At 36.9% G+C, this 144179-nt stretch overlaps 11 protein-coding genes and 1 long non-coding RNA gene across 16 annotated transcripts; 3 read left to right on the top strand and 9 right to left on the bottom strand.

Moving 5' to 3' along the window:
* The first annotated feature begins 18312 nt into the window (after positions 1–18312).
* Positions 18313–23161, top strand: LOC145590214 (protein FAR1-RELATED SEQUENCE 6-like). Of its 2 annotated transcripts, none has more exons than XM_081646972.1 (5): positions 18313–18522; positions 19512–20813; positions 21302–22505; positions 22619–22684; positions 22793–23161. In XM_081646972.1, the coding sequence occupies exons 2-5, from the start codon at positions 19537–19539 to the stop codon at positions 22946–22948; spliced, it is 2703 nt and encodes a 900-aa protein (XP_081503098.1). In that variant the 5' UTR covers positions 18313–18522; positions 19512–19536; the 3' UTR covers positions 22949–23161. The 2 variants fall into 2 exon arrangements, with proteins under 2 accessions (XP_081503098.1, XP_081503093.1); XM_081646967.1 differs by having other exon boundaries at positions 18314–18522; positions 22784–23161.
* Positions 23162–43142: 19981 nt separating this feature from the next.
* On the bottom strand, positions 43143–46560 carry LOC145590196 (uncharacterized). 3 transcript variants are annotated; one of them, XM_081646949.1, is made up of 11 exons: positions 46294–46560; positions 45882–45949; positions 45668–45745; positions 44891–45580; positions 44669–44809; positions 44526–44591; positions 44250–44446; positions 44062–44152; positions 43870–43983; positions 43648–43785; positions 43143–43568 (listed from the first exon to the last, which is right to left on the bottom strand). In XM_081646949.1, exons 2-11 carry the CDS (start codon positions 45918–45920, stop codon positions 43458–43460), a joined length of 1665 nt encoding a protein of 554 aa, XP_081503075.1. In that variant the 5' UTR covers positions 45921–45949; positions 46294–46560; the 3' UTR covers positions 43143–43457. The 3 variants fall into 3 exon arrangements, with proteins under 3 accessions (XP_081503075.1, XP_081503084.1, XP_081503079.1); XM_081646958.1 differs by having other exon boundaries at positions 45882–45939; XM_081646953.1 differs by having other exon boundaries at positions 45882–45921.
* Positions 46561–47533: 973 nt separating this feature from the next.
* Positions 47534–57627, bottom strand: LOC145590191 (uncharacterized). Its single transcript, XR_014101869.1, has 6 exons — positions 57495–57627; positions 52421–52589; positions 50744–50881; positions 48916–49661; positions 48557–48748; positions 47534–48211 (listed from the first exon to the last, which is right to left on the bottom strand). It is a non-coding gene; the product is annotated as an uncharacterized LOC145590191 (long non-coding RNA).
* A 44949-nt stretch (positions 57628–102576) lies between these two features.
* Positions 102577–103025, top strand: LOC145577757 (uncharacterized). The gene is made up of 2 exons (XM_081635211.1): positions 102577–102735; positions 102849–103025. Exons 1-2 carry the CDS (start codon positions 102577–102579, stop codon positions 103023–103025), a joined length of 336 nt encoding a protein of 111 aa, XP_081491337.1.
* A 502-nt stretch (positions 103026–103527) lies between these two features.
* Positions 103528–104811, bottom strand: LOC145577747 (F-box protein At2g17036-like). Its single transcript, XM_081635205.1, has one exon. It carries the CDS (start codon positions 104809–104811, stop codon positions 103528–103530), a length of 1284 nt encoding a protein of 427 aa, XP_081491331.1.
* Positions 104812–112034: 7223 nt separating this feature from the next.
* Positions 112035–117127, bottom strand: LOC145590185 (F-box protein SKIP23-like). The gene is made up of 5 exons (XM_081646941.1): positions 115180–117127; positions 114951–115056; positions 112928–114059; positions 112713–112783; positions 112035–112526 (listed from the first exon to the last, which is right to left on the bottom strand). The coding sequence occupies exons 3-4, from the start codon at positions 113971–113973 to the stop codon at positions 112717–112719; spliced, it is 1113 nt and encodes a 370-aa protein (XP_081503067.1). The 5' UTR covers positions 113974–114059; positions 114951–115056; positions 115180–117127; the 3' UTR covers positions 112035–112526; positions 112713–112716.
* A 510-nt stretch (positions 117128–117637) lies between these two features.
* LOC145577739 (F-box protein SKIP23-like) lies at positions 117638–118855 on the bottom strand. The gene has a single exon (XM_081635199.1). It carries the CDS (start codon positions 118853–118855, stop codon positions 117638–117640), a length of 1218 nt encoding a protein of 405 aa, XP_081491325.1.
* Positions 118856–120932: 2077 nt separating this feature from the next.
* Positions 120933–123109, bottom strand: LOC145590176 (F-box protein At2g26160-like). The gene is made up of 2 exons (XM_081646935.1): positions 121802–123109; positions 120933–121613 (listed from the first exon to the last, which is right to left on the bottom strand). The coding sequence occupies exons 1-2, from the start codon at positions 123010–123012 to the stop codon at positions 121580–121582; spliced, it is 1245 nt and encodes a 414-aa protein (XP_081503061.1). The 5' UTR covers positions 123013–123109; the 3' UTR covers positions 120933–121579.
* A 6230-nt stretch (positions 123110–129339) lies between these two features.
* On the bottom strand, positions 129340–132829 carry LOC145590166 (F-box protein SKIP23-like). Its single transcript, XM_081646926.1, has 5 exons — positions 131434–132829; positions 131130–131326; positions 130719–130774; positions 129908–130401; positions 129340–129769 (listed from the first exon to the last, which is right to left on the bottom strand). The coding sequence occupies exons 1-4, from the start codon at positions 132654–132656 to the stop codon at positions 129937–129939; spliced, it is 1941 nt and encodes a 646-aa protein (XP_081503052.1). The 5' UTR covers positions 132657–132829; the 3' UTR covers positions 129340–129769; positions 129908–129936.
* Positions 132830–134687: 1858 nt separating this feature from the next.
* On the bottom strand, positions 134688–137142 carry LOC145590158 (uncharacterized). Its single transcript, XM_081646914.1, has 3 exons — positions 136055–137142; positions 135717–135772; positions 134688–135577 (listed from the first exon to the last, which is right to left on the bottom strand). Exons 1-3 carry the CDS (start codon positions 136299–136301, stop codon positions 135098–135100), a joined length of 783 nt encoding a protein of 260 aa, XP_081503040.1. The 5' UTR covers positions 136302–137142; the 3' UTR covers positions 134688–135097.
* LOC145577730 (F-box protein SKIP23-like) lies at positions 136437–137570 on the bottom strand. Its single transcript, XM_081635190.1, has one exon. The coding sequence runs from the start codon at positions 137568–137570 to the stop codon at positions 136437–136439; it is 1134 nt and encodes a 377-aa protein (XP_081491316.1).
* Positions 137571–140848: 3278 nt separating this feature from the next.
* On the top strand, positions 140849–142081 carry LOC145590144 (ASI1-immunoprecipitated protein 1-like). 2 transcript variants are annotated; one of them, XM_081646902.1, is made up of 2 exons: positions 140849–141327; positions 141669–142081. In XM_081646902.1, the coding sequence occupies exons 1-2, from the start codon at positions 140881–140883 to the stop codon at positions 141813–141815; spliced, it is 594 nt and encodes a 197-aa protein (XP_081503028.1). In that variant the 5' UTR covers positions 140849–140880; the 3' UTR covers positions 141816–142081. The 2 variants fall into 2 exon arrangements, with proteins under 2 accessions (XP_081503028.1, XP_081503021.1); XM_081646895.1 differs by having other exon boundaries at positions 140852–141327; positions 141663–142081.
* The last annotated feature ends 2098 nt before the right edge of the window (positions 142082–144179 follow it).

Here is a 144179-nt window from a genome sequence, read left to right as displayed (position 1 = left end):
TCAATTAGCATACCTTAATTTTAACATAAACAGAACCAACATCCCCTTAAACCCAAGTACCCAACACCCTATTGAAATCTCAATTACACTCCTCCAGCAGTGAAGTGTAGGACTAACAGGTTCTCAATTACATCAACACCTATACAAAACAGGTTCTCCGATGTATCATGTCCACGAATAGTTCGACTCTGTCAGCTACTGATTCAGGACTAGTTTAATTCTCAGTAATGTTTGCTTGGCATGCATATCAAACCATCCTAATTGATATGTTGAATCACTTCTTTTTTATCACCACATTCAAACTCACACAGAAAGTGACCAAACAATACATTTGCAACAAAGTAAATTGTGAATTCCACAACAGATGAAACTCGAAAATAGGTGTATATTCCTCTTCAAAATTCGTAACAAACATGCACAAGCAACAACAAAGTTGCCTCTGAGATGCTAAAGATTGATATAATCTACTTACAAGAATTAATACTCTGCTAGATTTTGAACAATTAACCCTCAAACACAATAGGAATTAGTACTCTGCTAGATTATGAGCAAGTAACCCTCAAGCACAACACCTAGACAATGTCAACAACACTAGAATTTACAAGCTACATATTATCCAACAACTCAGAAATAAGCTTCTGCAACAAAAATTGAGTATGTTATCCAACTCAGTAGCAGGAAATACATTGTCAGAGCTTGCCAAGCAGTAGTATCACAGCAAACATACCCAGAATCAAAGCCCAATATACCTGCAGGTTCCTGGCAGCCGAGCTCGCCACATTCTTCGGAGACCCGACCACCGGTCCTCTTCTGTCCTGTTCGAACTCCGGCAACGGAGGCGACGGGACTTCTCCGAGCATATTTTCCGGCGAGGGGTTTCGACCCAGAAAATTTTCCGGCGAGGAAAAATCATCCCCGAAAGTATCATAGTCAAGAACAGTCCCAATACCGTGAACAGAAACAACAGAGCTCTGTAAGAGATCGGGATGAGTAAGTAGCGCACCATTGACGGAGAAATTGCCGGCGGAATTGTTGGTAATGAGGATGGTTTTTCCGGGGAGAAGAGTTGGAAGGCGAGCTCCATTCGGGAACTGCCGGAGCTCGGTGAATGTAAAGCGACGGGGAACAATGTGGTAATAAAAGAGAAGAGGGTTAAAGGAAGTGGCCGGAGAAGTTGAGTTTCCGGCAAGAAAAGCGCCGTCTTCTGGGATGAAGAGGGTGGCTGAGAGAGGGAAAATGGAGGGGTCAGCTTGAGAAAGAAGTTTAGCCCAGTTGCTGAAATCTCCAGCTCCGACGATTGAGTCGATGATCGAGTTGAATTGCAGTTGTTGCGGTGTTTCTTGGACTTGCGCCGGCGGTGGTCGTGCTATGACTGAGAGCGACGGAAGAGGCGGTGGTGATGGTGGTGGAGACGGTGATGGGGTTGGGGCGATGTTGAAGGTGGTGAAGTTGATTTCAATGGCGGAAGTTACAGTAGTGGAGAAGTTGAGGAGGAAGAGGAGAGAGAAAATGAAGAAGGAAGCCATTGAAGACGAAGAAGCTTTTCTTGGGTTTCTTGAAGAAACTTCCAGTTATGAATTTATGATTTATGAAGTATTTCTTTTGTTGGGGAGAAAAATGAATGTGCAACGCAGAGTTTTTGGGATTTATTAGATTAACTTTAGTACATGTAGGGACTTTTATACGTAGTAACTTGATTAATGAGATGAAATTTTTTTATAAATCTAGTAATTGATGATCCATGCTATCCGGATTAACCCGACTCAACACGATCGTTTTGAACTTTTTTGTTTAAAAAAGTAAAATAGCTCGGGTATTTTATTAAATTAAAATGATTTTCATCAAAGACAAGATATCCAATTACAATTCGATTATTTGTTGACCCAAAACTCGAATTAACCTGGCTCGAACTCGACCAGATCCGAACAAACCGTTTGACAAGTGTAGTGAGGCTATTAGGAGAGGTTTTTTTTTTATAAGATTAAAATCAATATTTTAAAAAAGAAAATTGTAACAAAAAAATTAAATTAGTTCGACAATCATAAGAAACATAATGCGATACATGTCACAATTAACTACCTCGTAATCAAATATGTTACCAATCAATCGCGTTCTATTTTGAGCAGATGACCTCCAAATTGGTCATATAGTATCTATATCTATCTATACTTAGTATTTAAAAACTCAAACCACAATCATTCATACGCCACATGTCCTCACAACTTATTCGTATGCCACATGTCTTCACAACTCACTCGTTTGCAAATGTTACTTCCCTTACCTTTTCAATATTAAAAAAAAAATTAAATTACAATTATTACATAATGCTAAAGTCTTTGTGCATTCCGTAACTTGCACATTTAAGTAAGAAAATGAAGTGTTTAATTTCTACCATGATAGAATAAAGTTGAATTAACTATTACATAAACATATGAAGTATAATAAAAATAGTCTTTTTATCACTTAAACTTAAAATATTGCTTAAACTAATATGTCATTTCATATTCTACAATATTCATGTATATATACTTAACTAAATTAATTATTCTTTCACAATTCCACTCTAAAAAAAAAAAAAGTTTTCACATCATTTGCCTCAAAAGTCATGTAACAATAACTTCGTAGTTTCAACTATTAAAAAACATACATTTATATAAAAATAACCTATATTATAACCCGTGCATTGAACGCGCTAAAATGCTAGTTATTATGAGATACTCCCTCCGTCCCTAAATTACATTCATACTTTTAGCATTTATTCCTCACATGAGAGAAGTAGGAATGTAATTTAGGAACGAGGGTAATTAAAATTTCATTTGATTTTTAAACAAATAGACAATGTCATATTGTTCTTGAATAAATTTCCTTATTTGTTTACAGACTCATATAGATTAATCATATTCTTAATTTCTATATTTTCTTAAGGTTTTCCTGAAATTTGACTTGAAGCCGTTGAAAATGGTTTGTTGAGGCCGAGGTTTGTTGTGGGCCGAAACCTCCAAAATTTCTCAAAAAGCATGAATATTAGCCTTCAATTTCGGAATTTTTTGATTTTTTTTCACTAGGAAATAAAAATTCCTTAAATGTTTACCATGGTCCTTAATACCCTCCGATCCGGGAGTCTAATTGGTTGATTGGAACCATCCAATTTGTCTTTAAACGACCAATTTACCAGTTTACAACTTGCACCGATCGTTCTTGAGTTCAACAGATCCTTCTTTGACGCTTTTGTTTCCGAGAACTCAACTTCCAGCGATCCTCTTCTTCTCATCCCCGATTCCAAGGGAACATGCCCTGCTTCGACTCCCCTCTCAACGGCAATTGTGTCCCGCCTCCAAACAACCGAAGTATCAATGGCCAACCGACGCGATGGTCTGGTTATGGTATTGTTGATTCTATTGCTCACAATAGCGCTGGATTATCTGGAACTCCCTATGCTGTCACTAGTGGCTATTGCTTGTGGGTTCTACTTTATTTTTTATGGGTATTGAGCTTCATTCTTGTAAAAAATGGAGGCTACTTTGACTACTTCTCTTACTTTGTGATTTTATTTCATGTTGAAAGATTGTGATTCTTGACTTCCATAGCTTGTGTTTCGTTTGAAAATTTTGGTGATGGTGGCATTACACTTTATCCAGACAATAATTTAGTTTGTAATCTACAGTAGTATTCCCATTAGTCTTGCTCATACTTGTTCGTTTATGTTTGATTCTTTCTCTTCTCAAATCTTGGTTTTGATTTGACTAGATTTTGTCCATTATTATTGTGTAAGTCTCAATTTTGCATGAATTTTGAGTCTCAATCTAGTTTTTCTTCTGTTTAACTATCCAAAATAAGTATGAATCCAATTGTTCCAAATTATAAAAAAAAAAAAAAAAAAAAAAATTTACAATTATTTTCATATTTTGTCACTCGGGAAACAAAAAATGTTTTTTTTTAATATGAGAAACCGGCACAACCCTATTCACAGATATTACACTCTTTTTGACAGGATTCATAAATGTTATCTTAGCACAACATTATTAACATTGAAAACAAATAATTTTGTAAAAAAAAAATACTCGTAACGAATTTCATAATTCATAACAGAATTCGGTGGAATCTCCGACACCGAAAAGCATTCATGCTATTTACTCCACCCACTTACAGTCCGTCGTAAGACGAGTCAGGCTTTCTCATTTGGCACTACTCCTTGTGCCCACATAGCACAACCGTTTGTGCTGGTCAGATATGTTGCTAGCACATCCCCTTGGTGCTAACAAGTCCCCTTGGTTGAATTAAGCACTCACCCTTAGTGCCTTTGTCCGAATTTACGACTAAGTGTCGTAGACAATTGAGCACACAAGCTATCACCCTTGCTAGTATGCCCGACCACTCACTTAGCACCCTCGTGCCTTAGTTTTCCTCACACTCTTTAAGTGTTTGAAGGAAAGGGTTAAGTTGCAAGAGAACAAAAATGCTTTTGAAAGGCTTTTTGTATTACTCTCAACTTGAATGTAAAAATGAGGTCTTGGAGCCTATTTATAGTGCTCCTCCCTACTTACAAGCTTTCTCTAGAATATTCCTAACCTCCTCAAATGGAGGGTTCTAGAATACAACAATCTAGAGAGTTCCCACCTCCTTTGGAACTACATACATGGAGGTTTCTACACACATCCTACGTAGAATGCTAAGGACTAGCCTAGAACATTCTAGAAACTTACATACAAAATGTACATACATAGAAGAACCTAGAAGACTTCTAAGATATACCAGACCTTCCTTGATTATTCTAGAGTCATCCACTCTAGAATAGTCTTCCAAAGAACCCCGTAGATAGCTCCAGAACCTTCTAAAAGCTCCCCGCGTTTTCCGGACTACCTGCTGCCAAAACTTGTACTTTGGGACCTTTTCTCGAAAAACCGACACCACCATCGTCTTGCTTGGCCCAAAATACGGTGGACCCCCAAATTTGGGCCCATTTGGACTTCGTTTGGGTCTCCAAAAGACTCATTATTGTGTTACTATCACTTGGGTGTTCATTAGGAAAATACACAAAGTGCTAAATAAAGCTCTTTAGGGGGAAGTGCTTACCTGGGCACCAAGGGCAAGCCCCCTAGCCACGATTATGCCTTGTTGCCTAGTGACCCAAATGACGCCCATGGTTGGCAAGGGAGATGACCCGTGAAAACCTACTGTTCTACCCCGTATTAAGCACACTTGGGGTTTCAGCCACATACACAAGGATAACAAAAATACTGACAAAGTAAGAATGCCTACTATTAAGCATAATCATTGGCCAGAAAGAGGAACAAACATATACTCGTACGACTTCATGATAGCTACAGAGTAGAGAGTAGTGCTGTGGAGAATAGATATAGGAGGTAACTATTCATTAGAAAAAGGCTTGTGTCGCCATTGAGCTCTATGATAAGGCGAGTTAACAACCTTCCAGCCTGATGAAATACTTATATTAAGCAAATAAAGTCCAACAATCAAGAATAAGTAAATTGTTCACTGCTCATATGGTCATACCTTATCATAAATATTTAGAGCAGAGTATTTTCCTCCACCTTAACCTATCCGCCCTTTTCAACAAAGTGAAATAATATGGTGGTATAGAATCACTAATAGCAAACCCAACAAGTTAGATTGCTATATACTAGCTCCGGTTACAAATTACAAATCCCTCTCCGTCACAAAATCACAGGTGTTCAAAAAACGAGTTTTTTTTACCAATAAGGTACATTCCAGCCAAGCAATCCTTCCCAGGAATCTGCCTCTATCACTTGATCCTCCCCTCAAAATGCAGGTATCCTTCTCTGCTCTCCTTGAGTAATTTCCTGCAGACACATAAACAACAAGTTAGTAGTATATTTGTCACTCCTAATTCATTCCTTGTATAGAAATTTTACACAATTAGCTCTATGAAATACTTCAATAAAATAAACACATATGTACCAAAAATAAACATAGATAAAAAAGAAGATTCTCCTCATTACTCCAGAATACATAAAATTTTATTGATAGGTTAACAAATTCCCTCTCCCAAATTTCGGTTAAGATCAACGGTCCAAAAACGGAATCTTTTCATAAACAAACTTTATGTCTTCCTCCACTTCATCCAGTTTGGCTAATTCATCAAGAACTTTCAGCTTCATTTCCTGGACCCGGGCTTTGGCCTCACTAAACTCCTTCAGAGCATCAATCAGTGGCTTGCTTTTGTGAATTGTTAAAGCATTTTCAACAAATGGTGCCAACCAGTCTAATTTAAAGTGCATATGTTGCAGATCGGACAATGTCGAGCTCAAGTATTCAACTTGGATTTTATTCAAGGTTTGTCCTGAGCTACTCTGGAGGAGAATAAGCACTGTTGTTGCTAGTGACTCTAAGGACCTAGCTATCAAGTCACCACTCCGTATTGTACTCTCTTCCAGTATGTTACCATATTTTTCCCATATATTTTGCAGAGTCGTTAAAAGGTTGGACTTGATCTTTACTCCTTTAAACACCTCTGTTGAAGCACACGAGTTAAAATCCTGCAACCATGAGAAAAAAAGTCTATAAATAATGCCCGACGTATGACAGGTAATGGAAGCATGGGAATCTAATTAATACTTGAATTCTCAATACAGAAGAATCCCCTAGAGCTGTGTGTATATCTATCCCTGTAATCATTGGTACTGAAGCTGAGCAATAAAAGACAAATATTCATCAAAGATTATAATTAAATTACCTTATTTAGAATTACACAAAGGATTACCTTTTACAAAATTTGTTGATCCAATACGGGGGGCAACCACAGAAGACGGAGGCAATTCTTCCTTGCTACCAGTTGAAACACCTTGTTCCCAAGAGTTCAATCCTTCACTCACCTCATCGCCCCTCAACAAACAAGAGAAAAAAAATTAGGCTAACTGCAAGGTGTTTTGCCATTTGCTCAATAGTAATAAAGCATCAAAATTGTTTGGAGGATGAGCTAAAGATGAAAAAGTTGCTTAACAAGAGTCCTCAGTTTGGAAAAACAACATACATACAAAAAGAGCTACCACAGGTTACATGACTACATGAGAGGGGGCATTGGACTATTGAAGAATGTCTATTTTCCACTTACGTTCAGTTCCGGGGGTAGAAACAAGGTCAAATGTAGATGTTTGCCTCTTTGCCACCTCAACCTGTCTCTCAATCACAGACTCCCAATTAAAGCACTAGGCAACATTAACAGTTCTGAAAAATCCACTCATGAAATACAACATAAGGGCATATTAGCAATTTACAAACCCATTTAGAACTGAGTTCGTCCCTAAAGCAAAGGCAAAGCAAAATCAAAATGTTTTCATACATCAATCCAACTAATCTCTGCTTAAGGTGAAGGAAACATTTATGTAAATTAAATTACAAAGGCAGTAACATCTATAAAAGCCATAACAATTCAAAAGTCTTGACAATTATACAAAACATGAAGAAATCAACAGACTTCAAAAAAATGGACATGTAAGTTACCCGCTAGAAGTGAATGTATCCGGCCAGAACCAGGTTGGGGGCGTCCATAGTGCTTCAGCAATGGTACTATGAATATGATCATGCTCCCTTTTCCCTCACTACTATTGAAATCATAACCAATTAAAAGATTTATGCTTGCATATGGGTCAATTTTGGTTCAAGTCGGGTTCGGTGCAAGTTAATTAAATTGACTGTTGTAAACCGGTAAATCGGTGCAAGTTATAGACCGGTAAATTGGTCGTTTAAAAGCAAAAGGGATGGTTCCACCCACCTTATTGGACTCCTGGAGGGTATTGGGGATCATGATAAATATTTCGGCAATTTTTATTCCGGGCGAAAAAAATAAAGTCAATAATTTCCAAAATTGAAGGCTAATTAATGTCCACAGTTTTTGAGAAATTTTGGAGGTTTCGGGGCCGGTGTCGCAAATTCTTGAGATTTTAGGGAATTCATCTCGGGGTCATATAATGTCGTTTGGAATCATAAATGATCACTATATGTTGTCATAAATGTTCGTGGTAGGCTTGATTTAATGAAATTGGTGCAAATTGTAAACCGGTAAATTGACCATTTAAAGGCAAATTGGATGGTTTCACCCACCCAATTTGACTCCCGGAGAATATTAGGGACCATGGTAAACATTTTTGCAATTTTTATTTCCGGGCGAAAAAAAGTCAAAAAATTCCAAAATTGAAGGCTAATATCCACGATTTTTGAGGTTTCGGGGCCTGTGTCGAAAAGGCTTGAGATGTTAGGGGATATATCTCGGGGGTCATATAATGTCATTTGGAACCATACATGATCATTATATGTTGTCATAAATGTTCATGGTAGGCTTGAATTAATGATTTCGGTGCAAGTTGTAAATCGGTAAATTGTCCGTTTAAAGACAAATTGGATAGTTCCACCCACCCAATTGGACTCCCAGAGGGTATTAGGGACCACGGTAAATATTTCGGCAATTTTTATTTTCGGGTGAAAAAAGTAAAAAAAATTTCCAAAATTGAAGACTAATATCCACATTTTTTGAGAAATTTTGGAGGTTTCATGGCCCGGTGTCAAAAAGTCTTGAAATTATAGTGGATATATCTCGGGGTCATATAATGTCGTTTGGAACCATATATGATTATTATTTGGTTTCATAAATGTTTGTGGCAGACTTGAGTTAATGAAATCGGTGCGTGCAAGTTGTGAACCGGTAAATTTGTCGTTTAAAGGCAAATTGGACAGTTCCATCCACCCAATTGGACTACCGGAGGGTATTAGGTACCATAGTAAACATTTCGGCAATTTTTATTTCCGGGCAAAAAAAGTCAAAAAATTCCAAAATTGAAATCCATGCTTTTTGAGAAATTTAATATGTTTCAAGGCTCGGTGTCAAAAAGTTTCGTGATTATGGGATAAATCTCGGGGTCATATAATGACATTTTGAACTATATATGATCATTATATGTGTCATAAATGTTCGTAGTATGTTTGAGTTAAGTAAATCGGTTCAATTTGTAAATCGGTAAATTGGTCGTTTAAAGGCAAATTGGATGGTTCCAACCAGCCATTTGGACTACCGGATTATATTAAGGATCATGGTAAACATTTCGAAAATTTTTATTTTCGGGTAAAAAAAAGTCAAAAAATTTCAAAAATGAAGGCTAATATCCACGCTTTTTGAGAAATTTTTCAGATTTCGGGGCCCGGTGTCAAAAAGCCTTGAGATTTTAGGGGATATCTCTCGGGGTCATATAATGCCGTTTGAAACCATATATGATCATTATATATATTCATAAATGTTCGTGGTAATTTTGAATTAATGAAATCGGTACAAGTTGTAAACCGATATGTTGGCTGTTTAAAGGCAAATTGGATGGTTTCACACACCCAATTGGACTCCCGAAGGGTATCAGGGAATATGGTAACTAATTCAGCAATTTTTATTTACGAGCAAAAAAAAGTCAAAAAATCCAAAAGTGAAGGCTAATATCCACGGTTTTTGAAAAATTTTGGAGGTTTCGGGGCCCGATGTCGAGAAATCCTGAGATTTTTGGGGATACATATAGGGGTCATTTAATGTCGTTTGGAACCTTATATGTTGTCATAAATGTTTGTGGTAGGCTTGAGTTAATGAAATCGAAGAAGTTGTAAACCGGTAAATTTGATGTTTAGAGGCAAATTGGATGGTTCCACTCACCCAATTCGACTCCCAGAAGATATTAGGGACAATGGTAAACATTTTGACAATTTTTATTTCCGAGCGAAAAAAGTTAAAAAATTCCAAAATTGAAGACTAATTATCCACGCACGCATTTTGCGAAATTTTGAAGGTTTCGAGGCTCGGTGTCGAAAAGTCTTGAAATTCTAGGGAATTGGGAATACATCTCGGGGTTATATAATGCCGTTTGGAACCATATATGATCATTATATGTTGTCAAAAATGTTTGTGGTAGGCTTGAGTTAGTGAAATCGATGCAAGTTGTAAACCGGTAAATTGGCAGTTTAAAGGCAAATTTGATGGTTTTACCCACCCAATGGGACTTCCGGAGGGTATTAGGGACCAAGGTAAACATTTCGGTAATTTTTATTTCCGGACAAAAAAAAGTCAAAAAATTCCAAAATTGAAGGCTAATATCCACGTTTTTTGAGAAATTTTGGAGGTTTCGGGGCCCGTTGTCGAAAAGCCTTGAGATTTTAGGGGATACATCTCAGGGTCATATAATTCTGTTTGGAACCATATATGATCATTATATGTTGTCATAAATAATGTTTGTGGAAGGCTTGAATTAATGAAATCGGTAACAGTTGTAAATCGTTAAATTGGTCATTTAAAGGCAATTTGGATGGTTCCACATACCCAATTGGACCCCCGGATGATATTAAGGACCATGGTAAACATTTCAGAAATTTTTATTTTCGGGTGAAAAAAGTCAAAAAAATTCCAAAATTGAAGACTAATATCCACACTTTTTGAGAAATTTTGGAGGTTTCGGGGCCCGGTGTCGAAAAGTCTTGAAATTATAATGAATATATCTCGGGGTTATATAATGTCGTTTGGAACCATATATGATTATTATTTGTTGTCATAAAAATTCGTGGTAGGCTTGAGTTAATGAAATCGGTCAAGTTGTGAATCGGTAAATTGGTCTTTTAAAGGCATATTGGATGGTTCCATCCACCCAATTGGACTGTTGGAGGGTATTTGGTACCATATATGGTAAACATTTCAGCAATTTTTATTTCCGGTCGAAAAAAAGATAAAAATTCCTAAATTGAAATCCATGCTTTTTGATAAATTTGGGATGTTTTAAGGCCTAGTGTCAAAAAGTTTTGAGATTTTAGGGGATATATATCTCGGGGTCATATAATGACGTTTGGAACCATATATGATCATTATATGTTGTCATAAATGTTCGTAGTAGGCTTGAGTTAATTAAATCGGTGCAAGTTGTAAACCGGTAAATTAGCCGCTTAAAGACAAATAAGATGGTTCGTCCACCCACCCAATTGAATTGAATATGACCCGACTTGGAAATGACCCGACCTGATTGTAACCTGCAAATTTTGGAGGTTTCAGGTAGAGTTGTCATTCGGGTAAACGAGTCGGGTTTAGGTCGGTAAGAGTGGGTCAGGTCAATTCGGATTAATTCCATAACCTATGTGGGTCGGGTTTGGGTTGGATCATGCTTGAGTCGGGTCACGTTGGGTCATACTTCTTATCGGGTTTGGGTTGGGTTAATAAAAGTTCGGGTTACATTCGGGTCGAGTGAACAATAGATCGGGTTTAATTCGGTTTTTCATCGGTAAAAATGGGTTAGGGTAATTCTCGGGTTCGGTTCAAGTCAATAATTTGCGGGTTAGAATCAGGTCGGGTCATTTTCAAATTGGGTCAGTCTCAGGTTCAAGCCGGGTTCGGTTCAAGTCAATAAATTGCGGGTTATAATCAGGTTGGGTCATTTCCAAGTTGGGTTATTCTCAAATTCAAGTCGTGTTATGTTCAATTCAATAATTTGCAGGTTACAATCAGGTCGGGTCATTTCCAAGTCGGGTCATATTCGGGAATTCAACTAATTATAAATAGATAATTATCATTTTTATCAAGCTAATTTTTTCCTTTGACTATAATATGTATGGCAATATAATAGGGAACTACCGTCTATAATTTAGGAAGATAATTATCTCCTTTGACCATACAACAAATATATATTATACTTAATTCTTAAATTTGAGGATGATGCTCCTTTCTTTTGCTGGCTTGGACCGACTTGGTCTCCCTAGACAAAATGCTTTGATCAACAATAATAAGGTGGTGTAAATTGCATTTCAGGTGATTTGAAATCGGGTTAGGAACAATTTGGGTTGAATTTAGGTCGAGTCAATAACAAGTCGTGTTGCTTTTGAGTCGGGTTAATAACAGATCGGGTTAATTTTTTTTGTCGGGTTAGTAATAGGTCTGGTAAAATTTGGGTCGGGTCAATAACAAGTCGGGTCGAATTTGGGTTAGGTTAATAACAAGTCGATTGATTTCGGGTCGGGTTTCTAACAGGTTGGGTTAAATTCGGGTCGGGTTGAATTCAGGTCAGGTTAGTAACGAGTCGGGTTAAATTCGTGTATGTTTTGACAAGTTAAAACGGGTTTGGGTCAATTTCAATTCAAGTCAGGTTCGGTTCAGGTCAATAATTTACGGGTTACATTCGGATCGGGTCATCTCCAGGTCAGTTCATTATCGGGTCTGGGTTTGTTTTAGGTCGAGTCTAGTCGGGTTTGTGTCACCATTTTTTCGGGTTCAGATGGTTCGGTTAATAATCGAGTTTGAGTCGGTATTTCGGGTCGGGTCAACTTTTGACAGCTCTAACCACAACCACCGACGGCCAGTGCCTATCTGAATCCTTGGTCGGGTGGCGCCTATCATGCCGTCTCATTTCCCCCTCCCCCGCCAACAAAGCCCACCCCACCCATCTACTCTCCCTTTCCCGTTTGATTTTATGGGTTGGTGTGGGTAATAGGCTTTTCGTTAGGTTTTTGATCTGGGTTGTTTGAGTTGGATTTAGGTCGGCGAATAGGGGATAAGGGTCATTCCGAGGAAGGAGAGCGTTTTTGTAGTGGATTGGGGTGGGGGAAATGGGAGGTAGGCAGCGTGGTGGGGTGGAGGAATTTGGGGATCATATGGGTTGTTCGTGGAAAGGGGGAAGTGGTGAGGTGGGCTTCGCCGGCAGGAGAGGGGGACGTGCGCTGACGAGTTCCGCTAGTCGAGGAGTGGGCCACCTAGGCTCCGGCAGCCGATATTGGGGTTACTGGTAGCAGCGGTGGTTGGGTTGGTGGAGGTTTTTTGTTTCCTAATTTTTTTTTTTTTATAAATTCTTTTAATAGAGTAAAGTTGGGATTATTCCAATCAATTTTTCCCAAAAAAAAAGTAATTGAATATTTTATAAGAGAAGGAAATTAGGAGCTGAGCTGAACTGAAAATAAAATATGAGAACAACCGTGAGTTTCTTAGTCAATAAAAAGTTTTCATGTAAAAAAAAAAAAAAAAAAAAAAAAGTTCAATAAAAAGTTTGTACGAACTACGAAGTTAATCCTTAATCCAACAAATCCAATAAATTCCCAATACTCTGCGTTTCTTAACAACAGAAATTAGGCATAACTGGAAGTTTCTTCAAGAAACCCAAGAAAAGCAAAGCTTCTTCGTCTTCAATGGCTTCCTTCTTCATTTTCTCTCTCCTCTTCCTCCTGAACTTCTCTACCACTGTAACTTCCGCCATTGAGATCAACTTCACCACCTTCAACATCGCCCCAAACCCATCACCGTCACCACCATCATCACCCCCGTCTCTTCCGTCGTTCTCAGTCGTCGCACGACCACCGCCGGCGCAAGTCCAAGAAACACCGCAACAACTGCAATTCAACTCGATCATCGACTCAATCGTCGGAGCTGGAGATTTCAGCAACTGGGCTAACCTTCTATCTCAGGCTGACCCCTCCATTTTCCCTCTCACAGCAACCCTCTTCGTCCCAGAAGACGGCGCTTTTCTTGCCGGAAACTCAACTTCTCCGGCCACTTCCTTCGACCCTCTTCTCTTTTCTTACCACATTGTTCCCCGCCGCTTTACATTCACCGAGCTCCGGCAGTTCCCGAATGGAGCTCGCCTTCCAACTCTTCTCCTCGGAAAAACCCTCCTCGTTACCAACAATTCCGCCGGAAATTTCTCCGTCAATGGTGCGCTACTTACTCATCCCGATCTCTTTCAGAGCTCTGTCGTTTCTGTTCACGGTATTGGGACTGTTCTTGACTATAATACTTCCGGGGATGATTTTCCCTCGCCGGAAAATTTTCTGGGTCGAAACCCCTCGCCGGAAAATATGCTCGGAGGAGTCCCGTCGCCGCCGTTGCCGGAGTTCGAACAGGACAGAAGAGGACCGGTGGTTGGGTCACCGAAGAATGTGGCGAGCTCGGCTGCCAGGAACCAGCAGGTATATTGGGCTTTGATTCTGTGTACGTTTTCTGTGATACTACTGCTACATTGGCAATCTTTGACTACTGTGCTTCCTATTGTGTATTTCCTGCTGCTGAGTTGGATAACGCGCTCAATTTTTGTTGCAGAAGCTTATTTCTGAGCTGTTGGATAACATGTAGCTTGTAAATTCAGTGTAGTTGATTAGTTGTTGTGTTTGAGGGTTAATTGTGCATAAAATCTAGCAGAGTATTAATTCCTATTGTGTTTGAGGGTTAATTGTTCATAATCTAGCAGTGTACTAATTCTTGTAAGTAGATGATATCAGTCTTTAGCATCTCAGAGGCAACTTTATTGTTGCTTGTGCTTGTTTGTTACGAATTTTGAAGTGGAATATATTTTCAAGTTTTATCTGTTGTGGAATTCACAATTTACTTTCATGCAAATGTTTTGTTTGATCAGTTTCTGTGTGTGTTTGAATGTGGTGATAAAAAAGAAGTGATTCAAACGATCAATTAGTTGATAGGCTTACCAAGCATACATTACTGAAACATTAAACTAGTCCTGTTAGCTGATATATCACACAGTCGAAGTATTCGTGGACATGATATGTTGGAGAACTTGTTTGCATAGGTGTTGATGTCACTCATGTCAGCCTACACTTCACTGCTAGAGGAGTGTAATTGAGAATTTCAACAGGGTGTTGGGTTTAAGGGGATGCTGGTTCTGTTATGTTTAATTGAGGTATGCTAATTGAAATATTTTGCAGTGTGTACTAGTGTACTAGTAGTTTTAATGATTCCAGTTGTATCAATGGAAAATATACATTTTTTGTAAGTAGAGAAGTTATTTGACTCAATATTTTGAACATAATGCATGCTTACAAGATAATCAACCTTGGATGATAAACAAACATTAGAGAAGTAACAACACTAACAAGCTCCTCAAAATCAGCAGAATTTACATTATTCACAATCAAGGGCACACTCTGAACAAGTAATTAATCAGTTTTTGGAAGAACAGTACAAGAGCTAAAAGCCATGGAGTTACATGCATGATTAAATAACCTTTAGTTTTCGAGTAAAGTTATACTTATTAAAATTCTTGGAAGCTTGCTGAACATAGAGGTAATAGACAATTGAGAAGCAAAAGATCTTAATTAGCAGTCATTCAAACTAAGTGCTCCCTATAACCAATAAACTATATCAATCCTTGAGTTCATTCAGTATTGCAAGAAGCCTTCCTTTGTTCGATCATTGCTTTGCTCGATCATCAAGACATTTTGTTTTCTTGTATTTTGGTTGTGATCTGCTCTTTTGAACCACATTAGAACTCACTTTATTAGCCATGTCCTTGCGCATTTTAGAGCCTTATGATCTAAGGAGTCAACCAGCTTATGTTCATTAAACAAGTGCATCAGTATATAAGTAGTAAGTTTAGGAATCATTCAAGAGCTTTTTGGAGGTGCTATAAAAAATCAAGGACGAGAACTATACTAATATGGCAATGGACTCTGAAGCAACTAGAAGGTCAATAGTATGCATATTAGTTTCACTTTTGTGTTCAGTTTTCTTACCTTTCTCATTTCTATCTGATGACTCTGTATTTGGTTGCTGGGGTTTATTTTGGATGGTTGATTATTGAGGAACTCTGGGTTAATTTTGCTAGCATTGAGTGAATTTGCAGGTTAGTTAGTGTATTCATTTGTTTGTTGTTAATGGAGCCTGGAAGCAATCCCTGAATCAGAGTTTTCTGTTACTGTTATCCAGTAATGACAAGTCGGTTACGTTGAAGACCTAAAATTCAGTGTTATACTGGTGTGTATTTGTCAGAAAATTGAAGTAAGAAATTACTCCATTTGTACAATAATAATTATAAATTTATAACTTTGGATCAGAGTTTATTCAATGGGCATGATTTCATCTCTGCATGTGTGGGTATTTCCCTGGTTGCAATTGCACTCAGGCAAAAGCTCAAACATTATTGGCCAAGCATCGTGAAGGTAACTCGATTCTATAACATGTCTAATCTAGTCAAAGTAGATGAATAAGGAAAGGGAAACCATTCTATTGTCTCTACTGTTTAGTTGTATAAGATTTTGAAGATAGAGACTAGAAATTGAATCTATTGCATAATGTTTGTTGTATGGAAAATATCCTTAGCTTGATTATCCAATTGATCTGGTGACAATTGATTCAGGACACTTTTCGGTAAAAGAACGTTCTACTGCTTCTATTCCCCTCCTAGAGAACCTGAACAACACATGTATGTAATGTACATGATTTTGAAACCTTTCAAATATTAGGTCAATGAACAAACTTGCAAATAACTTGGCATGATGCATGCATATTTTACTATATACGAATTGCGAAGTAACAGAGGCAGATCTAGTAGGGGTTCAGCTGAGCCCATACTAGATCCGGCTTCAACTGGAAATCAAAGTAGGTTACCAGCTGCGTTTATTATTGCTTAATGATACGCTAGTATTAATTTGATGATGCCATCACCCAAAAAAAACCATCACGTATGTGGCCTTCAAAAACTTTGTATCATTCTTTTTTTTTTTTTGGTTGTCTCACTTTCATATTGTTGTTCGTCCTTAATTTTTAAACAACTGATATACTTAACTTCATTATTTTCATAAAAAAGTTGATTCTTGAAACTAAATTATTTGTTAGAGGACTATTTCAACCAAAAGCTCAAGCTTAAGCTGATGGTTGAGGCCCAAGAATATGTTTTATACTCTATCACTCCTCCTCACATGAAAGGCCATTTGGGCTTGAAATGTGGATGCAACTCAGAGTCCACTCATACCTGGTGCAAATTAGTTCACTTTAAAGGAGGGGTGGATGAGATTCGAACCCGTGACCTTTGTGTCACGTTGGCTCTTGGTTGAGGCCCGAGGAATATGTTTTATACTCTATCATTATTGATATTATGATTTTTAGTTTGATGAGTTTAATCAAATATGAAATTGTTAAGTTTGAGGATGCCAACGAGTTTAACCGTTTGAGGATGCCAACAAGATTATACTTCGGATATTGGAACATTTAAAACCTTCCAAAAAATCATAAAATTCAACACGTAAAGTAAATAAGATAAAATAGACTAATTTAATCCTACGTTTATCTTAAAAAATAAAAAATGACCTAATGTTGATCAATGTTTAAAAGTAGTAGTACAATACAATTAGGATCACCAATTACAAGAAAATAAAAATATAGCTTCTCAACCCCATAAAGTAGACTTAGAATTTGACAGACATAAACATATATACATTGAAAAGCTTTGAATACTCCCTCTTCTGCTATTCAGATATAGTTGAGATTTTTTGGAGATGAGTTCTCAGGAGATTGGTTCTCAGGAAGAGATGTCGGGCGGTATATCCTATTTTTATATACGAGGTTTCTTCACCATTAAAGTGACACAGATAATGAAGTTTGTACTCGGATTTTTTTTTATTTTTCAGGTATTAATATGAATCCCTCTTAATCTTGAATTTTACTCCAAAAAATTACTACATTCGGTTTGTATTATATGCAACTTTGCCACTTTGGTGTATTATTTGTGAGATATAAAAAATTCCAAAGTTGCATATAATATGAACCGTAGATAGTAAATACTGTTATTGTGAACATTCGAAAATATAATTTATTTATCTGTGAACTATGGTCTTCCCTTAAATTTAAGTTGTTTCTAACATAAATCTCGATGTGGTCTTGCAGATAACCTATCAACTATTCACAAGTGTCAAATATTTCATTCGATATGGTTATGGTTGTGATGTGTTTTTACCCACTATTCTCACTTTTCTCGCTATTTGGGTTGGAGAATTAGGTTAATATACTTATCTATCTCTAATTTAATTTGAATATATACAATCTTAATCTTGTCACATGTTTCTATGCTATATATTCAATGGTCTATTGTGAATAATTTTATTGATTGCATAATTCATGTTTTGAAGGTCGTAGACAAAACCGAACAAAGTTGTTGAGATTATACTTGGTGTTGTCATATTTAGCAATGATCCTTCTTTTTTCAACCAAGAGAGAGAGAGACTACTTGTGTTGGTAAGAATAATTTCTTTTTGTATTGTTGATCAAAAATCAAACCTGAATATTCTATAAGCTAGCTCCTACATTAATTAATCAAGAATAATATAATAGACCTAGTTCACATTATTGTGGACTAGTGGACTACTAATATTAGGGTCACTATTTTTTAATTTATGTTAAAACTAAGGTGATTACTTTAAAATAAAAGTTAATGGAGGAGATCCCAGGCAATCAGCCTGATTTACAAAATTTTGTAAATCAGGAGCTTAAGCGGGCCCCACATTGTACTGCATATTAATTTTTTAATCTTTTGCAATTTTCGTCGTTAAGGACGGCTTGCTGCCGTTACAGTGGGCCATATAACGGTCCCAGTCACGTCGTTAAGAACAAACCCCAATTGAAATCAATCGAAAATTACTTTAAAAATTTCACAAGAGATTTCTGAAACTCCATTGACAACTTCATTCAGATCTGTTTTCACATCCTTGATGGCTCTGAAGAATGACATAGGGGAAGGTTTATTGTGCAAATCGTAGTTCCAGGTATTTCAATTCTCTATTTACATTTCGGTTTTAATTTACAGATTAGTTCTAGTTAGAGATGTCACTGGGTATTAGTTTGATCAGATTTCATGATTATGTAATCATGTTTAGGCATCCTTATTGTCAATCCATTTTTTTAGGGCGACGGTTACCGTTGTTTCATAATTATGTAATTAATTAATTCCAGCATCTCCTTGAATTTAGTTGATGAAGATGTTCGTTCAGTGACAATGCTTTCATTATATTGATAAATTCTCAGCACAGATAAACTAGTACCTTAATGCAAACCGTATGATTAATGTAAATTACTATCTGATTAGGCGAATGAGGCATATCCGGCATCTCCTTGAATTTAGTAGATGAAGATGTTCATTGACAATGCTTTCAGGGTATTGTTAAATTCTCAACACAGATAAACTAATTGCCTAATGCAATCACTATGATTAATGTAAAGTAATGTCTGATTAGGCGATTGAGGCATACTCATTTTCAAGACGCTGAGAAATTATCCCTATACTGATTTTATGTATACTGATTGTGTGTAAACTGTCGTATGATTAATTTAGTTTACCTATATTTATTGATTGTCCCTATATAATATTAATATTGATGGTGTTTCTTATTATCTTGATGGTGTGTAGATTTTGCACTTTATTAGGGTGAATTAATTTTCCCTAAATTGATGGTGGTTCTTATTATGTTGATGGTGTGAAGAAGCTTGAATTAAATATGTACTGATGCTGTCTAAACTGTGGTCTGATTTTGTGAATTTTCATATTATTTGATTGTTCATATATTATATTCAAATTGATGTTGATGCTCTTTATCTTTATCTTTATCTCTAGGTATTGGAATTTTTGAACTTAGTTACAGATTGGATAGTTACAATGGTCTGAATAGTAAAATGGAGCTGAAATGATGCTCAGTGTTTAACAACTACTGTTGTAGGATCAATAATTAACTTCAATGTTTAACAACTACTGTTGTAGGATCAATAATTAACTTCAAAACGCAATGGGAGAGACCATAAATGGATCAAGTGAGATCGAGGCAGGTCAAGAAAACATCAGTGACCCTATGCCAGACTGTCTTGTTCCTGCTGTGTCTGGTGATGCAGGGCCCTCTACAGAGTGTGTTCCTAATTCGGTAATGTCTCCAATGAAGACCATAGAGACGGTGGAAACAATAGTGTCAACTAACAAGGTTGCTGTGTATGCTACCATTGAAAGTCCTAAAGTTGGTATGGTTTTTAAATCATGGCAAGAGGTTGAGTCATATTATAAAGAGTATGCTGAGCAACAAGGATTTGGTGTGACTAGGTCTCAAGGATGGTCGTCGAAGAAGACTAACGAGAGGAGAGGGATGACTTGGCGGTGTGAATGTTGGGGTCATTCTGACAGCAGGGCTAGGCGGGCAGCAAACAAAAGGGCTAAGTCTATGGATGTAAGTGGGATTGGCGTAGTTGATGGAGTCATTGGGGAAGATGAATTATCTCGCTGTAAAAGGACATCCAAGAAATGCCAATGTGATGCGCAGATATATGCCAGCATGAATCAAGATGGCCTTTGGGTGTTGCGAAAAGTTGTCCTTGATCATGTCCACAAAGTGTCCCCTACTAAGTCCAAGTTAGTCAAGGAATATCGTATGAAGAAGTTAACAACACATGTTAGAAAGAACTTAATACATTTTTATGATGTTGGTATCCCAGCAACTCAGATTCACGAGTGTTTGGGGTTAGACAAAACCAATGAAATCGGGCCTACAGTGAAAGATCTACAACACGAGATCTACAAGGAGAGAAAGGCGCGCTTGAACTTGGCTGGTGGTGATTGTGCTGCTATGATGGAGTATTTTGAAAAGATGCAAGCCGATAACTCTAATTTCTATCACACACACCGCCGGGATGATGATGGACGTATGAAAGATGTGATGTGGGTGGATGCTCGTAGTACGGCGGCGTTTGAGTATTTTGGAGATGTGGTGTGCATGGATGCCACATATCTTACAAACGAGTACGAGCTCCCGTTTGTAAATATCGTAGGGGTCAATCATCATGGCCAATCAATTTTGTTGGGGGCTGCTCTTGTATCACATGAAGATACGGACACCTATTGTTGGTTCGTCCGTCAATGGTTGGCTTGCATGAGTAACAAACCACCAAATGCAATTTTAACTGATCAAGCTGCGGCCATTCGTAAGGCACTTTCCATAGAGATGCCTACAGCACGACACAGATGGTGCATATGGCATATAATGCGCAAAATTCCTGAAAAACTCGGGAAATGTGACGGGTAAGTTTTCGTCTCAACCTACTTCTTTAGTGAATTTTTCATGTTGCTTGATTAATTAATTACTGAGTTCTAAATATTATTTAAATTGTGATGCATGATAAATCTTAATTTTAGTAGTTTCAGTTTGCTATTCAAATATTGTTATTGCTTATCGCAGAATTTGTAGGCTCAAAGGGCATTTCAGGTGGTATCCTATGTTTGGAATACCCTGAATTGCTGTAAGAGACACACACATTTTATATAACTAACCCATTGCTTAGTAACACTTGAATCCCTGATACATACTAGAACACACAACAATCATCTTATCAGTTTGTGGATTCTTTGTATGCCGTGGATTGCTCTGTCAGTTTGGTTGTTTAAATTCTGTGCTTTTTAACACGTCATTTAGGCTGGTGTTCCAATTGAATACACCAGAATAAGTAAGATGTGTAATCTTTTTTTATTGATATCGTATTATTTCATTTTTTGATATCCTATTTTTTCAGCTACGCGGACTTTAAAAGTCCACTGAAGAAAGTCATTTATGAGAGTTTCTCAAAGGACGAATTTGAGAGTAGATGGATGTCTCTGATTTCAGAACACAAGTTGGAGGAAAATGACTGGTTGTCCGAGTTATATGAGGAGAGGCATATGTGGGTGCCTGCCTTCATGAAAGACCATTTTTGGGCTGGGATGAAGACAACTCAACGTGTCGAAAGCATTAATAGCTTTTTTGATGGCTATGTCAATAGGAACACAATGTTGCATGAATTCCCTGTTAAGTACAACAAGGCCATGACCAAGAGGGTTCAAGATGAAAACGATGCTGATGCTAGGTGTTCCAAGTACGAAAGACGTCTAGTTAGTGGGTTTAAGTTGGAAAAGATGTTTCAGAAGATATACACTGACACAAAATTTCAGGAAATTCAAACGGAGTGTGCTCGAATGATGTATGTATATCCTCGCGAAGAGCGCATTCTGCAAGACAATGTTGTCCAGTATGTTTTGGAGGATCGGGTATGGATTATTCCCGAAGGATCAAAACAGGAAAAAATAACTGACCGTCGCAGGTTCTTATGCGTAACATTCAATGCTGAAACAAAGGAGGTTACTTGTGACTGTGGGAAGTTTGAGACCTTTGGAATATTGTGCAAACACTGCATCCGTGTCTTAGACCAGAATCTTGTCTTCGATATTCCAAAGCAGTACATGCTTGACAGGTGGAGAAAGGACATAGTGAGAAAGCACACAAGAGTTAAGGTCTCATACTATGATCCTTCTGATACAATTGAGGTCAAACGCTTCAACAAAATGATGACCAAGTTCGAGTCCATTTGTGAAGATGCCTCTACGGTGGATGATCCGACTGTTGAGTTGGTTATGGAAAGGCTGACACAGCTTTCTAATGAAGTCAATGAGGCTAGGACTGCATTCCAAAACAAAAACAAACCACCAGTACTTCCCAAAACCAGCATACCTCCATCTGAGATTGGATCAAATACTGCTGTTGCTGAAATTACCCCACCATCTGTGACTAAACCCACTGCAATTGAAAAAATTTCGGCTCTTGACATTATTATTGAACCAAAGAGTAGGAAAAAACCACGTGGTCGACCCAAGACTACCAGGTACAAGTCTTTAGCAGAAACTGGTTACAAAAAGAAACAACCTGATACAAATGAAACGGATACAGCTCCAAAGAAACATCCGGTACGTGTTAAATAGCGCAGTCATTACCAATTTTTCCCCTCATTCCCAGACATGTCATCTATGATGAGCTGTTGCCCAAAAAACACCTTACTACTTGTCATTCTACTACGCAGGTGAAGCGCAAACTAGACGTATGCGAGGAAGAACATGTTGCTGCTGATGATCACCAAACAGCTCCGGTAAATCACTCATTCTAATATTTTATCTTATACCACACCCACACTCACGACCTTCACTATGTTCAGAACACACTCACTTATTTTTGGTCTTTTTTCAAGGCTAAGCAGGTTAAGCGCAAACGTAATGTACGAGCCAAGAACAAGGGTGCACTGGACGCACACAAACAGGAATGCAACAACGTCATTGGTGCAGCAATTCCGGAAGATGATGACCTTCTACTAAGGAATTTCGTGGGTTGGACTTCCCCTTCTAACGCATTTTAATCAACATTTAGATTAATTTTAAAGTTGTACAACTACAATCATAATCATTAGAAGTTATTTGCAGTTGTAGAATTGTTGTGTGCAATATTTGACGCACAAGACTTAATGTCTACCTCAACTACTGTAATACTCTAAGCTACTATTCCGATGCACGTAGATTGCCTAACTATTGTTCGTTAGCTGTGAAAGTAATACAATTGCAATCATAACTCATCTCAGGGGTCCTTTAATTATTTCAGAAAAGTTCAAATCAAATCACGGCATAAGCATAGGTAATGCTTGGTTCAACAACTTTGTAAAAGATTTCTGTATATATAATTGCAATCGAACACATACTCCACGTATAATGCCGGGCTCAACAACAATTGCAAAACATGAATAAATTACACATGTAATTCCTCCACAGGCCCATATGCACTGTTCTAAACATGTAATGAACCAACTGCTCTTCTTTTTAAACCTGTAGCTTGGCCCAGTATCTAAGTGTCGTTTTTCCTTTTTTTTTACAAAGGCAATGCCAGTTGAATTTGAAGACCGATATTACATCATAGTTTGTTTTGATTATCACGATTTTAAAACTACTATCGGCGTTAGTAATAATTAAATTAGAGTCACGAACCTGTATGTGTACACGATTAATATGAATACAACCCTACAACACAGCTTTGAATTATTTTTTTACTTAGAATTTAGTTAAGTGCGAACAAAATCTTCCAAAAATTTCAGTGTCTCGACGTCACCATTTGGGTAAGGATATTATTAAATATCCGACACAATGACTTAATCAGGATCAAATTCGAACCGCAAAGCAATACTCATCTCAATATGGTAAATGTCCCATTCCCAAATTGGATCAATATACTCTTTTTTAATTCACAATAAAAGGCCCAAATAATATTTCTGGGTCACACGCCTAGCTAACCAAATATGGACGCCCAATTTGACGTATTTCGGGTCGTACTTAGCAATGTAAAAGGGTATTACTGCCCAACTACGTGCATATATAAATCTAATTTTGCCTTTACATTTGAATTTGTCGGGTTCATAACCAATATAACTTTCGCCCTTAAACTGTCTACGTATTTTGTAGATAACACATTTATGGAGAACTAAATATATTAGTTTTTGGTAAAATACATATACATAATACAGTCGTGCAATTATCTCGACTAGTCACAAAAAGATACAAAAACCGATAAACATTAGTCCATTAATATAGCAAAGCCCAAAATAGGAATGTAGACAAAATATTGGGCCCATTATCTTAACATTACAGATCCGTAGAACCACAATGGCCAAATTGTAGTACATGAAAACTAATTTGGACCAGTCCAACTATTTCACACACAGACAACCTAGTACAACTACTCTAAAGACGTAGTGATTTAAAAACATCAGATAGAAGTTGATAATTGACTATTTTAACATACTAGCACAATTAATAGCTGATTAACGACGGAGAAACACAAACAAATAAAGGGCTAATTAACAAGCAACTTCCATTATCCGCCAAACAACAGCTTCGTCTATTCATTTAGCACCAAGGCGACTATTTCATCTCCGTTCTCTATCTTCGCACCACCCACGGTATCAACAGTGGCTAGAGATTTCCTTTCATGGACGAAAAGCACCCTACTTGGGTCAACGTTGGCTGCCTCAGCCCATTTGTGGAACAGATTCACCAGAAGAGTGTCACTAGCACCGGACACCTTGACCTTTATCGGGTCCCTTGCTACCTCAGTAATGTAGAAGACCTTGAGTCTTGTACAAAGGTTTAGCACATGTGGCTGCACATAATTTAAATCACATTACAACTCTTTCATGCTTATAATGCAATTCGTTACGAACTAACAAATAACGACATTTTTTAACAGAAACACATGAAATAAACTTTAATAAATTTGCGTGTTAACATATAAATCTTTAAAACGATAGACTAAATAAATCACAATTAGTTTAAACAACTACATATACGCACCTTGCCGATAACATAAATAACATCACCAGTTTTCAAGTTCACATCATCAGGCTTGTTGGACCTAAGGATAGAACGGTCATCCTTCCAAGTCATGAACCTAATCTCATTAGGTCTTACGTCAACCTTGTTGGCGTAGTCGCAATATATGGTGTCAAATGTCTCGTCGCTGTGAATATTGTACATTACACCAACATCCCCGGGACGGAGACTCCTAACCACGACTGAGAAATTGGTGTGACCATCGTCCGTAATTGGAGGGTCAGCCACATCCAAATCAATGTCAACAGGGACCCTCATCAAGTCCTCCATTACTGGGATTCCACTCACATCAACATCATGGTCTTCAAAGGGCCACTTTCCATTCTTTGCGGCCAAAGATGGAGCAGCGAAAGGTCCTACATTTGGCATCACATGGGGGACTTCCTTAGGGTTACCATGGTTGGTAATTGGTGATGCACAAAAAGGTTCCAACTCCACCTTCACGTCGGGAACCACCTCTTTTTCATCATCTTTCGTACCAGAACTCTCACCAAACTCACCAACATTTGGTTTCATGGAGAGGACCTCATTGCTGTGATCAGGAAATGTAATTTCCTCAAAAGCATTCTTCATGAGGGTATTAATGAGCATTGACCTACTTTTTTGATACTTCTTAACGATTTTCTTGGCTTTCTCATCAACATGTTTTAAGGGGCAACGAGGAGGCTTGTTAGGGTTTGACATATTTTGTTGAATTTGGTGTAAGGGTGAACTATTGTAGCTCGTTATGCTAATTTATACTGTTTAGTTATAAAGTGTTTTGTGTAATTGTGTTTTTTCCCCTTAGGTTTGGTTGGAGAACGTTTGAATTCAGAGGGTGTGAGGCATGTAGGAAATCCAATTATCCTTTTATAGGCGCCAAAAACCCAAATTTTCCCTCCTTAATTTTTTGGCCAAAAATAATTTATTTTTTTATTTTTAAATTGTTGAACTCAGGTTTATTTATATAAAGAATATATTGAGTAGGGTTTCAAAATCAAAATATATATATATATATATATATATATATTCAGTACAGAGTTGTTTATTTAATTCTACGGTACACTTATATTGCCATGAATCAGTTGATTTTGCATATTTCGGTTAATTTAATATAAATTATACAGTTGGTGTAAATGAGGTTTAAAATTGAAGTAATGGTCGGTACACACATACAATTACAATAACGGTTTACTTAGTGATTATGAACATCCTTAAAGACGCGTTTACAATTTCACGGAACCGCCTCCCATTAGGGTTGTTTTACATAGCACCTTCAATATAAAATAAATCTAACTAGATTGTAAGAATAAATAACTTATACTATCTAGATGAATTTCGTTGTTAACCTATTTGAAATACATCATCGGTGCAAGTTATTCATTTGAAGGGACTACGCAAATAACACATAATTTATGTCGATTTGATAATGATTACATATTATAGTATTGTTGGTCACGATATTCGATTCACTCTCGTATCACAATACATGTTAACCAAATAATAAACCTTAAACTACGATAATGATTTATGATACAAAAACTAATCTCTTTTTGCACCCACATTGATCAATAGACTTAGTGAATCACAACGCCCCACGTCAAATACAACATAGACAGAAACAAATCCTCTAAATCTATGGACACATCCCATAATTCTAGGACTATGAAACGACCACTAATCTATGGATTACATGAAATGACAACACCTCCACATTATCAACGGATTTGGAGAACCATTTCCCTTCCACCACAAAATAATCCCACATATCCAAAACTGCATGCAACACTAGCACACAAGGACATTCTGTAAATTTATCAACAAATCCAATAACTTTTACAATGGGTCGCTGTGACAGTTTCATCATCACAAACATGACTACTCTATAGGGTAGACCTCTGTATACATGGATACGGGAGTACTACTAAGATAGCACCAATTATCAACTACTACTTTATTATCGAATTTCCAATTCATTCTACTCATTGGATAAGGATGATACCAGTTTCAATCAAATTTTTGTCAAAAGTGAATTAACGAAATTTTTTAAATCTCTAATTTTCACTTAATATACATTTAAATTAAATAATAAAGATAATTAACTACAGCCTTTGGGATTGGGGGACAACCTAACATCAAAACTTTATTATTTGAGATGATTAAACTAATATTTATTTTTAAAATATTTCAAGTCGTTGATATTATAGGTACCTAACTACTGATTAATTAATAAATGACATTGGACACCAAATATACCGTGTACATTGTCAATACCTAAATGCTTACCACCACAACTTGTTTCAAAATCACACGATAAAATTATTAATTTGCTTGATTCGATTTCATCTAATATCGTACGAGATGCACGCATGGTTGGTATTAGAGAAACCCTAAAAGCTTTCTTTTTCTTAATATTAGGATTTTTAAAATTTTTTATCTTTATTTTTTTCATTTATTAGTATATATGTTAAACCTAAGTTAAAAATATCATACATTTTTATCTTTATTGAAACGATTTCCTTTAATCATGTTTATAATAATATTACACAATAGTTTCAGAGACTGAGGTCTCATTATCTTTCTTAACATTAATATGCCATACTATTGATCACGCGCTTTGGATAAAGAAGGATTTCCGAACCATGATTCAATCTTTACGATTCGCATACACAACAATCCCATCTCCCCAGAATTGTCAAATCCAACCTCAAACTAAAAGATATCCCATATACTACTCAACAAATCCAATATTTCTTGGCGTAAAGGTTCATCTAAGGTGCATAATAAAAGACAAGACAACTCTTCAATGTATCAATTATCGGCTACACATCAATCTATATATGCTAACTATTGAATATAGGTTTATAGAGTTGAAGTGATCTGAGGGGTGAGAAGTAAGTTTCTCCGCAAAACCCTAACCATAAACCAATAGGTCCAACTAGGTCGAATGACTATACATAGGGTTCTAGGTTGGAAAATCCTTACACTAAAGATTGTGTAACCTAATTGGTCACCACAATTATCTGAAACAAATTCATTTACCTGCTGTACAAAATTGCTAGTAGTTTAAGTACTTTGATAATTACAAATGAACAAACATACCTGTTCTTAATACAATATATTAATCGTACACAAAGTGGCCTTTGATAACTATAATTCCTCCATAACCTTTATACAAAAACATTTTAACAATTTCCATGACTATTTATATAGTTAAATCAGCTTTATAAATCAAGTTTTTTTTAATCCCAGGATCACTTGGGGTATTAATTTACACTTTTATGCATGGGACGATTTTTTGTCACATAATCCCTCAATTCTTGTGCTTTAAACTAATGATCAGTTCTCAGCTACACGACTACACATTTATTAAATAATGTACAACATAAATATATGTGATTGACGAAAATGATGAAATAGTAGCTATGCAAGTTGTTTCTTACAATATTATAATAGACCGGTGCAGCTACCTTGTTCACCGTAGATTTTGTTACTTAATTTATTCCTTGCTCAATAATGTTGAACATATGCGTATGTAACACATTTCGCCATTTATGTTACAATTTTAATCAACTGTAAATAAGACATTACAATGTGCATAATCTTATCCATAATCACAACATATTGGTTAATCGTAGCCATAACCGTGTAGAAGACCTAAAAAAAGGGCACAATATTGTGCATAACCTTATCGCAATGCGTAATTTTAACCATAAACACAAAACCACATAATAGGTCTCACTCACAAGTACGCACAGGCAAACCCCTTTCCATAAAAATTAAATTAAACATAATTGTTACTTCATTACAAAACGACTAGATGAGCCAATTCTACATCGACTACAATAACACGTAAAGCCAGTGTTGTTCATAACATTACAAACACTAATCAAAGTTTTATTATTCAAACTTGAACAACATGAGACATAGAGTTAAACGGAGATTCCACATATGGTACTAAAAGATTTTAGCTTGAAACACTACTTAGCCCTTGCGCCTATAACACCACTGTAGACTAACACCATCCCTCATCGTGGATTGAGGGGTCATCATCTAGCCCCGAGTTGATTAACCACTGCCCTATGTAGTCATAACCGTCATCGTCGCTTGACGGGGAATGGTGATCTGAAGGGGGCGTAGGAGGCTTGATGGCCGGTCCAGGCTACACAAATACAATAAACAATTTTATGATTATTAATACAAAATGTACTTAATTAATTTATAATATATATGTTATACATAGTTATGAATTTTTAAAAAGAAATGTGAATTTAGTAAAAGTAAAATAAATATGACAAGTACCAAAAACTCAACCCCTAAATTCAAGGAGTTAATTGAGGCCGACCGTGACTTGATACCGGGTTCAGCAACCTTGTTCCATAACAAAGCTACACCACCAACACCACAATTTCCACTTAGAAGCATTTGGTAATTTCCGCAAACATTTTTCATAACATCTTGTGCTTGAAACATTCGAGGCCTAGCCTCAGTAATAACAACGATGAAGGGATTGTATCGATCATATATTTCCCTTATGCTAGCCCTGAATGAATCTTTATGAATATCCCTTCCATTCCAAAACACCACGTGACCCCTCTCAGGAAATGCAACACAATCTGGCTCACCAATCCGACAATCTCCACTTACGGACAGACGGTAGTAACGTATCTTAGTCTTTGATGTGACACATGAGTAAACATTCAAGTTGATTGCATTTACCTTGGTAAGCAACTTCATAACATGCAACGAATTTGTTTCTGCTCCAAAAAATATAATCCTCTCCTGGGTAGGAAGTGTATACGTTGGGCTTATTTCGGCAACAAATGATGGCTTAAGATCCACAATTGGTACTAGATCTTTCGGAATAAGCTCACCTTCCTCAAAAACATGGTTCTTATAGTACCACTTGGTGAATGCACTAATACCCTTGTGCAGGTACCCGTTCATGTCAGACAATAGAGGAACATACGCTGGACGGATTGTCCCATTTGGTAGCTTCATCACCCTCACAAGGCTAGGGCAGCTCATCCTAACCTCCACATCCGCAGCTATCTCGTCTCGAATCTCATCGTCACTTATAGGCCGACCTTGTGGAAAACTAGCTTCCAATGAGTGTTTGTAGTAACGGACTTTGTTAAAATTAAATTCCGGACTTAAGTAAGGAATAAAAGAGCTGAAGTAAAATAGTGGCTGTGTTGGGTGCATTTGAACACCCGGCAGAGGTTTTTTTTCTTTGAGTTGTTGCTGGGATGATTGCCAATAGATAAGCGGCGGACCATCGCTATTCATGATTGAAAGGCGTATACCTTAATTGGTTGTGGATAGCGTTGGATATAGTAAAGGTAGGCACCTTACAAGACCAGGATATCCCAGTGCTTTATAAGAACTAGGTCACCTCAATAACTTCCTAAACAAAAAAGACTTCCTGCCAAACATACGTGACTAACTTTTTGTACCTGATTTAAATTAATTTTTTTTCAAAATTAAAGGTGAAATGAACTCTTACAGTAGGCACGCCTATTTTTCCGACTAATACAGTTTATTTTAAATATACATGAACATGTGCTAGTTTATGAACGACCTGGATATTAACTCACATGTAACTGTTTCCCGCATGTTGAAAAATCAATATATGTATGATCGTCGATTTGCATCTATTTGATACAATTAATTTTATAGTTTAATTTATAGTTGCCACGATGACTTACAACGGTTTGTTTAAATTTAAAACACAAAGGTAAAGAAGATTAATTTTCCGAGTAAAATATGCTTATTGTGAAATATGAATCCGTTGGATGATTGTCAAAGGAACACTTTTCCTCCAAATTATCTTTATTTATTTAAATCCAATATGACTCCTATTATTTTAAAAAATATAACAAACTGCTCCTACGCAAAACAAAAAAAAAAAAAACATTCATTCACTAACTGATTGTTAACAATCAATCTCAAGAGCTATAACCTAATCATATCACGGTATCACCTGTAGTTTTAGTGTATTAATTTCATGTAAAATAACATTGAAAATATTAGATGATTCAAATTACATTGAATATGAATTGTTAAAAATTTTCAATTAGGAAAATGTGATAATTCCTCCATATCAAAGGATTGATGAGATGTGGTTAGGAGGAGTTATCGACCCCAATCAGGGGCAAACCTGTAATAATTAAATCAGGGTTAAAGTGTCATTACGTAATTCTTAATAAATACGACAGTTGATGCAAAAAATAAAATGAGATTTTCCGGCACAAAAATCTAGATCAGTGGAATAAGCTCTTTCCATCCGCGTACTACCAAACACATGTATTAGCTTTTTTGACTAGTCAATCAACTAAATTTAGCCAAATAAGCTACTACAACCCCAATAAGATTACTCGCAACCGGGTCCTATATAAAATCATACAATTCTCCTTAAATACTCAAACATTATATCAAAATTCTTATTTAATTTTAATATAATTTGTGATTGTTTTCCATCCCTCCATATTTTAAGCGTCCGTTGTTAGTTAAGAACTCGTAATTGTTGTGCATGTTTCAATATTACGTAGTATAATATTTCTATCGTCTTCTTCTTCACATGAATTTTTTTTTAGTGACCTCTGATCATGAGGAGTAATAATTTGTAAACAATTTCTTTAGTGATCTACGACGACATCAATACGACGACCTTCTAATATCTACATCAATACTAAAGCATTAGCCAATTAGTTATATTTTTCATCAATACTAAAGCATTAGCCAATTAGTTATATTCATAATTAATATAGCTTAATTCTACTACCGATTTCCCTTGATTTTGGGAGATTTAGTTCTTTATTCCACTTGATAACATACGCCTGCTATTCATTATATGGACCCCATTCAAATTCTATGATGAATGTTGTTTATATGCATACTTATAAAGCTAATAAACCACATAGTGAGGGATAACTAAAGTTGTTAGACCTCCCCTCCCGGTCCAAGAGATCTCTGGGTCGATTCTCGTCATTTGCCGTTGTGGCACTCTAAACACCAAAACATAATTTAAAGCTTAACAATAGTACATTCAAATAGTAAGAAGAACAACTATCAAAAAGTTAAAATAAACAATCACTTGGTAAGAAACCGTTTCATTGTACATTCAACTTTTTTCTTTTTTAAATAATAACAATAATAATACTAATACTAATAATATCATATCAGTGTAAAGCATTATTACTTTTTTACTTTTAAAAGAATTCATTACAAATTATTTGTTAACCAAAACAAAAATAATTGAAGACATCTGTAATGATAAAAAAAATATTAAATATATTAGTGATAGTAAACATTTTACTAAGGTTATTAAAGTAAATACACATTTAGTACATAATTTTGGACATTGTTATGAGGGTATGATTGGTAATACACTATTCCTAAGTGAAGGTTTCTACTTTAAATAAGGTAAGGATAACGCAAAGGAGCGAGAATATTCGAAGTGTAATTACTCATTTATATACATAACGCTACGGTAGTAGAATCTTAATTATGAAACTATTAAGATGCGGTTTCAGATGAAAGTTTTTTTGGGTGAAGAGGTTTCATATGAAAAATAATGTTACGTAATATATAGTTAAGTTAGGTCGGACATTGAAACTCTAGTCTAATCTCTTACTAAGTCATCGTTCACATTGTATGACTATTTTATATCGATTGTTACATTGTAGCTAGAAACTATTTTCAAAGCTTTAGTAGATTACAGTTAATTTCAATACTAAATATCTGCATACAAAGCTTCGATCACCAAAGACAAGGTTATTAGGCTGATTATTACTAAGTTATTTAACTCATTTCAATAACGATCCAAATATCATGTCCGTATGCAAGTAAGACGGGCGTGACCTAGTGAATGAATTGGTTTATAGTAACATACTCTCGACGTGCCACTTGTCTTTCATTTATAGGAGGTTATTCCACATTATATTTGTATTTAAATCGGGAAATGCCTCCACTTCAACCTCACAAACAAAGTTCTCATCCCAACCCATTAGCCTAATTGCTTCACTGCCGTTTGTCCAAGCCAGCCATGGGAACTATAGAGAGAGATATTGTAGGAAACCCAATCATATCTTTCTTAGAACCTCCGAAAAATGGTCCTGGTCCTGAAATGGACTTTAATTCTGTAATTTATTTCAAACAAACTAACCTAAAGACAGAAAAGGTTACGAGGGAGGAGTTATGGCACTTAATATTACATCCCAAAACAGTGTTTGAATCCGGGGTGAGTCTGAAAATGAGGGCCATCTACGGAGGTCAACTTCTCCCTGCCCATATTCCTAGCATTTCCGACTCGTTAACTGTGCATCCTAATTTGCATGAGTTATTTAGGTGGCATGTCGCAAATGACCTTCCTGTCACACAGCACACATTAATTCCTCCATATCTCATGCCCCTTCTTGATCCAGAGCCCAACATTGACCTTGATCAGCTTCCATATAGCATAACCACTGAAACCGAAACCCTAAAAGTGTCTATGGCTTCATATTCTGACGGATTCCAAGTAGTTAAGCTACCCACTTTCCAACATGTCCTACATCTTCAAATTTATAGGCAGCTTACTGGAGTTACTCCAGAGCACCTCACAGTTGTCGTTGACCCGTTTAGTAAAAATTACATTCAACAGGTTGCCCATATTTCTCCAGTACCACCAGGGACTACCCTAATTTGTTGGAACGTCCGGGGTATGGCTAGACAGTCCTTCCCTAAGCTCTTTAGAGCTGTTAATGAGCTGCACAGGCCAGCAATTTTTATATTGCTTGAGACAAGAAATACAGTTGCTAACCTAATCGAAACTGTGAACAAACTCCCAGGAAAGTTTTCCTTTTCACATTCTGCTATGGTGTGTCACTCGGGTGGGGCTGTGTTACTCTGGCGTAGCGATAGAGTTCATTGTTGCGATCGCTTCGTGGCTCCTGATGAGGACAGAGTCATGGATGTTATGATCCAGGTGAGATTTTCAAATAAATAGAGTCATGTGTTATTTGTTGATTATCGCTGAAATTTAATCGTGCATGTTTTTTGTAGGGTTTTCCTGATGGTCGTAGGAAAAGAACCCAGCGCCGTGCATGAAGATCTCCGTGGTTGTCGTTTTGTGGTGGAATTGTGCGTGACTTTTGGTCAATATTGTGCCCATTAAAAGAACTTATATTTGTCTTTTTATGGTTATATTAAGTTTAATTTAAAAAAAAATTATTAAAAAAAAGCTACTAGAAGGCGAATGTTATGTAGCATTTATTTTCGTAAGTCAAGTTTTAATCTTATCCGTAGCTTGTGTTATGTGTATGGTGTTGTAATAATGTTTTACGTAATAGAGAGTAATTAGTATGTTCCCCCGTTTACAATCCGTGAATTAATTAAAAGTTATTTTAAATAATTGAAGATGGTGCAATTACTTTTAAATAATTGATGCAACATTGCCATACTCATTATCTGAAACTCGTCAAGCCGTATTCCTATAGAATAACCCCGTGACTGTAAAAAAACAAGTTGGGTGAATTAAAAGATGAAATTTATGTAGCATATAGTGGGTAAATGCAAAACCAAAAATATAAATAACTCTAAATGGAGGAAGTCCCCACTAATCAGTAATCAATTCTAAAATCAAAGTGTGTTTCTCAATTGACAATATAGTAAATTAAATTAAAAAAATATAGAGTCACATGATTGCATGTTGATAAATAGCAGTATTCGTAAATAAAGAACCGATTTATTTACAATTATGCCAATTGATAAACAAACTTTGATTTTTTAATTGATCAACATGTATGTACGCATACAATAATATCATATTACTACACCAATTATACTCGACATGGGCCTCACCTGTCGCCACACAACATATGGCCTGTTCACATTTACTTAATTTCAGTTCAGTTCAGTTCAGCTCCAATCAGTTCAGTTCAGTTCAGTTCCAATCAGTTAAGCTTTTATTTTCCCTCTCACATAAAATATTCATTTCAGCTCAATTCAGTTCAGTTCAGTTCAGTTCAGTTCAGTTCAGTTTAGTTCCAATCAGTTCAGTTCAGTTCAGTTCAGTTCCAATCAGTTCAGTTCAGTTCAGTTCAGTTCAGTTCAGCTTAGTTCAGTAAATATGAACAGGCCCATAGTTTAGTCATAATTGAATGTTCAACGTTAGCTTTTTCCACGGGAGCAAAATTGTAATACCCAACCCGAACGGGTAACATTACCTATCAACGTTTACGTAATGCATTAAAATACATTTCGGAACCATATCATACCAATTTAAATCACTATATTAATTTGGTAATTAAACCACACCAAATCCACGCAATTGATAAATGCAAATATGCAGCAATTGATACCTTCAATAGTTGTGAGGATATAAAGTATGCTGCGTTTTTCAGAACATAGAACATTGTTAAATAAGTTAGATACTCTTTTTACATTTAAGAACTTGGCAGATGAAGTAATAGCCTTGTATTTAACAAATAGAGTAATACAGTAAAATCGACTTCTCTTTATTAACCTAATTTTCAATTCTGATACGTAGACAACGGCTAAATATTTATTAACCTAATTTTTAATTCTGATACGTAGACAACGGCTAAATAAGAGACAAAAAAGGAAGCCTTAATTATTGATCCCGCGTAAATTATATGAAATCTACTAATTTAAATCATCATCATTTGTTAATTAGACCAACCGTATGCCTTACAAAGGGATGCGTTATTATAAAAGGAAGACCACAAGTCTATTTTACGGTTGTAGACTTGTAGATGTTCTAAAACATCAGATAGCACACTACCCCATTTGTATTACTTGTACATGCGAGCCCTGAATACTGTAGCAGTAGTGCCCTATACACCTTGGTCTTACTAGTATTGTGTAGGATTGCCTTGGTAATGAATAAATCCTGCATTGTATCTTTGGTTAGAGATATGGTATGTCCTTGTAAGGCAGTCATTGCAAAGATATTAGTTGACATTTGAAAGTGACAGGGGCTGGTTTTTGAGCACATTGGAACTCAAATTCCTGGATGTAAAAAGGATTTATTTCATTCCCGATTTGACGGAATTAGGAAAAATATAAATAACAATAAATTTGGATATAATTACGTCACTCTGTAGATTACAAATGCGATTGCATTTCGCAAGTAGATTAGTAAATTTATGTGCAATAATAATTAGTGATAGATTATTAAATTTATGCGCAATAATAAATAGTGATAGATTAGTAAATTTATGCGCAATAATAAATAGTGATTGTTTCATTAACGGATATCTTACCTCACGATATCTCTGATTGCTTACAGTTTAAATATTATGTGTTCATGCTTATAAAATGTGCTCCTAAAAGCCTTGTATGTAACATGTTTGCGTAGCTAATTATTATTAATTATGACAATAGTCTATGACTCTATGTTGGATATATAATTTGTGGGGGTATGGCTGAACATACTTATCATTTAGACCAATGACCTAACAGTAAAGATAAGATGTGATGTGACTAGTTTAGAAAAGGTAGGGGAAGTAGTCTAAGTTTGTTCACAACAGCAATTTCTGAAAAGCAAGCAACGTACGCAGGTAGGGAATGGGTTTCAAATGCATGCGTTGTACTTAGAATCTCATAGAAAATCCTGTTTCGAAAAGAAGAAAACTGATTTGTACTTCACATATCCAGTAAGTAGTGTAGAGCATACCATCACTTGATTGCAAATCATATTTAAAAAAACAAAATCTGTACTTGTAGGAAAGCTATAGAACTGAATTGTCTTAATTCTACCAATATAAATCAACATAATTTCTTAATTATACCGCAAATTTTAAACGTCAGGACAAAATAATATTAATTAATGGGTAATTTAGCTTAATTTGAACTAGTAACGCACCAAATTCAAAATATTAGTCAAGAAATGGGTAAAAATTTTATCCGGGGTTTTATCATTTATTTCAAGGTGTAATTTCCATAAATCACAATAATAATAGTTTCGCATTTTTCGCCGGATCCCTTTGGGAACTTAGGGTGTATTTTTTGTACAGCGTAGCACACAGGATAGGATTGGCTCGTGAATTTTTATAAGGCATTACTAATTGGAACCGATTAATTTCGCTTGTAAGAGGATGAATAATTTTGAATTTCATGTACATGACAATATGAATTCCAAGATTCACATACATGGTTCATGACATGTAGTCTTTATGAAAAAATCTTAAGCAACGAGACATAAACTTAATCGTGATTATAATTAAGGTTATAATGTAAACGATAGTGTATTCATATTACCATTATTCAATATAATTTGTCAATCGCGGGGTCGTTGCAATTATGTCTACATTTTGGCAAAAATTGACAAAAAAATAACGATGTTTAAACAAATGCAGATGCAGGATTATATTTCAAATAAAACCATGAAGTCCCCAAAAAAGCCTGTTGTTCCGACGCCACTAACAACAAAGCTAGTCTTAATGGATGTTTGGTTTGCAATATTGGCTTGTCGTTAATGAAATTACCTTTTTATCCCCTATTCATAATTAATAGTTAGGAATTAACAATAAAATTTAGTAACTACAATTTTTACTTAGTAATTAATATACTAATAGTCAAAGAATAATAACACATAATAATGTCTAATAACGTCTTTTTGAATAGCCAAACATATAACAATAGCTCAACAAGCCACAACAAAGACCCAATACTAACTGCTAGTCAAACAAACCAAGAATAACATCCAGAAACCAACAATGCAAAAAAATTGCGAGTGGAATATGTTTATTAAGGTAATGGTCATCACTGGTTAGGAAGCTTTCACTAGGGTTTCTAGGTGTTGCCGGGTATTGTGAAATCCACTATAAAGTTGGTATATTATAAGTAATCTAAGGTAGTTGACCTAACCCCGCGAAATGTACGAATTGAGTTAACCAAACTTGTTATTATACCATTTTAAATTGTTAATGACACGTTCGTTTGACCTTATTGAAAGTCAACAATAGCAACTGCGGATCCAATTTACTGAACCTGCTCACAGCTTCAATTAGAATACGTCATAAATCCATTTGTCCGTATTTTGTTAGAGTGTGTACAACATCCAAGTTAATGTATTTCGTTTATTAGTTTCACAATTTAATTGATGAGTAATGGTGTAATAAGCTTTGATATAGGAATAATCTAACTTAGCATACCGTTTTGGTAGTAAGCGGTGATTCGAGGTTTAGAACCAAAAGCATTTATCTATTCATTATATCTAGGTTAGTTTATGAGAGACTGACTAAGTTCGGTTGACCTTATTGAAAGGCAACAGTAGCAACTGCGGATCCATTTGACTGAACCTACTCAGCTCGATATGAATATGTCATTGAACAATTGGTTCTTATTAGGTTAGAGTGTGTACAACATCTAAGTTAATATATTTCGTTTGCTCATTTCACAATTTAATTGATGGGTGATGGGGCAGTACGTTTTGATTTTGGAATAATCTAGCTTAACATACCATGCTGCTAGTAAGCGGTGATTAGTGGTTTAGAAGCAAATGCATTTATCCATTCATTATATCGAGGTTAGTTTAGGAGAGAGTGACTACATTTGGTTGACCTTAGTGAAAGTCAACAATAGCAACTGCGAATCCATTTGACTGAACCTGCTAAGCTGCAACTTCAATTCGTCATTGTACCTACAACATCCAAGTTAATTTATTTCGTTTATTAATTTAATTAATTAGTTGATGAGTTATGGGGAAATAAATTTTGAATTAACGAATAATCTAGCTTAACATACCGTCTTGCTAGTAAGCGGTGAATCGTGGTTTATAACCAACAGCATTTATCCATGCATTATATCTAGGTTAGTTTAGGAGAGACTTACTACGTTCGGTTGACCTTACTGAAAGTCAACAATAGCAACTGCGGATCCAATTGACTGAACCAGCTCAGCTTCGATTTGAATATGTCATTAAAACATTGGTCCGTATGTGGTTAGAGTGTGTACGACATTCAAGTTCATTTATTTCGTTTTATTATTTTCACAATTTAAATGAATCGTTATGGGGTAATAAGTTTTGATCTGAGGAATAATCTAGCTTAGCATACCGTCTGAAAAATTAGCGGTGAATCGTGGTTTATAACCAAAAAAACTTATCCATGCATTAAATCTAGGTTAGTGTAGGAGAGACGTACTACATTCGGTTGACTTTATTGAAAGTCAACATTAGCAACTCTGGATCCATTTGACTGAACCTGCTCAGCTTCGATTTGAATATGTCATTGAACAATTGGTTCGTGTTTGAATAGAGTGTGTACATAATCCAAGTTAATTAAAATCGTTTATTATTGTCCATAATTATTTGATGAGTTAGGGGGGTTAGGTAGTTAACGGATGACGTTACACTTTAGTTTTCAAATACAACCGTAAAAAGTTACTATTATGATTGTGTGGAATCATGCATTTACAGTTATGTAAAACATTTGTCATGTGAATTAGTTACAATTGATAAACTAGATATTATATATTAAACAGTTAGGCGACGTTGTTGGCATTTTGTTAATTACTTTGTACTTCACTAATTTTTCGAATGAAGGGTAGTTTATATTAATCTTAATATTTATTTTTTTGAACACATATCCTTTGTTTGTAAAAAGTAAAAAGATGGGGGCATTACTATAATTATACCAATCAAATGCATTATTTTTTACCATTCAAGTAGCTGACTTGTATTTATGATAATGATTATGAACAACTTGATACTTTGCATTTATTGTTTTTTTCGAATGATTGCCGCATTAAATTTGATTACCCAATGGAATTAGAGACTCTAGGTTTTTATATATTAATTCCAGGCCAAGGAGGTTGGAAATAGGGTTCGATAAAAAGGTAGGTAATAACCCACAGTATTTCCTCATTAACTTATGCTGCTATATATAGGTGTTAGCAATACACACTCCACATCACCTTCTCCTTCTTTTACTACCAAAGTGAATACTAGTAAAAACTCTCAAACATGCCATGGCCAAGAGTAGCATACACCAAAACCGTCAACCGAGCATTTCTTTACTTCGACCCTCCCCAAAACATGCAACCCGAAAATGATATGAACTTCATGTACTTCCTTTGTCGAGACAAGACCAATTCCCCGGCCTATGTTTCTCGCAAAACAATCGCTCAAATGATACTCAACCCTAAATCTTTGACCCCAGAATTTGCAACACTAAAAATGAGACCCAAAGACTTGCATGAAGAAACCAAACCTGCTCACATTCCTAATTGTGATGACCTTTACCCATTGTCAGTTGAGGGTCAGTCTGTGATCAAATGGTGCTTGGAGTACCTGCACACCATCCCAAGGAACCTGCAGCACCTTATTGATCCGAAGCCGGTGTTGGATTTAAGTGCACCGGCAATTCGGTTGTGCTTAGATACTGTATATTTGTGCATGGGAACTTACACCGACGCAATTCAAGTTGTAGATGTTCCAATTTTTGAATGTCTGGTCATAATACAAGTTTACCAAGCTAAGGAGTCGAAGGAAAGGGGGCCTTACAACATTGTCGCTTTCGATCCAGTGACATGCCCTAACTGGGTGCCATACCTGACCAATGTTCCTTTAAATACTCGCATTGTTACTTGGAATGTCCGTGGAATTGCTAGGCGGTCACTTATGGAGAATTTCCAATTGATGCATGAGGCATTTAATCCATCTGTGGTTATTCTGCTTGAAACTAGGCACCTTGATGAAAACGTGAACGAGGTAGTTAATCGTTTGCCATGGAGGTACCTTGTTAGGACATCCATGATTAAGTCATGTTCTGGGGGTACGGCAGTACTATACAAAGAAGAACTAATCAAACTGATGGGCAATCCCATTCTGTCGACCAATGCGATCCTCGATGTTGTCATTCAGGTATAGTTCTCATTTTGTCGTGTGTGTTTACTAGAATTCATAAGGTGTAACGATCTTGTAACACATATGGTATGTCCTTGTAAGGCAGTCATTGCAAAGATATTAGTTGACATTTGAAAGTGACAGGGGCTGGTTTTTGAGCACATTGGAACTCAAATTCCTGGATGTAAAAAGGATTTATTTCATTCCCGATTTGACGGAATTAGGAAAAATATAAATAACAATAAATTTGGATATAATTACGTCACTCTGTAGATTACAAATGCGATTGCATTTCGCAAGTAGATTAGTAAATTTATGTGCAATAATAATTAGTGATAGATTATTAAATTTATGCGCAATAATAAATAGTGATAGATTAGTAAATTTATGCGCAATAATAAATAGTGATTGTTTCATTAACGGATATCTTACCTCACGATATCTCTGATTGCTTACAGTTTAAATATTATGTGTTCATGCTTATAAAATGTGCTCCTAAAAGCCTTGTATGTAACATGTTTAATAGTTAAACTTTGAGATTGGGTATTGTTTGGATTGAATAAATTAGGCATAACTTCTGTAGGTGCCTATTATTGTAATTGTTAGAAAAAAAAATGTACTAGCCCTAGCCCTATCACACCAAAGATTTGCCTCTAATTTCTTGGCGCCAAATACATTAATTGCGCGGGGTAATGTCTGAAAAATCTTGACGCTTATAAATATATGTACTGCCATTTGGAGATCACAAAAAACACACTTCAGCCATCATCCTATACAATTAAAAATGAGTCCTTCTAACATTATTTGCAAAACACGTACGAAAATAATAAACAAAAAAAAAACAAGAAATGGTAAGGTGTTTAGGGTACCTGCCATATTGGTAAAACCGCATATGCCCAGAAAATATTGTAAGGGTATATTGGCTATTGTGAAGAGTTGTGTATTAGATAGTAATGGCAAAGTGGCAATAAAGGTTGTGCATTCTGAGTCAGCCGCGAAGGCGGTTGCGAGGGGTAAAACATTGGGTGGTGATCTAGTTGTTATTCATGAGAATAATATGGTATCACCGGGGTATTTGCCAGACTTATCAGATCTAGCACTCTTACCAAAAGCTTTAAAGGTTGCGGTGCAGTGGATTTTCAAACAACATGGTGGTGCTGGTGGTGCGGGAAGTGAACACCTTATCCCATAAGAGGTTGGTTTATTATTTAGTGGGTCAGTCAATCTTACTCTACATTCTACATGTCTTTATAGTGACGAACATAAGGTTAACGTAAACAATTACAGTGATTATCTTCACTTATTTGTCACTAAAAGCCCAAAATGTGTACGTGAGTTCACTATAAACTCCACATTGCAAACTAGCAACTTGTTAGATGGGAGGTCGTCTACGATTACCTTCAAATTAGGAAACCTCAATACTGTACCACAACCTAGTCCGAGTGAAGGGGTAAAAAAATACATTATGTGGAACTGTAAAAACATGGGAAGGAATGCATTCGTACAAGAGTTACGTAGTATTTTCGAATTGAATATGCCAGATGTGATAATCTTAACTGAGACAAGAGTGTCAATTCACATGGCCCGATTGATATGCCACAGCGTTCACCCATATGCAGTGTATGGGACTTCGATGACGGTCATCGACGGGGGAATCGCAGTTCTTGTGTTCAAGAAAGAGGACTGCTATGGGTTGGTCGAAAGTCTTAGCTATTCGAAGAAGTGGGTAATGTTGACCTAATGTATGGTTTTTATTTTCAGTACGCAATTAATTGTATAGGATGTAAATCCTTATTGGCCCAATCGTAAATGAGGCCCTATTTTATAAATAATGAACCTATGTGTTGGAAGCCCATTTGGCTTGTCTTTTCGTGTATTATAGAATTTATTTGTAGGAAGTACTTATAAACCCAATTTTTGGTACGTAGTTATGCAAATGTTCAAATGTGTGGGCCTATGTTGAGCTAAATTAATTGATTTAAACCCAATTTCAGTATAAAAGAACTGGTGATAAGTCCATGTAAAAATAAGGCATCCAAAATATAATAATAATTTCACAATAGGAAGCTAAACATCCAGAACTGGGAATGAAGCAGATGGCAGATAGCAAGATGTTGTGACAAATACACATCATTGTACATGTTGCTAATTGATGGAATTTGCTGTGAATATTAGAATTAGTAAACATGTGATGGGGTCGAAATTAGTGATTTGCAGTCAACCTCGAAATCTTCTACATACTGGACACATCCTTAATATAAATCAAATTTGCATTAGTACAAACATTAGTACAAACAGAATATCAGTATAAATTCTATAACGGAAGAGAGTCATCACACCACATGGGGAACAACTAGACGACTGATATGAATCGATTGTCACTAAAAAAGAAAAAAAAAATACCAGTTAAGTACTCATCAAATGGGCTGCGATGCAAAGGAAAATGGTTTTGTAGGAACTTGGCACAACTTGGCCCATATGAATACCCATTAACCACATGGGCTGCATTTTTAGGCTAGATTTACAACAATAGCCCACATTTGAGAAAAGAATAAACAAACAGCTATTCCGTAACATAGTTTGAGTTGGGACTACAACCTGCCCAGTGCATTCGGATTCACCGTTAATCCAAGACTAGTGCAAACACATCAGGAACACAGTCACACAAGACTACGTTCCAACAACAGCTTGTTCTTTGACAGCTTTGATTCGCATAGACCCCTCATGCAACATTTGAAGATATCATCAAATACTTGATCAAAGCTGATCAACTGCATTACAATGGACATGTTTAGTGATGTAATCGTAATTTCTCAGTAACATCAGGTGTCACAAGATGAAAAATCATACCCGTGTGTGATCAATACTGATGTTTGGAGCTACTGAATCACCATGAAATAGAGTCACACGCGAGGGAGGTGCTGATTTCAGGGCAATACACATGCGGACAAACACCGGATCACGAATATGGACAGTAGGAATGACAACCTATAAAGATTACATAAAACGTCCTGGTAATAAGTAAACAAAAAAGGGCTGATTGTGTAGCAAAATGTGGCATACAAATGTCACCTCAGAAACCACGGCGAATACACGGCATGAAGGATTTTTCATAAAATTGACCACTGATGGCAACAGCAATTCTCGCAATTCATATCCCCCACCAGGAAACGCTATAACATCACCCTAACAAAATAATTGTAAGATTCATCATATTAGAGTGTGCGTATTTAGCAAAAATGGATATTAAAGGTGTCATCGTACCAGTAATGGATATCCACCCAGCCTAGGGCACGTACTGAATAAAGGAGATGTCAACCTTCTGAATAGGGAAATTGCATCTTTAGAAACAAACCTGTGCATATTCAAAAAAAATCATGACACACCAGCATGAGTTTAACAAAACTAAGAAAATAACCCAAGTGATAATCAAGTTATTGTAACACAATTACCTGCACATCGCTTCTAAAAAGCTCTGCCCATAAGAGGCCACACATCCACTTGAGGCCGAATGAATAGGAGGAAGCTCAACAATATGTGGGTCTCCTTCAACTGACAGGTCCTCACCTGTTTTTTGTTGAATATTTGTCCTGGAAGCGCCTCGCCTTCTTCTAGGCGCCAAGCACTCCATGTCATCATGAAGCTCAACCTACCACAAAAACATGGGAAAAAATTGACACAATGCTACATTTACACCTGAAGCAGCCAATCAGAACGTAGACATTTACCTTTTCAGGCCCGTCTGTATCTCTTGCCTGGCGTGGATGATTCTCACCATAAGCCACATCAAGAGTCTACAAAATAAACGAAAATCTAACCTTTTGCCAAAATGGACAACCGCAAAAAATAAACAACTAATATACATGCTTACCCCTGTCTTTCCATAGTCACCACCTGCCATTAACCGGTCCTCCTTACTTGCAATCCCAATTTGCTTTATGTTCCAAACCTTTATCCTAGGGAAGGCCCCCCATTCTACAGCCTCTCTATCAAGTCGGTCCAAATAAAAAATCTGTATGCAATAAATATTAACAACGTCTCAGTTACTAATATAACCAGATAATTAACATAAAAATCGGGAAATGCCAGATACCAAGGCAAAGAGTGTGCAGCCTCCACATCCACCAGCGTGCCCTTTAGAATAAAACCTACGACCAAATGAGCGAACACTGCCAAGAAGCTTTGTAAGAACCAACGTACACCAGTCGTAGTCCGCGGCATCCATAGCACATGTTAAAGCTGGAACCAGATCAGAAGACAACCTAGGAGACAATGTTGGACAAAGAACCATTTCCAAAGATAGCATTAGGAAAAGTGTTTTGAATTCTTCCTCCTCGTGAGCTTCCCAATGGCACTCCAACCTCTCCAATAACTGAGAATGGATAGGAATTCCCACACAGTCATTCACCCTTGATTCTCCATTGCTTGATGTATACTTGCGTGTTTGACCATACTTTGAAGTAATTTGTTTCGCCTTATCCCGCTGCACCTTATTCATTGTTTTATAGCTTGGCACAACCTTTGATCCATTCGGAATGCCAAGAACCCAATGCACTTGATTTCTAGATAGCCTTAAAAGCCTACCATCGGGCGTTATAAGCATCTTATTAAACGGATCAATTCGGGTCATTAACCAATAGCCAAGCTGCCTTGGTAGGTGCATATCACCACACAAATACAACAACCCACCAAATCCCATCTCATACACCCATTGTCTCCGACGAGAATCAAATGTTTGACAAATTCTACCAAAGCTCTCAACCCGACAATTTAAATTAGGAGGCTGAAACATTAAACACAAAGGTGCACCATCAAAAAACATAGGCATGAATTCATTTTCAAAATCGATGCACTATATTCTCGTATTTACCTTTGACCGAACATGAAAATACTCCTTCAACACTTCGCCTTTCGACTTCACTTGCCCACCAATACTTAATTTGTCGTCCTAATCATTTCATTTTTCTTAAAAATTAACAAAATAGCAATTGCATGAACTTAAAATTAAAGAATATAACAATTGATTTTACTTATAAAATATCAAACATACATGGAAACATCAGGTAAACAGAACAACACTATACCTTGAACACTGCTGGATCATCGCAGTTAGGGTCTTTCATCCTACGACCAACAATTATCCTTCAGAACACTATAACAAAGTAAGGCAGTGATATACATTTTTATATAACACTAACCATAAAAACAAGTAATTTCCAATAATCATTAAACAATGAATTGGTTTTACTTTCAAGTGCGATAAATGCCTTATAACCAATATTGAACTACACCAACTTCATAATTGAAGATCCACAGACAAATTAAATCTTTTTAACAAACAATGCATGTTTTAACAATACACTAAAACATCAATTTCAACCAAATTATACCAACCGCACATGAAATACTACCACAATCAGAATGACAGTATCAATTCATGAATTTGAATTTAACAATTACACATAAACGCATTAATAGTACATTAAATTCACTTACGAGCGAGAGCTGGTATGATTTCAATTCCAAATTCGACAATCTACGAATTGTTTGTACGTGCGAAAAGCGTGCAAAAGGTGGTCTTCAATTGAAATCGCCTTCAATTGCAATCGCCTTCAATTGAAATCACCAGAAATTACAAATTAATGACTAATTTTATGCGGCGAATATCTCAATTGCAATATACGACATCCTCTCGGGTAAGTATTTTCCACAACAATCAAACTTTTCGTCGAAAAGGATGTTCTTCAATCGAAACCTGGATAATTGAATTTGGGAAAGTGAACTAAAACGTGGGTAACGGGGTAAACGCACGTTAGTTCGTTGACTAAGGAAGGCGTTAGTCAAAAATTTTCAGTTAACCCAAGAGTTGCAGTGATGTTACATAACTACCCTTCACTTTAAAAGTGTAATTACCAAAATACCCTCTGATGTGCATTTGATGTAAATCTGCCTGATCTACTTGTATTTCCTCAAGTTAATGTGTTATGTTATCACTATATATAAACCTCATAATGCAATAATATTATTGTGAACCAACTCTATACAAGAGTTTTTAAAAGAAAATATGTAAAATTTTATTTGGTCTAATAATCCTCTATTTTTGTTGTTTTTAATGAACTCATAAATTTGTTGAAACTATATTGAAATTTCAGGATTTTGACTATGGGGATGACTCTTTGAATCATCTAACAATAGTGTTCAAAATTGTTGCGATGATACTAGGTATATATATTTTTCCCTAACCTTGTCAGTTGTCACTATAATATATACAAGTATATATTTTTTGCTTATCCTTTGTACTCTATTTTTTTGTTTAATGATACAGAAATAGCGATGCCAATTGTAGCTACAATAGTCACATTGCCTCTGATTCAAGTCTTGTCGACTTCTAGACGATCCACTATTACGAGATCTAATTGATTCTAGTGGTATTATTGTCTGTTGGAAGATAATAGGATTCCGAAGATAATATGAGTATATAGAATTTTTTATATACACTCGGGTTATTTGTTCATTAAGTTTTGTTCATTTAATAAATGAGTTAGTTGGAAGATTAGCTCTTGTTATTCTACAAATATTACAGTAAGATACATTATGTGTATTTTTATTATTTTAACCATTGCATACTTTTTGTTTAGTTTTACTAAAATATACAAGTAACAACCAGCTTACCTTGTGGACTAGTAGTAAGAGAATGAAACCTCTGAAGTCTAGGTCCAGGGTTCAAGCATTTAATATCATAAATCTACACCATGTGACGGACCACATAAGTAAATACAAGTTGGTTTAGGTAACTTGATAAAACCTTATACAAGTACTTTGTAATTTCGTATTACCTATACAGCTATACTACAATCTTTATTATACAAAATTTGTATGAAAAAAAAAAAATGTAATCAAGAAACACAAAGTGAGAATTGTGAATTAAAGGTCACGAGGTTATTACCAAACATGGTTGTAAGTAAAATTGGAAATTTGTCTTCCTGAATCGCCTTGAAGAAGAATGATCATATTGGCTAGTGACTCCAAGCTTGCGAAGGCCTGTGTTAGCTGCTCATCAATTTGCACTACATGTCCTTGCATTATATATATTCCCGTGTTTATCCCATATTTTCTTCAAAATCGGGACCAAATGAGAGCTCACATCAATTCCTTGAAATTTCTCCTGTGAAACACCATTTTGAACAATCTGCAAAAGCACTAGTATAAAATTGAAGATGCATTAATTAACAGTCAAAAAAGTAAAAACCAATTTTCTTCCTCTTACTCTTTAGAAGAACTTTCCTCTTCTTCCTCTTGCTCTTCCACTTCAGATGAGCTGCCTCCCTCTTTCTCTTCCGCTTTGGAAGAGGCTTGCTTGCCCCTCTTCCTCTCTCTCTCTCTCTAACTCTCTTCCACTTCCTCTTCGGAAGAGCTTTCCAATAAACAACATACAAGATACAATTTTTAGGTTAGAAAGGCTTGAACCTTTTAACATATCAGATTAATTAATATGACAATCAAAGTACTACTCGTAGAATATTTAGGCTTTATTTTATTTTGAGGGTAGAATACTATCAATCCTGGTTTTCAAAAAAACAAAAAAAAAAAAAGAACACCGAAAAAGGACAACATTTCCTTGTTAGTTTAAGATGTGAAGCAACAATGTTTTTATCAATGAGAGTCTCCTAACAATTGCCATATTAATACACGGAGTATTATTTTAACTTGTAGATAAGAATCATAATACACTGAAATTAAAGTTAGAAGCACATCTTACCTAGTGTCCAGCTGGGGCTGGTCAGAACATCTCAGAATATAGTAGTACTTGCAGAACCTTTGGAGGCAAATCTTCAATGTTTCTTTGAGAAAGAGGTTTCCCAAGGTAGAAGTTAACTGGGTTTAATCCTCAACAGTGGTTAACCAAGGTGAGGCCTTCGGATTACGAGATGGTCGAGGAGAAAAACAGACCCTGGTAAAGCAACCAGTTCAGTATGTACATATGCCACAAGTTAAAACAAACAAGAAAACCTACAGAAGAAAACTACTAGCTTTTAGTGAAGTATGAGCACAGTGTGGCCTGTTTTTCAGCTCCACTCTTAACTTTACTCTTCTTCAGGGGAGTCTGGGATAGCTTACCAAGTTCATCGGTGCTCGGCTTGGAATCAGCCAGGAACTTTTCAGATGTAGGAGATAGAGTAGAGTGGTAACATCATACATTATCTCAGCAACTGTCCTTCCACAGCATGTCGGTTGCAAACTTGCTTGTGCCTCAGCTTTCTCTTTAACATCACCCTGCACATCATTCTCTGTAGACTCCTTAATTATCTTATATGATTCCTTATTATCATATGCTCCTTTCTTGGAGAAAAATTTCGTGATAGGGTTGGACACTGCTCCTTAGATTTCAATGGACTGCTCCTTTGATTTCAGTGGTATCTGCACAGCATAATATCATCAGCAAATTTTCTTCTGCGCACGTTTTTTTTTTTCTGCCCTCCAATAGAAATCATTGAAAGAAAACACCATACTCATAGATGCTAGGCTTTTAGCCCACTATAGACATTATAAATGACATGCAAGTAACGAAAAATAGCCATACTTCTTTGATGCATTCAGGACCATCAAATGATGCCTTGTTCATTGCCATGGTCACCGGATACCAAGTCTGACTGGAAAAATAATCATCAAGGTTTCACACTATTTTGTAAACATGCCAACCTCCTACAATGCAAACTTTGCTGCATACAAAACCTTTAAGTATTCTAACCAAATCTGCTTTATCATATGGTTTAAGCATTGAATTGAACTTGGTATCTGACGAACCATTCAGCCAGAAATCTTTTGAGGCCAGGCTTCGTCTCCCAGAATAACAGGCATCCTATCTGTACATCAAGCAGCAAATCCATAGCTTTCATAACCATTTATATCAAGTAGGCAATAAATTTGCAATAACAGGGTAGTATAGAAATCAAAATGATATGATCTCCATGTTTTACAATTGGAGATAAAATGATAGTGTATCTTCCAACATGTCAAATTGATAATGTAAAATAACAACAAATTGTAGGGTGTTTCTCCAACTGTACAAGTAGGAGTAATAATTAGAAAATAGAATCTATTTTGCAACCATAAGATTTCTCGTTGTCATGCATAATAAAATAGGCAGTTGTTGCCTCTAAAGTTCACACTGCATCATTGGGAAATAAAAGAATGATATAAAGAACACAGCTAAATAATCAGATAATCGAGTATTCGAGTCCTGCTACTTTGTACAATATTCAACATATCGCCACCAGTACATGACATTCAGCCTTTTAAGGTATCAGATACTAAAAAAATTATATAAAAAAAAAAAGAAAAAGAAAAAAAAAAAAGAGGTAATAGTAAGTTCAGAGTCACTAAATACCAATATATAATCCACTTTCTTGACATTCTCCTCTTCACTTCTTCCCCCCCCCCCCCCCCCCCAATACCACCACAACCCCTCCAGAAATTCTTGAATCAAACAAAAAGAAAATTATCACAAGTAAGCAATACGGGGAAATTGATTAACAAGCAGCCACTTCAGATCTGATGATAAATTAGTAGCTACAAGCCTACAATGGTAAATGTATAGAGAATTTCTCCTGCAAGAAACATTAAAAAGATGCAAGAGATTAAAGAGGACAAGGACATATCTGTTCAATACATATTGCAATTATTAAGCAGATGAACACGTAAAATAGCTCAAGAATAACATTTGCCTATAAACTTCCCTCTTTGACCAGGGTAAGGGGTAATAACTCACAGATATAGACCACCATGGTAAGTGGTGACCATAAATCAAATGCACAATCCACATATTTGAATCATGGTATGACAAAGACTATCTAAACTCCAAAGTGTCCAATAGAACTCTGGATAAAGTAAACCATCCATCAAACATATCTCCAAGATTTGTGAAGAAAGTAGAATAGAAACTGACCTTCAGATTTTTTTTTTTTTTTTTTTTTTTTTTTTTTTTTTTCAGGAGTCATAGAGGGCAGCAAACACTAGAGGGCAACCTTCCTTAAAATGAATGTAATATGGCTGCTTCTTAGGACCTTTCTCCCATTCATAAAACCTAACCAAATAGTAAGACACACAAGTCAAACAAATGCACAAAAAGAGCAGGCAAGTAGCAGTTGAGGGATAATATTAGATACAAAAAGAGCAGGCAAGTAGCAGTTTGGAAGATACCCCAACTCCAACCCAAAGAAAAAGAGAGATCAAATTCTTTTCTAAGAAAATCAACCCCCCACCCCCCCAAAAAAAAAAAAAAAATTGTTCAGCACCCATCACCTATTTTTACATACATCTAACTATATTGCCACTGCCACCATCTCAAACATACCTTCCAGCTTACCAACACCCAGAGACTCCTCCTCAATCCTCATTACCATCTCCACTGCCCCTTCTTTCTCCCATCCGTCCATATCTGATGTTGTTGTTTACTAGTGCTTAGGTGGAAGTGGAAATCAACTACCCTTGATTTTAAAGCAAAAGGCTGGTAACAGATGCAGTAAAACAATATGCAGGAAACTAATTATCTATGCCCTTTCTTTACTCAAATGATGGGACTGAAGAGAGAGTGACATAACCCATGACATAATTGAGATCTACACAATATAGGCAAAGTTGCCAAAAATGCAGTTAGAGATTCCATTTCTACATGTTGTGCTCCTATTCGAGATCAACACTAATAAGTTATGTGGAAAGGTTTTAAGATGCTTATACAACTGTACAAAAAACAATACAGAACACTTAACCACATGTTCTGTCTTGCAATGTCATGAAAAGGACTCTAAAATCAAAATTCTTAGACCAACAATGGTGGTCTCCAATGCAACATGCAATGCTAGACTCTGGAACAAGTTGCATAATTTATAAGTAATTTATCAAATAATGAAAACAGCAAAATATGTGAAGAGAAACATAAGGCAGAAATGTCGGTAAGGCCTTCACTTTTTTACTCAAAGCTGCATCTTCAAATGCTTTTTAATGCATTTGATTATTGATTGTACTCCATATAGAACATTCAAGAGGAACTGAGGAAGTAATCAATATCCTAATACAAGAAACATCTAAATGCAAAAAAATGCTGATACCTGAAACCCATTATCAATAATGGTGACCATGCTAAAGTCAAACAATTGCATCTATTTATCTAAAAAAAATATGAGATAGAAGAAAGCAAAATATACAACACCAAGGAACAAACAGAAAAGTCAGGAGTTGTGATCAGAGCTTTGTAGTTCTTACTGTTGATCTATAAAAGATAATGCTAAAGTCCATTATCAGATATGTTCCACATTCAAGATGCAGGAGCATCCAAATGGAAAATTAATTGAACAACTATATTAACAATATTGCAACAAACACGAAAAGAAATCATGAAACCGGAAAAAAAATTCAAAATTTGATCCAGAAATTACTCTCATACCCTTTCACAGCAACAAGGCACCCGTTTTTAGGAATAAGTCGACAAAATGATGCCTTTTCCCCAATAGATTAAGATCTAACATTAAACTGGAAATATTTACAGCACACAAATCAATCTTCTACCACAAACTATATATAATGTATACAAAGAAAAAGGAGACTGAAAGGGAATTAATAGTACCATGACTACCATCTTGTAGTGATCAGGTTTCTAATACTTCTTGGTGAAGCTAGGAATTAGCCCCCACTTCATACAATGTACAGCAGCAGTGTAACCCTCATCTCCACCACTTTCACGACGAAGTGCCGGCAGGTAAGATCCCGGTGTGACATTATATGCAGGTCAGTACCTAAACCAAATAGATTATAAAACCTTTGCATATACATACAATCCTCCTTCTCATAGTATCCATCTAAAAAGAAAATTAAACACTCAAAGCTATTATTTTTATCAATTGTAGGCTTAGGAATATATTCTATTGAATTGGGGTTTGTCTAATTTAACTTATATTGCCTGAACTTAACTTATTTTGTTTGAAATCATTTTGTATGAACTTATCTTAATTTATTCAAACTAATATGTCTGGAATTTGTAAAAATTAGTAAACCTAAATAAACATTTCAGAACAACCAATTCATCAGGGTAACTAGTAAAGTTTACATTGGTTATAAAAATCTGTCACGAAATAATTTCCGTAGTTTTCATTAGAGTATAGCAAGCGTATATATACAACCTAGCAAATAGAATAGGGCTTATGAGATAGGCCCGATAACTATACACTATACACAATAATAGGCCCTAATACCCCCCCTCAAGTTGGAGCATGCAAATCACAAATGCCCAACTTGCCAAGTAAATACATGAATTGACTTTTACTCAAAGCCTTGGTGAATATATCCGCTAATTGATCCGTTGTCTTCACATACGACGGACTAATGATACCATCCTGAATCGCATCACGAAGATAATAACAATCCACCTCAATGTGCTTGGTACGCTCATGGAAAACCGGATTCTTCGCAATATACAACGCAGATTGATTATCACAAAACAAACTCATAGCACGGGGATGCGAGACACCCAAACTCAGAAGAAGGGCCTTCAACCATTTCAACTCATCAGTAGTTTTAGACATTGAGCGGAATTCGGCCTCTGAAGAAGACTTGGCCACAGTGTCCTGTTTCTTAGTCTTCCAAGATATAGGAGAAGCACCAAGAAACACCAACCAGCCAGAGATAGAACGGCGCGACAAGGGACAACCTGCCCAATCTGAATCACACCAACCTGTAATATGTAAATCACAATCTGAACTCAAAAGAATACCCTGACCCGGACATCCCTTCAAGTATCGCACTGTACGAAGAGCCGCTTCCCAATGGTCCTGCCGCGGGTGTTGCATAAATTGAGATAAAATATGCACCGCATATGCCAAATCCGGTCTAGTAAAAGACAAATAAATCAGACGACCCACAAGCCGTCGATACTGCTCTGGATCAGAAAAGAAAGAGGACTCTGATTTCGCCAGAGTATGATTCTGCTCAATAGGAGTAACTGCCGGACGAGCACCTAGCAAACCAGACTCTGCAATAATGTCAAGTGTATATTTCCGTTGGCATAAAAATATGCCTTCCGGACTACGAGCTACCTCAACACCAAGAAAATACTTCAAAACACCCAAATCTTTCATATGAAAACAGTCACTCAAGTATGACTTGAATGTTGAAATCGCAGAAGAATCATTACCAGAAATTATCAAATCATCAACATAGACAAGAACACTAAGTTGAATAGAACCAGATTGCAGAGTGAAAAGAGAATAGTCAGAGTACGATTGCACAAATCCGTACCTTTTCAGAGAGGCGGCCAATTTAGAATACCAACAACGAGGTGCTTGTCGAAGACCATATAATGACTTCAGAAGACGACACACCAAACCAGATTGAGAACCATAAAACCCAGGGGGAAGCTTCATATAAACTTCCTCATCAAGATCACCATGAAGAAATGCATTGTGGACATCCATCTGATGCAATTCCCAATTCTTTGCAGCAGCAACAGCAAGAAAAGCCCGAACAGTGACCATTTTAGCCACAGGAGCAAAAGTCTCACTGTAATCAATACCCTCAACCTGATGATTACCAAAGATAACAAGACGAGCCTTCAATCTCTCGAGTGTGCCATCAGAATTAAGTTTGACCTTGTAAACCCAGCGACACCCAAGAGCTTTCTTACCCGGAGGCAATTTTTCCATTACCCATGTGCCATTTTTTTCTAATGCATCAATTTCTGTTTGCATAGCCGCCTTCCACCCCTCATTTTGCATTGCCTCCTTGAAATTACGAGGCTCAACTACCGTATCAACAGCTGCAATAAAAACACGGTGTGGCACAGAAAATTTATCACAATTCACAAAATGCGCTAAGGGGTAAGGAGTACCTGAGGAGCATGGAGTAGGCGATGAACATTGCGAGATAGATGGACTAGGTAGAGATATAGTGTGTGCGACATAATCCCGGTGCCACCCCGGGGGTTGCCTTGGACGTTGATCACGGTCCAACGCAATAGGAGAAGTAGAAGAGGGCTCCGGAACAACCACATCAAGGCTGCCCGTACCAGTGACCGAGGAAGCAGCAGTGGGGACAGGGGACACCTCGGGACTGCCGTGGTCATGAACAACAGCCTCAGGTGACCCGTGGGGGGTAGAAGCAGTAGCACAGGGTTGTGATGAGTTTTCGGGCACAAGAGAACCCTCACTAACCTCTAATACATATTCCAAATCATCAAGAAAATCGTGATCAACACCAACATAGTCATTAGTCCCACTCTCGGCACCCACAGTAGAAAGAACCGAATCACCATCTTCCACAAACGGAAATTCATTCTCATGAAATTTAACATCACGGGAAACAAAAATAACACCGGTTTCTAAATCATACACCTTCCAACCCTTTTTGCCATGAGGGTAACCCACAAACACACATTTCCTACTCCTAGGAGCAAATTTGTCACCCTTAGCCCTTTGGTTATGAGCAAAGCAAAGACACCCAAAAACACGCAATGTATCAAAATCAGGTTGTTTGCCAAAAAGCATTTCATATGGAGTTTTCTTATCAAGTAAGATAGAAGGAGTGCGATTAATAACATAAACGGCCCCAAGAATACACTCTCCCCACAAATCAATCGGCAAATTGCCTTGAAACATCAACGCTCTTCCTACATTTAATATATGTTGGTGTTTACGCTCTACCCGACCATTTTGTTGAGGGGTACCAACACAAGAGGTTTGAAATAGAATTCCATGTTCATCAAAATAGGGAAGCATGTGTTTGAATTCGGTTCCATTATCACTCCTTACACACTTAACAGTAACATCAAACTGAGTTTTAACCATAGCAAAAAATGAGAGAAAAGAAGAATAAACTTCAGTTTTATCATTCAACAAATAAACCCAAACACCTCTCGAGAAATCATCAACAATAGTCAAAAAATAATGAGCACCACAAGTAGAAGCCGTCTTATACGGTCCCCACAAATCACAATGTATCATTTCAAGAATACGACTAGCACGACTATCACTATCAGGAAAACTGTCACGAGTTTGTTTAGCTAGAGGACAAATTTCACATGCTTTATGTAAACACTTAGTACCAATACTACCTCGAATAGCAGGAAGCAATTTGACAATTTTCTCCGACGGATGCCCCAAACGACGATGCCACAACTCAAATGTAGAAATCGCTGGACCCGTGATTGCACACACTTTCGGGAGACGCCGGAAATAATATAGTCCATCTATTCGTTCACCACCTCCAATTAAGCTCCCCGAGGATTGATCCTGTATAGCACAAAGAGAATTAGTGAATCGGACAAAGCAATTAGAGTCATCAATCAACTTAGACACCGAAATCAAATTGCAATTTAATTGCGGAACAAATAGAACATTTTCAAGAGAAATGCCATCCGCCAAGACAACACGACCCTCCTTAGTAGCCATGGCCTTAGCACCATCGGGAAGACCAACAAGACAAGAAGTGATGAAGTGAGCATCTTGTAGAAATCTCTCATTGCCGGTAACATGATGGGATGCACCGGTGTCAATTATCCACGAAGACAACAAATAACCATCATCAGCATAATTAGTAGGAGGATCGAATACACCACCCAAGAGGGGAGTAGTGGCGTTAATAGAGTGTAGTGGTAATGTAGAGGAGGCAGCAGGGGCCACGGCCTGCCTGTGGCTGGCAGAAGTTGCCACGGACTGCCCGTGGCTGGCCCAAGTAGTTGTGGCAGTAGGGGCCACGGGCTGCCTGTGGCTGGCAGAAGTTGCCACGGACTGCCCGTGGCTGGCCGTGACAGCAGGGTTGATTACAGGGGCAGCAGCCGTGGCATACAAACCAGCAGCAGGTAGAGCTGTAGAAGCAGGCAGAGTAGCGGCAGGAGGCAGGGCAGTAGCAGCTCCACAAGGCAGACCTTGCGGCATAGAAACAACAGGCAAAGAGGAAGCACCAAATAGAGCAATAGAATCGGCAACCGAGCGACGTTGATGACCATATTTGGTCAGCCACCATTCGGGTAAGCCATGAACTAGAAAACAACCATTGTAATCGTGACCCGTACGATTACAATGTGTACAATAGAGATTCGACTTGAGTTTGGGAGTAATAGAAGAAGACATAGGATGAGTGTCATACACCATTATCGATCAATGAATGTCTGAGAAATTCGAACCAACAATCCGAAATAGTAGAATAGAAATTAGGGTCCAAAGAAATTAGTTTCCAATACCAGAAAATATAAATCGAACCAGAAATTAGTTTCCAGAATTTCGAAGCAAAATAATCGAGGTTGAAATTCGATTCAGATTGTAAAAAAAATTCAGGAATGCAGTGTAGAGATTTAGAATATAGAATTTAGAAATTTAGGGATTTAGAGTTTGATTGGCTCCGATACCATGTCACGAAATAATTTCCGTAGTTTTCATTAGAGTATAGCAAGCGTATATATACAACCTAGCAAATAGAATAGGGCTTATGAGATAGGCCCGATAACTATACACTATACACAATAATAGGCCCTAATAAAATCCAAACTTGAAGTAAAACCCTAATAAATGCCTTAAAACAAAATCAAAATCATAAACAAAAACAACCCAATTCAACCATAGAACTAAAATTAATTTTAACCATAGAATAAAGGAAAATCATACAATAAATTTGTTAAATGAAACTGAAAATTGAAAGAGAGGAAGTAATACTGGAACTGGTCTACATAAACTCTGTTATGGTAGCTTGGGTTCTTCAGGTTCTGGGTTTCTTCTTCTTTTCACACGGACTTTTTACGTAATTGTACATTAGTAACATTACCAAACGCGGGAAGGAAATGGGCGTTTTGGGGCAACACACTACCAGTCTACGAGGTCGGTCCAGGAATCGAGGGCCACTTTATTAGTAGTGTAATATTTATTCAAAATTAAGAGAGGTTAATACCGGAAATTATAACAAAATTCCAAGTTAATTCTTAATCAAGTCGGCTACTTTTTTTGGTGTGACCTTAAAAAAAAAAATTGAACAAATTTTAAGCTCTTGTTTAGTTCACCTTATTTTAACTTATTTTAAAAAATACTAGCCTTCTGATCCGTTTCATGCACGGGTTATTACTTAGAATATTTTTCTTGTAATGTGTTGCTTATTTGTGTTGTATGAGTCAGCATTGTTTTATTGTACTTTCTATGTTTATACAATGTGGACTAATTAACTCAAATTTTTTATTTTTTATTTATTTATTTTTACTATTACTTTATTTTAAGTTTGGGATATGAAAAGACTACGACTTTATTTTGGTGTAGTTGAAACATTTAATTTTCTTACTTATATTTGCAAGTTACGGAACGCATAAAGACATGAATTTATTTTTTTATTTTTTATTTTTTTTTTTGTTTTGATAAAGAAGGTGGCATGTGGCATATGAGTGATTTGTGGTGACATGTGGCATATGAGTAATATGTGGTTTGTGTTTTTAAATACTAATAAAGTATAGATAAGTTCAAATCAGATCATAAAAAATAATTTCAGATCAGAACACCCGGAGGATATTAGGGACCTTGGTAAACCTCTCGACAATTTTTATTTCTGAGCGAAAAAAGGTCAAAAAAATTACAAAATTGAAGGCTACAATCCAAGCTTTTTGAGAAATTTTGAGGTTTAGGGGCCCGGTAGCGAAAAGCCTTGAGACCCTAAGGGATACATCTCAGGGTTGTATGATGCCGTTTAAAACCATATATGATCATTATATGTTGTCATAAACGTCCGTGGAAGGATTGAGTTTACGAAATCGGTGCAAGTTGCGAACAGGTAAAATGACCGTTTCAGGACATATTGGATGGTTCCACTAACCCAATTTGGACTCCCGGAGGGTATTAGGGACCATGGTAAACATCTCGGCAATTTTTATTTTCGGGCGAAAAAAAGTAAAAAAATTACAAAATCGAAAGCTATAATCAACGCTTTTTGAGGTTTCAAGACCCGATGGCGAAAAGTGTTGAGGCCCTAAGGGATATATCTGGATGTTATTTAATGTCGTTTGAAACCATATATGATCATTATATGTTGTCATAAACGTCCGTGGTACGGTTGAGTTTACGAAATCACTACAAGTTGTGAAACGGGTAAAATGACCGTTTAAGGGCATATTGGATGGTTCCACCGACCCAATTGGACTCCCGAAAGATATTAGGGACCATGGTAAACATCTAGACAATTTTTATTTCCGAGCGAAAATAGGTTAAAAAAATTACAAAATTGAAGGCTATAATCCATGCTTTTGAAAGAAATTTTGAGGTTTCGGAGTCCGGTGGCGAAAAGTCTTGAGACCCTAAGGGTACATCTCGGGGTCATATAATGTCGTTTGAAACCATATATGATCATCATATGTTGTCATAAACGTCCTTGGTAGGCTTAAGTTTACAAAATCACTGCAAGTTGTGAACAGGTAAAATGACCGTTTAAGGGCATATTGGACAATTCCACCGACTCAATTGGACTCCTAGAGGGTATTAAAAACCATAATAAACGTCTCGACAATTTTTATTTCCGGACGAAAAATGGTTAAAAATTACAAAATTGAAGGCTATAATAATCCACGTTTTTTGAGGAATTTTTGAGGTTTCAAGGCCCAGTGTTGAAAAGTGTCGAGACCCTAGCGTATATATCTCGGGGTCAAATAATGTCGTTTGAAACCATATATGATCATTATATGTTGTCATAAACATACGTGGTAGGCTTGAGTTTACGAAATCACTACAAGTTGTGAACGGGTAAAATGATCTTTTAAGGCCATATTGGATGGTTCCACCAACCCAATTTGACTCCCGGAAAATATAATGGACCATGGTAAACAACTCAACAATTTTATTTCCGGGCTAAAAAAGGTCAAAAAATTACAAAATCGAAGGCAATCCACGTTTTTAAGGAAATTTTGAGGTTTAGGGGCCTGTACGTGGCGAAAATCATTGAGACCCTAAGGGATACATCTCGGGGTCATATATATAATGCCGTTTGAAACCACATATGATCATTATATGTTGTCATAAATGTTCGTGGTAGGCTTGAGTTTACAAAATCGGAGCAAGTTGCGAACAGGTAAAATCACCCGTTTAAGGGCATATTGGATGGTTCCACCGACCCAATTGGACTCTTGGGGGGTATTAGGGACCGTGGTAATCTTTGCAACAATTTTTATTTCCGGACGAAAAAAGGTCAAAAAATTACAATATTGAAGGCTATAATCCACGTTTTTTTAGGAAATTTTGAGGTTTTGGGATCCGGTGGCGTAAAGTGTTAAGACCCTAGGGAATATATCTCGGTGTCATATAATGCTGTTTGAAACCATATATGATCTTTATATTTTGTCATAAACGTACTTGATAGGCTTGAGTTTACGAAATCTCTGCAAGTTGTGAACGAGTAAAATGACCGTTTAATGGCATATTGGACGGTTCCACCGACCCAATTTGACTACCGGAGGATATAAGGGACAATGGTAAACATCTCGGTAATTTTTATTTCCAGACGAAAAAAGATAAAAAAAAATTACAAAGTTGAAGGCTATAATCCACGCTTTTTGAGGAAATTTGAGGTTTCGGGGCCTGATGGTGAAAAGCCTTGAAACCCTAAGGGATACCTCTCGGGGTCATATAATGCCGTTGGAAACCATATATGATCATTATATGTTGTCATAAACGTCCGTGGTAGGCTTGAGTTTACGAATTAACTTCAAGTTGTGAACATGTGAAATGACCGTTTTAGGGCATATTGGACAGTTCCACCAACCCAATTTGACTCCCGGAGGATAGTAGGGTTCCAAGGTAAAAATCTCGGCAATTTTTATTTCCGGTCAAATAAAGGTCAAAAAATTACAAAATTGAAGGCTATAATATAATCCACGCTTTTTGAGAAAAAATTGAGGTTTCAAGGCCTGGTGCGAAAAACCTTGAAACCCCAAGGGATACATATCAAGGTTATATAAAGTCGTTTGAAACCATATATGATCATTATATGTTGTTATAAACGTCCGTGGTAGGCTTGAGTTTACAAATTCACTTAAAGTTGTTAACGGGTAAAATGACTGTTTAAGGGCATATTGGATGGTACCATCGACCCAATTTGACTCCCAGAGAATAGAAAGGACCATTATAAACGTCTCGGCAATTTTCATTTCTGGGCGAAAAAAGGTCAAAAAATTACAAAATTGAACACGTTTTTTGATGAAATTTTGAGGTTTCGGAGCCCGGTGACGAAAAGCCTTGAGACCCTAAGGGTACATCTCGGGGTTATATAATGTTGTTTGAAAGCATATATGATCATTATATGTTTTTGTAAACGTCCGTGGTAGGCTTGAGTTTACCAAAAATCACTACAAGTCGTGAACAGGTAAAATGACCGTTTAAGGATATATTGGATGGTTTTACCGACCCAATTGTACTCCTTGAAGGTGCGGGCAACAGAAGGTCAAAAAAATTACAAAATTGAATGCTATAATCGTGGAGAAAATTTTTTTGCAACTTTTTTTTTGCCATTTCACTATTACTCAGTATAAATAACCCGCTACTTCCTTTATGATCCTCAAACTCTAATTGCGTTTAACAACAGAAATGGCAAATTCTTCAACAATGGCGATCCTCATGTTCTCACTCTTCTTCCTCCTCAACTTCACTACAACTGCCTTGGACATCACAATCACAACAACAATTTCTTCGGCGACTAACTTCACTATTAACATCAACTGCTCATCCATCCACCAAACCCAAGCCACTTCACCACCTTCAACAGTTTCTTCGCCGACTAACCTCGAACAAAAAACCCAGAAATTCTTTTCCACCACCTTCAACTTCGCCCCAATCCCAACCCCATCTTCGCCACCACTGTTCGCACCATCGCCGGCGCAAGAAACGTCGCAACAACACCAACCATCACCACCCCCTCTTCCGTTGATCTCGGTCATCGCACCGCCAACGCTGGCGCATCAAGAAACACAGCAAAAACAGAAATTCCCCTCAATTTCTCCTCTCCCTGCACCGGAAGACGACGCTTCTCTTGCCGGAGACTTCAATTTGCCGGAGACTGCAACAGAAACCCTTCTTCCTTCGTACCACACATTGCCTGGACGCTTCACCATGAGCGGGGTTCCTCCAAGCCCAACGAAATTGCAGCAGCCAAACTTTACCTGGGCTCAGCTGTTTTCCCAGCTCAATCCCATTTCATCGCAGGCCATTGTATATGGGGTTTGTGTGTCCATCGGAATAGTGGTGATCTTGGTGATTATTGTAATAAAGAAGGTGTTGTTGGACTTGGCAATATACTTCGAGATGAGGGGTTTTATCCTCCCTCGCCAACAATCTTGGTAGAGTTTCAACCAAGATCTTGGATTGTTTGCTGTGATACTACTGCTACAATGGCAAGTTCTGACTACTGTGCTTCCGATTGTGTATTTCCTGCTGCTGAGTTGTTGGGTAACATTTCAATTCTTGTTGCAGAAGCTTAATTCTGAGTTTAGATTGTAATTTTTCAGTATTATTGACATTGTCTAGGTGTTGTATTTGAGGGTTAATTGTTCATAATCTAGCAGAGTATTAATTACTATTTTGTTTGAGGATTAATTGTTCATTATCTAGCAGAGTATAAATTCTTGTAAGTAGTAGATGAAATCAATCTTTAGCATCTCAGAGGCAACTTTGTTGTTGTTTGTGCTTGTTTGTTACGAATTTTTGAAGTGGAATATAAAACCTATTTTCAAGTTTCATCTGTTGTGGAATTCTCAATTATATTTACTATCTTGTAAGTGTGTTGTTGGATCAGGATCTGTGTGAGTTTGATGATTTCTCTGGTAAGCAGATTACCTTCTTCTTAATCGTTTTGATGATTTGGGCACCTTTTACTGTGAAGAAGATTATAGCAGGTCAGACATTGTTGCAGTTTATAAGCTATGGTTGTTTAGTGCTATATGTGTATACTTTGTTAGTGTTTCTGGGACTATGCATAACATTATTAGGAAGATGCCAATGTTTATATACTGTAGTTGGTTCTGGGATGCAATTGGAGTTGGGTTTTTGTATACTGTTGTTGGTTTTCTACTTGGGTTTGTTACCCATGGACTTGTTAAGATTAGGAGTGTCACCTTTCAACAGTTGGCAGTGGCTTTGATTGTCTCGTTCTGGGCTGTGAAGTAGGTTGTACGTGTATCTTGATAATTGGAAGATGGGTATGTCATTCATGCTTACTGGCCTACGAGCTGGTAATCAAGGTGATGAAAATCAATTTTAGTGTTGAGAAAATGTAGGTTGCTAAGAACATTATGTTAGATTGAAACCATGACGACTTTTGTTATTGCTCAGGACATATACATGGAATGAACATATACTTGGAATGAAAATTTCTAGTTATAGTTTCTTGAGTTGTGTCTCTTTTGATTGATTTTGTTTGGTTTATGGTTTATGCTATATATATTTTTGAACTTTTTTAAGTGGCATGGTGCCATGTCATTAGTATCTACATTTACTTTACTATGTTGAAAACTATCGGGTTCATCGATAGAATTGGTGTATGACATTAGTATTGATTGTGGGTGCCCAACTATGGTTGATAATGCACTAACTACCTCGTGTGGTGATTTCATCAATCAATGGAATTATGAATAACAGCGTGCTAACTAAAAGAGTGAGAGGAATTTAGTGTATTAAGATTACATTGATTGGTGGAATAGTGGATATTGTGAGGAAAAAAAAAAAAAAAAAAAAAGCCTGCTGTGATACTACTGTTACTTTGGCAAGCTCTGACTACTATGATTCCTGTTTACTCTGTATATTTCCTGCTGCTGAGTTGGATAACATGCTTAAATTTTGTTGCAGAAGCTTATTTCTGAGTTTAGCCAAGTTTTTTTTTTGACATGTATCTTGTAAATTCTCAGTGCTGTTGACATTGTCCAGATGTTGTGTTTGAGGGTTAATTGTTCATAATCTAGCAGAGTATTAATTCTTGCAAGTACATGAAATTTAATCTTTAACATCTCAGAGGCAACTTTGTTGTTGCTTGTGTTTGTGTGTTGCAAATTTTGAAGTGAAATAAATACCTATTTTCAAATTTCAAATTTCGTCTTTAGCATCTCAGGGTTAATTGTGTTTGATTAGTTTCTGTGTGTGTTAGAATGTGGTGATAAAAAAAGAAGTGTTTCAACAGATTATTTTTATGGTTTGATAGGCATACCAAGCAAACATTCCTGAGAATTTAATTAGTCCTGAATCAGTAGCTGATATCACACAGTCGAACTATTCGTGTTTATGATATGTTGGAGAACTTGTTTGCAGAGGTGTTGACGTCAGCCTACACTTCACTGCTGCTTGTTTGCATAGTTTAATGTATAGATTTCAATAGGGTATTGGGTTTAAGGGGATGCTGGTTCTGTTTATGTTAAATTGAGGTATGCTAATTGAAATATTTTGCAGAGTGTACTAGCGTAATAGTAGTTTGAATAATTCCAATAGTATAAATGGATAATATACATTTTTTGTAAGTAGATAAGTTACTTGACTCAATATTTTGAGCATAATGCATGCTTACATGATAAACAAACATTAGAGAAGTAACAACACTAACAAGCTCCCCAAAATCAGCTATTTATTTTACATTATTCACAATCAAGGGCACTCTTTAGACAAGTAATTAATCAGTTTTTGGAAGAACAGTACAAGAGCTAAAAGCCATGGAATTACATGCATGATTTAAATGACCTTCAGCTTTCGAGTAAAGTTATAAAAATTCTTGCCAGCCTGCTGAACATAGAGGTAATAGACAATTGAGAAGCAAAGGATTGTAATTAGCAGTCATTCAAACTAAGTGCTCCCTATAACCAATAAACCATATCAATCCTCAAGTTCATTCATTATTGCTAGAAGCCTTCCTTTGTTCGATCATTAAGACATTTTGTTTTCTTGTCTTTTAACTATGATCTGCCCTTTTGAATCACATTAGATCTCTGCTTTATTAGCCTATGTCCTTGTGCATTTTAGAGCCTTACGATCCAAGGAGCCAACCAGTTTATGTTCATTAGCGCATCAGTAAATAAGTAGTAATTTTATGAATTATTCAAGTGCTTTTTGGAGGTGCTATAAAAAATCAAGGATGAGAATCATACTAATATGGCAAGGGACTCTGAAGCAACTAGAAGGTCAATAGTATGCATATTAATTTCATTTCTGTGTGAAGTTTTCTTACCTTTTTCATTTCTATCTGATGACTCTGTGATAATTTGGTTGCTGGGGTTTATTTTGGATGGTTGATCATTGAAGAACGTACTCTGGGTTAATTTTGCTAGCATTGAGTGATTGCAGATTAGTTAGTTTGTTCATTTGTTTGTTGTTAATGGAGCCTTGAAGCAATCAATTCAATTATCAGAATTTTCTGTCAGTGTTATCTAGTAATGATGAATAGGTTGCATTGAAGACCTAATATTTAGTGTTATACTGGTGTGTATTTGTCAGAAAAATTGAAGTAAGAGATTACTTCATTTGTATAATAATATAATTATAAGTTTGGATCAGAGATTATTCAATGGGCAAGGTTTCATCTCTGCATATGTGATTATGTGGGTATAGTATTTTCCTGGTTGCAATTGCACTCAGGCCAAGCTGAAACATTATTGTTCAAGCTCTTGCTTAGCGTCGTGAAGGTAACTCGATTCTATAACATGTCTAATCTAGTCAAAGTAGATGAACAAGGAAAGGGTAAAGATGAGTAGTATATCTGGGACTACCATTCAAATGTCTGTATTGTTTAGTTGAATAAGTTACCTTCTTTTAATCTCTTACATTCAGTTAGATGAATGTATTTAGAAAGCATTATTGTGGTTCTTAATTTGGCTCACTCTGGCAGAATTTTTGTTTTTAATTTTAATTAGAAATATTTAGACCCATCTGCTATATTCAGTCTTTTATGTAAAGATTCAGCTGTAACAGGCGCAGCGCAGCAAAATGCTACTACCTTAGCCATTTGTTGATTGATCCATTCATTAGTTTTGTTTCAAATGCTGCAACTTTTTAACTCTACTTAATAGGAATTTGGTGAAGAACGCAAATGGTACCCTTAGGCCTTAGCCGTAATTAGGTGCTTCTGTGCGGAAAAGCAGAAGCAAGAGTATGGATTCAATGGTGCTGCCCTTCAAAGGGCTAAACATAATGTATTACCCCTTAATGTATTACCCCCAATCCAAGCATGCCCTGAGTAGTGGTTTGGCTTCAAAATTGTTGGCGACTTTGAGAAGTTTTTTGAACTAGTTAGCATAGCAAGCAGTACATTGCTAATTGGTATGGCTTCAAAATTGTTGGTGACACTGAACTAGTTCTGGTATCTACTGATGGTGTGTATGTGATCATGCAGTTGGATAAATGGCTGGGAGAATTCTTCCACTAACATCAAGAACTTGGGATGGTTTTTGATGTATGCAAAAGGGAAGACATGACGCATGTTTTTATTTTTTGATATGCATGCTGAAACTTGGTTTATCAATTTGCCATGAAATAAGTTTATATTTTCTAGGGATATAAATCCGTCTGTACTTTAGAGACAGATTTCAATCTCGTCCCTAAATTAGAGACGAATTTTACTCTCATCCCTAAATTAGAGACGGATTTTCAGTTTCGTATCTAATTATTTTAGAGATGAATTATGTAATTTAAATTTTGATATTAGAAACGGATTGAATTTCGACTCTAGTATTCTATTTTATATAGACAATTATTTGTAATGATCGTGTTTTTTTTTTTGTCTCACTTGACGGTTTTTGATGTATGCAAAAGGGACACGTGTTTGGTAACTTGCAATATCAATTTGGATAACCGGTTGAGGGTGATAAAAATTAGTTGGGAGTGATAAAAAATAAAGAAAGTTGGGATTAATATTAGCGGACGGAGCAAAGTTAGGATTAATCTTGACAATTTTTCCTTTTTTGTAATTTATCAAGTAATTTTTATTATAAAACCTCATTTATAATATACATACTAGGTTAAGTCCTATGCTATGCACGGTCATAATTAAACTTTACAACAGAATTTATAAAGAAGGGTGTTAATTCAACAATATTTTAACCAAAAAAAACATATGGGTATCAAAAAGGAATGTGTCTAATTAAAGGTATTGATGGTCAAAGTTGTGTCTCGACAAATGTGCAAATCCAACTACTCTTATAACTTATAAAAAAAAACGGAGGAGTATAATATAGTAAAATGACTTTGTTCATTTTTTCTTATGTACAATTTTAAGATTTATACAAAGTATGCTACCAAAGTAATTTTTTTAAAAATAAAAATAAATTTTTAGTTGGAGGAAAAAAAATTGATAATATTATAATAATCTTGGATAATGATATATTTCAATACCTTAATTATAATCTATGTTAGTATATTTGTAACTAAAAGATTTCTAGTATGTAAAATATATGTTAAAATAATAATAATAATAAAATTAATTGAATATGATTGGATTATATGTGTTGTCAAAATGGAAATAAGTATTATTATAGGATATATAATGAAATTCATTAAAATTTGGCAAAAAAAAAAAAAAGCGGGAAATTTTTTAATGACATCGTGACAAGTGTCACTTTAGGTCCGCTTTTAGTATAAGTTAATTGATTGATAATACAAACTTTCAAAAAAATCTGGTGTACATAAACTAGTGAATGGCGGTAAGTCGGTAACAAATCAGAAAGTAATTTGTTACCAAATTCTTTCACGTGCTTGGTGCTTCCGGTTGGCAATGCAAATGTTAAGACAAACATTTTTTTTTTCTCTCTTCCTCATACTCTACTTTCTCTCTCTTCCTCATATGGTACTTTCTCTCTCTTCCATTTTCATCTTGTTTTCCCTTAATTTTTGAGATTTAATTTGGTTTTCAAGTCAGATTCCTTCTCTTCTACATAATTGTAGATGTTTTCTACTGAATTTTTTGAGCAAGGAGTGGAGAAAGAAAATTTGAAGTCAGAAGAAGGTGAAGTGAGTTTTAATTCGAAGAAAGAATCATCGTCATCGTCGTCGCTTTGCTCGGTGAGATGGTCGGAAATAGTGGAATCGGCGATGGTTTCAGCGCTATCGGCGTTGCTAGCGGTGGTTGCGGCGGCGACTTTTGATTTGTTTGAATGATTGTACTGTTTTTTCATGACTATTGTTAATTTTGTGTTTATCTGGTTGATTTTGATAATCCGTTTTGCACATGTAGCTTAATTACTTTTGTGAGAAAAAAAGTACTCTTGTGAAAAAAAGGGTCACTTTTGTGAAAAAAAGGGGTCACGTTTGCGAAAAAAAAAGGGTTACATTTGTGGAAAAAAAGTCACTTTTATAAAAAAAAAGGGTCATTTTTGTGAAAAAAAAGTCACGTTTGTAAAAAAAAAAGGGTCACGTTTGTGAAAAAAGAGGTTACTTTTGTAAAAGAAAAAGGGTCACTTGTACGAAAAAGGGTCATTTTTCGCAAAATGTTCGATTTACAATTAAATTATTGTAAAACGGGTGAATGCAAAAGTTTTTGTACATATAATGACCCGGGAATGGCCAAAAACTAGTTGCGTTAGTACTATAATTTAGAATGTAAGTATTGTACTCAACTACTCATGAATCCATGCAAAAAAACAATTTTTCTTTTCTTTTCTTGTTGGTAAATCTTGCCCCAAAAAATTGTAAAATAAAATTACATAAAAAGTTTGCAAATGAAAATTCTTATAAATATATAACATCTTTTCTCAAATTTATAATTGTTGGATTTCGGAAAAACTTATAAATCTGGAGTGTGTACCATTGATCAATATATATAGAGTTTTAAAAGACTCGAAATCCTAGTATGATAAGGATACAAAATATATACAAATATTATCTAATTTGCGACAAATATTATCATAACTATAATATCTATCACACCCCCGCAGTCATAGCGGGAGGAGGTTGTACGCTTAGACTGGATCTGAAATCCAAAAATAACTCTCGTGGTAGGTCTTTTGTGAAATTGTTCACAAACTAATATATAGAAGGAACATGAAGAACCCAAACTTGACCCAAAGCAACATTTTCTCGAACAAAATGAATATCCATCTCCACATGCTTGGTGTGTAGGTGTTGTACCAGGTTTCCAGAAAGATAGATAGCACTGACATTATCATAATAAACAATAGTAGCCTGTCGAAGAGGACAATGTAATTCAAGTAAAAGATTACGAAGCCAACATGCCTCAGAGATAACATCTGCAACACCTCGATATTCTGCTTTTGCACTCAATTTAGATAAAGTATGTTGATGCTTAGATGACCAAGAAACGAGGTTATCCCCAAAAAAGCAACAATAACCCGCTGTGGAACGACGGGTATCGGGACAATCTCCCTCAGTGTAAGTAATCAATCGATGAGAAGCAGACGGATATAGATGTAATCCATGATCAATGGTACCTTGTATATAATGCAGAATGTGTTTCAAAGCATCGTAATGAGATTCCTGGTGATTATGCATAAAAAGACATACCTGTTGTACCGTATAGGCAATATCTGGCCTAGTGAAAGTGAGATGCTGAAGAGAACTTGCTAAATTGCGATACAAAGTAGGATCCAAAAAAGGTGGTCCTGCATTCATTCATTCATTTCCCCCTAATGTAAATTATTTGAAATTCCAAGAAACCAAAAAAATGGCCGCTACTTCTTCCATGGCTTCTGTCTTCGTTTTCTATTTCCACTTCCTCTTCAACTTCTCCACCATAACTTCTTGATCCATTGAAATAAGTTTCACCACCACCATTACTTTCGCCATTGATATGAGCACCTCCAAATTGATTTCAACTATTGAAATTAATTTCACCGCCTTCAACGTCACCCCGACTCCATCACCGTCATCCCCACTTATTGTTAGTAGTTAATCTAGATGTGTAATTTTGTGTATGTAGTCTAGAAAAATCTTAAATAAAACAGAAAACTCAAGTGGTGTTGTATCTAGAAAAATCTTGTAAAATATCTAAGATGAGTAATGTAGAAATATCTAGATACTTGTAATATTAGACAAATTTTGACAAATTTAGAGATAGAATAAGAAACAACAACTATAAATAGGCTGAATGTGAAAGATTAGAAGGTGAGCTAATGAAGAGAGCTTTAGGTTGATAGAAGCTAAGAACTTGTTTACTTCACATAAAACAAGGGAGGTCTGATCTGATTATAATAAGGTTTGATTTGAATTTAACTGCTTTTTAATACTCATCTATAAAGAAAACCATTATTAAAATGAATCTTGTTAGATTCGTCTCATTATGAACTTTTCAAATATGTAATTTTCATAGTTTTTTTAAATACGTAATTAATGATATTTAACAAAAAATAAATGATGATTAAAATTTTTGATCTTAATGTATCTAATTAGGTCTGATTTGATCTGATCTATATTTATTAAATAATAAGTATTTGAAACAAGTTTAAAAGAACATGTTTTAAGAATTCAAGAGAGTGAGAGACATGAGCTCTCACAAATTTGTGCAATTTATGATGAAATTTATGAAATCATAAAATTGTTATATAATTCGGGTTTATCAAAATTTCGCGTGATTTCAAATTTTATCACTCATACCACCGCCGTCGACCTGGTAATTACAACAATTGCTTGACCCCAACCAAACCGCCGTCATAAACTCCACTTTGCCAGCCAATTTCATATATACCCTTATTCCGAGTTTTTATCTTGGTTCTTGGTAATAAAAGCATTCTTTTATGATCTAACGGTGTATTTTGAAGTAAAGTGTGCTATTCTTCCTCACCGAGGTTGATACCAGCTCCTATGAATTAAGTTAGTTGTTCTTGTCACTAGAAATTTGATGGAGTTTAATTCTTTAATTTTTGACATAATCATGCAAAAAAAAAAAAAAAAGTGTCAAATTGGCTTATCAATTTTCCCAAAACAAAGGTATACAATGCAATATATATATATATATATATATTTGACAATTGTAGTTTTTATTTTTTATTTTTTTTATTTGAGGGAAAAAGAACTTTTTTATTTGTTGAATTCGAATTTCTTTTAATTTGTAAGCCAAAAAAAAAAGAAGTTGCATTTGGTACTTACTAGCCTTCCAATTTGCCATATAATGAAAAATTAGAGTGCATACAACTCTAAAATTAAGGTTCATCCGAATTTCATAATTGAAATTATTTTCGTACGCTTTTGAAGTTTGAACATTATATATATATATATATATATATATATATATATATATATATATATATATATATATATATATATATATATATATATATATATATATACATGATAATATCTAAAAAATTCTTTTAAGATTTTTTTTAATAATTTTAATTTGAAAAAAGGAGTTAAGCACACAATTAGGTACTCAATTGTTAAAATTTCACCTTTTAGGTACTCAATTATTTTTACTTTGCTTTTGGGTACTGAGTTAAGAATTCAGGCCAAAAAAATTAAATCAGCCAAAGAATTCAGTACCTTGGGTTAAAGAATTTAGTACCCTTGGTTAAGTATGTGGGCCCCACCCGATTCAAAAATTAATATTTATAAAAAAAAATTGTATTAAATTTGACTAAGAAACTAGCCGTTGGTTTCTCTATTTAAAGAGGCATGAACCTGGCAGAAAATTCATCAAAAACAGCAAGAAAATTCATCAAAATTCATCAATAATAATTCATCAAAATTCATTCATCAAAAACAGCAAGAAAATTCATCAAAATTCATCAAAAACAGCAGCTTAACCAGCAACAAAACAAGTTCATTGAGCATGTTATTTAGGCATAAATTCTGCAAGGTTTTGCCAGATTTTGTAGAAAATAAAAATAAAAATAAAAAAACCAGAAACAGAAGGGCTGCTGCTTCCCCCTGCTGCTGGTAGTTCAACTATGCCACAAAATCAGCCATTGTTGCTTCTTCTGTCCAGCCACAAAATCAGCCATTGTTGCTTAACAAATTCATCCAAAACCATTTGTCAAAAAAAAAACAAAATCGAAAACCCAAATTTAACACAAAAACCACAACCAATCGACATCATCAATTTGTTAAAAAAAAAACCCCAAAATTCGAAAACCCTAGGTCGCAACAAACATCAACAAATAGGCAAAAAAATTCAAAATTTATATCAAATTAACAACATAAACGATGAGAAATTGAGCTTACCTCAAAAAAATGGCGGCTTTTGGTGTCGTTTTCCCCAGATTCGAGCACAAAGGTTGCTCGTTGTTCTTCGACGTTCGCAGCAAAGTTTCCAGAAATGGGAAAGAATAAAGGAGCAAAAAGGGGAATAAAGAAAAAGAAAGGGAAAAAAAATGGGTTGACCCGCGAATTTTTTAATCGGGTGGGGCCCACATACTTAACCAAGGGTACTAAATTCTTTAACCCAAGATACTGAATTCTTTGGCTGATTTAATTTTTTTGGCCTGATTTCTTAACTCAGTACCCAAAAGCAAAGTAAAAATAATTGAGTACCTAAAAGGTGAAATTTTTAACAATTGAGTACCTAATTGTGTGCTTAACTCTGAAAAAAGTTATGGACAAAACTTCAAACATTGATAAGTAAATACAACGAAAAAATTGTCAGAAACCACATTTTATAACACTTTTATTTTATTTTTTTTTTCTGAAAAAACACCTTATAAAAATTTTCTTGTGAAAGCACATCTAAAACCACATTTTTTTTCTTTTTGCAAAGTAAAACCTGTGTTTGCCTTGATTTTCCGGTGTTGACTTTGCACTTGTGGGTCACGTGATTTCATGAAATCACTTTCCTTTATTTTTTTCCCTTTTCTCTCACCAACAACCGCTGCCACCACCACCGCCTCATTGCCACCCCTACAAACACCACCTCATCGCCACCACCAATGCACAATCCCCCTCACCAACACCATCTCACCCAATAAATCTACTCTCATCATGAAAATTCCACCCTCATTAATTCAACCCCATCCACCCAAAAACCCCACCCCACCTCCTCACCCTCCCCCCCACTCCCTCGAAAAAAAAAAAAATTGAGTCAAAAACCACATTGGTGGGCATCCTAAACACATTGACCCTTACTACTAATTCCATCCTAAACACATTGACCCTTACTACTAATTCCATCCTAAACACATTGGTGGCCATAAATCAGTTCCAAAATAGTAACCATAATTTTTAATTACAAACCCTAACTTATGAAAATTTAAAAACCAACAAAATTAACAAACATTTTCATTAATTATAACAACTTACTAGCCTCGAAAACAGGTTAATTGCAATAATTCGAGTTAAACAATGGAGTTTCCTTAGCTTATTCAATGAAGAGTATTTGAGACTTGGTTGGAAGAAGAGAGGAGAGAGAAAGTTGAATTGGAGAGAAGGGGTTCAATTGGAGGGAAAAGAGGGGGGGGGGGGGTCAATAAAGAGGGGATTTACCGGAACACGTGCGACTCATGTGAGGGTCAATGCCTGAAAACCAACTACTGAAAACTAGGATAATTAAGGTGTTATTTCGCACAAAAAAAAAAAAAAAAAAAAAAAAAGAGGTGTGCTTTCATAAGAAAATAGAACAAAGATAAAATCCCTCATTTGATGCCATACAATTATAAAGATCTCATTTCTAAAAAAATTAAATTAGCTATTCAAGTTTAGCAGTGGAACAAGTCCAAGGCTAAACTCACGTTTCAAGCTAATGCAAAAAATCTATGCAAGTTTCAAAACACGTATGTTAGCTAAAGAAGCTCACAAGATTATCATATGCAATAGTTTTCATGCAATTTCAACAAATTCAGACAAGCTTAACAATTCAAGCACATTGTATATATGCTATTTTGAAGTTTTCATAAGCATGTAACTAAAAAAGCATCATAAGAAACATAATCCCTTTGACACAGCCAAGAAAAGGCGATCAATAAGACAATAACACACGAGCAGTTTCATCACATACATTATCGTTCTGCTTTAACTTGGCTTATAACTGATCAACCACCTCGAGCAAGCCTTCTAGCTTCAATATTAGCAGTACTATAGTACATATTCAAAGCCTTCACAATAGAAGGAGCCAACCAACTTATATTGAAGCGCAAAATCTGAAGGTGATATAGGGTGGAACACACATATTCAGCTTGAGATTCGCTCAATGATCCATCCAAGGAGTTTTCAACCAGGATAGCCATTTTCGCAATCGACTCCAAAGCCCAACGTAGAGCATATTCACCTCTTATCATGCTTTCTTCAAATATGTTGCCATGATTAGCCCAGATTTCCTCTAAAGTTGGTATTAGATCTGGACTTACTTCTATCTCTTGGAATTTTGTTTTCGCAATCACATCACTTTTAAGAGGCTACATCAAAACATATTACAAATGAGTAAATTACTTGTATAAGTTGTATTTAGTTAGATGATTATCTTAAATTACTTAAGTTAGTAGATTACTAAAATTTATTCTAATTACCTCAGTATTAGTAAGTGCAGAACCCGCAACAGTATTTAAATCGTCGCACAAATTTGCGATCCCTAAGGCTTTATAAATCAAGCAAACCGAATTAATTATAAGAAAGACTAAACAAAGGAGAAACCAATAAACGTCGACATTACTATTTGTAAGAAATTGAAGATAGAGAATAAAAATCAAACCTAGTGCAGGCAGGTTCTCTGTAGACATGTTCTCCAAAACAATGTCTGACATATGGAAAGAAATATCATTAGCTTGTTCATCCAATCGGTGTCCTAGTGAACTGGAGGCTTCTCTTGTGCCACTTGAATCAGGACACTTTTCGAGAAAAGAATCCTGTACTACTTCTTTTCCCTTTCGAGAGAACCTGATGAACAATAAACATATGTGGTGTACATGATTCTGAACCCCTTTAAACATTATTAGATGTATGAACAAACTTGCAAATAGCTTGGCAGTATGCCATACATATTAAATTAAAGAATTAGGCGGAGAGAGCTTATTATGTATAGTGAGTATGCGATCTTTTACCAAATACTTGTAATACTTGCATAGTTCCATCCTATTGATATGTAGTAACCTTTAACAAGTAGTGTTATGTACTCTAGCTAGACGAAAATAACAAAATATGTAGACAGTAATAAGAATCTTGAACATGGTTTCTTATGTGTTCTAGAACTGGAAGATTATTGATGAAGGTATACTAATGGAAGATTTGGGGTATGTACTCGGAAGATATACAAAAGTATACAAACAAGTTGGTGCATCGATTGATCAATCAAAAAAGCAATCAGAGATCAGGATAGATATTACTAGAATTCAATCTATGATGAGCAATTAAAACTACACTACAAGTAAAAACTAAATTAAGACAAATTGTTGATTGATGGTCTACTTATACTATAACACTGCAATCAAATTGTTACAACATCCAACATTTCCAAATGGTTTATATTATATCGTTATAAATGTATAAATTGATCATATCCTTCCATATAGAAGTGAATATTTCTTTAGCTAGTAGTGTTTCAAACAAGTTAATAGATGTATTAGCATAGTAAAGAAGGCTAGAATTCATGAATGATGTACTTTATATAGAGGTAGCTATTGAATAACATTTGACAACTTGGGTTACTTACTATGAGCTCGGTTAGTAATGATGTAATTAATTAATGCTAATTGCTCCTCAATTTCATTCATCAACCATAATATAAAATAAAATCAAGATAATTGAATTGTTGGTAATTAAAAACTTACAGTTTAGACATATTTGCATCCAAGGATAGCCAAGGTTGTGGATACAACACCTTATTGTACTCTGAATCAATTTCTATAGGCCTCCATTCACCACTTCCGAAATCAAATATCACAACATCAAATGCTGCTGCAATATCAGGACACTCCCAATAGTTTTCGAGTTCATCCTCTTCAGCATTATACGATGGAAAAACATCTCTACCCACGACAATGCAATTGCCACTACACGCCGGTAAGTCCCTAGCCAGGACAAAGAAGCAGCCATCAACCGTTGCAAAAATAATCCTGTCTTTACCAATCCCATCAAGTTTATCCCATGTCTTAGTCTTTTCGTTTATCTTATAAACCTCGAATGCAACCTTCATGTGCATAGGACATCTAGTAACTAAATAAAGTTCGCCACAAAACTCAACCAAACGTTTCTTCCAACAACCTTTAAAATCCTCACCCGTGGTCTTATCCATGGCAAACATCTCCCCTAACACGCCGTTATCAACCCAAAACCCTCTTCCCTTACGATCTACAGCACACACCCTCTCTTTAAACATGACAATGTCATCAAACTTCATATCACCATGACCATGTAAAGGCGACATCAGCCCGTCTCCAAGACTTATCTTAGCCAATAACCCAGATCTACCTCCATTGTTATACAACATCATAAGAGAATAATCCTGAATGTCAGGGGTATTTGTGTTATTATTATTTTTACTTTCATTAGTACTCGCAAACATAATTACCTTATCAAACATACGCGAGCTCCTATTCTTTCTAGTTAAATCATCCAAGGGGTCAGGTCCCTTAGTAAGAGTATATAGCTTACTAATTTCTAACACATGAAATTGAGACAAATCTAAATTTTGAGGGAAGTTCTTAGGCAATGTACCATAATTATATCGACCTAGGGGTTTCCTGAGATTAAGCTTACCAGGATTAAACTCCTCCGTAGCAAACAAAAATGGCGGATTGTTTGGATATTTAATTGATTCAACCAGAAAAACAGAATTGGAGACAAAAACAAGGGGTTCACCTGTCAAAATTTGAGGAGGATACTGGTATTCTTGAGAAAGAACAGTGATTGAGAAATGGTAAGGTAAGATTTGGGATAAAATGTTGTTTTTTCCTGCAAAGCGAGACATAGAGGCTGCACCCTGACATGTCTTGCAGACAGCCCTGAAGCTGCAGAACTCTAATCGGTTTTCGAGGCGATTGGTGATTACTGATAAGATATCAGCAGAAATATCAGACCAACTGGTTTCCTGGCGACTCATTTTTTCAGCCGCCACCAACAGGGTTTCAGTTTCAGGCATTCTCTGAGAGTTTGTGAAATTGTTTGTGAATTTAGGTGTTTATTGGAGCAGGAAGTATGTGAAATGTGTTGGTCAAATGATAATTATAACGTTATTCTTATTACATTAGCTGTTAAGGCAAAATAATACCTTCCATATCAGGAGGTAAACATGTTTAATGCTTTAGGATGTCAAGTCTATCCTCTCTATCCATTGTGATATCAATATCTTAATTTAATAAATAATTGATCTCTCTCTCTTATTGGAATTACGGTCTATTAAAACAAATAAGTAAACATATAATTACCGGTATAGGATGTAAGCCTAAAACTTGTGAGTATATATTGTTTTTTAGATTTTTCTACAACGATATAAGTTTTTCATCGATAAAGCTCTTTGTGAAGGAATGGAGAATTGTATTGAAAAAGGAAAATGGCGTGTATAAAATGCGCCCCCACAAATGCACATGATGACATGATCACACTTGACACTACGTACATGTTTTACATAATTATAACTCGTTGGATTTTGATGACTTGATATGATTTAATTTATAAAGCTCCCCTTATCGACATATTCCTCCTAGTCTAAAATGTAGATATAAATGGTTATCGTTTACATTCAGAAATAATAAATTTAAAGTTTAACAAATGCAAGTTGTTTCTTAAGTAATCCGTCGATGGAATATTTGAAAAATAATTGTGAATAAAAAAAGACATGATCTCTATCACAGATATATAATTAAAGCTTGTTGTCGTCGAACTAGGTAGGTAATCCTAATCCAACTGTCTTTGCTAGTTGATCAATTGAATCGAGCTAAAATTATGTTGTTGTAAATTAACTTATGTCCTAATTGGGTAGTTTTGAGTTTTTGATCCTCTAACGATCTTTAAAATTTATTTTTTAGTTTCTATCCTTGTGGCTCATTCGCAAAGGCTTTTTCTAAGGTGGCGAAACCCTAAGAATTAGGGTGATGAAACTTTTGAAGGCGAGCAAGCTCTTAATTAGCAAAGGTTAAATAAGACTTCTGTATTAACTAGCTCCCCGCCTCCCCCTCCCCCAACGTATACAACCGTATTTGGATGTACACACAATATGACCACACTTTACTACGTACTCGCCGACATATTGCACGTTACAAATTATGTAGTCGCCAGCCAACTTATGTTCATTGTGCAAGAGCAAAATAGAAAGTCGATTGAGTTCACTTAATATAAGAGGTAACTTTAGGATGCATTCAAGAACAGGCTGAAAGCGCTATTAAGATAGATGAACTAACACTACGAGTATACTACTTTAGCAAGGGCCACTAAAGCAACTAGGTCGGTTGTGAACAATGTGACCATGGTCCGTTGGGTTGAGTCGAAAATGTTCATATTTGACTAGATTCGAGCATAATTACTTAGCTACACTAGCCTGATTTTTCTGGGTTGGCCTCGGCTCATCCAAACTATTTGGAATTTTTTTGGGCTTTATACAATTTTTAATTCTTATTAAAAGTGATTTTAAGCTACTATAAACTTAATTAAACCCAAACAAGCCAACGAATTTTTAGAGGTCAGCCTAATTTTGGGCTTGTTGACCATTGTTTAAGTAAAAATTTTGGCTCAGTCCAATCTTTGATCACCCCCTTAAATCAACATATGATAAAATAGGTATTTTAAAATAAATCTTTAAATTATATATTTTTAAAATACTAATTAATTAAAAAAATCTTACAAAATTTCACGTGATTTTTAATAAAAAAAATTATGGTTAAAGTTTTCATACGTCAAATTAACTAAACAGCAACTATTCCCTTATCTAATGCCATACTAATTCCGTTAATTTAAAAAAAAAAAAATCAACTAAAATTCAAATTCAACGGTGGAACAATTCTAAGGATACTAATTCATGTTTCAAGCAAAAAAAAACTCATGAAACTTTAAAAACTTAAACTCAAGAAGCTCACAAAATTATCATATATGGAATACCAAAATATTCATGACAACTTAAGAAAATCATGAAAACTCAAGAATAATTCAAGCATGCTATACTGAAGTTTTCACAAGCACAATATCTAGAAAAACATTAATCAAAATTCCTTGTCTAATAAAAATTTGACACTGCCTAGGCAAGGCGGTCAAAGAACACTCAAGCAGGGCTTCTAGCTTCAACATTGTTAGCAATCTTGTTGTACATATTCAAAGCCTTGACAATAGAAGGAACCAACCACATTACATTGAAGCCCAAAAGTTGAAGGTGATGAAGGTTGGAACACAAATAGTCAGCTTGAGGTTCGGTCATTGATCCATCTGAGGTGTTTTGAACAAGAATTGCCATGTTAGCCATAGATTCCAATGCCCATCCTAGAACATACCCTCCTCTTAATGTATTCCCTTCGAGCACGTTTCCATGCTTAGCCCAGATTTCCTCCAAAGTTGGTAACAGATCCGAGCTTACCTTTATTCCTTGGAATTTTGTTCTCCCAATCACACCACTTTCAAGAGGCTAAATACATCAAATAGATTACAGATGAGTTAAGTATTGTCAGGAAATGAAATCACATAAATTTAGTCAGATGATTATCATACATAACTTAAGGAGATTATTTTAATTACCTCATTAGTAGTAATTCGAGCAGGCTCCACAACCAAAGTTGTATTATCGACAGCAATAGTTGTGTTTTCGTGCATTTTCGATGAGGCCCCTGAGCCTTTAACATATAAACAAACAAACTGAATTAATTAGAAAGATTAAACAAGGGACAAAAAAAAAAAACTTCAACATTGTCATCAATCCATCATTCTCTAAAGAGTTTGAAGAGATCAATGATCAAACCTTCTGCAGATGGTTTATTGTTCTCCAGTGAACTGGAGGCTTCTTTGGTGCCAATTGATTCAGGACAGTTTTCGGAAACAGAATCCTTTAGCACTTCTTCTCCCTTCCTAGAGAACCTGAACAACGTAACAAATGTGTGTAATGTACATGATTTTGAAGCCCATCAAAAATTTTGTACCAATGCAATCAAGTTATTAAAACATCCAACATATAAGAATGAGTAATTTTGAATGAGCATGGAAAGTACAAGTAATTGATTGTCATGTTTCAAACAAATTTGCAGAATTGTTAGTAAAGATGGCTAGAATCCATGAATGACGTATCAATGTAGCTATTGCGTGACCTTTTAAAAACTCGATTTGTAATTACACTATCAACCAATGCTAATTACTCATCAATACCAAAAAAATGAAATAGAATTAAAAAAAATAAATATAAAAACTTACAGTTCGGACATATTTGTCTCCTCAGATAGCCAAGGTTGTGGATAGAGCACATTAGTGTACTCTGGATCAGCTTCTACAGGCCTCCATTCACCGCTTCCAAAATCAAATATCACAACCTCAAATGCTGTTGCAATATCAGGACGAGTCCAATTGCTTTCGAGTTCATTGTTATAAGCATTATAGGGAGGGAAAACATCCCTACCTACAACAATGCAATTGCCACTAAATCCCGGTAAGTCCATAGCAGGGACAAAGAAGCATCCATCAATAGTTGCAAAAAGAATTCTATCATTTCCGATCCCTTCAAGTTTGTCCCATTTCTTACACTTTTCATTTAGCTTATAAACCTCAAACACAACATTCATGTACATAGGACATCTAGTAACTAGATAAAGTTCGCCAAAAGACTCAACCAAACGTTTCTTCCAACAACCTTGTAAACCCTCACCAGGCGTCTTATCCATGGCTAAAACCTTCCCTAACACGCCGTTGTCCACCCAATACGTTCTTCCTCTACGATCAACAGCACACACCCTCCCTCTAAAATTCACAACATCATCGAATTTTTTAAAACCATGACCATGTAAAGGCGACATAACCCCGTCACTAAGCCTTACTCTAGCCAATGTACCATATGTATATCCATCATTATACAACATCATAAGAGAATAATCCTTAATTTCAGGGGTTTTAGTATTATTTATTTCACGTTCATTTTTATTAGAACCGTCAAAAAGAATTACTTTATTAAAAGTACGGGAATTTCTATTCCTTATATTCAAATCAGAATGTTCAGGAACAGCAGTAAGAGTATAAAGTGTACTGATTTCAGACACACGAAATCGAGTTAAATCCAAAGTTTGAGGGAAGTTCTCAGGCAATGTAGTATAATTATATCGACTTAGGGGTGTTCTGAGATTAAGCTTACCAGGAATAAACTCCTCAGCAGCAAATAAAAAAGGCGGATTGTCAGGATTTTCAATAGATTGAACCAGAAAAACAGTATTCGCAACCAAAACCAGGTGTTCGTCCGCCAAATATAAAGGAGGATGCTTGAATTCATGAGCAAGAAAAGAGGGTGAGAAATGGAAAGGTAAATTTTGGGATAAAATGTTGTCTTTTTCATCAAAGCGAGACAAAGGGGCTTCACCCTGCCATGTCTTGCAGACAGCCCTGAACCTGCAGAACTCTGATCGAGTTTCGAGGCGATTGGCGATATCTGATAAGAGTTCAGGAGGAGTATCAGTCCAACAGGCTTTCTGGCGACTTATTTTCTCAGCCGCCATTAACAGGGTTTCAGTTTCAGGCATTCTCTGAGAATTTGTGAAATGGTTGCTTGTGAGTTGAGAGTTTGTGAGTTTGGAGTGCAGAAGAATGTTTTTGGTCAAATGTTATTTATAACGGTAGCATTATTACATTATTACGTTATTACATTAGCTGTTAAGGCAATGATAATATTTACCATATCAGGGTGGAAACATGTTAAATGTTTTTGTCTAGTCATCCTTTCTATCCAATCGACAACTTTTATATACACCCGAGTCTATATAAAAATAGGTACACCTAAGAGTGGTTTTTTCTCATTTAATACTATAGTGATTTTATTTATTTATTTATTGCTTATTCTTATTTTAAGATTTTAAAATGAGCCGAATTTTGCATTTGGATGTATATATAAATTTTTTTTATCAATCAATTTTGATATCAATATCTCAGCAGATCTTGATTTGATTTAATTAATAACGCTCTCTCTTATTGGAAATTAGATTGTTAGAACACAAATAAGTAGATATATAGTTACCAGCATCGGAATTAAGCCTAAAAGTTTATAAGTACAAATTTAGTACAAGAACGAACATGTACTTCAAAAAAAAAAAAATTAGTAAGTCTTTCATCGAAAAAGCTATTGGAGAAAGTTTATAATAATGCAAAAGAAAAGACACGTGTATGTATAAAATGTGGCCTATATACGCACATGTTAAAAGTTCATAATGGCATGATCACAGCTGAAACTACATACATCACGCACATAACTTGCTGACGTAAGATCTAATATACTTGATAAATTTGGGAATCATAACTTGTTGGATCTTGGTATGATTTCCCAATCGAAATTCTCTTTGAACAAATAAAATATAGATATAAATAATCGACTTACCATAAGATGAAATAGGTTTGAAGTCTTCTTAATTATATGCCGGAAAAATATTTGAAATATTATTGTGCATTATATGTATACATGATCTCTATCACAGATATAAAAGTTTAATTTGTTGTCCTTTGATTCCGATTATTTTTTATAGTTGATCGATCAACTTGAGCTAGAATTATGTTGCTAGAAATGAAGCTAAGTAATGAACTTTTTATATGTCCAAATTGGGTAGCTTGGCTTTAGATCCTCATCCTATCTTTTATTTAATATTTTTTTAGGGTCTCTATTCCTATGGCTCCTTCGCCGAAGTTTAAAAAAAAAAAAAAGTGGTGGAACCCTAAGAATTAGAGTGATGTAATTGTTGAAGAACATTTATTGGTAGAGGTTAAAAACACAAAAGGAAAAGTGACAAATGTATAGCATGTGCTCCCATATTCATATACACACGTGTTGGAATATACATGACAAAATCACACATTCACACTTGACATGTGCTACCTTACTCGCTTACATATTACACCAGCACTTGTGTATATGAATGTGGGGTCGCATGCTAGACATTAGAGTGATGTATTTAATACTCAATCTATTCAATATGTCCGTAATTAATCAAATTCAAAATTTAGCAGCTTTCAAAAGTAAGAAAACAAATCTTGCCCAAAAAATCAAAAATTAACCGAAAATAAAATAAAATACCCTGTATACTATTAATAGGTCAAACAAAGTGCTTTCAAAAAAAAAAAAAAAATTAATAGGTCAAACAAACTCCCTGTCATTAAAAAAAAAGAAAAAAAAAAAAAAAAAAAGTTTTCTGTATAAATAGTAAAGCTTGGTTATTAGATATCCTAATACGTTTTCACATTATATAAGATGACAAGATTAAACATAAAGATTAAAAAGGCTTGTTAAATACAAGTAATTTTTTTAAATTACGGATGTTGTCATATATGGTCAAGACGGTCAACAAGACTTACAATTACTTGTAATTGAAAAAAACCGAGCTGGTCAAATATTGTCACAACCAGAATAGCAACAATCTGAGTGCATTAAACGATACTTTGATTGTGTAATGTAACTAATGTTCATACAAGAAAGTTGCCAACTGCACCAATTTAGCATGCTTGGTAGAGATTAATCTCATTGCGACTTTGAAATCACAAGTTCGAGCCTCATCATCAACATATTAAAGCCTAAATTAGTTAACTGAATAAATAATATAAAACACAAATCCAAAAAGATTGTAAAAGTTTACCATAAGCAGGCAAATCCGATGACAACTGAGTCCTTAGTTAAGCACATTTCTGAGGTTTGATAAGGCTGCGACCAAGAAACGTCTTACCTGCAATCTTCTGTGTAAAATCTGGCTTTGAACTACATGATGCAGAATGCCATTGTTTCAAATTTTACAATAGTACCTGCTGCTGCCCTTTGTCTAACGTTTTCTATTCCATACTAAAGTTTTCAAAAGGTACATTGAAGCTCTGAACACAAGTCCTCTCCTTATGAATTGCTTCTGTCAAGGCAATCAAAAACTCAAGCTTTCGCAAACAGATTTTCAATGCTTATCTAACATCTGCTGTAAGCGACCTACTTCAGCAAGGAACTTTATTTTCATGTCTGCAACTTCGGGTTGTGACTTCTCAAACTCCTTCAGATTATCAGACAGTTTTTCTATATTAGCCATGCCTTTGTGCATTGCTATGGCCTCGACAACACAGGGAACCAACCAGCTTATGTTAAAGCGCATAAGATGAAGGTCACAAAGGGTGGAACAAAGATAATCAACTTCAGAGCTGTTCAATGGCCTGTCTTTGGTGTTTTGAAGAAGGATTACCATTTTAGCCATTGACTCCAATGCCGAAGCTACAAGATCATTGCTTCGAAACAGCTTTCCTTCAAGTATGTTGCCATACTTAGCCCAGACTTTATTCAATATGGGTAGTAAATCTGCACGAACATCTACCCCTTGGAATCTTGTCTTTGAGGAACCACTTCCTAGATACTGCATAATAAAATTTGGAGAAGAGTAAATTATTGTATGAAAAAAAATAAACAATACTCAGGAAGAATGCAGACAGTAAATACCTCAGTAGTAGCAGGCGAAAAATCAGTAACAATAGCTGTATCTGGATGCATCTTCGTTGCAATATCAAGGGTTCCAGCATCTTAAATCAGGCAAATTAAAAAAACAGGAAGAATTATTAAGGGAGAAACAAAACTTTAAATGCCATTCTGATATAAATGTTTAATACATCAGTGATCAAACCTTCAATAGAGGGTATCTCCTGAATTCCTGTTGAAGAGTAATAGTCTTTATCTTGTGTCTTTGCCCAAAATCCTAGTTGACAGGAGGTTTCTTCAATGCCACTTGACTCAGAACTATCATGGGAGAGATTGCTATAGGAGGTGCGCACTCTGCTCCGGTATGAGAAGCTATCATTTTGGGTTACTTTGTATTCAGGAAAACCCCTTTTTGGAAAAGAAAAGAAGCACATAATTTCAAAGCTCTTTATAGTAATTAGACCCAAGAACAAACAACTTAGCATTAAAGATACATGTATAATGTACTGTTTTAAGAGATCTTGTTTTTAATGAACATATGTCACTGCTATCATATAGCAAATGCTTTCAAGGAGAAGATAACCGAAGTCAAGACCTTGAACAGCATCTTACCTAAACCCTTGCTGATTTGATTTCAGAGAATTCTTATTGTTTTAGAGCAAGAGGACAATTGGTTTAAATGTTACACTACCCTTGAATAAATTTTATCTTTCTTAAATTCAAACTCACATAATTTCATGATCTGAGAAAACTATAAAATACTAATTGAATGTACATGTCCTCAGAACACAAATAAGTTACTGCATCAATTGATCAAGAAGCAATTGAAAATAAGAACAGGAACTGTAATGCAATTTATGAAGAGTTCTAGTGGTACTAGTGGAAAGACAAGGCAATGTGTTTCAATAATGAACACTTGATTAGCCTAAATCCCTGGACCGTACCTCACCAATCTAGTAATCTACATTCAAGCAAAAAGCAATACGAGTGCATCTTAAACGAATTAAAAGTTAGCATGTTTGTCTAGCATAATCATCTATAGTACATAATCTTGTTAGAAGATAGTGAGATACTTCCACAATAAACAGACCAATCAAGCTAGATTAGCTAATAAAAAAGCAGGCACACAAATGAACAATTCCATAAATTAAATTAGTACATAGGATCTAATCCTACCAATTTGTATCAGAAGAAAGCCATTCATGAGATGGCCAAAACATATCAGAATAGCCTGGGAAAGATGCAACAGGACCACAGTCACCACCCACAAAGTGAAAGACAGCAACGTCGAGTTTAGTTTTGTTTTCGGTCTTGAAGATATCTCGATCAACCCTTAAAGTTTCATTATATGTAGGGAAAGAATTCCTATAAAACACAATACAATTGGCTCTCCATCCAGGCAGATCCTTCGCCGGCACAAAGAAACACCCATCTAAAGTCACAAACAGTATTCGATCATCACCAATACCTTGTATCTCATCCCACTTCCCCTGCTTCTCATTCAGCTTATAAACCTTAAAAGCAACATCAGCATAACACTCATGACTCCTATAAATCAAATACAGTTCACCACACGATTCGACAAGACGTTTTCTCCTATCGTTGGCATAACCATCACCCACTGGCTTACTCACAACATTCGACAACCCCATGTATCGAAAACTCATACAGTAAACCCTTCCTTTCCGATCAATCACATAAACCATCCCCTTAAACTCAACAATATCATCAAACTTCAAAACATGAGAATAACTCAAATGTTTCTCATTCTCATCTTTAACCCTAATTCTAGCCAAATTCCCATTACAATACAATACAACAGCAATACAATCATCAATTGCAGGTTTAATTTCACTTGGATTCTCAATCAAAACAACTTTATTATAAAAATAAGACCATTTTCTCCACTGTAAATTTCCCTCACAAACATCCCTCAACCTAATAGCATACAATCTACCAATCTCCGAAACCCGAAAACAAGACGAACCCAAAATTCTCCTAACATAATCAGGCAAATTATCGACAACATCGAAACGAGAAAGCGGGTCACGAATGAAGAGCTTACCGGGGTTCAATTCCTCGACAGTGATCAACCATGGTGGTAACCTAGGATTAAGAGTTGATCGAAGCAGAAACACAGAACAAGCCCCTAAATGTAATGAACAGGAAGAAATTACAGAAGGGTCTCCTCTCAGAAGAAGCAATGGAGGGGTAGTAGTGGAGAATTTGTGGGGTAAAATTGGGGAAATTATGCTTTTCTTAGAGAGGAGAGAGAAAGTGGCTGAATCCCGCCATGTTTTGCAGACTGCCCGGAACTGCAGGATATCGGTTCGGGTTTCGAGGCGTTCGGCGATGTCGTATAGAAGCTCCGGTGGTAAGTCTGACCAAGAGATTTTCCGGCGGTTCATTTTTTTTTTTTTTTTTTTGTATAACTGAATTTCTGGTAACAACTTTAGAGTGTAGGGTGTACTATATTATTGTGATTAGTGGTGCTAAATTAATTCCCTCTCAATTTTTTTGGCGCCAAAAGTTGCGTAACTAACAAAACTTTTCCCGCGCAAAAGAAACAGTTATTTTCATTTATTTTTTATCTTTTTGAAAATTAGCGTGGACTTATTTAAATAAATTTTTTTTAGCAGATTTAACAGATCAAGCTGCAGTAGCACATTGGCTAATCAAAATAGAAGATTCCAGGTTCGAATCCTGGCTGTAGCAATATTTTTTTTATACGAAGTAAAAAGATTATGTTTTAAATAAATATTTTTTAGCATTAAAATTACAATTAGCTGCAGTAGCGCATTGGCAAATCTAAGGTTAAGATTCCAGGTTCGAATCCTGGCTACAGCAATATTTTGTATATGCAAATAGTAAAGACATTATTGATTTAAATAAATATTTTTAAACAATAAAAACACAATGAGCTGCAGTAGCACATTGGCAAATCTAAGTTTAAGATTCCAGGTTCGAATCCTGGCTGCAGCAATATTTTGTATATACAAATTTTTTATACTTAGTAAAGACATTATTGATTTAAATAAATATTTTTTAGAAATTAGAACACAATAAGCTGCAGTAGCACATTGGCAAATCTAAGTTTAAGATTCCAGGTTCAAATCCTGGCTGCAGCATTTTTTATTTTTATTTTTTTTTAAATGTTGTTGAACATTCTTTTTTAATGCCAAAGACAATGGTTACAGATAACACATACTCACAAAGACTAAAGAAGAATGAATAACACACTCTTAATGCTAACAATATTTGCACAACCATTAACCGGCTTGGAAGAGCTGGCCCCAATCCAATTCTCATCCTTAGTTTCTTAAAAATTGTCAAGCTCAGTTGAAACTTACACCTTCATACTACAGAACATTTCTAACAGATTATAACTTATGATGCAATTGTTTTTTTTTTTTTTTTTTTTTTTTTGACATTTGTATATGATGCAATTGTATATGTGCTAGATTTTGCAAAAACTCCTCAGATTAGAGTATGTACCATTGATCTATATATATAGTGTTACAAGACTAGTCCTAATCTTGTTAGAAAAGCTAGTTCGACAAATATACAAACTATCACAAAAATATACAAATACATCCTAGCTCTGTGACAAATATTATCGTAATACTATAATATCAGAACATTTCTAACAGAGTATAATTGATGATGCAATTGTATCAAGCTGAATCTGCGCGGTAAAACCTAAGGTTCCAACATGTAAAACCAGGCAAATCAAATCAAGAAAAATACATAGGGAGAAGTGGAGAACCGGAGAAACAAATCTACACATCAGTGGTCCTTAGCTCGTGCATTTCCTTGGAATCCCGGTATTTAGGAGTTTCTTTGACACCACTTGATTCAGCACATATTCGAACAAGGGAGCCCAAATTCTATACTGCTTCTCCATTTTTCCAAGGAACCCTTTTCAACCAAAGAACATAATATCAAAGCTCCAATGATCAAAACTTAACAATATTCAAGCATAAATTTAATTTGAACTAGTAGTACTTCAGTCTACACATGTGCTTGTATGCAAACTAGTAGCATTTCATTCAATCCTCTAATATTTCGTATCTGCTATCTAATAAAAAGTGCAACATAAAAAATATTGGAAATATTAAGAATCTCTAGACAGACTATATTTATTATTTTTTTCGACGTCGTACCCAACCTCAAAAATTTCACAAAAAGCGTGGATATAAAGCCTTCAATTTTGGAATTTTGACTTTTTATTTACCGGTTCACAACTTGCACCGATTTCATTCAATCAAGTCTACCACGAACATTTATGACAACATATAATGATCACAAATGGTTTCAAACGGCATTATATGACCCCGAGATGTATCCCCTAACATTTAAAGGCTTTTCGACATTGGGCCTTGAAACCTCCAAAATTTCTCAAAAAACGTTGATAATAGCCTTTAATTTTTTATTTTTAGACTTTTTTTTTCGGCCGGAAATAATACTTCCCGAAATGTTTACCATGGTCCCTAAAACCCTTCGAGAGTCCAATTGGGTGGGTGAAACCATCCAATTTGCCTTTAAACGGCCTATTTACCGGTTTATAACTTGCACCGATTTCATTAACTCAAGTCTACCACGAACATTTATGACAACAAATAATGATTATATATGGTTCCAAACGGCATTAAATGACCCCTAGATGTATCCCCTATAATTCCAAGACTTTTCGACACCGGACCCTTAATCCTCCAAATTTTCTAAAAAAGCGTGGATATTAGCCATTAATTTTGAAAATTTTTACTTTTTTTTCCCCCGAAAATAAAAATTGCAGAAATGTTTACCATGACCCCTAAAACCCTTTAAGAGTCTAATTGGGTGGGTGGGTGGGTGGAACCATTCAATTTGCCTTTAAACGACAAATTTAACGGTTTACAACTTGCACCGATTTCATTAACTCAAGCCTACCACGAACATTTATGACAACAAATAATGATCATATATGGTTTCAAACATCATTATATGACCCCGAGATGTATCCCCTAGAATTTCAAGACTTTTCGACACCGGGCTCCGAAACCTCCAAAATTTCTCAAAAAGTGTGGATAATGTCTTCAATTTTGGAATTTTTAGACTTATTTTCGCCCGAAAATAAAAATTTCCGAAATGATTACCATGGTCCCTAATATCATTCAGGAGTCCAATTGGGTTGGTGGAACCATCCAATTTGCCTTTAAACGGCCAATTTAATTACCGGTTTACAATTTGCACGGATTTCATTAACTCAAGCCTACTATGAACATTTATAACAACAAATAATGATCATATGTGGTTCCAAACGGCATTAAATGACCCCGAGATGTATCCCCTAGAATTTCAAGACTTTTCGACACCAGGCCCCAAAACCTCCAATATTTCCCAAAAAGCGTGGATATTAGCCTTCAATTTTGTAATTTTTTGATTTTTTTTTGCCCGGAAATAAAAATTGTCGAAATGTTTACCATGGTCCTTAATACCTTTCGGGAGTCCAATTGGGTGGGTGGAACCATCCAATTTTCCTTTAAACGACCAATTTACTGGTTTACAACTTGCACCGATTTCAATAATTCAAGCCTACCACGACCATTTATGACAACAAATTATGATCATATATGGTTCCAAACGGCATTATATGACCCCGAGATGTATCCCATAGAATTTCAAGATTTTTCGACATCGGGCCCAAAAACCTCCAAATTTTTGACTTTTTTTCGCCCGAAAATAAAAGTTGCTAAAATGTTTACCATGGTCCCTAAGACCCCCCGGGAGTCCAATTGGGTGTGTTGAACCATTCAATTTGCTTTTAAACGACCAATTTATCGGTTTACAACTTGCACCAATTTACCGGTTTACAACAGCCAATTTAATTAACTTGCACAGAACCCGACTTGAACCATAAATTGACCCAAAACCGTTTTAACCCGTCAAAATCTGAATTTAACCCAACTTGTTACTAATTTGACTTGAATTCAACCCGACACGTTCCTAACCCGACCCTAATTTAACTCAACCTGTTACAAACCCGACCCGAAATCAACTCGACTTGTTATTGGCCTGACCCAAATTCAACCCGACTTGTTATTGACCCGACCCGAATTTTACCATACCTATTACTTACCCAACCCATAAATTCAACCCGATTTGTTACCAACCCGATTCGAAATTAACATGACTTGTTATTGCCCGACCTAAATTCAACCCAAATTGTTCCTAACCCAATTTCAAATCACCTAATTAAATGCAATTTAGACCACCTTATTATTGTTGATCAAAGCATTTTGTCTTGTGAGACCAAGTCGGTCCAGGCCAATAAAAGAAAGGAGTATCATCCTCAAATTTAAGAGTTAAACATAGTATATATTTGTTGTATGATCAAAGGAGATAATTATCTTCCTGATTTGGGTATTTTATACCCGGCCAAGTGGCCCAATCAGAAAGTGCCACGTGTCCTCCATATAGGTGCCATTTGGACCTACGGAATGATGACACGTGGAGGGAGGACTCTTCTCCGTCCTACGTGGACTGAAGGTCCAGCAGGGACCATTCAGTCGGCGACACGTGTCACCCAAAAGGTGCTTCAGAACCCTTTTGGGTACAGTGACACGTGTCACTCAGGTATTGGCCCTGGGATGGCGGCTTTCTAAGGCCCAAATCCCGAGGCGCCGCAAAACGGCGTGACCTAACTCCTAGGTCACGAGATCCTAGGAGGGCACACTTTTCCCTATAAATAGGGACATTACGTCATTTATGACGGGAGACGAAAAAAGAGAGAGAATTTTTGACACACAATACGTCACTTACCATAGAGCTGTCGTTTTCAAGGAACACACAGCACTTTACCTGAGCTTGGAATCCAAGCAGATAACTTTACTTCCGCACGTTTTATCTCCGAATATTTACTGACTTAATCTTCGAAGGCGGACCACCGACCATCCGGCGGTCCGTTTGCTTTGCAGGTACATGCATCCTCAGTTGAATCCAGTTTCAGTGTTGTAACTCTCCCGAGGGACAAAAACCCCCGAAACATTTGGCGCCGTCTGTGGGGAGAGTACCTCTGAAATGGCTTCACAAGAGCTTGTACCAAATTCGGAGACCATTCGGCCTCCAAATGATGTACTGGTCCAAACGGACCATGACTCAGGTGACGACGCTGATGTCGAAACCTATGTGGATCCAAATGGATCCCTCATCTCTAAACGCATCCGCAGTAAGGAACGGCGAGAGCGTCCCCATGTTCAGGCAGGACCAAGCAAAACTGCTGGCCAGCCAAAGAAGCCCTCGGGGCGGCCGGTTGATCCTTCCCAGGCGGCAGGATCAACTCCCGTCACTCGGGATGAGCTAATGTCACTCCTGAGCAGCCTCAGGGGTGAAATCAAGCATCTCGCCTCAAAGAAGTCGCCTACTCCTAGAAAGGAGCAGTCGGCCAAGAAGCCAGCCCAAGCTGGCAAACAGAAGTCGGTCAGGGACCGTCAGCCGACTCCTCATCCTGCTCCTAAGGAGAAGGCCAGGCCCCAATTTGACCTTAATCGGCTCCGTTTCCCAGAAATGGGCGCAAGAAAACCCATCCGGCACATACAGCCGGATGGTAGCAAGAAAACGTTCTCTAACGCTCGGCAATACATTGAGGAGAGGAGAACCCAGCAATCAGAGTCGGCTTCAACGTCGACTTATCATGATAGCTTTCGGAATACCTCTATGAGGTGTTCCTAGTCTGTACATGAGACCCTAGCAAGCAGCCAAAGGGTTCAGTCTGGGCCACATGTGATTCAGTCCGCCTAGTACATGGCACAGCCATTGTACCAGGCGCCAGTTGTACCTTACATGCAGCCTACCCTCTATGGAGGACAGGCGGCATACGGCTATCAGCCGATGGACTGGCAGCTTAGGCTGCAACACCTTGGAGATCAACCCTCTGCTTTCTCCAGGGAAATAACTGAAGCCGTACAGCCGGCCAAAGTTAAAAACGTTCTGGTTGGAGCCTATGACGGGACCTCCAACCCAGAAGACCATCTGCTAGCATACACCCACCTCATGTATTTACAGGGGTTGGATGATGCCGCATGGTGTCGTTGCTTTCCAGCCACCCTGAAGGGCATAGCCCAGCAGTGGTTTGGCAACCTGCTGGCTGGCTGCATAAATAGCTTCAAGACGCTTGCGTTCTTGTTTGCATCAAACTTCTCTATGAACATCCCTGCCAAAAAGACAAGTCTTGACTTGGGCAATGTACAGCAGGGAGATAGAGAAGGTTTGCGATCCTACGTCAGGCGGTTCAATCTGGTCCGAATCCAGATTCATGGGCTGTCTGATGAGGTCGCCTTCACAGACTTCTTTAAGGGTCTGAAGGACGGGTCTACCTTTAAGTACGAACTCGTCCGCAAACAAATCTTTACTCTGCAAGGAGCCTTGCGAGAGGCGGAAGCCTACATACAGGCGACCGAACTCTGCTCCTCCAATAAGCAGTCGGACCATAAGAAGTCCGACCGGCAGAAAGAGACTCGGTCTGCTCAGTCGGCTCCTAAGCCAGAAGAGAGCAAAAAGAAAAAGCAAGTCTGGGCCATTGATAACTCTGATCAACCGGCCCAGAAGAAGAAAAAAGAGTGGAAACCATACGTCCCAAGGTACGAATTCCACAAGGACTGCTGCTCCATCCTTTTGGAAATTAAGGATCGGCTAACTCTTGAAAAGCCGACTGCTATGAAAGGTTCCGCTGAAAATAGGAACAAAAACAAGCATTGCCATTTCCATGAGGATGTTGGCCATGACACGAACGACTGCTTTAGTCTCAAGCGGGAGCTCGACCGTCTGGCCGACAAAGGAAAGCTAAAGTCCTATGTGAAGTCCAAAGTGACTTCAAAAGCAAATCCGGGGCAGTCCAAGAAAAAGACTCCCCAGCCTGCTGTGAGTGCCGAAACTGATGAAGAACCGGTGTACACCATAGCAGGCGGATTTGCCGGTGGTGGCCCGACCATTCGGGGTACCAAGGACCATCTAAGAAAGATGGTCAATTCTGTTGAGGAGGGGGATACATCTAGCACATCCACCTTCCCTAAAGTTGTCATCACCGAACAGGACAGAGGCAAAGTCCGTCGGCCGCATGATGACCCTGTTGTCATTGAGTGTAAAGTCGCCAACCAGCTGGTTGGCCGAATTCCGATTGACACAGGAAGTTCCTCTGACCTCATCAGCCTCAAATGCCTGTCCAATCTCAAGTACAAACCGGATAGCATGATGGAGGTCACCCACACCTTAGTTGGGTTTGGAGGAGGACTTGTGCACCCAGTCGGACGAATCGACCTACCTGTCCGCCTGGGAAGCAGGGGAGACGGTCGACACATGACCATCCGTCTCCTAGTGGTTGAAGAGCTCACGGCTTACAACCTCATCTTTGGCCGACCCACTCTTAATGAGTGTAAGGTCGTCATCATCCCTGCTCTCATGCTACTCAAGTATGAGAAGGATGATGGAACAGTTGGTTCCCTTAATGGGGACCAAAAGACGGCTCGAGAGTGTTATCTCTCGGACGTCAAGCCTGCGGCCGCAGCATCCGGCCGGGGCAAGCAAATGATTGACCTCGACGATGTCGAGGAAGAACAGTCGGCCCCACCAGCCGGAAAGAAAAGAAAGACTGATCAGCTGGTGGTGGTCAAAAAAGAAAAGCAATAGCAATCACTGACCGGGGAAAGGTCGGATGATCTTCGTCCCCAGCCTACTGGAGAGCACATTGATATCCCTCTGGATGATAGCCGTCCAGAGCGGACTGTTAAGGTGGGGACGATTGTCTTTGCAAAGTTGGGTGAAAACCTTCACCAGCTGCTCAAGGAATTCAAAGACATCTTTGCCTTTGAAGTGGAAGAGATGCCAGGCATCAGCCCGGATCTCGCCGTCCACAAACTCGCCGTGGATCCTAAAAAGAAGCCCATCCGGCAAAAGAAAAGAAACCACGGCGAAGAAAGAAGTCAGGCGGCAGCTGCCGAAGTAAAAAAGCTGTTAGATGCCAAGTTCATTCGGCCGTGCAACTTCCCTGAGTGGGTGGCTAACGTTGTGTTAGTAAAAAAGCCGAATGGAACTTGGCGGATGTGTGTTGATTACACAGACCTCAACAAGGCATGTCCAAAGGATAGTTATCCACTGCCTAAGATCGACAGTCTGGTCGACTCAACAGCCGGACATGCCCTGATGAGTTTCATGGACGCCTATTCAGGTTTCCATCGGATCCCCCTGTGGAAAAAAGATCATGAAAAGACGGCATTCGTCACTGATCAGGGGTTGTTCTATTATACTGTGATGCCGTTTGGTTTGAAGAATGCGCCTGCTACCTTCCAACGAATGATTAATACGGTCTTCATTAATCAAATCGGAAGGAATGTAGAGGCGTACATTGATGATATGATAGTCAAATCCAAACAGCAGGCGGATCACCTTGCTGATCTCCGAGAAACATTCGCCACACTCAGGCGGCACAAGGTCATGCTTAACCCAAAAAAGTGTGTCTTTGGTGTTGAGTCTGGGAAGTTTCTCGGATTTTTGATTGACCAAAGAGGAATAGAGGCCAACCCTGAGAAAATACAGGCGGTAATCGACATGCAGTCGCCCCGTACTGTGAAGGAAGTGCAAAAACTAACAGGTTGTCTGGCGGCCCTGGGGAGATTCCTCAGCCGTTCAGGCGACAAGTGTCTCTACTTTTTCCAGGCAATCAAAAAGAAGACAAACTTTGAATGGGGGGATGATGCAGAGGCGGCCTTTCAAAGGCTAATTACTCATCTGCACTCTTTGCCGAGGCTTGTCAACCCTTTGCCTAAAGAGAAGCTCTTCATGTACTTAGCCGTCTCTGATCATGCCCTCAGTGCTGTCCTCTTAGTTGAAAGAGACGACATCCAGCTCCCGGTGTATTTCATAAGCCATGTTTTGAGAAATGCGGAGCTTCGGTACCCCATGGTTGAGAAATTCGGGCTTGCCCTTTACATGGCCATCAGGAAGCTTAAACCTTACTTCTTGGCGCATGCGGTAGAGGTCTATACTGACCAACCGATCAAACGGCCACTCACCACCTTGGAGTCTTCTGGACGAATGCTCAAATGGGCAATCGAAATACAAGGATTAGAAATCACTTATGAATCAAGGAAGGCAATAAAGGGACAAGCATTCGCTGACTTTATTGTCGAAATGACAAGGCCGGTTGTTCCGGACAATACGGACCAGGTCTGGAAAGTGTATGTGGATGGGAGCTCCACTGTGAACGGCTGTGGTGCGGGGATTATCTGTCAATCTCCTGAAGGAGATAAGTACGAATACGCACTACGGTTCAAGTTTCAGGTCTCTAATAATGAGGCCGAGTATGAGGCCCTGCTGGCCGGCATCCGGTATTGCAAGGCGGCAGGGGCTAAGAAGGTATCCGACTGCTCTGATTCTCAACTGGTCGTACTCCAGGTTAATGGAACGTACGAGGCCACTCATCCGGCCATGATAAAGTATTTGCAGGCGGTCAAGAGTGAAGTTGGGTCACTTGAAGAATTTCATCTAACTCAGGTGCCCAGGTCTTCAAACAATCAGGCGGATGCTCTGTCCAAGTTGGCATCATCCGCCTCTTGTGAAACGCCTCGGTCAGTCTTCTGGGAGGTCATGGAAAAAAGAAGTATATCAGAGGAAGACCCCATTGGAATTCTTGACCGAAGCTCAACCTGGATGGACAGCATCCGGACCTATCTTACAGACGGCACGCTCCCTGACTCACCACGGGAGGCGGCTGTTCTGAAAAAACGAGCAGCTAACTTTGAGTTACGGCAAGGAGAGCTCTTCAGGGCTGGCTTTTTGAAACCCCTGTTGAAGTGTGTTACCCCTGAAAAGGGGAAGGAAGTTCTCGAAGAGTTGCATTCGGGATTCTGCGCCTCCCATATAGGCGGCAGATCCCTCGCGGCCAAGGCCAGGCGGCTTTACTTTTGGCCGACTCTGGAGTCGGATGCCATGGAAATGGTGAAAAAATGTGACAAGTGCCAAAAGTTTGGCAAGCTCATCCATCGTCCGGCTACAGACCTGACGGCCATCCACAACCCAATACCCTTTGCCAAATGGGGCATGGACATTCTGGGGCCATATACAACTGCACCAGGTGGCAAGCGCTATATATTGGTGGCTGTGGATTACTTTACTAAGTGGGTAGAGGCTGAGGCAGTCAAAAACATCAAGACTAAAGACGTCATTTCTTTTATCTGGAAGAACATAATCACTCGTTTCGGGGTGCCCATGTCTATGGTTTTTGATAATGGTCCTCAATTTGAGACGCCTCAACTCAAGACTTGGCTGGGAGACCAGGGGGTCTCAAGCTTCTTCGCATCAGTCGGCCGGCCACAAGCAAACGGCCAGGTCGAAGCCTTCAACAAGTTAATCTCAGACGGAATTAAAAAGAAGATTGAGCGGGCTGGTGGCCTTTGGGCGGATGAATTACCACACGTCCTTTGGTCCATTAGAACGACTGCTAAAGGGGCAACGGGAGAAACCCCATTCCTAATGGTGTATGGTGCAGAAGCTGTTCTGCCCATTGAGCACTATGAGCCTACCCTTCGAATCATGTTGTATGATGAAGAGGCAAATTGGGAGGCAATGCGCCTAGCATTGGACTCACTTCCAGAACGCAGGGGCAATGCTGCCTTGCGTCATGAGATATACCGTCTGAGAATGACTCGGGCTTATAACAAAAGAGTACACAAGCGTCCTCTCAAAGTGGGGGACTTTGTGCTACGGAAAATGGAGGCAGTCGGTAGGGCGAATGAACAGGGAAAGCTAACCCCAAATTGGGAAGGCCCCTACCGAATTTATGAGGAGATAAGAGACGGCACCTACCGCCTGGAAGAACCAGACGGCAGGCAGCTGCCCAGAACTTGGAATGTAGACAACTTGAAAAAGTACTACTTCTAAGTACGAATGTAAAGACCTCAATTTTGTAAATCTCACGTATAGTTAATGAGAATATGCCTTCATTTCCCAATTTATCTTTTTATTTAAGTTTTTTAAGTGCCGCCTGTACCAAATACAGACGGCCAATATGTCTGGAAAGCGTCTGTCCCAACAGCAGACGCCCCAATCCCTCTGAAGGAGCCGATTGTTTTAGAACAGTCGTCCCTACGAAATTCATCAAGTTTACACCAACACTTGATGAATATTTACTTGATCATTTAAGAGGCCTAAGGCCAGATAAAATCATGATGAGGCTTATGGCCGGATGTTAATAAACAAAAAGAGACCGAATGGTCACAGTCTGCTCCAACATGAGCATGACCGTCTGCTCCAACATGAGTCAGATAACCGGCGACGTCCATTTGGGCGAATTCGTCGAGGAGAAGCATCTCCCATTTGGGTGGCACATTGCTCTACGAATATATCAAGCGGCCCTACCGAATGCTAAGGCAGCATTCGCAGTCGTTTGTTTTAATCAAAAGTGAAATCTAAAAGACCTGAATTTTCTATTTAACGCAGTCGTCACTGTTTCATGAGTAGAGGCTAATTGAGGCATAAAGCCGGATGCGCCTGTTATTGCTCAGGGGCAAAACAGGCGGAATATTTTATACAAGTTAAGTTAACTACTTAGCAATTATTGAGGCTATTGGCCGGATGACGTCTGATCCTTGCCTATGGGGCAAGACAGGCGGACAATTATTTTTAAAGAAAATTGGTTAAGTTACAAACTTAGCATTTTATCTAAAAGAGGCCTATGGCCGGAGGCGCTTGTTTTTGCTTATGGGGCAGAACAAGCGGAGGTTTACCCTTAGCAAATTAGCTAAGTTGAAAATTTGAGTTAGTTCGAGCCAATGGCCGAATGAACACTTATGTTTGCCAATTCTGGATGGACGTCTGCCGCGTGGTTTGGGGCAATCACCATAGTGATTGATTGACTTAGAAACCATGCATAGACGGCACACTCCCTGACTCACCACGGGAGGCGGCTGTTCTAAGTATCAAAAATTTCTAAGTCAATCAATCCAATAAACCGAAAACACCCGACATCCGTCCAGGGGCAAGAACATTCGCATGGTATACAGGTTATAATACTTAGCCAAAAACATGCAATGAAAAATTCAAAATGCAAAGGACAACAACAATATGGATAACTTCAGCCAAATAGCCGAAGGATTTAAATTAAAGACCAATCGTCACCAGACGATTGGTTAAGATTGTCAAATTACCCGACCCCTCGGTCGGTAAAGATACAAATACTCGGCACACAGGCCGGAAAAGAAAAGTACATGGCCATTCGGCCGCAGAAAAGCATAAAAGCTTAAGTGATCAGGGGAGAACCTCTTCAGTGGCAGCCGACTTGTCGTCCTTCGGCTGCTCTTCCTCCTTTTTCTCTGGCTCCTCCGCCTGATCCTCCTCCTCGCCACCAGAGGACGACTCCCCAGAAGAGTCGGACCCAGAACTTTCCTCGGCCTCAGCATTCTCAGCCTCTTCAATAAGGCGAGCGTCGAATGCTTTGCTGGCTTCGTCAAATTTGGATTTCCAAATCTGATAGTCCGAGTCCGGCTGTACAGCCGCCCAAGTGTCCCGCATGATGGCTTCATAATCGCTCATCATTTGCTTAACAAGAGCCTCTCTCTCTTGATCAGCCACGGACTCAAACTTGGACTTCAGCTGATGCTCCTGGTTGCTGAGGCGCTGCTCCAGGCGGCCCACCTTCTGCTTGGCTCTCTCGGCCTCTTCTTTGGCATCTTGAAGAGGCTCGAGCTTCTCCTTAAGAGTTGTAATCTCTTTCTTAAGGGAAGTGATGCGCAGGCGGGCCGAGTCCAGGTCCTTCTTCACCTGCATATTGGCTTCCGCCTGCGAATACATCATATCAAGCGTCAGATACTCATTCTGAGCAATATCAAATTGAGCTCGATCCAAGGCGGACTCGGCCTGAGCTTTAGCGACTGTTACCTCTTTGGATTTCTCCTTGAGGGGTTGCCTGAGCCCTTGGACGCGCAGCATGGCCTGCAAAAGAGCCGAATGGTTAAAACCAGGCGGAAAAAGAAATAATGCTTAAAAAAAAAAAAAAAAAAAAGAGAGTTGCTTGAGCTAACTCATACCTCGCAGAGGTTCCCCAAGATGCCATCCAAGTCAAGGGTGCCGACTCCTCTGACAGACGCCTTGTCGTCAGGATCGACCGCCCTCAGCATGGACTTGGCCATCTGGACTACAGTCGGCCTCTGCACCGGAACTGAGAAGGAGAGAAAGTTAGAGAATAACTAAAGTACATTTAAATGGAAGAACAAGAGGGGCGAATGAATTTTACCGTCGTCCTTCTGTTCCTCCTCTCTCCCCAGGCTTCTCTTCTCTCCTGCTGAGCCGACAACAGTGGTGGGTTGCTTAAAGCCACCCTTCGATGCCCTCTGGGCATCCGGTTTGCTGATCTCCTTTTCAGCTTCGAGAGGAGAGGCGTCTAGGCCCTTCTTGGGCTTATGAGCAACGTGCTTCCGGCCGCCCTTGCCGGATGCGCTCACATCACCCGCCCTAGTCTTTTGGATTTTAGGGTCGGATGGTTTTGAAGGAGATTTGGAAGGCGCACCCTACATCAACACAAGATAAACGCAAGTTAGAAATCATTCGGGCAAATTTAATATTGGTCAGAAATGAAAGAACAATTTTCTACCTTGGAGGTGCCGCCAGTTTTCTGTTCATCCACTTTGGTGTGAGTGGTTACTTCTGCCCTGTTTAAGACATTCGACCTGTATCGAGCAGCAGATACAGCTGGCTTCCTTGTGGCCGAGAGCTTTTCCATTGCTTTGTCTGCAAAAATGAACAAGTGATTAGCTTCCTTAAACAAGTACTGAAAAGCAGAAGTAAATTACATATAAAACAGACGGCCGACTACCTCTCGGCATCTCAGAACTTAGCCCACAGGCGGCTAAGAATGTCCCTTCTTCAAACCACTTGTACAAAGGGAGATAGCATTGAGGGGTGACCTCCTTGTCCCCCTCATCATTCGTCCACACGGACACGGTAAACAACCCCGCGTCCATGATCTCCTCCTTTGCCCGCCTGGGAATAGGAGGCAATGCGCTCCTTCCTGCTAGGAGAGGTGGATCCTTATTCCACCTGTTATACTTTTGGTTCAGGCGGCTGTCGGCAGACTTGACTATATAAAACTTAGTCCTCCAGTCTTTCCACTTGTTCTCTTTGCCAACAGCCATCATGTACCCCTTGCAAGTGGTCAAGGTGTACCAGCCTTCACCGCCCCTAGCAGGCGCCCTGCTCAGATAGTGCATATGGGCGAACGCTTCAAAGCTCGCCTCCACCTGCAGCATCTCACAGGCGGCAACGTACCCCAGAATATTGATCCAGGAGTTGGGTACAAGTTGCCAGATACCCAGTTGGTATCCGTCCAAGATCCTCTCCACGGCCGGATGGAGAGGGAAGCGGAGACCAGCCTGGAAGGCCGCTTCATAGCAGCCGAATGCTTTGTCTTGATAGCTGGCCAGGCTCGGCCAGGTTATGGTGTCGCCCTCGTTAGGGACCGACAAAGTGTAGCCATAGCCTAGGACGACCTTGCGCCTAAAATTGGCAAGGCCGGATGCCATGGCGCTCCGCCTGCCTGGCGGAACATGCTGATAGTAGGGGGCTCTCTCCAAGCGCCTGGAAGCACTCGGCTCGGCCCAGCTTTCCCCTCTATCCACTGCCAGGGACTCTCTGGCAGAATCTATGTTTGATCTAGCCTCCTCTGAAGCTACGGAGGCATTCTCTGAAGAAGATGACGAGACCGACTCGTCATCAGAGCTCTCATCAGAGCTAGGGGACCGCCGACTGGTGCCAGCGGGGTCCTCCCCTAGACTCTCTTCCGGCGCCTGTCTAGAAGGCCCGGGTTGATATTCTTCATCCGCCTCCCTCAGGATTCCATCACTGGGAGTTCCACTAGATGTGGGCGAATGGTAATAAGTGGGGGTTGGAGGAAGGTAGGAAGGGCTGTCAGGGTGTTCCGACAGCTCACTTTGAGGCACTCTTATTGAGCCGTCTGAATAAACAGTCGACCCGTCCGAATGGTAGAAAACTCCATCGGAGCTACACTGCCTTGCTGTTCTTTTGGTCCTGGCCATAGTGTCCTGCACAGACACGGAAACGGTCGGATTCGGAGAAGTTCGCAAAGCAGGATCTTTGGCCAAGCATTCGGCACTGCTAGTTCTAGATTCAGCCGTCCCCGGTGACCGGCTGATCACTATCCTACGCCGTGCCGCATGCAATTGGGGAACCATTTTTTCGAAAACAAAGAAAAAATGAAGAGTAAAAAGAAAATACAGGCGTTACCTTTAGAAGAAGGGAGAAAGACGCCTGGTTGACTAAAGAACAGTCGAACTGGTAGCCGAGTGTCGGATGCTTGAAAAACGCTTAGGGAATTTTGAGATTCTTTAAGTAAAAAAAGTCCAAGATTCTCCAGAGATTCGCCAAGGTGTGAATCCAAGAGGGGGGTCAAACCTTACTATTTATAGGGGGGTAAAAACCCTAATTTTTCCCTCCAGTAATTTTTGAATCTGACCACTCAGATACTGACACCTGTCACAGGAGTCGCGTGCAATGCACGTGTCCCCTGTGAGGGGCAAATGATTTGGGTATTTTATACCCGGCCAAGTGGCCCAATCAGAAAGTGCCACGTGTCCTCCATATAGGTGCCATTTGGACCTACGGAATGATGACACGTGGAGGGAGGACTCTTCTCCGTCCTACGTGGACTGAAGGTCCAGCAGGGACCATTCAGTCGGCGACACGTGTCACCCAAAAGGTGCTTCAGAACCCTTTTGGGTACAGTGACACGTGTCACTCAGGTATTGGCCCTGGGATGGCGGCTTTCTAAGGCCAAAATCCCGAGGCGCTGCAAAACGGCGTGACCTAACTCCTAGGTCACGAGATCCTAGGAGGGCACACTTTTCCCTATAAATAGGGACATTACGTCATTTATGACGGGAGACGAAAAAAGAGAGAGAATTTTTGACACACAATACGTCACTTACCACAGAGCTGTCGTTTTCAAGGAACACACAACACTTTACCTGAGCTTGGAATCCAAGCAGATAACTTTACTTCCGCACGTTTTATCTCCGAATATTTACTGACTTAATCTTCGGAGGCGGACCACCGACCATCCGGCGGTCCGTTTGCTTTGCAGGTACAGGCATCCTCAGTTGAATCCAGTTTCAGTGTTGTAACTCTCCCGAGGGACAAAAACCCCCGAAACACTTCCTAAATTATAAACTAAAGTATCCTAATATATTGCCATATATATTATAGTTGAAGAAAATAATTAGCTTGATAAAAATGATAATTATCTATTTATAGTTAGTTGAACCCTAATATGACTTTGACTTGGAAGCATCCAATATGCCCAAAGCTAAGAGAAGCAGCATGCACTGGAAGCCACCCCCTGCTGGAGCAATCAAGGTCAATGCGGATGCATCCCTTGCTACTGGGGGATGGGTGGGTATGGGCGTGGTCGCAAGAGATTGTGAGGGGAAGGTCCTTATTGCAGCAACCAGAAGGGTTCGTGCTTGGTGGCCGCCGGAGATAGCTGAAGCAAAGGCCGTGTGTATGGCAGTCAGGCGCTTGCGAAAGCTTATGGGTTCAATGATGTCATAATGGAGACCAATTGCCAGGTGCTTGTGAATCGCCTATCAAAAGCTGATGTTTTTCTCTCTGATTTAGATAATGTGTTAGAAGATGTTCTTTCTTTAAGTTTTAGCTTTAATTCGATTGCTTGGAGTCATGTTAGAAGAGATGACAATTTTGTTGCTCATCATTTAGCCAAGCTCTTGCCTAGCGGTGTAGAATAAGTATGGGTGAATCATTGCCCTCCGGAGATTTCACCTTATGTACTCTCGGACACTTTGTCTTTTAATTAATTAATACACCGTTACGTTCTCTCAATTAAATAAAGTTGAACAATTCATATAATTGCAGGATACAGTCCCATGAGTGTCCATGTAACCTAGATGTTACGGAGTACATAGTTAAGAGTTGAACAATGTGGTTTATGATTCCAGACCCATGATACAAACAACATGCCAAGAATATGAACGCATAAAATATTTCCTTAACTTCTTATTTTGTCTTCTTTTTTTTTTTTCAGGCACTTCTTATTTTGTTGGGGTGCACAAGCACAACACAAAGTGATAATATATATTTTTTAAAAAAATAAAAATTACTCCGTAAAACTTAAAGCATAAAGAATACCACCATCTTAACTCTTAATTTAAGAGTACATATAAGACCCTTTCATTAGAGCCTTTAGAGGTTGAGAGTATAATACGGATAAATACCACCCTTAAGGACGAACTAACCAGAATCGTTCCCGTAGAGCCACGACGGTGGTGGCCATACGACGACGTCGGAATAGCCAGGATAAGATGCAATAGGACCACTACCACCACCGTCGAAGTGAAAAACATAAATTTCATAATCATCTTGATTATACGACATTTGAATATATCTAGTTTTCCTTATTATCCTGAAAAATATTATACAATTTCCTTTACATCCAGGAAAATCGTTGGTTGAGGCAACGAAGGAACCATCATACGTGAGAAACAATATCTTATCATCACCTATACCTTTAAGCTTTTCCCACTTCTTTTCCTTCTCATTCAGCTTAAACACCGAAAAGTCGACCGACCCTTCCTTTTCCTTCGACCACATAGAAACTGCGTAGAGTTCATCACATGATACGAACAAAAATTTCCTGTCACACATTCTTTCACTCTTAAGTGATTTTACAATTTTCGACATTTCCAACGAATGATAATCAATTGAAAGTACCCTATGGTAGTTATCGATGACATACACTTTCCCCTTAAAATTCACCAAGTCTATAAGCCTTCTTCCCTTTTTCTTGCACTCGTGAGTAAACCTATGTCTTTCCCCGTTTCTAAGCCTATTTAGAATTAGACATCGCGATTGAGACACTAGTTCCACAAGTGTATAATCATTAATAGTAGCGCGATTTTCACAATTTGGATCCGCAAACAATACAACCTTATTAGGCCTCGCATAGTAGTTTTGTGAGAGTAAATAAACATAAGATGTATTATCATCCATAACATAACTTAAGGTAGGGAATCTAGCCAATTCCAACACACGATATCGAGATAAATCCAAACATCGTGGAAAATCTCTAGTAACAATATTGGTATCTTCAAAATCGGAATAATAAGTAAAGGGATGAGCACAAAAGGGACGTCTAACATATAGCTTACCGGAGGTATACTCATCAATAGTAATTATAAAAGGCCGGAGTTCGGGATTGTCATTTGACCGCAAAAGAATAACACAATTCATACACACGATATAATGTTTAGGAGCATTCTTCGTATCGGGTTTGATTGTAAAATGATGTGGGAAAAGAGGAGATAACATGTTTTTCGAGGCGAAAACTGAGAGAGGGGCTGATGCTCTCCATAACTTACAAACTCGCCGGAAGCTGAAGACATCAGGTTGTGTTGCAAGACGTTTAACAATGAGTAATAAGAGATCTGGTGGTAATTCTGACCAAGTTTTTTGCTGACTATGGTTGCTGCTTTTCATTGGATGGTTTAAAGGAGGTTTAGGGTTTGTGGAGTTCATGATTGATGATTAGGGTTTATGAATTGAAAAGATTTTAGGTGGTAGCATATTGCCACATATAATACCATTATTTATAGCTAATTAAAAGAATGAAAGAATAAGAAACGCTACTAAAATTTGAGGGTTCGTTTGACATTGTTGTGCGTTTTCTGTTTTTTGGTTTTTTGTTTTTAAAAGTATGTGATATATGTCCCATAATGAATCAAAAATTATTTAAACTTATTAAAAATATGATAATTTTGAAAACTAACAATAGAAAAGTGGAAACACCTTTTTCTCGTTTCAAAATCAAAAATGATGTCAAACAAGCCCTGAGATTTGAAATTTTTTGATATTAAAGGTTTTATTTGTTTATAGAAAAAGAGATAATCTATTAATATATTCTAGGTAGGATCAATATGATAAATTCAATGGTATAATGAACGAATAAGATCAATGATTTTAGATTATTTAAAAAAATATAAGATGATACCATTAATGTGATAGTTAAAAAAAATAATAAATAAATAAAAAATCATAGTGATCCAAATAACTAAATTGTTAAAGAGAAAACTTTGAAAGTCAAATCCTCAAATTCATCACATCCATGGAAAAAATTAGTTAATTTATCAATAACTAGCGGAAATAATGCTAACTGATTCCCTTAAATATAGGGATAAATAAGATATCTAGTACAAAGAATATGATAACTATAAAATATACTGTATTTGCTAAATATATTACGGAGTATAACAAAATGTGAAAGTCAAAACAACATATACGAAGTAAAAAAAAAAAAAAAAAAAAAAAGCTCCAATGAACATAACCTCATTTAAGTACCGAACACCATTATTAATTCAATAATTCCAAATTAATAGCAATATTTTTACTATAGCCATGTACTATAAATTCACCGCGTTGACGGCACCATACATTTTTAATTTATCAAAATTAATTGCTATTATTATGTACGGGAGTATATTATATGTTTAAGTTTCTCACCTAATAAAAATGTTTAGCTTTAATAGTCATATTAATACATAGCAGGTAAACATATGGAAAGACTAAAGAGATATGTATTTTTTCAAACAAATTAACTTTGTCTCATCCCTTTCCCTTGCCTCTCTTTCTCTCATACTTTTTGAAAATAAAAAACCAAAAAACAGAAAACCACAGCAATGCCAAACGAACCCTAAATTACGATCAAATTACCACTTAAGCATAAATTGTACCATGTTAATTGGAGTAATCTCGAGTAATAATATATATAACTCAGTCCAATAAATGAGTATGAGCTATTCCAAACATAACATTTAATAAAAACCAACTCATCTAATCTATTTAGAATAAAAAAAAATCGTAATAAATAAAAGATGAAAAAAAAAATACTAGCAATTAGTCTTAAGTCTTAATTTAAGACTACAAATAAGATCCTTTGATTGAAGGTTAATATCACCCTTTGGACGAAGCAGCATAATCGTTCCAGAGCCACGAAGGGGGCGGCCATATTACGAGATCGGAGTAGCCAGGATAAGATGAAATAGGACCACTATCACCACCATCAAAGTGATAAACATAAATTTCATAACAACAACGATGGTACATATTAATATATTTATTTCGCGATGTTATCCTAAAAAATATTGTGCAATTTCCTTTACAACCAGGAAAATCGTTGGTGGATGCAACAAAGGAGTCATCAAATGTGAGAAACAATATCTTATCATCACCTATACCTTTCATTTTATTCCAATTGTTTTCCTTCTCGTTCAGCTTATACAACGTAAACTCGATCGACTCTTCCTTTACCTCCGACGGCATCACCATAGTCGACCACATAGAAACTACATAGAGTTCATTACATGATACGAACAGAAATTTGTTGTCACCCATTCTTTCACTTTTTAGTGATTTTACAATTTTTGACGGTTTAAGTGAATGGTAATCAATCCAAAGTAGCTTATGGTAAACATTTCAGCAATTTTTTTTCCCGACGAAAAAAGTAAAAAAAAATCCAAAGTTGAAGACTAATATCCACGCTTTTTGAGAAATTTTAGAAGTTTCAGGGGCCCGGTGTCGAAAAATCTTGAAATTTTAGGGGATACATATCGGGGTCATATGATTTTGTTTGGAACCAATCACTATTTGTTGTCATTAATGTTCGTGGTAGACTTGAATTAATGAAATTGGTGCAAGTTGTAAACCGGTAAAGTGGTCGTTTAAAGGCAAATTGGATGATTCCACCCACCCAATGGGACTCTTGGCCGCTATTAGGGACCATGGTAAACATTTCAGAAACTTTTATTTTCGGGCGAAAAAAAAAGTCAAAAGTTTTAAAATTGAAGGCTAAATCCACGCTTTTTGAGAAATTTTGGAGGATTCGGGGCCCGGTGTCGAAAAGTCTTGAAATTCTAGGTGATACATCTCGGGGTCATATAATGTCATCTGGAACCATATGTGATTATTATTTGTTGTCATAAATGTTCGTCATAGGCTCGAGTTAATGAAATCTGTGTAAGTTGTAAACGGTAAATTGGTCATTTAAAGGCAAATTAGATAGTTCCACTCACCCTATTGGACCCCCGGAGGATATTAGGGACCATGGTAAACCTTTTGGCAATTTTTATTCCTTGGGGTGAAAAAAGTCCAAAAATTCCTAAATTGAATGCTAATATCCACGCTTTTTGATAAATTTCGAAGGTGTCGAGGCCAGGTGTCGAAATGAAATGAGATTTTATTAGATACATCTCGGGGTTATATAATGACGTTTGAAACCATAATATGTTGTCATAAATGTTCGTGGTAGACTTGTGTTGATGGAATCAGTGCAAGTTGTAAACGGGTAAATTGGTCGTTTAAATGCAAATTGGATGGTTTCATTCACCTAATTGGACTACCGTATCGAAGGGTATTAGGAACGAACTATGGTAATCATGTCGGCAATTTTCATTTACGGGCGAAAAAAAGTGAAAAATTTCCAAAATTGAATGCTAATATCTACGCTTTTTGAGAAATTTTTGAGGTTTTGGGGCCCGATGTCGAAAAGATTTGAGATTGTAGGGGATACATCTCGGGGTCATATTATACTGTTTTAAACCATAAATGATCACTATATGTTGTCATAAATTTTCGTGGTAGGCTTCAGTTAATGAAATCGGCGCAAGTCGTAGACCGGTAAATTCACCATTTAAAGGCAAATTAGATGGTTCAACCACCTAATTGGACTCCCGCAGGGTATTAAGGACCATGGTAAACATTTCGGCAATTTTTATTTACAAGAGAAAAAAAAAAGTCAAAAAATTCCAAAATTTAAGGCTAATATCCATGCTCTTTGAGAAATTTTGGAGGTTTCGAGTCCCGGTGTCGAAAATCCTTGAAATTTTAGAGGATACATCTTGGGTTCATATAGTGACGTTTGGAACCATATATAATCGTTATATGTTGTTATAAATGTTCGTGGTAGGATTGAGTTAATGAAATCGGTGCAATTTGTAAACCGTTAAATTGGTCGTTTAAAGGCAAATTGAATGGTTCCACCCATTCAATTGGACTCCCGGAGGATATAAGGGACCATATTAAACATTTTGGCAATTTTTATTTACGGGCGAAAAAAAAAAGTAAAAAAAATTCCAAAATTGAAGGCTAATATCCACGTTTTTTGAGAAATTTTGGAGGTTTCGGGACCCGGTGTCGAACAAACTTGAGATTTTAGGGAATATATCTCGGGATCATATAATATCATTTGGAACCATTTATGATCATTATTTGTTGTCATAAATGTTCGTAGTAGGCTTGAGTTAATGAAATCGGTGCAAGTTGTAAACCGATAAATTGGTCGTTTAGAAATAAATTGGTGGTTCTACCCACCCAATTGGACTAATGGAGGGTATTAGGGACCATGGTAAACATTTTGGCAATTTTAATTTTAAAAAAGTTAAAAATTCCAGAATTGAAGGCTAATATCCACGCATTTTGAGAATTTTTTTTGGTTTTGAGACCCGGTATCTTAAAGATTTGAGATTTTAGGGGATACATCTCGGGGTCATATAATACTGTTTTAAACCATATATGATCATTATATGTTCTCATAAATGTTCGTGGTAGGCTTGAGTTAATGAAATCTGCGTAAGTTGTAAACCGGTAAATTGACCGTTTAAAGGCAAATTGGATGTTTTCACCCAGCTAATTGGACTTCCGGAGGGTATTAGTGACCATGGTAAACATTTTGGCAATTTTTATTTCCAAGCGAAAAAGTCAAAAATTCCAAAATTGAAGACTAATATCCCCGCATTTTGCGAAATTTTAGAGGTTTCGGGACTCGGTGTCGAAAAGTCTTGAAATTCAAGGAATACATTTAAGTGTCATATAATGTCGTTTGGAACCATATATGATTATTATATGTTGTCATACATGTTCGTGGTAGGCTTGAATTAATGAAATCGGTGCAAGTTCTAAATCAGTAAATTTGTTGTTTAAAGGAAAATTGGACCAATGGGACTCCCCGAGGGAATTAGGGACCATGGTAAATATTTCGTCAATATTTATTTTCGGGCGAAAAAATTAAAAAAAAAATTAAAATTCAAGGTGTATATCCACGCTTTTTGAGAAATTTTGGTGGTTTCGGGGCCTGTTGTCGAAAAGCCTTAAGATTTTAAGGGATACATCTCAGGATCATATAATGTCATTTGGAACCATATATGATCATTATATGTTGTCATAAATTAAATGTTCGTGGTAGGCTTGAATTAATGAAATCGGTGCAAATTGTAAACCAGTAAATTGGTCGTTTAAAGGAAAATTGGATGGTTCCAGCTACCCAATTGAATTCTGATAGGGTATTATGGATCATGGTAAACATTTCAGCAATTTTATTTTCGGGCGAAAATAAGTCAAAAAATTCAAAAATTAAAGGTGTATATCCACGCTTTTTGAGAAATTTGGAGTTTTCAGGGCTCGGAGTCTAAAAGTCTTGAAATTCTAGGGAATACATCTCAGGGTCATATTAATGTCGTTTGAGACCATATATGATCATTATTTGTTGTCACAAATGTTTGTGGTAGTCTTGAGTCAATGAAATCAATGCAAGTTGTAAACCGATAAATTGGTCGTTTAAAGATAAATTGGATGGTTCCAACCATCCAATTGGACTCCCGAGGGGTATTAGGGACCATGTAAACATTTCGGAAATTTTTAAATCTGTGCGAAAAAAGTCAAAAAATTCCAAAATTGAAGGCTAATATCCATGTTATTTTTAGAAATTCCGAAGGTTTTGGGACTCGGTGTCGAAAAGAAATGAGATTTTAGGGGATACATCTCAAGGTCATATAATGTCGTTTGGAACCATAAATGATCATTATATGTTGTCATAAATGTTCGTGGTAGGCTTGTGTTAATGAAATTGGTGCAAGTTGTAAATCGGTAAATTGGCAGTTTAAAGACAAATTGGATAGTTTCACCCACCTAAATGAAGGTTTCGGGTCATACTTCTTATCGGGTTTGGGTCACGTTTTGGTCGGGTGAACAATAGGTTGGGTTTAATTCGGGTTTTCACGGGTTAAAACGGGTTAGGGTAATTCTCGGGTTCAAGTCAAGTTCGATTCAAGTCAATAATTTGCAAATTAGAATCTGGTCGGGTCATTCTCGGGTTTGAGTCGGATTCTATTCAAGTCAATAATTTGCGGGTTATAATCAGGTCGGGTCATTTTCAAGTCGGGTCATTATCGGGTTCAAGTCGGGTTCGGTTCAAGTCAATAATTTGCGGGTTATAATCAGGTTGGGTCATTACCATGTCGGGTCATTCTCGGAGTCAAGTCGGGTTATGTTCAAGTCAATAATTTGCAGCAGGTTGGGTCATTTCCAAGTCATGACATATTCGGGTTCAACTAACTATAAATAGATAATTATCATTTTTATCAAGCTAATTATTTCCTTTGACTATAATATATATGACAATATATTAGGGAACTATAGTTTATAATTTAGGAAGATAATTATCTCCTTTAACCATACAACAAATATATACTATATTTAACTCTTAAATTTGAGAATGTTGCTCCTTTCTTTTGCTGGCCTAGACCGACTAGGTCTCTCTATACAAAATGCTTTAATCAACAATAATAAGGTGGTCTAAATTTCATTTAAGGTGATTTGAAATCGGGTCAGGAACAATTCGAGTTGAATTTAGGTCGAGTCAATAACAAGTCGTGTTGATTTCGAGTCGGGTTAGTAACAGATCGGGTTGAATTTTTGGGTCGGGTTAGTAATAGGTCTGGTAAAATTCGAGTCGACTCAATAACAAGTCAGGTTTAATTTGGGTCAGATCAATAACAAGTCGGGTTGACTTCGGGTCGGGTTTGTAACAGGTTGGGTTAAATTCGGGTCGGGTTAGGAACGGGTCGGGTTGAATTCAGGTCAGGTTAGTAACAAGTCGGGTTAAATTCGGGTTTTCACGGGTTAAAACGGGCTTTGGTCAATTTCGATTCAAGTCGGGTTCAGTTTAGGTCAATAATTTACGGGTTACATTCGGGTCGGGTCATCTCCAGGTCAGTTCATGTTCAGGTTCGAGTCTCACATACTCGGGTCAACTCGGGTCTAGGGTTGGTTTCAGGTCGCGTCAGGTCGGGTTTGGGTCACCATTTTTTCGAGTTCAGATGGATTGGTTAGTAATCGGGTTTGAGTTGGTATTTTGGGTCGGTCAACTTTTGACAGCTCTACATATATGACGTGGCAAAAGAGCATATACTCCGAACATAAAATCCAAAGAATATAATCTTATTTAATTAGTTATAGCTCTATCTTTTATTGGAGTGAGCCTCCCTATTCTATGGGTCAAGGCTTGAGGTATAGATGTACAGTGAGTACTTTGCATACACCTCCACCATTATATTTGCGCTAACCCCCTATAATGTATTCCCTTCATATAACCCACCAATATTGAGCTAAACAATTTTTGAGCGTTTGAGCGAAGGTTATTGAGCAAAAATCATACATCTTCTTTGATTTACCTACGATTGTAGGTAAGTCAAGGTACTTCTCATGTGTATGTAAACACACTTTTTTGAATAGGGTCAATACAAGATCAAAGTGATAGCCCTATAATTCTGTAGCTAGAAGAAAATATAATAAAGCATAACAAGAATGTATGTATAGCTTAAAGTTCACATGTATTTAGTTTTGTCACACAATTTTTTATTTTTCTACCTTAACCCCTAATAACCAAGTCTAACTGTTAGTTGAGACTCACTCAACAACTGAATTATCGTAGCGCACATTTTCACAAGCAAATCAATCTGTATACTGCAAATATATATACTTGCTGCATGAGCCTTTGATCAAATTATGGCTGATAATATATATCACATACCAATGTGAAAATGATATACTTGATGATCTAATGCAGCCCAAATCAAAATGCTACCAAAGAAATGTCAAATTGAATCATCCATCATTAAAAAAAAAACCCCAACAATTCATATAAGTTGTAAACCAAACACATAAATTTTCTCATCCAAAGGCTAAGTTTTAAGCAGTAAACTTAAACTTATGAAGCAGCTTCAAAGTCTACAAGAATCTAGAAAACACTTTAACAAGTCCGCATAATCGCTATTAGTAAAAGGATGGTAACTTTTACCACTGCGCGGATTAAGTTGAAAAAACGAACAAGGTCATCCTGCTTCCTCAGTTCCCGGCTTGAGCTGATTCGTCGGATTGAGAAAAATAGTTCTGATAATTGAACCCTGAAACAAAATCCATGCCTCAAATGTGAGAGATTGATATATCATAAGCAGGAAAAAAAAAATACAATAAAATTAGTCAGGTTTAGCTAAAATCAATTGGCAAAAGGTGTAATACCCTGCTAATTATTATTACTGGTTCAATTTCATGACTTCTCAACAACTAGTGAATGGAGTAAGATTGATTACCTTCTTAAACAAACTCATTCTCATCAACAACTTCTTGCTTGATGAAGTATGGAACTCCCTCAGCTTCATTTCTATTTCACAAACCATGCAGTCTCAAAGTTAGCATTTTTAATTAACTTGTCTAATCTTTATAAGAAAACAAAGTTGCAAGTTTATATATACATATATAATTACATATAAATATAATTTTCTTTGTTGTTTAAGAAAAATCTCACCCTGCAACGGCCCAGAGCCATGCTGGAAGTGGCCTCACGATGTTGAAATAGACCGGGTTAGATGATGCAAGAAAACATTCACCACTGTCGAAGTGATAAACAGCAACATCATGACGACGGTCATAGTTCTGTGTCTTGAAGATTTTCTGATCAGGGGACTGACCAGAATATGGGCGAAAGCTATCTCCAGGGAATACAATGCTGTTGCCTCTCCATCCAGGGAAATCCTTAGGCGACGCAAAGAAACATCCACTCCAATTGACAAACAGGATCCTATCATCACCTATACCTTGATGATAATCCCACCTCTCTTCATCTTCGTTCAGCTTGAAGATCTTAAAACCTGGCCGATTCTTCCTCCACCAACGATAGACTAAAAACAGTCCATCAGTTGCTGCAGCTAAATATTTCCTGCCCTCTGGTCCTGCACCGGCACACACCGAGTCTTCTGCAACACTTATCGTTTTCAAAGAGTGATAATCAATGTAGCAGATCTTACCAGTACGATCCATAGCATAGATCCTACCCTTATAGCTAACTATATCCTCGATCTTCCTCCCCTTGAATGTAACCTTGTGTGTTTCCATGTTCCCAAGTCTTGTTACAAATAGAGAAATTGAATTTGACATTTCAACAACAGAACAATCATTGATCGAAAGGGGGGTTTCATAATAAGGATCCACAAACAATATAGCCTTATTGTTGGTGGGACGCCTCCCATTCTTGGTTCGCTTAAATGATGATTCGCTATCAATTAAATTCGTTGTAACGAATGTACCCAATTCCGATACAATAAATTGAGATATATCTAATGCTTTTGGAAAACCTCTAGGCAGAATATCATTAACCTTATCAGAAAGAGGAAATCTGACGGTGAGTTTACCAGATGAAAACTCTTCAACTGACAGTAAGTATGGCGGTAGTTCAGGATTGGTGGCTGATCGCAGCAGGAAAACTGAACTTGCCATCAGAACTCTGGGAGTAGACGGCAATTCAGGTTCAGCAGGGAACTGGATGGGTAAAAAATGAGATAAGATGCTATTCATTGTGACCAGAGACAGAGGTGCTGATGCTTGCCATGTTTTGCAGATACTTCGGAGTTTGTGGATGTCATCACGGGTGTTGAAGCGTCCTGCGATCAAAGAAATGAGCTCCTTTGGTAATTCAGACCAGGAGATATGGCGATCAGGGAAGGATTTTTTCATCATCGGATTCATTGCAGAATTAGGACAATAATCGCCGCAATGCTGCAGAATTTTAGGGTTTATTATGAAAGAGATGAGTGAATTAGGGATCCTAAGGGAGCTTTTATATGAGGTTTGCGCAAATCTCTAAGAGACGCGTGTCAATCCTATCCAAAGGCAAAATGGGAAAACATATCCTTGTAATACTTTCTCCGTTTCTTAATAGATGCATCATTTCAAAATTTTAAACAACATATACATTGCTTTTAACCGTGCATCAATAATATGTAAAGATAATTGTCTACCGTGTCAACATATCATTTGTATACAACTTATACTAATGTATCATGGGACATTGATTGTCAAAATTAATATATAAATACAGTAATAATCAAAACGATACATCTATTGATAAATAATTGAAGCATAATTCAATAATAAATGATTAATTAGTAATAAAATGAAAGATGTCGTATATAGTTTGTGCACATAGTATATCTAGGATTCATTCACTAACATCAATTTTGGAATTTGACATACAAATTTTTTTCATCAAGATTTGTATTAATTTGATGGTGGTGATACTTTTTTTGGCATGGTATTGATTGATTAGGAATTTCTCCTTTGAGATCCAATGAAGGAACATCTTTACATCACTCTTAAGCTACAACCTTACTTGTTTAGACAGATTGATTGAACTTAATTAATACCTTTGAACAAATATCTTTGCAAAGTACGTTTTCCATTACACAACTACACAAGGTTGAGAAGAATAATCTATAAGAAATTGTAATTTTTTAGAAAAATGTACATGTATATATCTGACAAGGGTTACTAACCAATTGATTTATCAATCAAGAGCGGCCCATAGTCGGGTTCATAACCAGAATCATCATCTTCTCCGTCTTCTCCTACATCATCATCATCTTACATTCCCATTTCCCCCTTCAAATAAAGCACAATGATCTAAAAGTTAGTTACTATTCTTCACAAACTCATTTAATTTTAAGAAACAAAGTTTTGTACTTAATAAGTACTTCGTATATATAAAGTTAATGCTAAACTCACCTTGTGAACAAACGCGTACCGAACAGTCCAGAGAGGGGGAAGCGAGGCATACCACATCAGAATAGCTTGAATAGAGGTATAGGGCTACTACCACCGCCACCCTCGAAGCCAAAAACACAATGCAATTGTCTTTCCATCCAGTAAAATCCTAGGTCGTGGCAAAAAACCAGCCATCAAAAGGGATGAAAAATATTATATCACTTATATCTATATTTGGATGGTTGGTTAAGGGTTTATGAATTGTTTGATTAATAGGGTTTATAAGTAGTAGGATTGATTCAGGGTTTATAAGTAGTAGGATTGATTCAGGGTTTATGAATTTTCTGATTAATTTATTAAGGTTTATGAATTGTATAATGCATTAATTCCGCATATATAGCATTGGGAATCGGGTTTCGGTATTGCATTGGTCAGCAATAGCCAAATTCTAGATGCCAAACTTAGCCCTAGTACAATACGTACAATATGTATATATTTTTTTTTTAGTAACAAGTTGCAATAAAAAAAATAAAATAAAAAATAAAAAAAATAAAAAAAATAAAAAACCAAAGAATTGCTGATAAGACCAAATTGTTTTTAGACAATTGCAATAATTTGTCATACTTAACTAAGAACTGGAAGCAGAATGAAACTTCAAACAATATGATCATATGAATAGAATGCAATTTACCTAGGGAAAAACTTCAAACAATAAGACCAAGTAGAATGATGTAAAAAAATGTAAGGCCCCAAGTAATACTCTTCGTTTTCTAAACAACTCATAGATTCTCTTCTGTTTTTTTAAGCGTCTCAACGAGCTTGTATACTTGTATGTCAATTCAAAACTTTAACTAATATGATAGTAGTCCATAAAAAAAAAATTTAAAAACATTTTGAAATTATACATTGAGCCGATTTAACAAGATTAGTAATTATTGCAAAAGGTCTGAAACACTTGATAAAAACTGATTAGTATACAAAAAAAACATTTAGCAGATCTGATATTCATATGGGTCTTGGAAGATAATAAAAGAGTAAGGAGAAGCATTGCCCATTGGGCGAAACATAAACAGTACCTCAACAAAGTCTTAGCTTTGACTTCAGGTCTCTCTGTTACAAAGAGGAAAGATAGCAGAGAATCAAAGGAACAGCACCAGCTACACAGCGCAGTGGCAGTAATGAAAGATCAAAAGGGCTGATAGGCAGAGCACCGGTCCCTAACAAGTGAAAACTCAGGCAGCATACCAACACAGAGAACAGATAATAATAGAGCACAAGATATGTAAGAATTTGCGACTTTTTCTGCAACTTCCAGCACTCAAAATCAGTGTTTGGATGATAGAGAATTTCCTGTAATTCCCGGCATCTGAGGGTCAAAATATGGAGCAGTTTGACGGCAGTTTTCCAGCAGAATGGGCGGCTGATATCTACAGCCTTCGGTGGAGATTGCTGAGAGCCGAAACAGAGTAAAGAATAAGAAAGGGATTTCAATTTTAATAATTGGAAATGAAAATAACTGCCAGTTAATGAGAATTAACAAAGTGAAGTAAAATGAAGGAAAGTGATGAGCAACTGACAGAATGACAGGTCTTCAACAGCCTTACTTGAATAGATGACACAAAAACAATGCAAGATCCTCTAATAATAACTCCTCTGTCAAAACTTTGATTAAAATTTCAAGATCCTCTGATAATTATTCATCTGTCACAACTTTAATCCGGCTTATGACTATATACAGGTCCATCACATTACAGAATCCTGCACAGATCTTTATTCTACTCTTTAAAGTTGAATTTTAGAATTAAACTAGTCAAAATCACAGGAAGAATAAACCCAGCAGATTATCTATTCCAAATAAGTAATTTCCTCTTTCTAAATAGGGTAAATGAAACTAGTAATGTCACTGATGTGAACTAAATCTGATCAGAGAAAGGACTTGCTTTCTGACAGAGATCATAATTTTGCAACTGGAGAAGTTAAATCAAAATCACTATCCTAAACATCAATAATCTACCAATAAGCTTGTTTTCAAACTATATAAAAAAAAAGGGTAGAACACAAACAAAATCTCTCACACATTCACAGTATTAAAGTAATTATGCATCATTAAGAGTTATAAGCTGACATACAGATTTCTTAAAGCAGATAAAAATTTCGGCATTACTACAGTAAGTAGAAAAAAAGTATTTGCCATGTCTCCTAAAAAATGAGCAGAAACATCCTGCTCATGGGACAATACCGGAATATATAACTAATGGCAGTCCTGTCACACTATTTATAATGAAGTATGTAGCTGATGGCAGACAATGTTTGATCTACTTCTCAATCGCCTTCTTCCTCTTCTGCTTCTTCAGAATCACCTCTGAATAAGAATTTACCACAGAAAAAGCCTTCTTAGAGTCAGCATATTACATGAACTCTGTTCTTCTGATCTAGGAAAAGACAGCTATTAAGCTTAAGCATGTAGTAGCTATATTTTTCAGAGCTGTTTCATATAAGTTGAGGGTATTCTCAACCCTCTGTTGCACAAACAATTATCTGCTTTACACCATGGCAGATGTGACCAGAAGACAGAGGAATATCCTGGACAAGTTTCTAAAGGCCTACAATCACCATCTCCGAAATTAAAAACAGCAACATCAAGATGGAGCTTCCATGTCTCAAAGATTTTAGAATCAAAATCTCTTATACCAGAATACTCAGGGAAACTTCCTCTACGGAATACAATGCTATTTCCTTTCCATCCTGGAAGATCCTTAGCCAAGGCAAAGAAGCACCCATCAAAGGTCACAAACAGTATCCTGTCATCACCTATACCTTCAATGCTATCCCATTTCTGCTTCTCCTGATTCAACTTAAAAGCCTTAAAGGCTGCATCATGATCACCAATCTGACACCGTCTTAAAATTAAATAGAGTTCTCCAGATGATACAGCAAAACGTTTCTTGTAATTGCTTCTAGATCCACCGGGCAATGGATCTTCACTTACACTCGACATCTTTAACGATTGATAATCCATTGAACAGACTCTACCTTCATAATCAACTGCATAAACCCTTCCACTAAAACTCACCAAATCATCAAATTCCCTTCCCTTGAAATACACTTGCTGTGTTTCACCATCTTTAAGCCTTGTAACAGATAAATAATCTACCTGATCATACAACTCTATGACAGTACAATCATCAATGGTTGGACAAGTTTCACAATTTGGATCCACAAACAAAACCACCTTATTATCATATTCAGTTAATCTCTTCTCAGAGAACATATCTTCAGGCCTATCCACCCTTCTAAGAGTATAAAATCTACCTAATTCCTGAAAATCAGACCAACCAAAACTATTCGGGGAACCAATAGGCAGCACTCTAGTAACAACTCGAGAAAGGGGTGCTCTGACATAGAGCTTACCAGGGTTAAGCTCCTCCACGGAGATCAACAACGATCGGTGCTCACAACCCACATCTGATTGCAGAAGAAAAACAGAATTTGCCACTAAAACTGAAGAATGGCTCATACCTCTGTACGGAAAGAGAGGAGACAGAAAGTTTCTAGAGGAGAGCATAGATAAAGGAACAGAACTCCTCCATGTCTGACAGACTGTCCGGATCTGCATAATGTCTGTTCTTGTTTCGAGCCGCTCTGCGATAGACAGTACCAGCTCCGGCGGCAATGCAGACCATGTCTCACGGTCCATTGCAATCAGAGATTTGAGAAATATTTTAGGGATTGAAAGTTTCTAGAGGTCTTGAATAAGTAGCAAAACCTGAAGTTTGTTGTTGTATTTGTCAATTTGAGGATGGTGGTTGGAACTCCTTTATGAAAGTATCAATCTAAATTATTAAACTAACTAATAACGTGCAAGTTGCTCTAAACAATTATGCAACATGAGAAAATGTTTTGTTAATGAACGGTCTAGATGTGATTGTGTAAACTTTAAAAGTAGGTGTTGGGTCATTCTCAATTCCAACGTGTTGTGTGGTGATGCATGTGCAAACTATGCCACAGAGGTAATTACTCACTTTTGTCAGTTTGTCAACTTTTGACAGAAAATTAGACCATCATGTCTTTATTGACAGAAAAAGTAAATGAAGATAATTTAAGGCTAAGCATTTTGATGATTAAAATTTTAATATGTATGATGGCATCTAGTCATCTTATTAACTTTACACGGATTATTTGTTAATTTTCACACTCAACATCATCTACCATTACACTCCAAATGAGCATTCAGTAAGATCTGTACTCCAAATAATTATTCATATCCTACATTCACGGGGCTCCTGGTAAACTCTAATATGTGACCGTCTCTAAACAATGTACTAGAAAAATATTCTTTTATTCCGTGACTTAAATGTCTCACAATAAATTAGTGTGAGACAGTCTCACCCAGGACATACTCATTCCATCCAATAGTATGCATGAATTTTGAACAACCCTCTAAGATTTAAAAGTACATTTCAAACTAATTCCACTGAAGAAAAGTAGGCATATCCTATGCCTGAAAGTTAAAAATATAGAATAAAGTACACAAAATTATCAATTATTCAAAGCCAAAAAAAAGAATAAAAAAAAAGTCATCAGATTCAGTAATAAATAATTAAACATGAATATTCTCAACAGAGGTTGTCCAATCCTGGAACTACAAAGTTTGAACAAAAACTGCTGTCCTTAAACATCAAGAATCCAATATACAGAAACATTCTCAACAGAATAAACAAGTATCTAGCTAAACATACAGAGCTTTGTAGACATTAGATACTTCTCAAAGATGCTTTTTCTTCAACCAATTAACTTAACAAAGGGAAACCCTGTTCATAACAGCTCCAGACCACCAGACAAAAAATCCTAGATACAAAAAAATCTTATAGCAAAAATACTCTGTCAATTTCGCCCATGCACCATTGCTGTACTGCAAAGTCTAGAGTATATCAGGCTTTTTGTAAGATTGACTTATGTATAACATAGCAGAATGCCCAGAATTCTAACAATTATTTTGATAGATTTTTCATGCCAAGTGTAAAACAGAAAGCCTGGTTTACATTCTAAGCTTCAATGTTATTCCTGTTAATTATGCATGTATTTACTTGATTCTAAGCAACGGCCACTGCCTAAAAGGTGAACCAAGACCAGTAGTGTATTAAACCATAGGTTTTGTCAAGTAGTGATCATATTCTGCAAGTACAAGTATCAAATTAAAAATTACTCCTTTCATTAGTATAAACTGATGATGCATCTTACAAGTATAAAATACAGCCGATACTCTGTATATTTTATTTGGCAGTGATACTCCGTATATGCTTCAAAATCCTGATTCTTAAACGCTACTGAATTTCTTAAACCAAGAAAAATATATAAACATTTTCATTATTTCTATCCCAAAACATTTTCATTATTTCCTTATTTCTATGCATCTCATAGTGTAGCTGATATACTGAGATTGTAGATCCTGACTCTTAAAATATGCCAAAGAACCTAACAAAGAAATATCTTATCTACTCAGACAACCTACACAGAAAAAAGAAGCATTCTAGTTATCTATATATGAAGTATATACATCCTAGTTATATACTTACATAACTGTATATGACAGATTGACTGATAAATTATACCATAAATGACTGTCAAGCTCCCAAAAAGTAGAAGTATAAAGTGTGCAATGAGAATCACAGATAAACTCCGAAATTAGAAAGGAAAACACAAAATGTGATACAATCACTTGCTCATATGTAGAAAGGAAAAGTTATGCAAAAAACCAGGACAATAATCTCGAATAAAGAACAATCATTTCAACCAGAAGACAATAAAGCAAAGGTTGACTGAATGACTGATTATACCATAAAAATATATCCCATAAGGCCATAATGGTCTGTTCACAACACCCAAAAAAATAATCCAAAACAAATAGGAGCCAGCAGATTTTTGTAACACTTGTATGTAGCAGGTACTTTCTGCCTGCAGCTCAAAATGCTAAATACTGTAATATCTTCTATCATTAACATTAATATTCCACAAAGAGATGATCACTAGTTAGAAGTACTAAATGCCAGTTACAAGACATATATATACTAACTCATTACCTTAGTACAAACAAAGGTCCCCAACATTAAAATTACAACCACCAGAGTTGGACTTAGGACCTGAGACACTAAAGCAAGATAGACATATGTTCCTTAAAGTGCAACTTAAAACTGAAGCAAAGAATTAGTAGCTGGAGCAGAAGCTTTAGTGTTTTAGCATGGCCATCTTGAAAAAAATCAGAGGCTTTTAGCTTAGGAGAAGGATAATTATAGTCGCCGATTAATGCATATTGGGTCAAGCAGCTATATATAGTATGTATGCTTTGTTACCTCCCATGGACAATCGTCATGATCTGTGCCTCATGCAAAGGGAAAGGAGCATATTGAAGTCTACAAGGGGCTCATTCTTTGACCTGCTTGTATCCAGCTAGGATTCTGATAATAGAAGAGGCAGCATAGATTAGTTTCAGTTAACATATCAAAAAGAGCACAATGGAAAATAATGCTTGAAACAATGAGCAGACAGCATGCAAGCCAAAAGCAATGTATACCATTTTCTGGACAAAATTTACAAGTAACATGTTTGATTATGTATTGCAGGACAGGGTGGAGGAATTTTTTACCTATCTTTAGAGAGCGAACGTGGTCTAGCCCAAGACGGAGGTGGCCAAAAGTAAACCAACAAGCCCGAGTTAGATAATAAAAGACAATCCCTAAAGATACCCTCATCCAAATAGGCCACATTAATCTCAGGGCGCCTATTCTCTCTCTGAAACAATATATCATCAGGATAATACCATTCAGTATTATAGGCATGGAAACGGTCCTTAGGGAACACAATGCAATTTCCTCGAAACCCAGACAACCTTTCAGCATCAACAAAGTAGCAATTATCAAAGGTCACTAATAGTATCTGGTCTCCCAAACTATCAACCTTATCCCACACACGCAGCTCAAAATCAAGCTTATACACCTCGAAATATTCATCACACGACCCATGAATCATATACAGATCCCCAAACGATTCAACCAAAAGCTTAAGCTTAGTACTGAATGAATTAAAAACCATAGAGAATGTGCAAGATGTGACCATTTTCACACTTGATCCACAACCATCAATAAGATAAGCAATTCCTCCTCCATCAATAGCACAAACCTGCCCCTTTAAACTTACAATGTCACTAAAATTAAACTTATCACTTAATCCATAACTTATACTCCTTAATTCTCCACTTTCTAGTTCAAAAAGAATCAAATTCCCAAAATTAGTAAGTGCAAATACAACATCAACATGATTAATAACATTCTTTGCATCACAATCAGAGAGTAAAACCACTTTAATAGCATAACCACGAAACCCATAAAAATCAAACACTTTTTCATCCCATTTATCAAAACAGAGCTTAAGCCCTTGACCCAAAACCGAAACCCGACAATTCAACAAATCCAACTTTTCTGGGAAACTTGAGGGTAAATCATTAATGGTGGTTTTAGTAAGGGGAAAACGGGGACGAAGCTTACCTGGGTTTAGCTCTTCAACAGAGATTAACCATGGATTCGACATTGATGAGGTGTGATCAAGAGGTTGAAGGAGAACAGTGGCAGTTCTTACTAGCAAAATTGGGGAATTTGATTGCTTGAAAATGGCGGAATGAGATGGGATTTGAAGGGGTAATTTGGAATCCAAAAGGTGACCGGAAAAGGGGGTAGAAGAACGCCATTGTTTGCAAACTGCCCGGAATTTGAGGTGATCATATCTGGATTTCAAGTGACTGGAAATTTTTGATAGTAATTCTGGGGGAAGATTCGCCCAATTAATTGAACAATGTTGCATTTTTTGAATATTTTTGTAGAAATTTTTGGTTGTTATAGATGTGGAACAAAGAATTTAATTAATTTCTGGGATTTTGTTGTTGTAATTTGTAATTTGATTGTGGAGTAATTTTTAGGGTTTATCGTTGTATTTACCCATCCCATATAAAATGATAAAATATTATTGGAAAATTCCCATTGGTACCACTGAGGTTTTGGCTTTTCCCAGCGGTACCACATTTTTTTTTGACTTCCTGGTGGTACACCCCAGTTTATGACTTCTTAACAACCGTGATTAGTCTGTTAATAAATCGTTAATAACTTAGTAATTCTAGGTTAAAAGCTGAGATATATACTGAAAAGACTTATATGCCCCCATTTAAATGCTTTCCCTCCAACTTTTCCCCCTTAAAATGTCTGTTATTTCCCACCAAAAACGTTCACCCTATGACTTCCCTATAAATGTGCCACTTCCTCTTCTCTTCTCCATTTTGCTTTCCATCCATTGCTGCAATTTTTTTTCTCTTCTCTTCTCTCCACTTCTTGATCTGTATTTCTTTGACATGGCTAGTTCTGCAGGTGGTTCAACTTCTGGCAGGAGATTTGGAAGATCCATGTGGGTCAAACGCATTCAATGCAACTGCAATCCACCAAGAACTGCAGACATTAGGGTTTCTGAGTCGATTTCGAATCTAGGGAGATCATATTACAAGTGTAGGCATTGTGGTTTGTTCGTGTGGGTTTCTGAAGAACAATTGATGGGAAGTCTTGATGACTCATCTAATGTGAGAGTGTTAAGAGAGGAATTTATTGATTTTACTGAAAGAGCGTATGAGTTTGTAAGCTATGTTTACATGGTTGTTAGGATTGGTCTTGTCATGTACCTGATCCTACTCTTTATATCTCTGAAATGAGATTTGTGTTCTGCAACTTTTAGTTTTTCCATGTAATTGTTAGATTATGAATAGTTAAAGGTTGTATTTTGTGGGTTAATGAATGGAAATTTCGAATAATTGGCATTTATCTGTGTTTCTTATGTATGAGTTCTTTCAGATTTATAGGGAAGTCATAGGCATTTATATTCATATATATCTTATGATTAAAATTGGCATTTATAAATAAGGACAAAAATAAGGACAACTTAAAATAGACAAAATGGCCACAGTTGGCTATATTCATATATATCAGTAAATTTCAGATGTTTAGGAACATTGGTGACAACACATATGTACCAACTAGACAAGTTAAGTTCAAAAAACCCAAGATAACTTATACAAAACCAAATGTTTCACTGCCAAAAAAACCAACTGCTATTGTACTACTCTGTAGCACTTATAAGCATTGAGAATCTGAGTTTGCTTGGGACAAGTTGACTAGCTGGCTAGGCATTTGTGATGCTGTCAAAATTGTTGCTGCATCAGCAAACTGTTTGCCTTTCTTTCCCTGTGCTTTCTTGGAAGATGTTGCAGGCTTTGTTCCTTGTTGATCAGTAGCTGCAGACTTATTTGCTGCTTTTGCTGCATTTGATTGGTCTCTTACCCTTGGGTTTTTGATGACAAAAGGCTCAGATGCCTTCAACTCTTTCCCAGTTAAGCCTCCCTTGCAGGTTGCTTTATTATGCCCAAAGCATCCACACTTAGAGCATTTGACTGTTTTGCTTCTCTTGCCTGGTTGGACTTCCCCTTCCTCCCTTTTTCTATTCCTTCTTGGTCTTCCAATTCTCCTTTTCATCTTAGGTGGCATGATAATTCTGCCAGAGTCATCAGCAGGCCATTGTTCTGTGTCTGGAATAGGGCTAATGCATACACTGTATGCTTGCTTATATGTCTTGACAGAGTACCAGGAGCTAACAAAATCATGTGGGTCTAACTTTGCATCAATTAGGTCCCTAATGGCATGCCTACATGGCACCCCTGACAATTGCCATGCACCACAACTGCAAATTTTATTATTAAGACTCAGAGGGAACTGATCTACCTTCATGGATTTCATACTCTCCTGGGCTGGACTTGAAAGCTCTACAATTTGAGCTTGCCTTGCCTATCTTTTTCACCAGTTTCACAATTTTAGGACATATGTCTTCATCTTTCCAGGACTTTGCATTTTCCATCCTTGTTGCAATTCTCACCATACACACCCTCCTTATTCCTGCACATTAGCACTAAATTAGACATTACAGGACCTTTTATATTCACTGTATAAAGACAACAAAATAAAGATATGCACAACATACCTTCTAGCAGAGTTAATACAGGCCTACACCTATTAACTCCAAGTGTGGAGTTAAAGCTTTCCACAAAATTAAATGTATTTGTCTCATTGCAGACATTAGGGTTAAATTTATGTTTACTCCACTTGGATTGTTCTCCCAAGTCTGCAAACCAACACATTACATCATCACCTCCTTCTTTCTTGAGCTTCTCCATAGCTTTTCTGAATGAAAAGGCTGAAGTTGCGTTGCATGCTCTCCAAAATAGCACATACATCATGGGGCCTGGAAATTTTTTTTTGTAATTCCTACTGAGGTGTCTACAGCAGAATCTTCTATCAGCTTCTGGCCACACATTGTCTAAGGCTAACTCCACTCCCTGAAACAATGAGGAACAAGATTAGTATGCTCCAATAAACAATCAAAGGTTACATAACAACTATAAAAAAACTCAATTCACACTTAAGCACTTGCCTTTTGCCTATCAGATATGATTGTCCAATGCTCCCTTGAGGATTCCTTGACAATTTTCAGCAAATGCCAGAAGAAATAACTCCATGACTCCTTGTCTTCTTGGCTCACTATAGAATAGGCTATGGGAAATATCTCATTATTGGCATCTATTCCCACAGCAGAAAGCAGAATTCCCCCATAATTACCTTTTAGGTGTGTTCCATCTACACCAATCAAAGGTCTAACTCCTCTGAGAAGTCCTTTCCACTGTCCAGAGAAGGAAATGAAGATACTTGTGAACTGCAGCTGCTTAGGCAGGGACTCAGTTTCTTGCCATGCACAAAATGCTAAACTTTCTGGGTTAGTCTCAATGCACATTTTAGCATACATAGGCAACAATGAGTATGAATCATCATGGCCTCCAAAGAGCTGCTCAATTACATAACTCTTTAACCTATACAAAGTAGATTGTCTCATGTAGATGCCATATCTTTGGAATAGAAGTTCATTTAAAGCTTTCCCAGGAATGTCTGGGTTAGCTCTGATGTCTTCCATAACTTTCTGGGAAGCCCACTTAACATTGCATATGGGATTGTATGTTTCTAAACCTCTGCAAGTGTGTACATTGGGCCAAATCTTCTTAATTGCCCAAGTTCTACCATCTGAAAACCTGCTTGCATGCAACCTCCAGTCACAACACTGAGATTGGCACACTGCGGTATACCTCTTGCTGTCAGCATACTCCACATTGATTGCAAATCTCTCTTGTACAGCAAAGTCCTTAAGAGTATCCTTAAAGTGTGCTTTATCAGTGAAAATCATCCATGGCCTTAGTATTATCTTCCCAAATTCAGCATCCTCATACATTTCTCCATTCTTGTAAAGTCTCTTAAAGTAATCCTCATCATCTTCATCATCTAAAAAGTCAAACCATTTCCCAGGTTTCCAGTTATCCTTGATTTTAGGAATCCTTTGAAGCTGCACCAATTCATCTGCAGGCACATCACCCTTTGCTGCTACTTCTCCTTCACTGTCTTCTTCTGAATCACTCTGAACAACAAACTCCATTTTTCTTCTCACCTTTAAACCAGAACTAGGGCCCACCTCCTGACCCTCAATAACACCCAAACTATTGTCTCCCTCCTGACTACCATGCATACCAGATGAATCACTCTGAACAACAAAGTCCATTTTTCTTCTCCCCTTGAAACCATAACTAGGGTCCTCAACTTCTGTCTCATTCACACCAACTCTAAGTCCCTCCACCTGACTAGAATGCAAACCAGAACCTACACCAAGCATTCTTCTCTCACTGACAGTACTGCCAACCCTTACCCCCTTCCTATATGCTGTGGTTCTAGGAAGTTTTTTTGGCAAAAACAGAGCTATCAGATGAATTAATCAATGGTTCAACACTAGGAGCAGCTGTGTCAGTGACTGGAATAGGTGAAAATATAGGGCTCCTTCTCAAAGTTAATGTCTTGAACACAGTATTAGGTGACCTAGGAGGTGGTGGTTGCATTGGGGTTGATTTGGTGGCATCACTCTTCTTACTCTTTGTATCCTTAGCCTTACCCTTAGCCTTAGTCTTCTTTGACTTCTCTATCCTCTCCATAGTCTTCTCAAACTCAACTCTACCCTTGGTATACTCAGCACCAGATTGAGTATCATTTCTTTCATCTTGGGGGGAATCATAGCCCTCATTATACCTAGGTGGAGAGGACTCATTATTTAGGGATATATCTTCAAGGGAAGGCTGATCTGTTTGGGTTGTTTCATTCTGAGTGGGTTCATCAGTTTGTTCTGTTTCAATCTGAGGGGGAAGATCATTTGGTGGTGCAGTTTGGGAAGGATCAGCAACATGAGGAGGTACAGTTTGGGAAGGTGCAGATTGTTGTGCAGATTTGGATTTGTTCCTTAGCCTATTGGTCATTCTATTCAAGGCACTTGGTTTCTTGCCAAAACCTACCCAAATGTGATACATATCACACTCACCTAGGGTATGAATAATCTTAAAAAGATCAGCATCATCTAGTAAAGGGTAAATCTTTTCATTGTAACCATAACCAAAAGTAGGGTTGATTATAGGGAACTCAGTATCTACTGCAGCAGTGTCCTCAAAATCCATAACCAAATCCATCAAATTACATCTATCTAAGTCAACAACAAGATCAACATGTTTATCTAAGTAATGAAACCTTAACACCACATCACCCATTCTGCAAAAGAAGGTAAACAATATACACACTTACAACATGCAAATAAATTCCAAATCAGCTATACAACAATCTACATACAACATGCAAATAAATACCGATTCAGGTACCCAACAATCAATGAAATATGCAAATAAAGGGAAATTCCAATTCAGGTAACATACAATCAATGAAACAGGATCATGCCATTTCACCCAAATTAAATCCATAATCTACATAAATAATTGAACACAGATAATCACGCACCTAATAACATGAAAAAAACCCTAAAATCGCACAAATGTACAACATTTAAATCATGAATTAAACCTCAAAACGCATAGAAAACAGAACATCAAATTATGCATTAATGAACATCAGTAGTGCGATAGTACCTGAATTATGCAAGATTATCCTCTAATGGCTTTGTAGACCAACGAAATTAGCGAATTTCCCTTGAAAAACCCTAGGATTACTTGGTGAATTCAACAGAGAGCAGAGGAGAGAGAGATGAAATTTGAAAGTTGAGTTTGGTTTGTGTCAAATCGACATAAATGGAAGTGGAAAAGGTTTAATTATGAGTGATGGAGGGAAGGATTAAAAGGGGGCATATTAGTCTTTTCCAACTGTAGTAACCTAATCTCAGCTTTTAACCTAGAATTACTAAGTTATTAACGATTTATTAACAGACTAATCACGGTTGTTAAGAAGTCATAAACTGGGGTGTACCACCAGGAAGTCAAAAAAAAAATGTGGTACCGCTGGGAAAAGCCAAAACCTCAGTGGTACCAATGGGAATTTCCCAATATTATTTATAGGATGTTTATAATCTTCATAAACTAACTAATTAACTAATTACTAAATTAAGCGAAAATATTGCAAAAATATTTATAATCACAATTATCATAAATTTATCTTTGCTCATTCTCGAAACGTTTTTCCATCAAAAGGGCGATTAAGTGTGCGTATATGACTATATGATGATTTTAAGGGCGATAAATTGTGCGTAAATGATGATTTTTATTTTTCCTCTCTACTTTATGTCAAATCGTTGCAAATTTTATGTAACGGAGGTAGGATTTAAAATGCTACTACAATAAAAAACAGATACTGTACAAATTTATGAAGGGCAGGGAGGGGAAGGGAGGAAGAATAAATATTATACGGAGTAGAACATAAATTAACAACTTTCTGCCCTGCTGCTAGCATTGTTCCTTAAACCATTGCATTCTTAAGCCTCGCCAACAGCAAGTAAATGTTTGTGAATAGCAGTGTAGCACTCAATTTCATGTTCACTACAACCTGTAACATTGCCTGATAATTTACTCTGCTGCTAATACATGGATTGTGAATTTCCTTGTTATAGCAGGTCAAATATTTGATCAGACTATAACTTATAAGTCAAATTGCAGAATTATCTACTGATAAAATAGAAACATTCCTCGTGCCTGGCATAGAGCAAAAATTTAAGCTTCGGTATCAAACACTAGGATACGTAATAAATATGCTTATATATGCATTACAAACTCATGGTTACCTAAGGATGATTACAAGACAAGCAGGATTTATATTAAACAACTTTTTTTTCCCTGCAAGTAGATGGTCAAAAAAAACTTTCATCCTAAACACCTATATGTACATGGTTTGCGACCACTAATGTAGGGGGGTATACTTAAACTAAAACTTTTTCATCCATAAGTAAAACCTGATGATTTGGTGAACATGTCTCCAAGAGCATAACCGATATCAGCTTGAAAATCCAGATTTTTGACAGCTACTGCTTTCGATAAACCAAATTACATTTGAAGCATAAGAGCATAGCAAATAGATACACCGTGCATACCATATATACAGTCACCAACAAAAAAAGCAAAAGCAGCCAATCTATCGAACAACCTCTGCCAACATTTATAAGAATCAAACTACAATAAGAAAAACACAAGATGTCATTTCAGGAGTATAAGTGTATAATCAATATAAAATCCAGAAAGAACTATATAAGTATATATTGGTTCTATAAAATATAATATTGAACAAAAGTTATTAAAATGTTAACATACAGCAGATGAAGCTGATTGAACGTGGTCCTTCAGCAAAGCACATCTTTCAAATATGATGAAGCTGAGGCCAATTGGCACTCTGGAACAAGCTTTCCCATTTCAGCCAATTTTTTTTCCACCTCACGCAATTCTGTTTGGAGCTTGGATTTTTTCTTCTGAAGCTCCATGATATCCTTGTTTTTGTGAAGAAACAAAGCATTTTTAACCAAGGGAACTAGCCAATCCAATTTAAATTGCATCAATTGAAGGTCAGGCAGTGTCGACTCCAAATATTTAGCTTGAGAGTCATCTAAGGAACTCCCTGAACTGCTTGGAAGGATAATTATTATCTTTGCAAGGGATTCTAATGCCCAAGAAAGGAGGCAATCACTAGTCACTACATGCCCTTCTGTTATATTTCCATACTTAGCCCATATCTTCTTTAATATTGGGGCCGAATGAGAGCTCACATCAACTCCTAAGAATTTCGATTGTGAGACATCCTTTTCAAATATCTGTACAAGAACATAAAGAAACTTAAATAATGCCTCTGCCCTTCAATGGAAATGAAATACAACAATTACAATTTGTAGGTCATTGATTTATTTAGTAGCTTTTTATTAGAGCAGCAGGATAAGGACACAGCAGAAATTCTACAATACATGGGAATTTTGAAGTGAATTCAGATCAATGTTAGCAGGTCTCAGAACTCAAGTCTTAGACCAGAGCAGACATTAAATCGCTCACTGCACACCAATTTGTGTTCATAATAGATATACAGCCACGATTTCAGCAGATATAACCACCATGAAAATGTCTCCAACGAAGTTACCTTAAGAGGAGAGTTCATAGCTGGAGCTGAATCAACATTGTTCTGATTGTTGAAACCTGAAACTAAAAAGGATTTATAGGTTAAGAAAATGATATAACATAGGAAAAGAAGGTAGTTGGGAAAAAGGAAAGGAGCTAAGAAATGTAAGGGTATAATCTTTACTAGCTAAAACAAATGGACAAAAAGCTAAGGTAAAGTCCACTTTTGATTAAAACTTTACTTTTGGTTAAAACTTTTATTAACTGTGTGAGATAGAAACAAGTCTCTTGATTTGACCTCGAGTTTGCTCTATTCTCTTAGTTAACGCAATAGTCATATGATCTTATATGTTGGTCATTCTCCTCTTGTTCTTTAAAGTTAAACTGCTAAATTCAGTTAACAACATGAAGTCCACAGGGTAAGCTTTATTACCTTCATGAGCTACATGAGGCTGAACATTTTGCACGTGCTCAGCAACCTGCACATAGTTGGGGGATATCTCATCTATCTCCTCTTTAGGAATGAGATCTGGAGTAATTTTAATAGAAGAACCACTTTGCAGCTTTACTCCATCTTCTGCTTCATCTCTATCTCCATCTCCTCCTCCTTCTGAACCAGAATCGGTCACACTAAAGAAATTATCACAGACCAACAAACAGTTAGCATTTATTATGAAAATCTGATCTCTAATTTATTACCAGGAAAATACTTAAGTATACACATGTTCCAATCCTACCATGTGAGCAGACTTGCATCTGTCCAAAGCCATGATGGGGGTGGCCATAAGACCTCAGAATAGCTCGGATACTCAAGTAGATAGCGAAAATCACCACCCTCAAAGTGATAAACAACAATACCCATTACCCCCTTCAACATTGCAATATTGAAAAACCGACTGTTAGAATACAGGGGAAAACATTCCTTCCGAGATACAATACAATTGCCTTTCCACTGCGGAAAATCCTTGGCTAGGGCAAAGAAGCAACCATCAAAGGTAACAAACAATATTCTATCATTACCTATACCTTGATCAAGCTTATCCCATTTCTTTTCCTCCTCATTCAACTTAAAAACCTTAAATGTAGTCGGATATATATTCTTAAAACCCCATACAGTATAAACTAGATACAATTCATCACAAGATACAACCAAACGTTTCTTGTTGTCACTTCCTGAACCCTCACACAATGGTTCCTCCACAATTTTCAACATCTTCAACGACTTATAGTCCATCGAACACACCCTACCCTTTCGATCGACACCGTATATCTTCCCTTTGAAACAAATTACATCATCGAGCTTCCGCCCCCAGGAATTTACATGACGAGTTGCTCCATTCTTGAATCTTATCACAATTAAACGTATAAGATCAGACAACTCAACAACAGTGTAATCATCTTTAGTGCAATCCGGGCTCACAAACAAAACCACCCTGTTATCTAAAGGGAAATCATTTGTTGGATGATTATAATACCTAACAACATCATCAGATTCATCATTATTATTATCAGTGGAATTCTTATCAACTAGTTTATAAGTATGAAATCTAGCCAATTCCGAAACATGAAATTGAGACAAATCCAAGTTTTGGGGAAATTTTTCAGGTAATCTTTCAGCAATGAGACGAGAAAGGGGTGATCTAACGGATAATTTACCTGGGTTTGACTCCTCAACGGAGACTAGCCAAGGTTGAAGCTTGGGATTAATGGCTGATCGAACAAGAAATACGGAATTTGCGACTAGAAATTTGGTACGATTAATATCGATTGAGTGTGGGAATATAGGGGATAAGATGTTTTTTGGGGTGAGGAGAGAGAGGGGGGCTGAAGCTCGCCATGTCTTGCAAGCTCGCCGGAAATGGAGGATGTCTGCTCGGGTTTCTAGGCGATCTGCGACGGCTGTTAACAGTTCCGGCGGTAATCCCGACCATGATACTCGCCGGCGACGGTTGCTTGTCATATTGACTGTCAGCAATTCTAGGGTTCTTCAATACGAAATTACGGAGGAGATTGTTTTAACCTCTATGTTTTCTACCCTTCGTATTAATCTCAAAACTTACTCTATGACATATGCCTCTTCACTTCCACTTAGTTTCATATCAGTTCATTTTAACTCCAATCAGTTCAGTTTAGTTTAGCTCAGATTTTAAATTTCTTCTCTTATAAAATATTCATTTTTGTTCTATTCTATTCAGATCAGTTCAACTCATCCAGTAAATGTGAACAGACCTATAGTATGTGTTAAAAATGACCCTATCAATCCATCCAATTTGATTTGAAAAGAATCCGGTTTAGATTTTGACTCGTATAAACTCAATTATGAAATAGATCTGATCTAACCTTATCTAATCTGACTCAGTATTTGAATTGACACCTCTACACATACGTACCATTATTGTTGACCATTAATATTTTGCAATTACTTTGTATTGCGTCATTCTTGTATTAGAGTATACTAGTAAGAAATATTAAAAAAGAAATATCATACTAATGCAAAAATATTGGGTTTATTTAAGTATTGGTAAAAAAGTTATAAGTCAAACTAAATTATACAAAAAGAGGCATCAAGAACGACACGTGTTGAGGTCTAATAAAAACATTTCATTGCCAAAACTATTGTCTCACATTATGGACATTAATCCGTGATTAATTAGGCATAAATCATAAAATGGGAAAATAATAATTTATATATATTTTATGGACCAATTGATCATATAATCATATTAATGAGTCTACAATTTTTCTTTCAAAAAAAAAGTGCACAATTTAAAAGTAAAAATGATTTGTTATAATTTAGATTTAACTCTCGTATATGTTTTGTACTTTTGTTACTGTATGTGTCCATACTTGACTGACTCAAGCATCCCAAGATCTAATTGAGTGAAAAACTATAAATGTGATCACCTCACTATCCAAGAAACACATACGTTGCACAAGTATTGTTTAAAATCAAAACTTCCGTTGGCTTTTAGGGCATGTTCACATTTACTGAACTGAACTGATTGGAGCTGAACTGAACTAAACTAAATTGAGCTGAAATAAATATTTTATGAGAGAGGAAAATTAAGAGCTGAACTGAACTGAACTGAACTGATTAGAGCTGAACTGAACTGAAATTAAGTAAATGTGAACAGACCCTTAATTCTAAGAAAAAAAATTTAATTGTTGGAGCCCGAGTATTTTTCTTAGGGTATCTATCTTGATATCTTCTAGTTTGAGACTCCCAATTACAAAAAAAATACCTTTTGATTAATCTATCACATGTTAATTACGGAGTAGCTATTATGTCATTTAATCTTAATACCAAACCAAACTAAACTCAACCTACAGTCTACACTAGCCAATAGATGAATAGACATCTTAATTAATCTCCAATGAAAGAAGCAAACCTACCACTAATATTAAACTTAGCTTGCTGCAATGCTGCTTACAACATTGCTGTTACAAAGGTGGCTCGAAAGCCGCCTGAAGCCCTGAACATAGTCGTGACAGTTGGACTTACAAGTATTAGACTTGAAAATTTGAAACCAACTTAACTAACCTCTTTGGCATATGCCTACTATGATACTTCACTTTTCTAGAAAATGCCTTCATACCAAATTTGGTGAAGAAACTGATAGCATCCATGCTTTACAAGTTAATAAATGACCAATTTCTTGAAACAAACATCAGAATGAGGTCTGCACAACTAATGTGATGTTTTTAAACAAAATGACATTGTACAATGTTGATTAATCAATGATTGATACTAGCAGCTTGACTGGTTCAAGAGGCAATTTCAATTTGCAAGACAATTTGGTGCTTACTCAATGCCAACCAATCACTTAGAAATGTACCAGATTACATTATCAAAAGCTCCTCAATTGCTGAACATATAACAGAAGGCAAAACCTGTAATATACTACAGTATCACTAATTGACTGTATAGCAGGAAGAATGATGCACAAGCCAGAAAATATAGAGATAAATTTGTCTGAATAAAGATACAGAAGGGTCGAGATACCATCAATCTATATTACATAACAATCAGTTCACAAAAGAGGATAGAACTAGACCATTCAATTTGTATCAAAAGACTTCTCCCTACCGAGGTCCTATTAATCCTGCAACTACGAGTGGCTATTTTCGAATCCTAAAGACCTGAGCATCATTACTACAACTAAAAGTTTGGTTTACATAACCATTACTTTACAGTGATGAACAAAAAACTTTCTTCCATAAGCATAAATTGATGATGCATCTCCAAAAGTGTAGTTGATTCCTCGATTCCTCAGCTTGAGCATTCTAATTCCTGACAGCTATTGCTTGTCCTTGAAACAAAACACAGAAGCATGAGAACTTAGCAAGAAATATATTTACCATATATGAAATCACATACAGAATTAGCACAAGTTAGTGAAATTATACTATGAAGCTGAGGAGGTCGAGGACTGGGCATGGTTCTTCAGCTGAGACCACTTGGCTCTCTGAAACAAGCTTTGTCTGTTCAGGCAATACCTCTTCCATCCAATAAAACTCTGTTTGGAACTCGGGATTTGTCTTTTCAAGATCCATACAAACCTTGTTTTTGTGAGGTGCCAAAACCTTCTCTATTGAGGGCATAAGCCAATCTAATTTAAAGTGCATTAGTTGAAGATCAAGGAGGACTGAATTGAGATAATTAGCTTGGGAGTCATCTAATGACCTTCCTTCATTGTTCTCAAGAAAAATACTCATCTTAGCTAGAGATTCTAAGGCCCAAGTAAGAAGACTTCCACTGTTCACAACATGCCCTTCTATAATGTTTCCATACTTATCCCATATCTTCTGCAAAATCGGAATCAACTGAGAGCTCACATCTACTCCAAGGAATTTTGCTTGTGAGCCATCTTTTTCAGCAATCTGCAAAGAATATATAACAATTGAGGCAGAGGCCAGGAAACAAAAGAATCGCGATTTATAATATAGATAGAGTATTGTTATATGCAGGTCTTTTACAACGAACCTAACTAAGAAAGAGGGGCCAACCAACACACAGTACCTTAAGAGGAGAGTTCACTACAGGAGCTGAATCACCACTTTTTTTATCCTTAAACTCTGAAATCAAATTGAAGGAATTAGTTTGAGAAATTAGTATAACATACGAAGTATAAATGTAACTACAAATAATAGAAAAGGAGCAAGAAGTTCAAGTATATAAACATAGCTACAAAAGTACAAATGAAAGGAAAAGTGCAGGAAGCTCTATATGATGTGTTAACTTTTCATCAATTGGCAAACCCACAAGTCATATGATCTTAAATGTTCACTAACAAATTCCTCCTCTTGTTCTATATTGATCAGTTTTCAACAAGAAGTGCGCGGCATAAGGTTGATTACCTTCAAGAACTATGCGCTCTTGATCAATTTGTATGCCCTTGGAAACTTGCGCGCCATTGGGGGGATTCACTTCCTCATGGATGAGCTCAGGAACAATGTGACAAGAAGAATCACTTTGTAACTTATTATTATCCTCTTGTTCTTCAGCTCCTCCTTGTCCTTCTCCTTCGACCTTTTCTTTAACACCTTCTTTATCTCCTCTTTGTTCACCTCCTTCAGAATCCATTCCACTTAAGAAATAACACATACAATCATTTCAAAGTTAGCGTTTTCTTTTCTTTTTTTTTTGAAAAAGTTAGCATTTTCAATAACAACCTCAAATATATAAAAACAGAAAACATACGTTTTTTTCAATGAGCTTTTACAAAAGTCTAGGCTAGTCTCACCTTGTGTCCAAACCCACATCGGTCCATAGCCATGACGGGGGTGGCCATAAGAAGTCGGCATAGCCCGGACAATCAAACACAAGCTTACAATCACCACCCTCAAAGTGATAAACAGCAATAAAAATCTCATCCAAGTAAGGTGACATGAATATCTTACTGTCAAGAGTCATCTTACCCGAATATTGAGGAAAGCTACCCCAAGGGAACACAATACAATTGCCCTTCCACCCCGGAAAATCCTTAACTGCGGCGAAAAAACAACCGTCAAGAGTCACAAACAACATCCTATAACTACCAATACCATCAATCATATCCCACTTCTCCTCCTTCTCATTAAGCCTAAACACCTTAAACGCCGCCTTTCCTTTCTTAGACCATCTATACACTAAGTACAATTCATCATCACTCGAAACGACTAATCGTTTCTTGTTCTCACTCCCCGAACCCTCACAAAGCGGATCCTCAGCAACACTCGACATCTTAAGCGAATTATAATCCATCGAACACACCCTACCTTTCCTATCAACAGCATAAATATTCCCTTTAAAACAAACAATATCATCAAACTTCCTCTTTCCCATAAAATACACTTTTCGTTTCTCCCCATTTCTAAGACTCTTCACTGTTAGGGCTACCTCTTTGGACAATTCCACAACCATACAATCATCGATGCTACAACAGCCAGTTTCGCAATTCGGATTCACAAACAGAACAACCTTATTTTCATCCGGAAACGACGGCTTTTTTGGCATCTTTGTATAAGGTACCAAAACCGGAACATTGAAATCAGAAACTACAGTATTATCATCCAAATAATTATAATTGTAAAACATACCTAACTCCAACACACGAAATTTAGACAAATCCAATTCATACGGAAAATCGTCAGGCAATTCGTAAGACTCGGCGATATTACGAGAAAGAGGCCGTCTTACGGAGAACAAACCGGGGAACAACTCTTCACCAGTGAACAACCAAGGCGGGAGATTTGGATGAGCATCAGATTTTATGAGGAAAACAGAGTTTGCCACTAAAACCTTAGTGTAATTTTTATCAGAATCTTCTGGAAGTTTGTGAGGGAGAAGATGGGTTTTGAGTCGAGGAGAGAGAGAGGAGCTGAAGATCGCCATGTCTTGCAAACTCGCCGGAAATGGAGGATGTCGGTTCGGGTTTCGAGGCGGTTTGCGATGGCGGGGAGTAACTCCGGTGGTAATTCCGACCAGGATAGTTCCCGGCGACGGTGAGTTTTCATTTTAGGAGAAAATGTTATGATGATTGAATTTTATTTTATGATTGTAAATTTGTAATTTGGGGTTTTTGGACAACAAGCAAGTAAAAATGTAAAATATGAGTGGAATGTTGAAAGTTGAGTGCTTGAGTCGAGAATTTTTGTTTGTGGTATATATGCTAGTTTTTGGCTTTTTGGTGCCCGCCTAATGGACATGATTGTTCCCGCCAAAATTATATCCTACAGTAGGTTTTATGGGTTTTCTGCTTTCAATTTTATTTTGGGCCCTGAGACTGGCTTAGGCCTTTTAAGGGCCTGGGCCAGGATATTATATGAATCAATAATATTAACTATGGAGTACTATACTACTATGTATTGATGTACATATCAAAATATTACTACCTCATTCTGTTTAAAATGCAATGCTTTGACAGATATAATTAACAAGACATAAGTCACATAACCAATTATATTTACTATACATTACCTCTTGTTTAAAATGAAATACTTTGAGTAATATAATTAACAAGACATTAATATGTAGTACACTAGTACTCATCCGTCCTTTAATTAGATTCCTACTTTTCTCTATTATGTGAGGAATAAAGGTTAGAAGTAAGAATCTAATTAAGGGACGGATGGAGTATGAAGTAATTAGTTACATACACGACTCAAATCCCACAGACATGCCTCTCGTGCCCAATCCAACCAACAACAATAACTATTGGCCCGTCCATGGTCAGTTCTACCCATTTTGGGCCGTAATCAACAAATTTTTAGGACTGGCAAATTGGCAATCCCTGACACGACTCGATAACACGACCTAAACTCGACCGAAGTTACTAAGAGAAACTCGAACCGACCCAAACCGGATCCGAAGAACTTAAATTTGACCCAAATTTCATATTTCGTAATAATATTAAGTTTTCACTATTTTTGACCATTTCTAAGCATAACTCGAAATTGAAATCCGACCTGAATTGCGAGCGCCCTAGAAAATTCTCCTCTCCCCTTTGAAAGCGAGACGAATTCTATGATTCTATTCGCTTTACCCATTCACAACACTTATAAATAGCCCCCAAATTAAGTAAAGTCATTTTAGCAGTTCAAATTATCCTTGCCTTTTTTACAATTGAGTGAGCAGAGCCAAGAGGAAACCGATCAACTTTCCCAATTCGCATTACAAGTATGTGTTTCCCCTTTTTTGTTCTCCTTTTGATTCTTGTAAATTTATTGGATTGTTTAAGTTGTGAATTGAATCGTCAAAACACCCCAATTCCATCAATTTTTAACATCAAAATTGATTGATTTATGTTTGATTGTGTTGAAATTATGGAAGAATTCTAGTATCCCATTAATCTTGAATGTAAACCCTAGAATTGGATTTGATTAGTTATCTGAGATGAATTTTTAACTATTGTCTGCAAACCCTGAAAATTGAAATTGAATTGTGGGTGTACTCTGTTCATTTTTTTTCTTAAGTTAAGCTGTAATTTGATAATGCCCATCACCTGTTTGATGAAATGTCTGGTAGAAATCATCATGTTTTCCCTCTTTTGTTTCGCTATATACAGTTCTAAAATTCATCATAGTAGTATACATTGTGGATTTATTGGCATCAAAATTCAAAATTAGAATTTTCTTTCTCTTTCAAATGTAGTATGTCCAATTTAGATTTTGTATAATTGCATGAAGTGTCTCAAGTTTATATGGATTTTCAATTCTGTACATTTCAAGAATTTCATGATGTTGCTTGGTGTATATGTTGTTTTGCCAAGATTATATACAATTGATTTTACATAGCAAAGGGTTGCTGCACTTTGGGTGTAAGAGATTCAGTGGGATTTTGAGCATATGAGGTGAAGGTGAAAGATTGAAGGGGGGGGGGGGGGGGTAATGCTATCACTTATTTACTTGCTTTCCTGTTTCTGAGAAACCTCCCAAGTCTTATTTATTAGGCAATTTGTAAAGAATTGCCTTAAAACCTTTTTACCGCCTTATATATGGAGTATAATTGCTGCCATGTTGGACACTACTCAAGATGCTCGTGAAGCTATATGCAAACCATAATCCTTGTAGTATCTGAACCTCATTATGAGTGGTTTAATGTTTAATAGTCATGTCTGGAGGATCATCTTTAATTGTCTGTTGTGAATTGGCAAAGTTGTTAAATTTTCATTCTAGCTTTTTTTTATGCTTCACCTCTTTAGTCTCACAACCTGCTGTTCTTCGCCAGATAATTGGATTGCCATTCACTATTTTTCACCTTTGATCACTTAAACAAGCCTTGCCGGTTCACTCTCCCCTTCCTCTTCATTTCACGATGTCAATTGTTCTTTTGTAATTTTATTTATTTTTCGGGAATTCTGACCTATTATTTGTCAATATTTCGTTTAGCATACCTTAAAAGTTTGTTTGAAGTATTTTGAGAACCTTTAACATTGATAAGTTGTTTCAAAATCTCTTACAAGCCGCTGCCTGTTGCTTTATTAGGTAACTGTTATATATTTTGTTGTGTTTGCATTTGTGTGCGTGTGTGTGTTTTGTTTTTGGTTAGAGAGAAGGAAGTTGCATCAATTTTCAGAATTTTATGTTTTACTTCTATGATTATTTCTTTATGTTTGTGTACTTTTCATGCGTTCCCTCCATCAATTTTAGACTTCCAACTCCAGTTCAGAGAGAAGTTTATAGGCCAATCTTAGTAAAATATGCCAAAATCACTAGCTCAATAGGAATTACTCCATTCTGGTCTGTTCCTCAATTTCATAATTTAGTTCTTGTTCAGGCTCAGTGCATCCTGATGGCATGGGATCAGATATATGGTTGTATCCTTTAATTGATAAGAAATCATTCAATCATAGATCTGACTTAAGTGTTATTTTCAGCTTTTGGACTTAAAGATGATGTTTGGCTGTAATTACAAAGAGGAATTAGGATAAGTGAAGCATTTGCCATGTAAAGCTTAATAGTTGGACTAACTTACAAGTTCCGAGTGATGGCTTAAAGCAGAAGTTCAACATTCTTGTCCCAAGGAGAGACTTAACTTATGAATTTATTTTGTAGTTGTAATATTTTAAAGTGGGTGCTTGGATGGTTTAATGTTCTAATCTCTAATATTCATCTAGATTGTCATTGCAATCCGTAGTTAGATACTCTGATGAAGTCATCACTCTTTTTTTCAGGTTTTTTTTTTTTTTTTTTTTTTTTTGGCTATGGGAAGTGAAGATGAGCAAAAATATGCTGCCTTCATGGAGAAAGTGAAGCGGACAATGTATCTTGACAATATCTCACCTCAGGTAACTGATGCAGTCATCAAAACTGCATTTGAGCAATATGGTACTGTGACCAACATTCATTTCATCCCGAACTACATTGAGCCAAACTACAGCGGGAAGTGTGCCCTTGTGGAGTTGGAGAATGAAAAGCAAGCAAAATCAATTATTGAGGTGCTGTCTTCTTATCCATTCATGATGTCAGGAATGCCTAGACCAGTGAGGGGTCGTCATGCAGAGCCAGAAATGTTTGATGATCGTCCGCCTAAGCCTGGTAGGAAGATACAAGTATTTTGGGTGGACCCAAAAGATCCTCAATTTGAGGTGGCACAGAAGCTCAAGAACCTGACAAATAAACATGTTGCTGAACAGTCCTTCCTACAAAAGGTTTGTAAAGATCAGTAGTTTTGCTATTAAATTTGCTTCAAAGGGATAATTATGTTGGTATCTTCTACACCCCCACCATTTCTTTCTTCTTCAATACTTCCTTCTGAAAGAAAATAGAATAGATTTTGTTACCATTATTTTAGAAACAACATTCGTACCAATATAAAACTATTATTTTTTTGCTGTACATCTGTAACTTCCCAGACTGCCAAATGCCAATTGTGTTGTACATATTAGGCTGTTATTACTGTATTTCCTTTCAAGTTCATTCATTATCAAGGTATCATTATGTGTGTAATGGTCATATATTGATGTTGTTTCATTCGTTGTGACAGAAGCAGCTAGAGGAGGAAGAGAAACTCTCAAAGCAGCAAGCTGAGACTCTAAAAGGGCATTATGAAAAGTTTGAGATGATGGATTCTATATTATGTGATGGCACCTCAAAACGTCTATCTAGGTTCTATGGGGTAAATCTAAATGATGACTAAGGACTCTGACTTGTATATCTGTAGTAGCCTAGTAGGTAACACAGTAGTAGAATGTAGAATGTAATTCGTAAGGTTTCGTAGCTGTCTTTCTTTCTTAGAAAGGAGCTTTTGCAAGGTTATGGATAGAGGTAGTCGTACTGTACAAGAATATCTGTATGAGATACTGATTTCGATCCTGACTTCTTTACTAGTTTACTGAATTACTGGCATTGACATGTCTGTTAATCTGTTATGTTCAGCAATTGCATTTGGTTCAATATTTGTTATCTTATGAGCTGTACAGAAGTGTAATTTCATTCCCTTTTTCGTAACTATAGAAAAGAAAGGGCTTGACTGGAGTTTTTGGACACTCAAGCGATGACGCATTTGCTTGCTTTTCTCTTCTTCTGTTTTCAAGCCTACACACACTACATTTGGATGTCTTTAGTAAGTTAAAATTATCACAAGTACCTTCACCATCTCAATTTAGGTTGATGGGAAATAATTCCAATAAGCCATGAATTTGTATCAAAAATAGAAAATTTTTGCATATAGAGAACAATGAACTTGAAGCAACAAAGTATAATCAAAAGCTAGCATCAAGAATACAAAAGCATTCTTATTCTTGTGTAAGAATGAAAGATCATGATTTGAAGACTAATCATCCGCAGATAATATCATCCAAAAGACTCAATATTTGAACATGGGTATTGCAGCAATAAGCCAAGGATTACGGATGCATGAATTTCATCCGAACAAGCCATTACAGCAGGAAATTAAAAACTTTAGAAGATAAGTGACAAGATTTAAAGATAAGAAGCTCAAATGAAGGTCCTTCAGCCAAGCAACTAATGGCGAAGAGAGCACTGGGACAGAGTCATAAGTTTTTCCTGCTCATTTAACTTCTCTTCCACCTTGTGCAATTTACTGAGGAGCATGTTTCTCTCTACCTGAAGCTCCATCACTACACCCCCTGGCTCCTTGCTAGTGTAACGAGCCGTAGTCTTCTCAACTATTGGAACCAACCAGTCCAATCTGAATTTCATAGACTGAAGGTCAATTAGGGTGTTCTTCAGATATTCAGCCTGGGTTTCGCTCAATGAAGACTTCCCCTTGCCCTTGTTATTTTGAAGTATGATCATCATCTTTGCAAGTGACTCAAATGCCCATGTCAAAAGGCCATTACTTCGGACAGCATTCCCATCAACAAAATCATCTTTCTTCCATAACTTTCGCAAATAAGGGACCAAATCAGACCTTACATCCACTCCTTGGAATTTCTTCATTGAAGGGCTTTCAGAAATCTGCATAAGAACATTATGATATTAAATATTAACAAGTGAAAGAGAAGTACTTGAGGGACACAGTTACACGAGTCCAAGTAACATAGCTTATAACATGAGTCCAACTATAAGAACTTTGAAAGCCAATGCTATGATGGAGTACCTCAGGAGGAGCTCTGGTGGATGGATACAAATCATCATCACTCTGACATGTGAACTCTTCTGAAACAAAATATTAAAAGTTAGGGAAACAACCAAAGTTATTTATATACTAGTATTTCTCTTTTTTGGGTTCAGTTAAGGACAATGATTAAGGTAATTTACCGTCTGTAGCTGTTTCATCATCTTCAGGGCTGGGTTCACTTTGGCTAGAGGAATCCATTGGTTTATTTTCCTTTTCACTGATACAAATTAATTTACGTTAGTTTTTCCAATGGGCGGTACTTTCCTATGTGTTCTAATTACTCATGGCAAATACATCAAGCATAGGGGGAATAATAATATAAAGATAGCCTAAGTGTACATAATGAAGGGTGCTACACTATCTATGTATCCACATCTCAGCGGATCACTAGCACAACTGCCCAAGAGATTACATTCGGTATGTTATTTGATGAGATAGACCAATCTGTCTCGAAAAGTAAGAGCTTTCACTTAACATTGTTGTTTTTGAGCAGATATACTTTGCACAATGCTTGGTTAAAGATGTAAATTATAAACCCATATGACACCTCTTTTTATTTCAGTGACCTGCACTCTGCAAGTAATCTATCAGTACTTCAGTACAAATAGTACCTTTTATGATCTCCAAAGACCACCAACCTTGCTAGCTATCTTCTTCCTAATGTAAGAGTATGCATCAATTTTAAAGCTATATATATGCCCAGAAAGTTTAACTAATAGCCAGAAAGATGAAAAGAATGGGTTTTAAAATCTCTGACTAATCTTCTATTTATTTTCATCATACTTAATCAAAAATCATGAACTCTTAAACTTAAGTCATAGCTTCTGTAACAAAAGCCCTAATACGCTTAATTATCAAAAGAAAATATAATTGCACTACTCACATCCATCTCCCCTCGAGAAAACAGATCTGATTTGA

This window comes from Chenopodium album, chromosome 2 (assembly GCF_948465745.1).
Source record: "Chenopodium album chromosome 2, dcCheAlbu1.1, whole genome shotgun sequence".
Lineage (NCBI taxonomy): Eukaryota > Viridiplantae > Streptophyta > Magnoliopsida > Caryophyllales > Amaranthaceae > Chenopodium > Chenopodium album.
Note: the sequence above shows the minus strand (reverse complement) of the source record. Positions and strands in the feature narration are given on the sequence as shown.

What these genes read in the sequence shown, in the direction of transcription:
- LOC145590214 (XM_081646967.1), top strand. Translation starts at nt 19,537, where the DNA reads ATGGGAGAGACCATAAATGGATCAAGTGAGATCGAGGCAGGTCAAGAA. An exon ending in AAACTCGGGAAATGTGACGG is followed by an intron (nt 20,814 to 21,301) that starts GTAAGTTTTCGT and finishes CTATTTTTTCAG; the next exon opens with CTACGCGGACTTTAAAAGTC. An exon ending in CAGCTCCAAAGAAACATCCG is followed by an intron (nt 22,506 to 22,618) that starts GTACGTGTTAAA and finishes TCTACTACGCAG; the next exon opens with GTGAAGCGCAAACTAGACGT.
- LOC145590196 (XM_081646949.1), bottom strand. Translation starts at nt 45,920, where the DNA reads ATGAAAGACCCTAACTGCGATGATCCAGCAGTGTTCAAG. An exon ending in ATACAGACGGGCCTGAAAAG is followed by an intron (nt 44,447 to 44,525) that starts GTAAATGTCTAC and finishes TTTTTGTGGTAG; the next exon opens with GTTGAGCTTCATGATGACAT. An exon ending in TGGGTGGATATCCATTACTG is followed by an intron (nt 43,984 to 44,061) that starts GTACGATGACAC and finishes TTATTTTGTTAG; the next exon opens with GGTGATGTTATAGCGTTTCC.
- LOC145577757 (XM_081635211.1), top strand. Translation starts at nt 102,577, where the DNA reads ATGCCCAAAGCTAAGAGAAGCAGCATGCACTGGAAGCCACCCCCTGCT. An exon ending in TTATTGCAGCAACCAGAAGG is followed by an intron (nt 102,736 to 102,848) that starts GTTCGTGCTTGG and finishes ACCAATTGCCAG; the next exon opens with GTGCTTGTGAATCGCCTATC.
- LOC145577747 (XM_081635205.1), bottom strand. Translation starts at nt 104,811, where the DNA reads ATGAACTCCACAAACCCTAAACCTCCTTTAAACCATCCAATGAAAAGC.
- LOC145590185 (XM_081646941.1), bottom strand. Translation starts at nt 113,973, where the DNA reads ATGAATAGCATCTTATCTCATTTTTTACCCATCCAGTTCCCTGCTGAA. An exon ending in TGGCTCTGGGCCGTTGCAGG is followed by an intron (nt 112,784 to 112,927) that starts GTGAGATTTTTC and finishes TTTGTGAAATAG; the next exon opens with AAATGAAGCTGAGGGAGTTC.
- LOC145577739 (XM_081635199.1), bottom strand. Translation starts at nt 118,855, where the DNA reads ATGGACCGTGAGACATGGTCTGCATTGCCGCCGGAGCTGGTACTGTCT.
- LOC145590176 (XM_081646935.1), bottom strand. Translation starts at nt 123,012, where the DNA reads ATGCAACATTGTTCAATTAATTGGGCGAATCTTCCCCCAGAATTACTA. An exon ending in CGTTCGCTCTCTAAAGATAG is followed by an intron (nt 121,614 to 121,801) that starts GTAAAAAATTCC and finishes TTCTATTATCAG; the next exon opens with AATCCTAGCTGGATACAAGC.
- LOC145590166 (XM_081646926.1), bottom strand. Translation starts at nt 132,656, where the DNA reads ATGACAAGCAACCGTCGCCGGCGAGTATCATGGTCGGGATTACCGCCG. An exon ending in GCCTCATGTAGCTCATGAAG is followed by an intron (nt 130,775 to 131,129) that starts GTAATAAAGCTT and finishes TTTTAGTTTCAG; the next exon opens with GTTTCAACAATCAGAACAAT. An exon ending in CTATGAACTCTCCTCTTAAG is followed by an intron (nt 130,402 to 130,718) that starts GTAACTTCGTTG and finishes GTTCTTGTACAG; the next exon opens with ATATTTGAAAAGGATGTCTC.
- LOC145590158 (XM_081646914.1), bottom strand. Translation starts at nt 136,301, where the DNA reads ATGTGTTATTTCTTAAGTGGAATGGATTCTGAAGGAGGTGAACAAAGA. An exon ending in AGAGCGCATAGTTCTTGAAG is followed by an intron (nt 135,773 to 136,054) that starts GTAATCAACCTT and finishes ATTTGATTTCAG; the next exon opens with AGTTTAAGGATAAAAAAAGT. An exon ending in TAGTGAACTCTCCTCTTAAG is followed by an intron (nt 135,578 to 135,716) that starts GTACTGTGTGTT and finishes TATTCTTTGCAG; the next exon opens with ATTGCTGAAAAAGATGGCTC.
- LOC145577730 (XM_081635190.1), bottom strand. Translation starts at nt 137,570, where the DNA reads ATGGCGATCTTCAGCTCCTCTCTCTCTCCTCGACTCAAAACCCATCTT.
- LOC145590144 (XM_081646895.1), top strand. Translation starts at nt 140,881, where the DNA reads ATGGGAAGTGAAGATGAGCAAAAATATGCTGCCTTCATGGAGAAAGTG. An exon ending in AACAGTCCTTCCTACAAAAG is followed by an intron (nt 141,328 to 141,662) that starts GTTTGTAAAGAT and finishes TCGTTGTGACAG; the next exon opens with AAGCAGCTAGAGGAGGAAGA.